Consider the following 138,742-nt stretch of genomic DNA (forward strand, 5'->3'; position numbering starts at 1 on the left):
CCCCCATACTGCCCTTGGAACTGGGAGCTGTGGGATGGACTGGGACCCACCGGGGCTGGGCAGAGCTTGGAGCTGCGCCCTGGGCAATGCTGGCAGTGCCAGGGGAGGGGACACAGCTGGTGACTTGGCTGCTGGGCAGGGTGTGACACCCTGCAGTGCAGCTGAGCAGAGGGATGAAGCCATTTCTTGGCTGTTTCACCCCAAACACGATGCTTTGGGGGGGGGTGGTCCGTGGCTGTCTCATCACCAGTTTGAAGGCACTGGGAGCTCCACAAGGTCCAGGATGTTTGGGAATTATCCCGATGGGGTTGGGCAGGGCAGGAGTCACAGCCTGTGCTGCCCTGGGACAGAATGTGACACAGCTCTGCTGGGAGGAAATGATGTGAGTAAATCACACATTATGGGAAAGCAGCTCCAGCAGAGGCAGTTCCCCAACTCTCCAGGGGCACTTTCTGGGGCTCCTTTGTAATTTTGGCTTTCCAGCACATTCACATTTAACACTTGGAGAGGCCTGGAAGCAAACTGGCCCAGGGCAGGGGAGGGGAGAGGCCATGGCTGTGTCTGGACCGATGGGAATTTGCTTTTTGCATCTGTGCCATGTCCCCCTGCCCTTTGGGGACACTGAGGCACAGAGGTGGCACCCCAGCAGCCCCAGGAATGCTCTCCCAGCCAGTTCTCAGTGTCCAGCAGCCCCAGGTGGGCCAGCTGGCTTTTGTTCTCTGTCAGGCTGGTGGCCAAGATGCCCTGCCAGCTTTCTGCTCCGTGTTTCTGCCCCTCCTGAAGCTGCTGCAGCCACAGAAAAGGAGATGGGAGCACAAAACCAGATGGGTTTGACATTTCCCTCCCCTTCTCCCCCCACTGCAGTTCACCCATGTTCACCCAAGGCTGGGCAGCAGCTGCTGGGCACAAACCTCACCTGTATCTCAAAGGGAGGCTTTTTATCAAGTGGTGCTGCTTTAGGGAAAACTCTGGGAATCCCTTTGGTCCTATTTGGGGGCTTTGGTCTTGCATGTGGCCCCAGTGGGTGACATTTAAAGGGTCTGAAGGCACCAAAAGCCCAGGAAAACACTGGTGGTGGAGCCTGGCACGGGGTTGGGGGAGCTCTGGCACTGCCACAGCTGCAGTTTGGGCACGATGGGTCTGTTTAGGCTGGAAAAACCAAATTACCACAAAGCCAGGAGAGTGGGGAGAAAGATGTGGAGGAGGGTGAGATGGGGGAAAAAGGCTCCAGGGCCAGGGAGAAAGTTTTGTTTGAAAATTTATTGAAAAATTCAATACAAGAAGCAATACTGAACACTGAGGTCTGTCTAAAGGCTACAGCAACTTTCCCTTTGATTCACTAGGAAAATCCAAAAGAACAGCTCCCATCACTAGTTGATCTAGAAAGATTTGCCAACTTTAAAAGTTCCTATTTTTATAAAGAAGAGTGTAAATGCCTACCCTAGACAATTCACAATTGCCTTAGAAAAATTTTACAAAGCTCCTTCATCTTCTCAACTAAATTATTTTATTTTTTTAAATTTTTTTAAATTTTTTTTTTTTACAAGTTGCATCTCTAAGGCTGGGACACTACCACCTCTTAAGGTAATTGTACAATTAGGAAAATCAGCAAACCACAGTTTATTAAAACCAGAAATCAGTCAGTCCTTTGCTAACACATCTCTGTTGGTCAGGGATTGCTATCAGGCAAGCAGAGCCACCATTCCAGTTTAATGGAGGAGAACAGGAGCTCCTTGCCTTCCTTTCTATAAAAACATTCATTCATATATAAATAGCTTCCATATAATGTATATTATACAATCAAGACAGTCTCTGGGTGAATTTGTGGAGTGGGAAGAGCTGGGAACATTCATATAAATAGACCTTACTTAGCTGGTTTGTCCCTCGAGCTGACACAGCACGCTCAGAGCCAAGGATCTGAAATCCCACTGGAGGTGGAAGGGGTGTGGGCAGCCCCACCAGGGCCCTGCAGGAGGGTGGAAGAAGCTTCTTCTGCTCTCAACTTTGCTCTTCTTCCCAGGCTGCTGCTCCCCTCCAGCTCCTGGGCTCGGACACTGCGGTGTCGGCGGGACGGGGACAGTGGAACCCCCAGGGTCACACAGCAGGTGATGGCAAAGGGCACACGAGGCCAGGTCTTGTTAAAACACTCAAGGAGAAGCAAGAAATCAGCAGAGAAAAGGGTGAGAATGGAGAGCCTGGAAAAAGCCACCCAAAATCCAGGGGAAAAGTAAAATATGAGCCCTTGAAAAGGGACATTGACAGCCACGGTGGGCACGTCCCTTTGGGAGGAACCACCTCTCCTGCCAGCAGGTTTCTCACCCCAAAAATCCCCTGCTCAGGGTGTTTTGTCCCACTCACAGTGCTCAGGACACCCCAAGGGAACACCCTTTGTTTCCCTAAATTCTTGTGACAGCCAAGTGCCTTTAAGTGCTATGGACAAACTCCATTTATCACAGTGGCTCTGCCTGGTAAAGCCCAGAAAGCCTCTCAGCCTCCACTCCAGGTGCCAGTTCACTCCTCAGTGGCTGCTGCAGGTGAGAAGGAAGGACTGAGTGGCAAAAAAAGCTGAATTCCCAGAAAAAAGGGCAGTGCCAGAGGGTGCTCAGCATGAGGGGTGTTTAAGGCAAGTGTTACCCAACTAAGTTGAGGACAGGTGGGACACAGACCTGTGTGGCAGAGTAAGGAAAGGGCTGTTCAGAAATAGGAAGAATTAATCTCTACCCTAGAGCTGTGGGGCCCAGGGCTCCCTAAATCCCCAGAGCAGGTGCCCTGTGGAAGGGAGAGCACCCCAGGAGGGGACCCCACCCCCAGAGGCAGCTCTGGCAGGGGAGGGCTGGAGGCTGAGCAGGACCAGGGCCAGCAAGGCTCAGACAAAGCCAAAATCCAGCAGCTCCAGCAGCTCCAATCAATACTGACAACTTAATTAAAATTGCACCTGAACCTGAGAAGCTGCACCAGCCCTGGGGTAGTTCCAAGGCTCAACAGCCTGAGCTAAATCCAGTGACTTCTGAAAGACATAATTCAAATTTAAAACTGGAGAGAGCTTTTTCTTTATTGCCATTTTCTTCCCATCCTCTCCTGAGGAGCAGCAGAGCACTCCCTGCCCTCAGTGTGCCATACTGCATATATATATATACATTAAAAAATTAAATCATAACCTCAAAGTGGACTAAAGTGTTCACAAGTGTCTGCACAGGCTCTTTGCAAAGCTTGGTTGTTTGGTTTTTTTTTGCTTTTTGAATTTAAGTGCTGGAAGGACAAACCAAGGCGTGATTAGAACATTCCCACAAAGCTCAGAGAGCAGCAGTGGGAGCTCAGCCCCTGGTGCAGGGAGGGAAGCACATCCAGCCCCTGGAATTGTGGGTTTGGGTCACCCTCTCCACTCTGGAGATGGTCCTGGGGGTCTCTAAGCCCCACCCTGGTGGTTCATTCCACAAGGGGGTCAAAGCCAAATCCAGACCCTCAGGCCAGTGTGGAAGAAGAAATGTCAGCACCTCCCATGTGGTTTGGCTCCATCATGACCAGCAACACCTGACACCTCCTAAAATCCCTTGTTCAGCCTCCAGGCCTAGGAAGGGTTGTCTAAAGGAGTTTAAATTCCATGATAGTAGGATACAAGCCCTGGGAGGTGGGTAACGTGTTCAGCTTTAAATAGCACTGAGAGGGGAGGAAAAAAACCCAACCCATGACTTCCAAAATAAAAAAAAAAAGGAAAAAAACCTCCCTACTTTAAAAATCATGAACACAAACAAGTGAAAAACTATGACACTGAAAAAACTCAGCTCCTGTGAATGCTGCTAAGCCTGAATAGCATCCCAAGTCCAAACACCTGAAACACACATTTCTAAGGGCTCTTTAATTCATGGCAGCTAAAAAAACACAAACAGGTCAGGAGCACTCGGCAGAGACACGGCAGGAGGAGGGTGAGATGCTACCACAGTCCTCTTAAAGCTCTAAAATTCACAGTATAAGATACTTGAAGCAACTTCCAGTGTTCCTTAAACCTACTCAGCTACTCAGGTGTGTGCAGAGGCTACACCACAAAAACCCTACTGGGAACCCAACGGGGAGGGAGCTCTGGGGCTGCAGCTCCCAAGAGCTGAAGAATCCAGAGGCAATGGGAATGCTGCACAAAACTCCAGTGTGACTCTTTAAACTGACTCTCCTGGCAGGAGGATCCATGGCTTTGTGAAGGCAGAGGGAATACAGGATAAAACAGGGAGCCCTGGGAGGTCTGGGGGGGCTGTGTCTGAAGGGGCTTTGCATGAGAGGGAATGCAAAATTGAAAACCTGTAAAAAATGTTCAGTACAGTTAGAAATATGGCAGAGTTCTGTCACAATAGATATATATATATATAAAAAAAAAGAACAAAAACAACAAAACAAAACTCTATGTCCAAAAGGATCCAGTGGAGCCTGGAAAAATCCCAATAAAATGTCAAAGCGCAATTCCTAATAAATGATATGAATGTCTCTGAGTGTCAAGTCTGAAATCCGAGGTCTTTGTGCTCCAGGTAGTTGCTTGGTAGTTTTGCTGGGTTTCTTTATCCTGGTGTTTCCTGGGGAGAGAGGAACAGGGTAAGTTACAGCCACCACCTGGGAGAGAGGAACCTGCTTCCCTGAACTGGATGTTGAACTGGAAGCAGGTGAGTCACCACCACTGGCAGGTGGGAAGTGCCTAAAGGGGCTCCAGGAGAGCTGGAGAGGGACTTGGGACAAGAGATGGAGGGGCAGGACACAGGGAAGGGCTTCCCACTGCCAGAGGGCAGGGACAGAAGAAATTTTGGGAAGGAATTGTTGGCTGGGAGGGTGGGCAGGCCCTGGCACAGGTGCCCAGAGCAGCTGTGGCTGCCCCATCCCTGGGAGTGTCCAAGGCCAGGCTGGACAGGGCTTGGAGCACCCTGGGCTTGTGGGGGGTGTCCCTGCCCATGGCAGGGGGTTGAGACTACATGATCTTTAGTCCTTTCCAACCCAAACCATTCTGGATTCTTTGACCACCAGCCTGGGGTAGGATGGGCTTTACAGCACTGAGGCACAGGCAGAGCTCCAGGATTCCTCAAGCAGCTCTTTTCCAAACTCACCAAGCCCACAGAAAAGGGATCTTTCCAGGCCTGGGGTCCAGCTCTGGGGTTCCCTGGCACTGACATGGGCAGAGTCTGTGTCCCCTACAGCTCTCTGGGAAGGCAAAGCAGCCTCATGGCAGGGGCTGTGCAGCTTTTAACCCTTTTTTGGCTCATTCCCACAGCAGGACTGGGGTGTATTTGTGCTTCCTCCATCAGCCTCCCTGATCCATCAGGAACAGCCTGAGCAGGACTCAGCAGTGAACAACAACCATTTCACTTCCACTCTGACTACATTCAGCCAAACCCTGTGTGCCCAGAGATTCCCCCAGCCCCGGGCAGGGCAGTGCCCACCCCTGCCCTGTGGGCACTCACACAGCCTGGCTACTCCTCGGCGATCTCAGTCTCCTGGTGCACGACCACTTTGGTCACCGACATGTCCGGGTGCTGCTCCTTGGCCGCCTTGATCGCCTGTGCCAGGACCTGGGGATGGCAGGGGAGAGAGCAGGGGCACAGGTCAGGGGGCACAGCACAGGCCAGGGGGCACAGCACAGGCCAGGGGGCACAGCATGGACCAGAGAGTGTCACAGCACACCCCAGAGGGTCAGAGTGTGCCAGAACACACCCCAGAGGGTCAGAGTGTGCCAGAACACACCCCAGAGGGTCAGAGTGTGCCAGAACACACCCCAGAGGGTCAGAGTGTGCCAGAACACACCCCAGAGGGTCAGAGTGTGCCAGAACATACCCCAGAGGGTCAGAGTGTGCCAGAACACACCCCAGAGCCCCTGGCACTCACTGCCCCGAGGAGCACAAGACCCTCCTTCTAATTCTGGGGAGTGAAAAACAATTTTATAGAATTACAGAATGTTAAGGGGTTGGAAGGCACCTTAAAGATCACCCAGTCTCACTCCACTGCCACAGGCAGGGACACCTCCCACTAGACCAGGTTGTTCCAGGTGTTACCCCACCTGGCTTTGAACACTGCCAGGCTTGGGGCACCCACAACCTTCCTGGGTAACCTGTGCCAGGGCCTCACCACCCTCAAAGTAAAAATTTCTTCTTAATATCTAACCTAAATTTCCCCACTTTCAGTCTGTACCCATTCCTCCTTGTCCTATCCCTACAGTTCCTGACAGAGCCCCTCTCCAGCTGCCCAGGAGACACTGGAAAGCTGCTGAGGACTCCAAGCAACCTCCTCTTCTCCAGCTGAACAGCCACTTCACAGACTCACAGAATATCCTGAGTTGCAAGGGACCCCCAAGGATCATCCAGTCCAGCTCCTGGCCCTGCACAGACACCCCAACAACCCCACCCCGTACCCCAGAGCATCATCCAAACCCTCCTGCAGCTCTGGCAGCCTTGGGGCTGTGCCCACTGCCCTGGGGAGCCTGGTCAGTGCCCACCACCCTCTGAGGGAAGAACCTTTCCCTGAGATCCAACCTGCCCCTGCCCTGGCACAGCTCCAGCCCTGCTGAGCTCTGCCCTCAGTCCCCTCCAGCTGAACACACCAAGTGCCCTCAGCTGCTCCTCAGGTGGCCCCTCCTGACCCTTCACCATCTCCACGTCTCTCCTTTGGACACCATCTAATAACTTTCTATCTTTCTTATATTGTGATGTCCAAAACTGCCCCCAGCACTTCAGCCTCACACTCTGGTGACTTTTGGTGCTGTTACACCATTTCTGCAAAGAAAAGCTGTTTTTTGAGTATCCCACTGCCCCCTGGTATAAGATGGATAAGAGCAATTAAGCAAACCCTGTTTATTCTTCCAGCCAGGGTGATGAGCACATTTCAGACATCTCAGACATTTTCTGTTGGAATTAATAAACCAATCCTTGTCATAAGAATTTTCTCTCCACCCCCACGATACTTGCAACTAAATTTAAATTCACAGGATAATTCTCTGATGACAAAATCATCACTTCCAACAACCAAGAGGCCAATGGGGCTGACTCATCACTAAGGTTTCATATAAAGCCAGTGAGATTTAATGCAGGTGCTGAGTGCTCTGAAATGACTTCTGGCAATACAGAGCAGCAACAGTGCTTGAGAGTTATGGGGAAATTAATGCACATCAGCCAGATGTCAAGGAAAACTTTCATTCCACATTTTTATGGATTTTTTTTTTAAAGTGTCATTGTCAAAAACAACTTTGGAATCAAAACTTTGCTGCCAACACCAGTTTCAGAGCAGAATTCAGCTTTGCTGGCTCAGCTGCATCGTGTCAAAGAGGAATTTATTACTGATATAAAATCACAGAATCAGGGAATGGTTTGGGTTGGAAGGGACCTTAAAAATCATCCAGTTCCACCCCTGCCATGGACAGGGATGGAACACCTTCCACCTTTCATGGAACACCTGGAAGTTCCATGTGGGATCTTCCCACATGGGCAGGGACACCTTCCACTGTCCCAGGTTGCTCCAAGTCCTGCCCAGCCTGGCCTTGGACACTTCCAGGGATGGGGCAGCCACAAGCTAAAGAAATTTCAGTTTGGAAGTTTGATTTCTACCCCAGTAAAACTTCCCTGAGTCAATTTTTAGTGCCCCTTGGACAGGCAGCCTGACTGTCACGTGTGCCAGCTCTGGGAAGCTCTTCTGGATCACACCCACACTCCTACCTGGTCATGGTCTACATCTGCATCTCCTGTGATGACAATCCTCTTCTCAATCCTTGTCTCTGAGATGCCACCTTTTACAGTCTAGGAGAGAAGGGAAAGCTGCTGTCAGGGTGGAAGTGCAGAGGGACTGGAACCCACTGGGGCTGCCAGTCTGCAAACAGGACCCAAAAATAGTGTCACCAAAGAGCTCCATCGTGCCACGGCATCACAGTCACGGGGGAGCTGCTGCTGCTCAAAGGAAAAGTGTCAAACAGGCACCTTTTTAGAGCTGAGCCAGGGAAGAGCTTTTCCTCACAGCACAGCAGCTCTTCCTGCTGCCCCACACGACAGTCAGAGCCCACAGGCTGTGCTGCAATTAATGCATAATTAATATGGCCAACCTGGGCCCTTTGGGCTTTGTTTCAGGTATCCATCCTATTTTTTGAAAGCAACTTCCAAGAGCTCTTTTTCCCTGTTATTCAGCTCTGCCCATCCCTCCCTCGGGTTGTTGGTTGAGTTGGGGTTACCTTGGTGATCTGGGTGGTGGTGGTGCTGCTGGTGGTTTCTGAAGTGATGGTCTGGGCAGTCAGCAGGATGCCAGGGTCTAAATCCCCATTGCCTCCATCTGTCTGTGGGACACAAGAACAGGCCATGAGTGCCTGAGCAGTGTGGGCAGGAGCAGGAGCTCCACAGCCCCAGAGCAGGATGGAAACCCAGGACAGAAGCTCCTCTCCATCATGGATTGTGGGACACAGCAAGTGCCCAGGGGCACAAGGGCTGGGCAGGGCTCTGGAGGGTGGAATTCCTGGGACTTTAAGGCTGGAAAAGAACAGATCCACAAAATCCCCCAGGATGTGTGACACCCCTCAGACCAGGAGGGCTGGGATGTTCCCACATCTGGGCACAAATCTGGTCATACCCCTCCATTCCTGGACCACAAAGAGAGACCAATGCAGACACCAATCCCTGCCTGCATCCATGGAGACCCACAAAGCCAGGAGAACATTCTGGTTCAGAAGATTGCCACCCTTCCTGCCTCCTGAGAGCACCTGGCACATCCCTTGCTTTATGCTCTGCAGGAGCAACCAACATCCAGGCATTTGTTGAACGAGGAGTAACTTTTAGAGCTGATGTTTGGATCCTCTCCTGACCAACCTGACCACTCAAGGTCTCCTGAAAATCCTGAACTAAGTCATCCTGGCCAGCTCACCCTGCCTGTGTCCCCACTGGGGAGCATTCACAGAATCACAGAATGGATTAGGTTGGAAAAGACCTCCGAGATCATCAAGTCCAACCCTTGGGCCAACTCCAGTCCCTTTACCAGATCATGGCACTCAGTGCCACGGCCAAGCTCAGCTGAAAAACCTCCAGGGATGGGGAATCCACCCCCTCTCTGGGCAGCCCATTCCAATCCCTGACCACTCTCTCTGCAAAGAAGTTTTTTCTGCTCTCCAACTTCAATTTCCCCTGGCAGAGCTTGAGCCCATCGTGCCCCCTTGTCCTATTGCTGAGTGCCTGGGAGAAGAGACCAACCCCCACCTGGCCACAACTTCCCTTCAGGCAGTTATATTCCCAGCTCAGCAGTGGGACAATTTCTGGAGTTACCACAAGGTGGGACCATTTTCCCACTGGACTGGAGATGAACTTTTCCTTTCCATCTCCCAGTTAAACTCCTCTGTGCCTCCACTGCAGCCCAGGGCAATGCCCACCACTTTGTGTGAACAATCCCTGAGAGCCCAAAGGGGCTCCAGGAGAGCTGGAGAGGGACTTGGGACAAGGGATGGAGGGACAGGACAAAGGGAATGGCTTTCCACTGCCAGAGGGCAGGGTTAGGTGGGATATTGGGAAGAAATTCTGCCCTGTGAGGGTGGGCAGGCCCTGGCATAGGTTGGGCAGAGAAGCTGTGGCTGCCCCATCCCTGGGAGTGTCCAAGGCAGGGTTGGACGGGGCTTGGAGCAACCTGGTCTGGTGGGAGGTGTCCCTGCCCATGGCAGGGGGTGGCACTGGATGGTGTTTTAAGGTTCCTTCCAACCCAAACCATTCCATGATTCCATGATAAAACCTGTTTTAGGCTGAGGATTAGTTTTAACCTCAGCAATAATGTGACCTGCACACACTGGTATCACTCCACTAACATCTCCAGTTTCCAAGCCCCACATCCCCACTCTGGCTGTATCTTATACAAAACTTTTGGTGTTCAACAGCCCTTTCAGGCTTGAAATCTGAAGGATTCAAATAATAATAATCCAAGTTCTGAAGAGGCACAAACAGGAAGGGGAGCTGGGAAAACAAGACAAGACACCTGTTGCATAAACAAAGGGCACCTCAGGCCAACTCCAAACAGTCCAATATCCATCCCAAAGCCACCAGTGGTTGAAGGTAAATTCTGTTTCATGTATATCTTGAAAAAATAATTACTCTTCAGGGACAAGAAAGCACAAATCTTTTAAAAACCCCTGGAAACAGAGTCCACAGCACCAGTTAATGCCTGTGCTGTGACCTGGATGTGTGGGGAAAGGCAGGTGCTGCTGCCTCATCCCGAGGATGTGGCACAAAACACTTCCTTGAGTTTAATGAAGCCCCTGGAAAATGAGTCAGGACACACCTTACCTGTGCAGCTTCGTAGGTGATGGTCTTGGTCTCCGTGTGCACAATGGGCACCTCCTTGGTGGGGATTTCACTCTTGACGGCGCTGGACACGTCGGAGATGGTGACAGTTTGTGTCTTCACCAGGGGGGGCTGTGGGACAGGGTGAGAGACACCTGTGAGCACCCAGGGCCCACCTGCACGTCCTGCTGCTGCTCTGACACTGATCTGATAAAAGCACTGCAGGAACCAAGGCCAGCCTGGCAACCTTTGGGTTAAAGTCTCTGGGCAGAGGTGGGGAGTGAGGATTAGACAGGCAGCAAAATCCTCCAGCCCTTCCCACCTCTGGTGAGCCCAAACCAGGCATTGAGGGTTTCACAACACCACAGAGACACTGTCTCCACTGATTCCTGACTTCCTAATTGCCAGCAGCTCCTTGCCAGCTGCCAGGAGAAGAGGACCCCCATCTGCTGATGCCAGTGTCAGGATTAACACCAAACCTGGGCACACAAAGACTTGATCACAGCTGAGCAGTTTTACCCTGGCTCCAAGTGCAACTGTATTATTAAACCCCCTCATCAGATCTTTAACTTTTATTAAATCAATGTCAGATAAAACAGAAAGAGAATGAAGGGTGGGGGGGAAAAGAGAAATCAGTTGTTCCACCACCTGATGATTATCCAGAAGAAGACAGAGTTAGTTCAGACCCAGTGCTCTCCCAGAGGGCTCAGTTCCTGCTCACCATCCCCAAACCTGCCAGATGCCACCGTGATTGTTAGCAGGGCAATGGGCACCTTCTGAAACCAAAGCAACATCAACACTGGAGCAGGCAAGAACACCTCCCACGCTGGGCAGCACACAGGGCACGTGGAAACACCTTGGGCAGTGCTTCAAACTCACTCTGCTGTGCTGAGCTGGCAAAATCCTTAAGGAAGGAACATCATTTTGGAGCCTTTTGGGGGGGGTGCCACAGGATGCTTCAATCCCAGAGAAGCCAAGGGCATTGCACTGCAGTGATTGTGTTCAGTGCAGAGATAAACTGAGAGGGGCTGGTGTTTGATTCAGAGATGAATCGAGAGGGGCTGATGTTTAATTCAGAGATAAATTGAGAGGGGCTCGTGTTTGATTCAGAGATAAATTGAGAGGGGCTGGTGTTTGATTCAGAGATGAATCGAGAGGGGCTCGTGTTTGATTCAGAGATTAATTGAGAGGGGCTGGTGTTTGATTCAGAGATGAATTGAGAGGGGCTGGTGTTTGATTCAGAGATAAACTGAGAGGGGCTCGTGTTTGATTCAGAGATGAATTGAGAGGGGCTCGTGTTTGATTCAGAGATGAATCGAGAGGGGCTGATGTTTAATTCAGAGATAAATTGAGAGGGGCTCGTGTTTGATTCAGAGATAAATTGAGAGGGGCTGGTGTTTGATTCAGAGATGAATCGAGAGGGCCCAGTGGGCACTGGGTGTTGGAGATGAAGCTCCAGCCCAGGCCAGGCCCAGCCCCTCCCCAGCCCGTGGCCTGTGCCTGCTGCAGTGTTTGGTGCCACCAGCAGGAGTGGGAGCAGAGCTGGGCTCACTACCTGGAAGCAGCGAATGAGCCCTGGCAGCCCGCTGGGATCAGCCGGGTGCTGCCACTCGCCACGGGGCCATCTAAAGGCCCAGGTGTCTTCACCATCCTCTGCCACCTCCTCCTCCTGCTCCTCCTGTGCCCTGGGCTGCTGGGGAGGAGCAGCAGGGCTGGTGGGGGGCTCCGGCTCGGAGAGCTCCGAGTCCTTCTCCACATCCACACAAACCCCCTTTGGCAATGGCAGGTCCTCCTCGCTGGCAGGGAGGTTGGGAGCTGCCTCCTCCTCCTCCTCCTCCTCCTCCTCGCTGCTTAGGGAGGCAGCACCCAAGTGCTGGCTGGGAGAAGGCTCTGGGCTGGGTGGCACTGGGGTGTCACTACAAGCTACCGAGTGCTTTGAGCCCTCCCGTGCAAAGCCAGAGGTGACTCTGCTCCTCTCTGGCACTGCAGCCACTTCCTCTCGGGAGGCAAAGGCACCCACTCTCTAAAAAGAAATGGATACACAAAAAAGGCCAGAGAGAGAGAGAGAGAAAGAAAGAGAAGTGTTAGGGAGAGCAGAGGGCAGGAGGTAAAACATTGCTTTGTTATCAGACATCACCCAGTAACACATGCAACAGTGGGGTTGGAAAACATCTGTGCTGTGCAGGCACCCAGGGCATTTGCTGGCACAGCCTTCCTGGTGCATTCATGATCCACTTCCCTAAATTTTAAGGAATTAATATGAAAACCACTCTCTGCACCCAAAGGAAGATCCATCATTAAGTGCTTCTCATCCGGTTTAGAAACAGGAATAATTCCAGTGTAGCAAGTGGGAACTTATGCACATCCCAAATTCTCCCCCATTATCCCCAAACCCTTCCTCAGTTCTGCTCTTAACTCACTGGAATACTTTCTACTGTGTTTGAAGTTGCACATGGAGTGAACAGAACAAGCCCAGGGTTTCTGTGCCTGACAACCCACAGAACTTCTGGCTTTGCTCCTTCCCCATCCTGGCAATTCTCACCCCTCCAAGCACCCTCTGGGCTGCTGGAATTCCAGGATTATGGACACAGACCTGTCATTATGGCATTGGGAAAACTGTAAGAATATCTAAGTTAGGAAAGGCTGAGAGAATCAGGTTCCTGCTCCTTAGCAAGGGCTCAGCCAGGACTTCTGGCACCTCTGGGAGCTCTTGAGCCAGGAGGGAACAACAGTGACAGAAAGGAAGAGTTAAAACAGCAACAAGACAATAACCCTGTGCTGGAAATGGAGTTTCTCTCCTTATTGACATGGAAATCTGTCTCCAATAAAGGGCAGAAGAAGCAGTTACAGGCACCTATATTTTAAAAGTATCAAAGCTGTCACATCACCCCAAATCAGGGAACAAGAGGGAAAACCCCAAGGAATGTTCTCCATCAATGCCATGATTATTTCTTTTCAATAATTAACCTCATGGTTGACTTTTGGTAACTCTGCATAAAAACAGCCACATATCTCTTCATCCAAAACCATTTTGCCAACTGTAATTCTAATTTCAGTGTTGGTGTTAAGATGAACAGAAATTGTTGCCTCACTTTCTAATGAGAGGATTCCCTGGGTGACCAAAAAACCTGTAATTTGTGCTTAAAATGTGAGGTCTGAAGACTTTGGGATGTCTGGTAGGGTGGATTTTTTATAACCAGAGGTTCTCACCCTGACTGACCTCCTCTAATGGCACAGCTCGATGGCAGGGTAAGACCAGGAGCTGCTTTAGGTAGGAATAAATAGATGCCTTTTTTAGTATCATTTCAAGAAATGACCCTTCCCTGATTCCTCAAGGGTATTTTTCAGTTCTCTGCTTCTTTATGTTGCAGATGGATTAGCTGTAAGATTTCTGTCCATTAGGACTTTCAGCCTCTTGGGCTTCTCTTCAGTTCTTGGGATGTTGCTCAGCAAAATGCATTTCAGAGGAGTGAAGGGCCAGGGAGCAGCTCTGGGATGGTCAGGACACACTGTGCCCACAGGGAGCTGCTAGTTCTGAGCCAAACCCACTCCCACATGAGCTCTGATCCCTGTGGGACCAGGGACAGCACCCAGGGCATGGCTGGAGCTGTGCCAGGGCAGGGACAGCACCCAGGGCATGGCTGGAGCTGTGCCAGGGCAGGGACAGCACCCAGGGAATGGCTGGAGCTGTGTCAGGGCAGGGACAGCACCCAGAGCATGGCTGGAGCTGTGCCAGGGCAGGGACAGCACCCAGGGAATGGCTGGAGCTGTGCCAGGGCAGGGACAGCACCCAGGGAATGGCTGGAGCTGTGCCAGGGCAGGGACAGCACACAGGGAATGGCTGGAGCTGTGCCAGGGCAGGGTCAGGTTGGATCTCAGGAAAGGTTCTTCCCCCAGAGGGTGGTGGGCACTGACCAGGCTCCCCAGGGCAGTGGGCACGGCCCCAAGGCTGCCAGAGCTGCAGGAAGGTTTGGACAAGGACAGAGTGGGATTTCTGGGATGTCCGTGCAGAGCCAGGAGTTGGACTGGATGATCCTGTGGGTCCCTCCCAACTCAGGATATTCTGGGATTCTGATTTTACATCCAGATCCCACCCTTGTTGGCTCAACACAAGACACTCCAGTGCAAAGTTCCCCCAGACAAGGCAGGAATGGGGTTATCAGCTCTGAACACCCAGGCCTTAATCTTGTTTTAAAACCTGAATTTATAAACTGCCAATATAATGCTCTTCCCTTAATTATAAATGCTAAACCTTGCAAATGACTCATGGGATCCTGAGAAGACAGCACATCTTTCTGGGCTTTAAAGGAACATGCCTTAGGAGTGAGATTTCCTTACCAAACAGCTGGGGCACTACTCAACCAAGAGAAGAACAGATAAAACAAAGCAGATTAACCAGCTATACAAACATTGATCTATTTAAGAGACAAAAACCTGAATACAGTCAAAACAACTTCCCAGTTCCCCTCCCCAGACAAAGGCAATAATTTGCATTTTGGAAGTATCTTGTGTGGCAGAGGCAGAAAGGAAGGGGAAGCCAGAATGGAGCCCGGGCCAAGCATGGACTGGTCCCAGCAGAGCCAAGAGCAGCAGCAAACATGCAAGCTGGAGACACAGAGGGAAATCCTGATAAGATCAACTCAGCAGAAGACCTTTTTGCCTTGCTATTCCACTGGTAAGAAGAGAGAGCAATGGAAAGGTATTTGTTTCTATAAAAAATTATCACCATAAAACTCCCCCCTGGCCATTTCAGCATCTGTTACAAACTCTGATCTTATCAAGATTTATTTTAAATTGGAAATGCAAAAGCATCCCTACGTTTAGGGCTCAGATTTGCAGAGTTCCAAGCCCTCCCTGAGAGGTGCCTGGGCTACAAACGACTCATTTCCAGGGACACAACCCCCAACAGGAGGCCTAAATCAAGCACAAAGCAGCCAAACACAGTGAGAATTAAACACAGCACAGGATGCAATGCCCCAGAAGAAACAAATCACCCCAGACACAAAGAAAACCAAAGCACCACCCTCTAAAGACACATCTTTGTGCACCTGAGGATTGAGCTGAAGCGTTGCAGTGGAAAGTGCCACACAGTAATTCAGACTGGGGATAAATTAATAACAGGCTTAATTGCATGGTTGGGATCAGTGGCCAAAAGGATTTACTCTTCTTATTTTGTATAAATTTATTTCCTTCCAGACCCTGATGTTTTGGATCAGGGTCTATTTTATGAGCCAACTGCCCTGCTCTGTCAGAGTGGGTGTTGTTTTCTTGCTGCTGCCTCTCCCTGTAAAATATTCCATTATTCCCATCCCAAACCACATTCTTATCCTGCAGGAAACTTAAGGAGTGCTAAAGTGATGTCATCATTAAAGATAATTTATAGAAATTGATAAACCCATGAAGTTACAGCACTCACTGACTCCCTACAACCACCACAGGAACACCAGAAATCCCAGCAGGTACTTCCCAATCCCCTTCCTTTCCAGCATGGCAATGGAATTGTGCAGGCTGTTATTAGGTTATCCCCACACAAGCACCCACAGAAGCTCAGAGTGACCACCCAGGGATGCACAAGGAGATGATGTTGCCTTTGCAGCAAACCACACTCACCAGAGAGCGCTCCCAGATCGAGTGATGCTCAATCTCACAGCTGGCAAAGCACTTGGGGGAAAAGTGTTATAAAGCAGAAAACAAGAGAGCCTTATTTTACAGTACCTGCCACTGCCTGACAGAACTGCTTTGCCTTAAAGACAGAAGTTAGAAAGGTTTAGAAGCTGTTCAACACACCCTGGCATGGAAAAGGATGGGCATCACCCAAGGATTTGGATGGATTTTTTAATTGCCATTGATCTACTCACAACATCCTGACCAGCCCAGTCAGACAACAGGAGGAGAAAAGAGATTTGGACCAAAATTAAAGGCAATGCTAGAAAATTCACAGCATGCTGGAAGCTCCAAAAGATTAAACTCAGTCCTGAGCAAGAACCCAGGATGTTACAGAACACACAGGAACCACCTCCCATCACTGCCCCACGACTGGGCAACGTGAAACAGCAGCAAGACCAAGACTTAAATTATCAAAATTAAGTTGTTGGACAAAATGGTTCATCTGCCCACACACCCTGGTCCCCTTCCCATCTGTTTTGTGGGGCTTCTTATTCCAAATTCCCTCTGCAGAGAACAAACCAGTGGCACTGCAAGAGCTGCCTCTGGAAAAGAGGGAATAACAACACCAGGGTTTGTGACTGACATCAAATTTGTGCTGCTGCTTTTCACCTCCCCCATTTCCTAAGGGAAGTTCCAGCTCTGTTCTGGTGCCAGATTGTCCCAGGGAGCAGCAGCAGGAGCAGCCCCATCTGCCTTCCTGTGACAAGTGGTTTATCCAGAATAAATAATCTCACAAGAGAGAAGTTGGGAGTTAAAAACTGACTCTTGCTCCAGCCTCTGAACACACCCTGAGCTCCCAACAGCCAAAACCCACCCAGGGGCTCGTGCTGTGTCACTGAGCAGCCAAACACACAGAGGCTCATTGGAATGTGGTTTCTCCACTTACAAACCCCAAAAGGAGCAGTTTTGTCCTCAGTCAGAGGCTTTGCAGGATCTGCACCACAACATTGATTTTTCCTGCCATTCAGTCTCAGAAGCAAAGAGGGGAAGGTGTTAGTGGGGCATTAAACATTTGGTAGAGGGCTGAACCTTCTGACAAACCTCCTCCAGACAAAGCCTGTCTGGATTTAATCCTCAGGGGAGTTATTCTGGCCAGGTTAAAAGCTCAGAGCTGCAGCCCTGGGGGTCCCCTCTCCCAAACCCACCCCCAAGAGTGGCCAGCAGAACCAACACCTTGAAAGCCACCAAGGTCTGGTGGCTCCTGGTTTGAGAAAGGAACACTGAGGGTTAGTGCAAGGAATTCATGACCACAGGTTGTTAACACACAGCTTTTTTTGTTTGTTAATAAGCAGTGGAAAAGGAGGGTGTGATTTGCAATAACATTTATTAATGATAAATGTACATATTTACAAAGAAAAATCTGAGAAAAAATACAAAACCGAAAAAGTGTTCCAAAAGAGAGCATTTTAGGTAAAAAAGAAAGTTGTTTTCAGTCCCCACAAGCTGATTCAACACGACCATGAACCACTGACAGAGGATCCCAAAGGGCCCAAACCAAGGGCATCCTTCCCTCCAGCCTCACAAACCACCAGAGATGCAAACAGGACACAAGAGGAACCACCACTGGCAGGTTCTCCAGTGCCACCCACTACTAATGCAGACCATGAAGCCACAATCCTTTGTTTGAGGGGCTGAATTTACCCAGAAAATTGAAAATTTCCTCCCTCACTCTCTAGGGCAGAACAGGCACCATCAACCCACGACCAGGAAAAAAGAAAACCCAATAAACCAGTGGAATAATTCTCAGAGTGACAAATCACTGACACCAATGTGAAGTTAAAGACACTTTTGCCCATAACCACCAGGAGCTGGACTTGTTCCTTATGGGTCCCTTCCAACTCAGGATATTCCAGGATTTTGTGACAACCTTCCCAGGAGCCTCCATAGCACAGACACAGCAAGGCCAGCCCAGCCTTGTTCCTCCAAACACAAACTACTCCCTTGGTCTCACATTGAGGAAATCCACTTTTCCTTGTGATTTCAGGAGGGAAATATGGAATAACCACATCTCTGCACAGACTGCAGGGAGGGGAGCTGGGCTGGGCTGAACTCCAGGCCTGGACCTGCCCATGGAGAGTCTCAGCTCATCCTGTGGACTCCTGAGCGAGGCCTCACATGGCAGGAGGTGCAGCCAACACTTCATTTTTAACAGTGGGAAAGGAAAAAGGGCTGTTGTTTTCCAGCAGTGAACACCTTGAGTGCCATCACACCCAGAGCCTGAAGACCCAGAGCAGCCTCGGAGCTGAATCCAAATTTCAAGCCATCAGCAGCACTTTGCTGCTTCAAAATGCTGATGTCCTCCTGCTCCTAAAGCAGGACAGCACAAGGAACTCCTGTGGGCTTCAGGTGGTGTTCAGAAGAGATGGAATCGGGGTCAGAAGATTCAGAAAGTGAATTACCACCCACCAGATTCAGAAAATGAATCGCCACCCACCAATGTCATGATGGAAAATTCTGGAGCCTCGGCAGCTCCCAATGGGATCCCACCCAGGAGCACCAAAGAGCTGAGTGACCACACCACAAACCCTGGGAAAGCCTAAAGAAAACTCCAAAACTGCTGCCAGACTTATCCTGGTGTGCCAGAGGCACCAGAATGTCATGTCCTGCAGCAGCACACACTAAATACCAGGATTTCTCCTGCTAACCAGGATGAGGCTCCGTGCTGCTGACAATTCCAGGATCCTGGAAGGATCCAGGAAGGGCTAACTCAGTTTTCCATCACTCACAGCCTGGCACTGCCCCAGCCAGGCTGAACAGGGTGTGTGGATGCCTGGGAATGGGTGCCAGTGTCAAGGGCTGCCAGAATTCCCAGCAAGTTCATTCCTGAGGAAAACAGGGAACGAAACACAGCAAAAATGTGCAGGAACAAAACCCTCTGTGGACTGTCAGGGACTGTCACTCCCTTTGCCTTACAAGCAAACAGGGAAAAGAGCAGAGGAATGACTGGGAAAGGGGTTGGTGCCCAGCAGGCACATCCCAGGGGAATCAGAGGGATGAGGTTTCTGCTCCTGATGAGTTGTGGGAGTTCTCTGTCAGAAGGGATCACATCCCCCTGGATGAATGGGATAACTGACCTCTGAACTGCCAGAGAATTTGTTCCATTTCTTTATACTCTGCAGTGATAATTGGTATAGAAATCCCCAAAATGCTCCTGAGCCTTCTCAGAGTAAAGTTTCCAAGGATTTTTGCTGATGACAATGAGGCTCATGGCAAGATTTAAATAGAGGAAGAGACTGTTTGAAGTCAAGAGGTACAGAACTGAGCTGAAGTGGCAGAGCCCATCTCTCATCCCTCTGGGATGACACCCTGAGCACTCTGGTCAAATACTGCCCTGGGCAAAGAGTTTTAGACTTCAGGTCCTTTGGAATTGGGTGACAGAGCTACAGAAATCACAGCTTTGCCAGAGCCACCCCTGTGGCTTCCAAGTCCTTGCCATGGGACCAAAAAGACCCCTGCAATAACACAGCATTCCAACAGAGATCCCAAGGAATGGCTTTAGGAAGGGAACATCTGTGTCTTTAAGCTGCTCTTCTCCAGGAAATATGGACAGAAAGTGGACAGAGAGACACCCCCACAACTCACATCCCCTCCCTCCCCATGCCAGGCTGGGGAGATCAGCCAGTCCTTGTTTTTCATCATGACTGTCCCAACTTTGGGAATGAGGTGCAGGCAGGGAATCCCAGCCAGAAGCACCCCTGACTTCCTCCATCCTGCACCTCCTGCACAGCACGTGGCACCTCAGCATCCCTCCCCCTCTCTCCTCTCCAGGGCCCACCTTTGTCTTCCTAAACTCCACCCCAAACTCGCTGGAGTTCAAGGGCATTCCAAGGGATGCTCCAAGGATGCAGGGACACCCCTGCAGACACTCCTTCACCTGGACACCAACCCTCTGACTCCCACACCTCCAAGCACTGAGGGAGGAAAACTGTGTATTAAAGGCAGTGTATTACACAGGGAAGAATCTTTTCTGATGATAAACCAACATCCTCACAAAACAAAGTCCTAAAGGCACAAACTGGTGAACTCATCAGGGCAGGGTGCAAGAGGGGTTGGAAAGATTCCTGTGGGATTAAAACAAAGGGTTTCACTACCAACCTAAGTTTCTGAGACAGCATTTAGAGCCTCAACCTGTACACTGAGAGCAAGAGGTGGCTTGAGTGGCCTGTGATACCCCACAGACCCTCAGACCAGAGAGCACATGCCATGTTTGCCTTGTTCCTGCAAGCTTATCTGCTTCCTAACTAACACTGTTCACACGGATACAGATCTAGAAAGGGTTATAAATACAGGTATTTATAGATATTCACACATTTCAGGCCCTGTAATAAAGGTCTGCTCCTTTCTCCTCCGTGCTGCTGGAGCAGCTGCCACCACTGGTGGCACTGGGGCTGTTCCCACAGTGACTGTGTCCAGCCCCATCCTGCAGGAAAACACGGATTGGCACTGAAAGGAGACGTGGGGGGCTCAGCTCAGCCCCATCTTTACTATTTACAGAAAAGAAACCCCTTAGACACAGAGTGCCACCTTGCCAGCAGCTCCCAAAGCAGCTCTGCTCAGCCCAGCTGGGCTGGAGCCTGCACAGCTCAGCCAGGAGGCCTTGGGGAAACGGGAGCATCACCCACACATGGACACTGGGGCAGCAACCAACGGGCAGCATGCAAGGGCTGGGGCAAAGAAGTCAAAAACAATCGAGGGTTTAACAGTTAGAAGTGTGTCCTGATGTGGCCAAGCCAACAGAGGGGGTGTTAGAGCAGCAGGTGACTCCACCCTGTCACCTCATGAGCCCATTAGTTCCACACTAAGCACAGCCCAAGTGCACCAAGACCATCGGATTCCAAGAAATTAATAATCTATGTGTGCAATAAATATCTCCTTGCAATGGGTTTTCTCCTGTTATTTTCTTGGACATAAGACTAGAGGTGGAGAGGGAAGCTGGGATGCTTTGCCAAAGGCTCCTCCCACTGGGAAAAGGAAAACTGCCTGTCCCTGTCCCCGAGTCATCACCACCAGCAGCAGTGAGAACCAGCACCTTGGATTCAAATGCCAATCTGAGTTTCATAGAAAAGGAATGGTTATGGATTAGATCCTGATGTTTTTTCCTAGAGATTCAACCTCTTGTTGCCCAGAGAAGCTGTGGCTGCCCCATCCCTGGAAGTGTCCAAGGCCAGGTTGGACAGGGCTTGGAGCAACCTGGGACAGTGGGCGTGTCTCTGTTGGAATGAGATGCTGTTTAAGGTCCCTTCCAACCCAAACCACTCCACGATTCTGTGATTCAGGAGGTCACTGTAAAGCCTCTTTTGGACCAATATCAAATGTTCTTCAGCTTTGGAACATCTTACATGTGAAACAACGAGCTCCAAAGCAATTCCCAGCAATTCCTGTGTGAAGTCTATGGGGGCTCAGCAAGCCATAATTCCCTCTCCCCATCTGCCCTCTCACAGCAATCAGGAACAGGGTTCACAGAATTTGCTTTTGCACAGCAGGAAACTCCAGAATGGACCTGGCATTCCATGCCCACTCCTGCCAGGTGCCACCCCAGCCACACAAGGACACAGAGCGGGAATAACGCGACGGTCACGGGGTGTCCCTCCCTGGGACAGCAAACTATGGAGATCAAAGACCAGGACAAGGAAGGTGCAGCAGAGGCTACAGCCAAGAAATTCAGGAGCTTTGGTCTTGAGGTTTCAACATGACCCTCCTGCCACTCAGAGAAAGAGCAGCCACCAAACAGTCAGTGCTACAACCAGGAGAAAGGACATCACAAAGGGAATACGTGGAGAAGGAAAAATGCTAGAGTACAGCTGGCACTTTTGGAGTGCTTTCTGCTCTTCAGGAATTGCAATAGAAACCTTGGGAAGAGTTTCTTCACTTGCTGGCCGGGGAAAGGCTGTCTCAGTAGGTATCTGATGCCTTTTTAGTTTGTCTTCATCCTGTACTAACAGAGGACGTTCCCGTGTCTGCTTTCGTGGTAGAAGATCAAGAGAGACAGAGAGAGATGAACAAAAATGACAGATGGGAAGTGCCCAAAGTGACACTTGGAGGTGTGCAAAGCATTAGGACAGCTCTTCTTAGCATAAACCAAACTGCCCTGGGGAGCAGAGCCACTGGGGGCCTGGGCCACACCAGCCTTGGAGCTACAGATCCATGCAGAGCTCACCAACATCTGGATCGGGATCGTGGGGGTTTTGTGCCTGCCCTGCCAGAAAAGCAGGTGCTCAAAACCTCCTGGAGTGTTTTGGAATTGGAGTGGTTGAGAAAAAAAAGCTGGAGGCATTAGAAACAGGAATGGTGCAGTACAAAAGGTGGTCTCTGACAGCTTCCCAACGTGGCCTTAAAAGCAGCATTTGGCAAATCCCACGGAACAGCCACTCTGCGGAGCAGATACAAAAGGCTCTTCCAAAGCTCTGACCAGAGTATCAAAACACTGATTGGTCTGAAAATTCGACTGGAACAAGTGAAAAATAGTTGTTCTTAGAAATCCCACGTGTGGAACGGGCAGGGTGGCAGTAGGAGCAGTGCAAACTCCTGGAATTCTGCTCCATGTTTCAGCACTTTTGTTTCTGGAGTCTAAAGAATGTTAAAAACCCGGAATGAATAACTCAGCACACAGGACCATGCAAAGGCTCCAGCACTTTGGCTGAAGAAAGAAAAGACTTGTGGGAATGTTGCTGTGCAGGTAACTCTCCATCCCTTTAATTTGCCAGCCTTGGGCAAATCCAAGTGTGCTTAGGAGAGGAAAAACTTGGCTCGAAGCTCCCTGAGCTGAGCCAACCTCCTCTGGTCGGTGCGGTACTTTGGAACTGGTTCTTTGCACACCCCTAAGTGGTGAGAATTGGGGAGAAAGTAGCTGGGAGTCTGGGCAGCAAAAGAAAACATAAGATGCAAGAGTAACATGATTGTTAAAACAACAACAAAAGAAAAACGGAAAGAAAGACAACATAAAAAGAACAGGGAACAGTTAAACTCTCAGAATTGCTTTTCTCTCCGAGTACAAGGTTATATCGTTCATGCAGCTTTTTCAACCCAGCCATGCACCAAAAATAAGCAAAAACTGAAAGCTGCAAAAGCTGCAGCAGTGCCAAAGTCCTCTGGGTGTGAGTTATGAAACTACTTTGTGTAGCCAAAAGAAAATAATGTTATCCAGCAGCTGCTGTTGAGTTTTTGCTCGGTGCCATTGCAATAGCAAGTCTGGTCAGAAGCACAGATCAGAGCAGCAGCTTTACCTCAAGCCCACCAACCTGTCTCTCAGAAGATGGGACAGTGACTTTCTTGACCTGGACACACAAAGCGTGGTAAGGTTCAGTTGTGTCGTAATAAAACACACAGGAACAGCAGAGAAGCAGCCCCTGCCACCAAACCCTTTGGCCACTATGGCAGGGTGAGGGGACCACTTTGCATCAGGAATTATCTCATGATTCACCATCCTTGAATCTCCATCATGATTTACCACCTTTGAATTTCCATCATGATTAACCATCCTTGAATTTCTATCATGATTCCCCATCCTTGACTGACCTCCAGGTTTCCCCATCCTGGATTTACCTCCAGGATTCCCCATCCTGGATTTTACCTCCAGGATTCCCCATCCTGGATTTTACCTCCAGGATTCCCCATCCTGGATTTTACCTCCAGGATTCCCCATCCTGGATTTTACCTCCAGGATTCCCCATCCTGGATTTTACCTCCAGGATTCCCCATCCTGGATTTTACCTCCAGGATTCCCCATCCTGGATTTTACCTCCAGGATTCCCCATCCTGGATTTACCTCCAGGATTCCCCATCCTTGAATTTCCATCATGATTCCCCATCCTGGATTTACCCTCCAGGATTCCCCATCCCTGATTTACCTCCAGGATTCCCCATCCTTGATTGACCTCCAGGATTCCCCATCCTGGATTGACCTCCAGGATTCCCCATCCTTGATTCACCTCCAGGATTTCCCATCCTTGATTCACCTCCAGGATTCCCCATCCTCGATTCACCTCCAGGATTCCCCACCCTGGATTCACCTCCAGGATTCCCCATCCTTCAACATGTGCAGGTGAAGGAAAACACCCTCCCAGCTGTCAGACCCTGGTGAAGACACATTTCTGGAAGTTCACAGAATGTGTCCACCACCACCTCAGAGCAAGATCACTTCAGAGAGGATCAGATGAAGAGGGAATTTCCAGAAATGCAAACCCAGGGACACCAATTTTTGCAGTGTTGAAGACCCATTGCAGTCTTAGGTGGGACAAGCCCACACTACCCAGTTATTATGACCAGGAGTCCCCCAGGAGCTCACAATGTGGTCACCTTGTCAGAAATTCTTCATAATAACAAGGAATATCATCCTTGACCTGCAGTTGTGGAGCTTGAGAGCCCCAGCTCTGTCCCACCCACAGCCCAAAACCCACATGGCCCAGCTCTGCTGCCCAAATTCCTGTGGAATTTACACTGAGGCTCTGCAGCCACAGAGCAAAGTCCATCCATGTGTTAAAAAGGGTAATCCCAAGAAGAGGTTGGGCAGAGAAGCTGAGGCTGCCCCATCCCTGGAAGTGTCCAAGGACAGCTTGGATGGAGCTTGGAGCACCCTGAGCTGGTGGGAGGTGTCCCTGCCCATGGCAGGGGGTGGGATGAGATGGACTTTAAGTCCCTTCCAACCCAAACCACTCTATGATTCTATAACAACAAATCCTAAGTTGAATTTGGGGATCTCATTTTTCTAGCAGGAAACCCTCCCCTGAAGCTGTCCTGGGTTTTCTCTATGCTTTGAGGAGCCTGTAGTAAACTTGGGGTTAAACCCCTTGTAGGGTTCCAACATTCCAGGATTATTTCCTGATTGATGAGTATCTCCCTTTTATTGCTCTGAAGATTAAACACCAGTTTATCTGCAGGGCTGTGGGCAGGGAGGGGAGAAGCTGGACTTAAACCAGAGTGTCTCCCACTGCCACCACTGCAGCCAGGATGCAACTTTCCTGTTGTAATAAAAAATTGCATTTCCTACTGAGTGAGAGAGCAATTAGTGACTGATTACCAGGGTGCTAACGAGTTTTACTCACAAGCTTCACATCTGAGTTAGGCACCACCAACAGGACACAGGAAAAGTGTCTCTTAGCCAAGAAGAAACCAGTTGGTGACAGATCTCTGCTCTTCCAACTGGGTTTCTTTGAAAAATTACCTTTTTCAGGAAATTACCAGAGAAACCGAGTGTATGTGGCTACTAAGAAGGAGGAAGGTTCCCATCATGTATGAACAGCCCTGCTGAAGCCACCAGAGGAGTCTTCCTGAAGCCTCCACAGCAGATCAGCACCTGGAGTTCCTAATGCAAGTCTAAACCCAAGAATCAACTGGAGAATAAAGTGATCTTGGAAAAATGATCCCATCTGGGTTGCAATATTACCTCTGAAGTAATAATTCTCTAATTTAGGAGTTTGGGTGAATTTTCCCCAACATTTTGGGGAGATCTGGTTCCCAGTTCAGCCATGGGAAGTTCTCTCTACCATCACAGTGCCAGCAACACCAGGTGAGCAAACCCTCCATCCTCTCCTACCAAAACTAAACCCACATTTCTATGATACCACAACCAAAGCTTCAGTTCTCTCAGGGACCACTTCACATGGAGCCCACCAAACCCAACACAACTCAGGGGGGCTGAGGGTGAATCCAGCCCTGCAAGGCACCCCCCATGGCCCCAGGTACTCACTCCATCTGCCCCCGTGGGGATCTGCCCGTTGACGTTGAGGGTCCGGAACGGGGAGTGGGTGGACAGACGTTTGTCCCACTCGCTCGGCCGCGGCTCCGGGACGGACTCCATGAAGTTCTTCTTGAGCTCACTGATGTTGGCATGATGCTTCTTGATTTCTTCCTGGGGCTTGTCTAGATCCTACCAGCAAAAGGACAGGGTGAGTGGAGGGTGTGGGGAGGAGCTGGCACTGCCCAGGCTGCGCTTGGCAAAGCTGAGCTCGGCAGAGCTGCGCCCAGAGCCGCTCACACTGCGAACACACACAGGCAGCGTCCTCTCTCCTCCTTCCCCTCGGATTAACTGGGATAAACTGCAACCAATCCTCCTCCAGCTACTCCAAACCAATGGCAGGTGACCTGCAATCTCATGGATTGCCCCTATATGGGATATTTTTTCTATGCCTGTTTAGCTTATTTAATTTAAAGCCTTTAAATTGGGTGGGTTTCCTTTCTTTTCCCTCTACGAGCCTGAATATTCCCAGGTATCACCACAATTAATATTCCCAGGTATCACCACAATTAACATTCCCAGGTATCACCACAATTAATATTCCCAGGTATCACCACAATTCATGTTCAATAAAATACTTGCCCAATTTTTTTCTGCTCTCTTCATATCTATTTCTCTTTCATCCTACCAGGAATTATCTTTGCTCCCAAAATATCCCCATTACTTTTTCCCCCCCCTGCTTCTCATCTCATCCCTCCAGGAGGTACCACAGGAGGTTTTAAACTTCTGAAATGAAGATGAGATGACTGGTTGTTTTTTTTTTTTTAATCAGACTGAGAATTTATTTTATCAAGAAACTCCTGCTAAAGTTTTTCATCTGGAAAAAGCCAAATTTCTGCTCTGTGATGTCAGAAAACAAACACACAGACTTCAAGGCAAGTCAACTCGTTCCAAATAGTTTTTTCTTTGCAAGCAAACCAGAGTTTGTAGAAAACAAAGCTTTTGCATAAAATAGGCATAAGCCAAACAACAACTTTTCTGGACAGGGCCAAAAAGCAGCAAGAAAGGGGGAAAATCAAAGTCAGTAAAAGCATCACTGGGAAATTTCACTATTTTTGTGCTTTCGGTTGTTACTCAGCCCACGGATTTTAGAATTTGGGAGAGCAAACACACCCCTAAAGGAGAGAGCCTCCCAAAAATCTGCATCCCTGCAGCTCACCCAGGACACAGCTGAACCCCAAATGCCTCTTTAACAACATTTACTGGGTTTGGAAGAGTTCTGGGGGAGAAAAAGGCAAGTTCTGGCATCCATCCTGGATGAAATACAAGACAAGTGCCTGCTGGGTGGAAAAGGAGCAGAGACAAGTCTGCTGAGGGCTCCAGGGTAACCCCTGCCTGGCTCCAGGAACCCCAGGGCTGCTCCTGGCTCAGAGAAGAGAGAAGGACCACCTTGGCTTTTCCAGCACTGTGCAGGAGCAGGGCCTGGGAGGGCTGGAGAGGAGCTAAAGCCACGAGGAACTACGTGGAGCCGGGTCTGGGAAGCACCTGGAGGAACCAGCTCAGCATCACCTCCTGTTTCTCCTGTTTTGCCCTTTCTGCAAGAACCTGGTGCATGAGGAGAGTTAAAAAGCTTCCAACAAAATCAACAGGCAGGTCCAGGAGGGAAAATTATCCGCTCTGCCAAGTGCATGGGTTAAAAAAAGGGAATAAAAGCAGGGAGCTGCTGGGTGAGCCCTGTGCTAGGGGAGGGCTGGAGCACCTGCAACAGAACTGGGGAGGGAAAGGGCTGGGAGGCAGAGGCAGGGGTGGCACTGACAGCAAAAGGGGATTTGGAAGCAATGACAAAGCTCTGTTTGGGGGTGGGGAGGTGGAGCTGTTGGAGTTGGGTGGAAGAAGGCAAGAGGCAGAGTCTTCAGAGCTCCGTGGTGGGCACACCCTTCGCTCGTGGCCCAAAGCTCTACGTGTAGCAGGTTAAAAAAAAATTAAAAATAAAACACCCAAAAGCTGCAAAACTTTGAAAATTCCGATTAGGAGAAGGCAGTTGGTTCACTCCACTTTTTCAAGAGATGTCAAAAGGGAAACCCTGCGAGCTGCTGGGGCTGCAAGTTGGAGGAGAAACACGTGACACAGGACCAGAGTATCAGAAGCCACAAAACATCTCCCATAACACAGTGTATTAAAGAATTAAAATATATGATTGGCAGGGTCTGTTCTGAGACCTTGCTTGGGTGAAACGAAGTGGGAAGGGCTCCCAAATCCAAAGGGAAGAGCTGCAGCATGGAGGGGTGAGCCACTGAGCCCCTGTGTCAGATCCATGGGGAGCTGGCACCGGGCAGGATGGGACCTGGGGGTGGGGAGATGCTGCAAGGCAAGGAAGGGCTGGGAGGAGGATGGAAACATCCCTGGAGCATCCAAAAGAATCCCTCCTGCCCAAAGCAACGTGGGCATTGTGGTGGCCTGAATGTCCAGAGGTGAAAATTTCACTGGATCCCACAATGGTTTAGGTTGGAAGGGATCCTAAAACTCACCCAATCCAACCCCCTGCCATGGGCAGGGACATCTCCCACCAGCCCAGGTTGCTCCAAGCCCTGTCCATGGCCTTGGACATTCCCAGGGATGGAGCAGCCACAGCTTCTCTGCCCAACCTGTTCCAATTTCACCTGCAGCTTACCCTGAATTTTGTATTTTTATAGACTGGCTTTTCCCCCCAGGAAAATAATTCATTTCAAGCAATGAAAAAGTCACCAATGATCCAATCCATGTCCCTGTGAGCACCCAGAGGGTCCCAGAGCAGATCTGGGCACTGCCAATCATGTATTTTGGGTAGGTATGAGAGAATGAAAGTCAGAAGAGGTAGAAGGAAGAATGGCTGCACACCATCATGTTTACTGTCACCATGCAAAAGCATAATTAAAAAGAATCAAATCAAATCAAAAGGTCTTTCATGCAAGAGCATGCAAAATAAAGGCAGTAGCAGAAGAGGAAGAAGTTCAGCGCAGATGCAGAAGGTTTAGGCAAATGCAACTCAAAAAAAGCTTCAAGTTCATACAAACCTCCAACATTAAATTGCTATGCCTGATATAAATGTTTTCACCATCTAGCCTCTTTGATCTCTTCTGTGAAAATGAAAGGAAAGGGGGAAACAAAACAAAACAACAAAAAAAAAAAAGCACAAAAAATTAAAACGTTGGTCTTGGCGGGATCGAGAAATCGGCAAATGAAAAAAGTCAACTCAAGGTGGGGAGTGCAGCGCTGAGGCAGCGTGGGGTGGGAATTCCCACCAGGAATGGGGGGCTGGCTCATGGAGAATGGGAGATGTGATGAGTCCTTTAAAGAGACAGCTCCCAGGGGCTCAGCTCTGGCCACACAGAGACAGGTTTTCCAGGGAGACCTTGCCCGGGTGCCCACGGCACATTCCCGAGGGATGCAGGGGCACCCCAAGGATGAGGCTCTGCTGCCTGGGGGAACCTGTGCCAGTCCCAGTGGGCACAGTCTTAACCACCTTTCCCATCTTGGATGTGTCCCTGTTCCTTATCAACACCAAAAAAACATTCTCCTTGCTGCTTTTTCTGCACTTCCTACACAGTTTTCTGTGTTTTTTCACTAAATTTGTTACGGAGAAGATAAAACTTCACAAATCAAGCCAAGTGTGTTTCTTTTGAACACTCAACATGCACAATTTTATCAATCTATGGGACAAAAAAAACCCACTACTCATTTTCCAATCAAGGATTTGTGTAATGGTAACCTAAATTTTGGCCCACCTGGCTAAATCCATAACAATTTGGTAGTTTAAGGAAAAGCAACATCCCAACCCCAAAGCACAGGAAGAAATTGGAGCACTGTCTTTTTAAACAAGTTACAGATGCATGAATGATATGGCAAATTTGGCTGGTGAAAGGGTAAAGTGGCTAACCTTCCTCATTCTTATCAGCTCTTCCTCTTTTTCTGCAGGCTGCTGCTGTTGGGCAGTGATAAAAAACAAAAAAAAAAGAGTTGTTGGTTCATTTAACTACGTTGAACCTTAAAAAAAAAAAACCTGTGAGCAACCTAAACTGAATTATGAACACAAACCTGGGGCTGGGCACCATTCGTGGTGGGGGCTGTGACCTCAATGTGTGTTTTCCTCACCTACATTTAAGAAATAAATGGGTAAAAACATTTCTTGTTAGTAGATTTGTTTCAAGAAACCGTTTAGTTTCTGAACAGGCTGCATGAGGTTGGGTTTGGGGAACATGCAAAAACCACCATGCAGCCTTGGGTTGTTAATGCCACGGCAGCTCCCGGCGCTCTGTTAGTCAAACAGCAGGGAAATAATTCCTCCAGCCTGAGGATTATTTGGATTTGACACCAGTGCTCTCCAGTGCTGCTGAAGAAGGGCCTTCCCCACTTGCACGAGCTTGGCCAGGCAGTGTTTTCAAAAGGCATTGGCAGCTGCATCTCCCAGTGAAATCCCAACAAAGCAACATGCTCAAATTAAGACAGACCTTCTAAAAACAGAAATCATTGGTTATATGCACAGGTATGATGTTGGCAGAGGCAGTAAGAGCAGGCTTAGCCACAAAACCAAGCCTAGCATCACTAATTAAGTTCCTTCCTGTCCATAAGGAGAGAGGCAAGACTGTCTTAACACTCTCAGGGAAGTATTTTAGGGAAAATTGAGTGCCAAGTACTCTGAAGGCAAAAGCATCAGTGGGTGTTAAAAGAAGTGATGCAGCAACGTTGGAGAAATGGGGTAAATTTGGCACGTTCAAATCCACAATTTCCTCCCACATCTTTATTTAAAGGGAAAAAATAAATCCAGTGTTTAAGCATTTAAATAAAAACCTGTAACAAGTGAGATGGGATGAGTAAAATTTCCTCATTTTCAGTGTAACACGAGGGAGGAGGAGCTGGGTGGGAACTCTGTGCTCCAATTCCCACCCCCCAGTGCCAGCCTGAGGATCCCTGCAGCATTTTCACTTAAAAATTCCTGCTCACACAGGGCATGGGGTTTTCTGAAGCAACTGTTTTTTCTACCCCTCCATCCCCCAACCTTAATTAGTCGTGATTTCCCCTGGAGATGTCACACAAGACCTACTGTGTGGCATGTTAGAGGAAAAGGAGGCTCCAGAAATGCTGAGAAATTTGGGAGTCATGGGAAAATTGTGTCTCAAGGCAAACACCTCTGCAAGGCCTCAGTCAGTAAGATCTGCACAACACTGAGGACACTGTAATATCAACATTAATTCTGCACATGATTCTGACTTACAAGAACAACACACACATATCAACCCCAGCAAAGGCCTCAGACATTTGTAGAAAATTCAAATAATGGTTAAAAATATGGCATTTAAGCAATAAACCCCCCAAGGTCTCACCAGTGCCATTCTCAACTAAGTTTTAGTCCAGTTTGCAGCACTGTTACCAGCTCTGTGTTACCAGCTCTGTGTTACCAGCTCTCCCAGCCAAAGCCTATCAATGTGAAAAACATTCCAGTGCTGGGCTGCAGCCAGATCCAGATCCAGATCACTGATTTCACTGGAATTGCCTCCTGGTGCTGTCCCAGGAATCAGGGGGCACAGCCTGGCCATGGGACAGCCCTGAACTGCAACTCCTGCCAGTGTTTTTAACCACTCAGTTTGATTGCAACCACCAAAATTTGGAGTGCCTCCTCCTCCCACAAGGAATGTCAGGGCTGGGATTTCCCTGGCACCCACCTGATGCCCGGGAGAGGGATAAAACCCTTATCCTCCAGGAGGGGGAGGTGGACAGAGCTGTTTTCTGGGGTGGCTTCTACAATGACATGGCTCTTCCAAAGGGACTCAGTCTGACCTACCTTGGATGCATCAGCTGGCTCTGCCTTGGCTTTCTCTGCTGGGAATTCCTCCCGTCTCCCATCAGCTTTTGCTGTTTCCTTGCCAGTTTTGGATGTGGCCACCTCCTTGAGGTCAGGCTTGGCTGGGGCTGGCTCTGCAGGGTGGCTCTGGGCGATGGCCGGGGCCGAGGTGGGGCGGGGGCTCCGCTCCGGGGTTATCACGGCCACTGCTGAGGAGGGGGACACACAGGGACAAGGTTCAGAGCAGGTAACGTTCCAAAGCTCCAGGCAAAGCCTTTCCAAATTACAGTGCTGTCATTTGAAAAGAAAGGGAGGAGGAGGAGGAGATAAAAAAAGGGAAAAGAAATAAAGATGTCGAGCGAAGCAGCTTGTGCGTTTAGTAGGGGAGAGTTGAGATTATTTTCCTTATGGTTTAAATAAAATCAAATAAAACCCCACACCAGATGGTTCACAAAAAGCAAGCTTGCACTCTGCAGAGAAGCCACACCAGAAAGGCAAATCTGAAGTTGACATCGTGCCATGGATTTCTGGGTCCTTCACACACGACTGACACGGACTCTGCTCCGGAAAACCGACACAGCGTGGGGAGCTCTGGGCTTGTGGGCACCTCCTCAACCACAAACAGATGGTTTCTGGAAGGGAAACACAGCCTTCCCCCCCTCCCCAGTCTTTTAGGCAACTCAAATGAACAAGATAATCAACAAGCAGCGCTCTGGAGAACTTCCCAGCAGCTTCCAGGTGTGTTTCAAAGCAGGCTGGGCTGGGTGTGCCACTGGGTATCTCCAGGGCAGAGTGGGGGGAGATACCCAGAGATTCCCAGCCCTTCCAGGCCAGTGACAGTGCAGGAATGGACAACATGCTGCCAAAACGTCACCTTTCCAGAGGATGAGTCTCCAACACAAGCATTAGGTCCACACAAAATCAATTGCCCTTCAATTCCTGATTTCTCAGGCAGTTCCTCATCCCTGAAAAGCCCAACTCCAACAAAATATTCAAGCCAATGCTGTGTGACAAAGCCAGCCCCAATTAATTCTCTGAGTGTACCTACAGTTACAATAAGCCATTTGGTTCTCCTGATTTTATGGGTGTTCCACCAAAAATATGCCCAAAAAAATATCTTTGATGTGGTGTCACATTCCCAAAGCCCCAGTTTGCAGCAGGGGTCACACTGTGTCACCCACCCCAGCCACCCAGGCAGACACCAAAAAACGTGGTGTTAAAAAGAAATTGTCATTTCAAGCAACTCCCTAGTAAGAGTTCCTGTTCACTGAAAAGGTAACTGCATCTCTTCTGTGTGTGTGGAAAACATGGAGAGAATAAAGTATCCAAAGTGGCCAAAAATACACAGGATGAAAGGGCAAAAAAGAACCTGATTTTCCAGAGACTGGAATGACACTTTCAGGACAAACTCCTGGGCACCACATCCTGCAGGAACCCACCCTAAACCCCAGACCACCAGCACAGGCTCCATCCTCTCCCTGCTCACTTGTGTGCCCCAGACTCTGTGTTACCCTCTCAGGAGGGCAGTGGGTGCCGTGCCCAGGGGTGTCTGTGCCACGGGAGCGGTGACAGCCGCTGGGAAGGGTGGGCAGAGGTGGCATGGCAGGGACAGCCAGGATGAGGAGGATGCTGGGGGTGCAAAGCCGCCGCCGCGGTGGTACCTGAATCCTTCGGGACCGCCTCTAGGCCTCTCACCACCAGCATTTTTTCTTCCTCCTCCTCCTCCTCCTCCTCCTCTTCAATTGGGCTTATCTCAATACTGCCAAGATCACGTTTGGCTAAAAAAGTTATGGATGTGTTAAAATGCCACCTCAAAGATGAAGCAGCCAAGGAAATGCTGCCACCAGTCAAGTCCTCAGGGCTGCCCCTCCTGCTCCTCTCCCAGAGCAGCAAGACAGGCAGGAAAAACCAAAACAGATGCCAAGCTTTTCCTCTGCCATCCAACAGCAAGTTCTGGGCTGCCCAGGACTGTATTTCAGTTAATTTTCCTGATTAATTACTTTAGGCTCTTTTGACACATGATTTAAACACAATCAAAAGCACTGCCCCAAAATACGAGCTATAAAATGTAGGTTGGAACTGGATGATCTTTAAGGTCCCTTGTTGGATTCCAGGATTCTGTGATTGATCACCATCACCCCACTGACAGCACCTGCTGGGAATAGGAGATTCAGGAGAAGGAAAAGTGCAGGAGGGGGGTAAGAAGGGGCAGCTGCAGCAGGAGAGCCCCTGGCTGTGCTCAGGTGTGACACTGGCTGATGTTCACTCTGCTGCCACCCATCCCATGGAAAATTCTCCAGTGTTTTCCAAACTAACCAAGGAAACGTGTGAAGTTCTCAGTTACCTCCCTCCATGGCTTCAGTCTCCTCTTTCTACAACAACTAATGAACTCTATTTTAATTATGATTAACGTGGATCTGACTGCAGCAGCAACGTTGCCCTGACACCCTTCCCCAACTAGGGAGGCAGCAGCTCCCTAGTGAAGAAATCAAGTGGAATGTAGGTGACCTCCAGCAGTCCTGGATCTCACAACCTGATTTTCAGGCACTGCACATTCCTGCAGCTCAGGGGAACAAACTTTCCAAGAAGGGACAGCACAGGAGGAGCATTAAGAGGCCACTGCACACTCCTGTCCACACACAGCCAAGCCACAGCACCCCTCACCTCACCCAGGGCACTCCTGGGAAGCAGCACACAGCAAAGCCAGGGGGATTTTAGTGGCAACCAACACCACCACAACCAGAGCAACCTGTGGCCTCCAGCACTGCAGCCCTGCAGTGACAGCACAGGGGCCACCCAAAGCCACTGCAGCTGTACCTGACCGTGGCTGCACCGGCTCCGGGAGCTTTGGCTTGGCAACAGGAACCTTAACCACCTCTACCTTCTCCTCCTCCTCTTCCTCCTCTGCAATGGGTCTCATTTCAAAAGTCTCAAGAGTGTGTTTGGCTAGAAAGAGGTTTGCAGGTGTTAGTGGGGGTTGGGGACACACAGGCACCACAGCAAAGAGTGAGGGGATTCCTCTCAGCAGCTGAGAACAGCAAACCAGGCAGCTCAGCAGGCATTTTCCACCAGGGAATTGTGTATCAGTCTTCCCAGTGCTGCCACAGCCAAGAGTGGATTGGATAAGAGGGGAAAAGAACAACAGAAATAGGCTCTGCAGGCTCCTTGCCCAGACAGGGAGACACGCAGGGACCGAGGATGGCTCTGCCTGCAAAGTCTGGAGGGAAGCAGGTGCTGGCTGGCAAAATCCAGGCAAAACACATCCAGATCAAAACCCCTATAAAAACTAACAGCTTTAATTCAATGTACTTGAGTGATTCACTCCAAATCTACCCTGGTGCCTGAAATTCCCCACAGCATCGGGCCCTCCCCACCAGGAGATGCCGACTGGGGAGGATCAAGGCATGACCACAGCAGGGGGCAAGTCTGACACACTTCATGAAAGTTTGATCCAGATAACAGAAAAAGAGACAAAAGCACTGAAAAAAATTCCAGGTGGAAGGAGGGAAGCAGAGCAGCACCCAAAGGATTTGCATAGGAATTATTTCCAGCCCTAACACACCACAGGCAGTCGCCAGCCAAGTGATGAAGACTGCAAATATTTGCTGTGAAACACTTATTAGTATTCAAATGTGCTGTTGTACCTACATCCCTCTTAAGGACATTAATATTTATTAATAGGACCTCTCTTAGAGAAATAAAAGCTCCACAGGCTAAAACAGGTGGCATTTCTCAAACCCTGAAAAAAGATCCCAGAATAGACTTAAAAAATGTCAAGCAGGTCCAGGATGAAGAATTTCAGAAGCTTCATGAGAAGTTTCAAGATCAAACTTTAAAGTTTACTAATCCATGCACAAAACTACCCAAATTTCATGGGAGTTCTCAAGTGCCAGCACATCCCAAACTTTTCTCCACCTTCTCACAAGAATTACAGGGGCAAGGTGGAAATTTAAGGACTCTCCAGAGCTGGGCTGTGTCTCCTCTCCCTCCAGAATTCTTCTTGCAAAGAAACAAGAAAAGAAAAGCCACCAGATATGGCGAAATTTGGAATTGTCAGGAACAAGCACGTAGAGGACAGGAAAGGCACTGCAGAGAGTTGTAGCCACCACCACAGCTATACCTGGCTTCTCTCGGATCTGATCCACAGGTTTTGGTTCAGGAACCTCAACCACCACCACCTCCTTGTGCTTCTCCTCCTCTACGGTCCTGAACTCACCCTTTTGGGTCGCACGTTTAGCTGAGGAAATGGGGCACACGTTAAGGACCATCCACACATTCCAGGTCTGCTCCACTCCAGGCTCTGACATCCAGGGCTGGCATGGCAGCTGGCATTGCTCTACCCATCCAGGGTCATAATGGCACAGCCAAAGGGCAATCAACAGCCTTGGTTCACTCGTCCCCATCCATTGTGCCTGAGGAACCTCAAGCTGGAATTGGGTGGACCAAGCAGTGCTTCCCTCTGGTTCCAAGGCACAAAATCCAGGCTTGGGGTCACTGAGCCCAGCAGCAGGGATAGCCTGGCTGCTGCTGGTCACAGGGTGCTGGGACAACCCTGGTTCATCCTGGGATGCAGCACAACCTCGGAGCTCAAACATGGGGTCCCTGCTCTATCAGGCACCCTTGGTGCACAGGGATGCTCCTCTTTCCCTGGATCCTCTCAGTGCACAGGGATGCTCCTCTTTCCCTGGATTCTCCCAGTGCACAGGGATGCTCCTCTTTCCCTGAATCCTCTCAGTGCACAGGGATGCTCCTCTTTCCCTGCATCCTCTCAGTGCACAGGGATGCTCCTCTTTCCCTGCATCCTCTCAGTGCACAGGGATACTCCTCTTTCCCTGGATTCTCCCAGTGCACAGGGATGCTCCTCTTTCCCTGCATCCTCTCAGTGCACAGGGATGCTCCTCTTTCCCTGCATCCTCTCAGTGCACAGGGATGCTCCTCTTTCCCTGCATCCTCTCAGTGCACAGGGATGCTCCTCTTTCCCTGCATCCTCTCAGTGCACAGGGATGCTCCTCTTTCCCTGCATCCTCTCAGTGCACAGGGATGCTCCTCTTTCCCTGCATCCTCTCAGTGCACAGGGATGCTCCTCTTTCCCTGCATCCTCTCAGGGCACAGGGATGCTCCTCTTTCCCTGGATCCTCTCAGGGCACAGGGATGCTCCTCTTTCCCTGCATCCTCTCAGGGCACAGGGATGCTCCTCTTTCCCTGGATCCTCTCAGGGCACAGGGATGCTCCTCTTTCCCTGCATCCTCTCAGTGCACAGGGATGCTCCTCTTTCCCTGCATCCTCTCAGGGCACAGGGATGCTCCTCTTTCCCTGCATCCTCTCAGGGCACAGGGATGCTCCTCTTTCCCTGGATCCTCTCAGGGCACAGGGATGCTGCTCCTCTTTCCCTGGATCCTCTCACTGCACAGGGATGCTCCTCTTTCCCTGGATCCTCTCAGTGCAAACGATTCTCCCCTTTCCCTGGACCCTCATGGTGCAAAGAGATGTTCCTCCTCATGGAAAACGTTTGAATTTAAGAATGTTAAAAACCCCAAATCCTAAAATAGCTCAATTCCTGATTTTCTAAAAGCAAAATGCTTTGAAATTGAATGAGGAAATATCTCTACAACCACAACTTTGCCACGAGCCTTCAGCACCCACCTACACCATTGTTGTCAGTGAGTTCTGCGGGGACTACTCTTAGTTTGCACTTCTGAGTTGGGTCTGGCTGAGCTGGAGCTCATTTTCCCAGAGCAGTGATTTGGAGATAAGGAGAGTTCCTGGGAGAGGTAACAGGCTAAGAGTGGGATGATCACAGGGAATTTCTGTTCTGACTGTGGTGGAGGGACAAGGGGTGGACTTTGTGCAAATTGCCTGCGTTGTGCTGATGTTATTTTGATTTGTGTAGGGGGAATTCTTGTTTTGGTTGGTTGGTTTGGTCGATGCCAGCAAAGGGTTTAACGACAACCTCAAGCGAGACGTCACCCTCGGGGTTCTGGCACAGCAGGGAGTTCAGGGGTTATTTCAGCCCCCTGGGGACTGCAGGAAGGGAGGAGAGGAGGGTGCACTCACCTCCATCCAGGCTCCTGGAGGCTCGTTTGCTGGCTGTGCGCTCGAACTGGGGCGCGGGCCGGTCGATCAGGGCGCTCGCCTGCCGCGTCTGCGCCTGCGTCCGCCCACTGTAGCGGAACTTGGAGCCCAGCGCCAGGAACCTGCTCTTGGGGATGGCCTCGGTGGAAGTCAGCCTGGAAAACACCAGCAGGACTTCAAAACCACAGCCCCAGGTCCAACAAATCCAGCAAATCCCCAGAGGGTGAGGACGGTAAGGAATTAATCGGGAAATCCGAGTCACCAATGTCAAATTATTGCGTGATGGGTTTGGGTGATTTTCCCTCTGGTGTGGAAGGGAATGAAGGATTCTCATTCCTTTTGCACCATCATCTTGGGAAAATTGTGTATGGCTTCTGTGGGCTGTGCTGTGCAGGAGTTTCCCAACAACTTGGGAAATCCAAACGTGGTGTTTCCCATCAAATCTCCTCAATTTCTAACACCAAATGCTTGGAAATAAAAGCTCCTTCATGGCTGTGCCATCTCCACCAGGAAAGCTCCTCAGCTCAGAGCTCAGTGTGCTCCAGAGCAGAAACACCTTCCAAAGAATCTCAGAGGTCCTTTGGAGTTGGACTGAGCTCAAATCCCACTAAACCTGAGGTGTAAGTGCCACTCACCAGCCTCTGTTTTTTAAGGAGTTTCATTTTCTATGGATTTATTGGGAATTGAGGTGGGGAGGGAAAAGAAATTAAAATAGAAATTTAAGAAGTCTCTTGCACCCACTTGGTTAACAAAACACACACACATTAACAATAAATCTCACATCTACATCAGCCAAAGTTCTCTGTCCTATGGGTCTAATGAAGCAGAATCTGCTTAAAAATTTGAAGCAAAATAAACACTGTCCCTGCCACCATTTCACCCCAGTTGTTCCAAACCCTAAGGAACACACTGAAGGAACTCTGCTCATTGTCAGCAGTTAAAGTACAGCATTAGTTACTCAAGCCCACCTGAAGAAGGTGTGATGTTCAACACAAACTTTCCACAGCTTCTTGGCCGCTCGGTAACTCGGCAGCTTGAACCCAATTGTACTTTCATACTGTTCTTGCTGTGGAAAATACGAGAGATTCAGGTATAGCAAGAAATAAACGTGCCAGGAGCTCAGGCCCCAACCCACCACCCTGTTCTGCTGAGGCACAAAGTGCTGAACTCACTCAATGTTGTGCAGGAGGAGCTCAGGTCAGGGGAAGGACAAGCCTTGGCCACAAGTCCAGGCACCTCTTGGGATGCACTGGGGTCTGGAGGGGAACATGCCCTGGGGTTTGCAGCCTCATTCACACCCCCAGCTTTGGGGTGGGGTCAAACTGGGACCTCCCTGCAGGGCTGGGTGATGGCAGTGGAAGGAGGAAGAGGAGGAAAGAGGCAGATCCCCATTGCAGCCTCTTTCCCTGATGTGGCCAGGCTGTTCCCGGGATCTCCCCATCCATGGAGCAGCAGCACTGCAACAGGACAAGGGGGCACGATGGGCTCAAGCTCTGCCAGGGGATATTGAAGTTGGAGATCAGAAAAACATTCTTTGCAGAGAGAGTGCTCAGGGATTGGAATGGGCTGCCCAGAGAGGGGGTGGATTCCCCATCCCTGGAGGTTTTTCAACTGAGCTTGGCCGTGGCACTGAGTGCCATGATCTGGTAAAGGGACTGGAGTTGGCCCAAGGGTTGGACTTGATGATCTCAGAGGTCTTTTCCAACCCAATCCATTCTGTAATTCTGTGATCTCCCGCCTCAAAGGATACTTCTAATTTTTAATTATTTTCTTTTCATAAAAGCAAAACAAAGCCCCTGTGTCTTGCCCCGTTCTCAGAATAAGGGGTTAGTCCTCTCCCCGTTTCAGCTGCCAACTTCCCACCGTTTCCCTGGATCCTGGGAATACCCGGAGGTGCCAGGAGGTGGTGCTGGATGACACTGTTAGACTGTCACCAGCTGGGCTGCAGCTTCAGCTCAGCTCCAAGTCCCATCACACACCCCGATAGGAAACTCAACCAGTGAAAAGCCCATTCCCTCCCCACTCCCCTTCAGCGGCATTCCCAAGGCAATGAAAGGTGACACAGTGACATTCCCAAGGCAATTAAAGGTGTCACAGGGAGCCAGGACGCACCTCCCCGGGCCGGATCTTGATGAAGAAGCTGCTGCGTTTGTAGGAAATCTTCAGCACTTTGGGCCACGGGAAGCGGTTGATTCTCAGCTTGTCTTTGTAAACAAGAAGGCCACTGGAACAGACTCCCAGAGTGATGTCCACTCCTTCCAAGTCCTGGGAAAGCAGGTGAGGGGTTAAGCAGTGTCAGGGTTATGATTTCAGGTCAACACCAGCCTTCCAAATCATCCCTTTGTGCTCCCCCAAATCCATCTCCCCTCCTCCCAGACTCCAGCTCCTGCTCCAGGGCTTTTCCTTCATGGTTCTCCTGACAACCTCCTCCTTCCTGCACTGCTCGTTGCCCAAAGGGCTCCTCTAGAGCCCATCCCTCACCTCCCCAAGCACACAGGCTCACGTGGCAGGGTGTGTATGTTGTATTCTAAGTTCCTCAGAGCAAGGACATCAGGAGCTCTGGGAAGCCTCCTGGGATGTAGAAATAATGGGCAACCAGGAAGAATCACTTGCAGGAATGCTTGAGGCACTCCTGTGGTGTGTCTGCATTTCCATGTCTCCTCTACCTTCCAAAAGGAGCTTCCTGAAGCAGGTCAAGTTGCTCCTGCAAGGGAAGGATAATCAAACTGCAAAACCCACAGGCAGGTGCTGGTTCTCACCTTGGCTTGGTGAAGGTCGACTCCATACATGGACAGCTTTTTTGCATTCTCAAGAAACTCCAGGTCTGCTTGGGCTGGAGTCATGGATCTGGGGAAAGAGAGAAAGGGCTTGGTATTCCCCAAACTTGCTTTTAAGAGAGGACAAATCAGATTTCATGAAGCTCGTTAGATTTTCTTTGGCTTTCAATACAAATTTGTGCCCAGATGATGAATTCCTAAATCCCTCTGAATGCCCAAATTTGTGTTTTCAGACATCCCCATCTCATTTTATTCCCATGGAGCTGTGCAGGCACTAGAGAGGGAAGTCAGGAACAACAGCGAGGGAAACAAAGCTTGATCCAGCAGAAACCCCAACGGAGCTGCAGGCAAAGGGTGACAGGTCCTGTCCCCCCAGACCTGCTGCCTCCAGACTGCCCCAAACCCAGCTATTGTTCTCCAAACCAAACACAGGGACAGCTGAGACCACTCAGCAGCGACTCCAACGGGGGAGCAGATGAATGAGGGGGTTTCTGGGAACAGATGGTGCCCTGTCTGCAGGAGGGGCACGACTTAACAGAGACATCCCCATAATGGAGACCATTATCAAGGCTATTGAAGTGCCCCTGTTAATAAGTTTCTGGTGTGTGAGGTACATTAACAGCTCTGTTGGGAGAGAATTCAGCTGCACACATTTCATTTTCTTGCCTCCTTTGATGTCCTCCTCACTGTGTGTGATGTAAATAGAGGTGGTGGGAGACAGGGCAGACAAAGACAAGTGTAAGGAGGATCCTGTAGGAAAGACCCAGGAACTGTCCCCACCTCCACACAGTGCCTTGTGCCTTGCAAACACAGCAGCAGGAGCTGGAGGGTGGCTTAGCAAGGATTTCCCTGGAAATGTTCAAAAAACACGTGGCTGTGGTTTAGTTGTGGGCTGGGGTTAATGCTTGGACTCAAAGGTCTTCGAGGTCCTTTCCAACCTCACTGATTCCATGGCTCTGATTCCCACTGAAAACCCCCTGACAGTTTGACGGCCACAGAATACAGACCAGAAATTAAACTGGGCCGTGTTGCTTCCCCCTGCACAGGCAGAGAGATGAAATATAACTACATCTCATACCTTGAAGTCTCCTTCTAATGAAGCCATGAATAATTCATCCCCCTGATCCTTCCAGCACAGCAACGCCCTTTGACTCCAGTCAGGAAGGTTGTCAGTGGCCTGGTACTTATTTTCCCTCATTTCCTCTCCTCTCAGTGCAAATGGAGGGGAATCAATTTAAAGTATTGATCTGGAGGGTTGAATGAGGTGTTAATTGTAGCTCTGGCCCCAGCCAGGGGCCGATGTCCCCCCTTCCCACTGCACTCCACTTATTAGTTCCCCTCTGCCTGTGAGAAGGTCTTTGCTCTGTTCCTGTCACTGCATCCACCAGCAGCAGCTTTTCACAGAATCACAGAATCACAGAATGGATTGGGTTGGAAAAGACCTCCAAGATCATCAAGTCCAACCCTTGGGCCAACTCCAGTCCCTTTACCAGATCATGGCACTCAGTGCCACGGCCAAGCTCAGCTGAAAAACCTCCAGGGATGGGGAATCCACCCCCTCTCTGGGCAGACCATTCCAATCCCTGAGCACTCTCTCTGCAAAGAATTTCTTTCTGCTCTCCAACTTCAATTTCCCCTGGCAGAGCTTGAGCCCATCGTGCCCCCTTGTCCTATTGCTGAGTGCCTGGGAGAAGAGACCAACCCCACCTGGCCAGAACTTCCCTTCAGGCAGTTCCAGACAGTGCTGAGGTCACCTCTGAGCCTCCTCTTCTCCAGGCTAAACACATGGTTGGAAGTACCACCAACTTTTATAGTTCTGGGTTGGCTTTTTTTCCCTCTAAAATCCCAGTGCAATCCCAGGTACAGGCTGGGTGCTCTCCCCACAGCTCCTGCAATCCAACCCTCGAGATAACCCAGGGAAATGAGCTCAAAATAAGATGATGAAGAGCTTTGGTTACTGTCACCCTTTAATCTGGTACCAGGGGGACTCCCAGGAGTCATTTAACCCTCCTTGAAAAAGACACACCTGCACTAGGAAACACTTCACTGGAGGTTTGTAACTCCTGGATCTCCTGGAATCCTTAGGAAGTGAATGTTACTCATTAAATGTGGCAGCAAAAAACCCTAAACATGCTGCAGTGCACAAAGAGAGACAAGACTCCACTACAATCCAAAATTACAGAAATTCCAAAGCAAATATATTTAAAAAAAGACAAATGGCAAGGTTAAAACTAGTAAATTCTGTATTTTCACATCAACTGAACCCCACTCTTACAGCTGTTCTGTTGAAAAAAGCACTAGTGGATAAACAACTGCAAGAATCTGCACTTGCTTTCTAAAAACTCAGTTTCTTCTTCATGCAGCAAAAGACAATTCCAGCTTCTAGAGATTTTGTTCTCAAGTATTAGATCTTCCTTTAAAAGCTGATGCTCACAGAATCATCACAGAGCCATAGAATGGTTTGGGTGGGAAGGGAACTTAAAGCCCATCTCATCCCAGTCCCTGCCATGGGCAGGGACACCTCCCACCAGCCCAGGTGGCTCCAAGCCCTGTCCAACCTGGCCTGGGACACTCCCAGGGATGGAGCAGCCACAGCTGCTCTGTAGCTCAGCACCTACAACATCCTCAGGAGCTGCCAATTCCCCCCTTAGTGCTACAGCTTCTGTTGCCAGCACAGAATTGGTGCAGCAGGAAACAAAACACACACACCAGAGGCTGGGAAAACACCAGAAAGCCCCATTATTTCCCTTATTTATTTGGGGCTGCTGTGCACATGTTATGGGTTCACCTAGGTGGGCCTAAATTTGGGCTCTGAAATTTGGACTGGGCTGAAGCTGTCAGCTGACTTGAGCTGGGCTGGGCTGACAGCTGACCTCTTCTAGCCAGGAATTTTGTATTCCATACCACACTATGACATCATCTCCAGGGAAGTAGGAACCAGTGTGGGAGTGGTTAAGGCAGGGAAGTAGGAACCAGTGTGGGAGTGGTTAAGGCAGTGGCTTCTCAGCCTCCTCTTGGGAGGACTCACGATGCTGTCCCAGGGGGGATGGAGAGGACCAGGCCCACCACTGGCTCACAGGGTACCTCAGGAAAGGAAAATGTGTTGTTCTGGGTCTCTCCTTTCTGCTTGAGTTTGTCTCCCTGGGGAATAAGTTTTTTCTTAAGTAATGTGTAGTTAGGACAGTAGAATTTGTGTGTTCGTTAAGAAGTGAGGACTTTGTTGTGTGTTGCAGACTTGTGTGAGTGTATATTTGTACTTTCTTCTAATTGTCTCTTCCTTTCTGTAAAAATATATGTAGTTTTAGTATAAACGTGGTTTGAAGTGGTTTTTTTTCCTTTCCCCTCTCTTTTCCTCCCTTTCCCCTCTCTCTTCCTCCCTTTCCCTGGTGTTAGGAGGGAGGCTTTTCTCTCTGTGCTTGGGGGGGAGTTGGCAGTTGCTTATCTCAAACCAAGGCAACATACCAGCCCTCCAGCTACCACAGCTCACCTGTATGTTTTATGAAGCTCCACAACCTTCTCCTCAAGCTCTTTAGTCTGGTTTGGGGCCAGTTTGAACTCAGTGATGTACTCTGGGCCATGCAGTTCGGGGTCGTAGTCGCCCAGCTCCGACTGCACCGTGTAGGAGCCCAGCAGGGCCAGGGTGGCAAAGGAGCAGGGCAGTCTCCCCCTGAGGATGTCCTGCCTCAGCTGCAGGCACAGGTAATACCTGGGGGCAAAGGGGAAAATATTATTCACAGAGAAATTCATTAACTTGAGGATCAATCTCTTTTTTTTTTAATGCCACTGATGGAAGAGCACGATGCTCGTTCTCAAATTCTACCTGTATTTTTAATTATTCCCAAGGTGAAGAGGATGGATCACAGAATCCTAGAATGGATTGGGTTGGAAAAGACCTCTGAGATCATCAAGTCCAACCCTTGACCCAACCCCACTGTGATCACCAGCCCAGGACACAGAGTGCACAGAGTGCCCTGGGCTGGTGATCACAGTAGGGTTGGATCAAGACATGGTGGATTCTCACTCAGTGCCACATCCACAGAATCATAGAAAGGATTGGGTTGGAAAAGACCTCCAAGATCATCAAGTCCAACCCTTGGGCCAACTCCAGTCCCTTTACCAGATCATGGCACTCAGTGCCACGGCCAAGCTCAGCTGAAAAACCTCCAGGGATGGGGAATCCACCCCCTCTCTGGGCAGCCCATTCCAATCCCTGAGCACTCTCTCTGCAAAGAATGTTTTTCTGCTCTCCAACTTCAATTTCCCCTGGCAGAGCTTGAGCCCATCGTGCCCCCGTGTCCTGTTGCAGTGCTGCTGCTCCATGGATGGGGAGATCCCTGGAACAGCCTGGCCACATCAGGGAAAGAGCCTGCAATGGGGATCTGCCTCTTTCCTCCTCTTCCTCCTCCTCCTTCCACTGCCGTGACCCAGCCCTGCAGGGAGGTCCCAATTTGACCCCACCCCAAAGCTGGGGGTGTGAATGAGGTTGCAAACCCCAGGGCATGTTCCCCTCCAGATCCCAGTCCATCCCAAGAGGTGTCTGGACTTGTGGCCAAGGCTTGTTCTTCCCCTGACTTAAGCTCCTCCTGCACATCATGGAGTGAGTTCAGCACCTCCAGGGATGGGGAATCCACCCCCTCTCTGGGCAGCCCATTCCAATCCCTGAGCACTCTCTCTGCAAAGAAGTTTTTTCTGCTCTCCAACTTCAATTTCCCCTGGCAGAGCTTGAGCCCATCGTGCCCCCTTGTCCTGTTGCTGAGTGCCTGGGAGAAGAGACCAACCCCCACCTGGCCAGAACTTCCCTTCAGGATGTCTGGGGGATTTCAGGTCTCCTACACTCTGCAAAGGGAGCAGAGGACACTCAGGACTTGGGTTTAGATTAAAGTTTACTTTTCTGTACAAACACACCCATTCCAGGGCTATAAATGACATTGCTTTATACATGTGGACTTCACTGGAGCAGAATCCTCTACAAGAAACCAAACCAAACCCCCTCCAACTGAAGATATTTGATCTCCTCACTGAAGGATGGAAACCCAGCCAAATATTTAACATTTCTCTTCCATGTTCACTGCTCTGCTGAGCAGCAGCTTCCCAGGGAACTCACCTGGTTATATCCTCTGTCAGCTGTGCAGGATCTGGAGGGTAAAACTTGACATTGAAAGTGAAATCCCAGGGGCCTCCTGCAATGACAGAGGAGAGTCTGAGAAAAGACAACACCCCACAACAGCTTTGGGGTAATCATTGGTATTAAAAAGGCTGGGAATATCCAACCTGATCTCCCAAATTCAGCCAGCAGATGTTGCACTGCTCACTCTCACAGCTGGATGCAGCTGAACATCTGTATAAAATCTGGTTTTATTGACAGGAGGCAGGAGAAAGCAAAGTAGGACAGGGAAATACACACAAACAAACCAGTGCTTGTGGCAACCCCCAAATTTGTTGCCAAGAAGCTCAATGACTCACATGTTTTTTTCACTGATTGGAAAGGGATTCAGGAAGAGGGAACAGGGGTGGGCTGGGAGTTAATGAATGAGGATTGGTTTATCACTCAAGCCACTCTTCAAATTCCAAGAAGGGATGTGCTAATTACCCCTCAGCCCAATGCCCTGGGCTCAGGTGCTCAGACACAGGTGAGACTCAGCCCAACACGAGCATCAATACGTGGATGGAGCCAGAAAGCACCAGGAGAGGAAGAGCTTTACAAATCCAGACCTAAATGTTTAATACAAACCTTGTGCAGCACCAAGAACCAACACCCAGAACTGGCATCATCCATGGCATGGCCAGCCCAGGGTTGCTCTTCCCTTGAAAATAATCCCATTTCCCAGCAGCAAAGAGTCCTGACAGTGATTTTCACAGTTCCCCCCCCCCCCACTGTGGCCCTTTAACACCAGCTCAAAATAAGATTTATTTCAGCAAGAGAAGATCTGCCCCTGTGCTCCACTCTGAGGTTTATCCCAACCCCACCCAGGGAAGAGGGGATGGAGCATCCCTGGATTTAGTTCTTATGCAACACCAGAACTGGGATTAAACACGAGGCAGGTTGTTTTCCTCAGCCACAGTTCAAACAAGGGATTACAGGAGGTCACTTTAGGGAGCAGAGGTTACCAAAAGCACCACAGCAAATCAGTGGACACACATTCAATACCCACATCCAACATATTTTCAAGCAAAATCTGATAATCTGCCATTAAACCCACAGCAGGGCAGCAGATTCCACAGCAGGTCGCTGCTAATTACATTTATTAGATGAATTTTAATGGATGGAGCAGCTCCTGCTCTTCACACACATCCTCATTCCAAGAGAAGTTGGTAAGACCAACTCGTGGAGCTTTCCCTGCTCCACAGCCCTCTGGTGTTGTCCCCCTAAACTGGATTTAAAGACACACTTTGCCCTGTGCCTCCCACCAAAAACATCTATAAAAGAGTGGTTTGCTTTCATAAAACAGCATTATCCTTCCAAAAAACAGTGTTTTCCTTCCAAAAATCAGGTTTTTACTTACAAAAACAGTATTTTACTTCCAAAAACCCATTATTTTACCCAAAAACCCAGTATTTTACCCAAAACCCCAGTATTTCATTTCCAAAGACCAGTATTTTACCCAAAAACCCAGTATTTTACTTCCAAAAACCCATTATTTTACTTCCTAAACCCAGTATTTCATTTCCAAAGACCAGTATTTTACTTCCAAAACCCCAGTATTTTACTTCCCAAACCCAGTGTTTCACTTCCCAAACAGCCAGACTTGGTCCCAGGAGGAAACAAAAGCCTCTGAAACGTGTTTAATTTTGACACTGCCCTCACCTTGAACTAATTCAGTGCAGGCAGTCCCCAAAATACAGCTCTGGAGAGCACCTGGTGTTTGCCCTCAAGCCATTTCTCATTCCAGCACCCCTATTTTTGGACCCCAAACAGGCTCAGAGCCCACCAAAGCTTTCTCCAACCCACAGCTCTGCTCAGGCTCTCCCAAACTCCTCTGAGATTCCAGAGGTTCCCACTGACACCCTTTTTCCCAGCCCTGAAGAGCCTCCATGGCTTTGTTTCAGGCAAACACACCCCAAGGAAATGACTTTTTTTTTTTTCCTAAATCCAAAGCATCCCTAAATCTTTAAGGAGAGAAAGGATGCCCAGACTGCTTGAACTTGTGTTGATCCCACCCTGCCTTGACCTCTCCCCATCCCTGGGCCCCCTGGATGGCTCTCCAAAGCCACGTTATTTAGGGAAGAAGGGAAAAACCACCCCCCCTAGAGATGATAAATTCAATCTACTTACCATGAACCTGCTTTTTGATTTCTTTGGCAGGATCCAGCCACGTCTGTAAGAGGATAAAAACATTCACAGTTTAACAGACATTCCAGAAACGCCACAGAAAGCTGCAAAGTGCTAAAAATACAGGGGGGAAAAAGACAATATTTGACACTCAGGCAGCCATGGAAACTGGAGAGACAGTGCAGTTTTTCACTACTTTTACTCCAGGCTGTGGTCTCGGGGGTGGATTTCAATCATTCACCTACCAGGTACTCACAGGGGAGGAGGAGGAATGGGAGAGAAGGGGAAAAGAAAGCAGGATACAGCCAGGACACAGCCACATCCAGCTACTGGGGCACTGGTACAACACCTTTTTGTCTCTCCAGAACCTTTAAATTCAGGCAAATAGGATGTTTGCATTTATTTGAAGCATCCTGTCTGCCTATTTACCCTGCTCAGATCAAGGATCACCAAGACTTTCTATTATTAGCTCTGGTTTTTAATGACCTAATCTCTGAAATACGAGTGAAAACACCCAATTACCAGGCAAGGCTGGAATCTTCCACAGGAGTGTGGCACAAACTTCATTTCTTTTAACCATGACTCAAGTTTCTACTAATTAGAAATGTAGAAATACATCCTTTTTTTTTCTCCCCTTCCCCTCTGTAATTTGGAGGTTTGTGGTGCAATATAAGCCACGAAAAACAACTCCTGCTTTTTCCATGCCCTGAGCCTTTCCCTTTGGAGAGCTCGGGGTCTGCCCTGCTGCAGGGGATGGCACAGGGTTACCAACCCTCCTGGAGAGGCTCCATTTAACCCCCTTCTTTCCTTTTGCCCAGCCCTGAGCGGGATTTGGATGTCCAGGTCTCCTGAGGTGAAGGAATTAACTCATTGAATCCCCCCCAGCTAATCCCTCCTGACCAGAAGGACACGTAACTTGATGGCAGAGAAACAGCCACAGTGACATTTAATGTCCTTTTTTATATGCCTGGCCCTCTAACCTATAAAAGTGGGGGTAAAAAGCCCATTTTGGACAGGCAGGGGGGCCTCTTGCTGCCTTTTTAGGGCCACCAGTTTTAAGCTGGTGCCACCACTGCTCCTTCCTGGGATGGGCAGCCCAGGGTGCAGTCATGCATCCCACCCTGCCTGAGCCAGCAGATAATGATGGGGACAGCAATTAACAGCACTTTGATGCCACTGGATCAGGATTCAGTGGGAAACAATCCTGCCTTTCAGAGCAATGAGCTCCTCGTTGCTCCAGCCACTGCCACCCTCTGAATTCTAAATATCCCTCCTCAGAAGGTTTATCCTCTAAATATCAAGGTGGGAAATGCCACATGCAACCCTTCAGTGGCCAGGAACATACACAGGGAGCTCTGCCTGCCCCAGACAGGGCAGGAGCTCAGCCCTGGATTCCCATTAACACCATTTCCACCTGTGAATCAGGAACAGCGTGTGGAATGTTGTTTGAAGTACAGCAGGAGAGACCACAGGGCTTCAGATTTCAGAGTCCAGTGAAACAACACCAGAAAGATTCCCAAAAAAGCCTCCAGAGATGGTGTTTTCCCCCCTCAGAGCAAACCAGACCAGGTTACTCCAAACTGGAGCTGACCAACCCACAGGCAGGGGCTTCACCTCCCTCAGGTCCCAGCTCTGGGACACAGATGGGACAAAACAATCTGGTTTCAGTCCCTACAATTAGAGTTGCACAACTGGGGGAAGAATAAATGTTTCTGTTTCTGGGAGAGTCCATGCTGAAAGCCTGGACAGGAGAAGAGCAAGTCCAGGGCTCTGGGAGATCATGGAATAATTAAGGTTGGAAAAGCCTTTAAGGTCAAGAACAACCACAACCCAGCACTGTCAGGTCCACCACTAAACCATGTCCCTAAGCACATCTACATGTTTTTTAAACACTTTCATGGGATCTTTTTGCCTTAATTGGCTGTAAAAGTCCTTCCCTCTGCAAGAACAAACTCCCAGGGTGAAAACAATCCAGGTTATACACATGGGAATCATTTTACACACAAGAAAACAGCAAGACACCAGAGGCAGCAAAATAAACACAAGTGGGAGCTCTGCCTGCCTCAAATAGTGTGATTAAACATTATTAAGTATTTAATGGCAAATGTGTGTCAGCCACAAAACCTGCCACAGGTGACTGGTGCAGGTGAAGCCATGGAATATTCAGAATATGGACCAACACAACTTGGCAAAGGACACAGAACTGGGCCCTTCATTTCAATTTAACTTTTGGCTTCACAAGCCAGACCTTGAGTAAGTGTTGAGTTAAAGGGTAACCAAAGGTTTAAAAGATAAGACACTGCCTGAGTCAAAGCAAACAAAGACCTTAAACTGAAACCATGAGCAGGAGTTGTGGTGTGGAGTCGTGTGTGTTGCTCTGCAGGGCAAAGCCTCAGCTCCCAACTGCTCTGGGGGACTCCAACCAGACCTTCCCAGTGCTGCCACCAGTGCCAGGGCAGCCTGGCAGCTTCAGCTGGAGCTTTATAACACAATGGCATCATTTTATAGTAAATTTTCTGCAGGAGAAGACCCAGGTTCACTGGGATTCTGTAACTCCATGGGCCATGCAGCTTTGTTACTAAAATCCACACTCCTGTAGTCATTTATTCACCATTTCTGGCTCTGTGAGGACCCCCAGTCCCTTTTTGGGCAGGACACTACAAGGAGTTTTAGGAAGAGCTTGTTCCCCACCTCCTGCCCTGGGGAGATGATCCTTTGGAAGAGCTGAATCCCCCTGGGATCAGATCCCCTGGAACAGCAGCTGCTTACCCTGGAGGTTGGGGTGTCCCAAATGGCCAAACCAAAGTAATCTTCTTCCAGCAGGTTGAGGTGGTCACAGACTTTCTTCAGGAGCTCCTGTCCCTTGGCATGTTTCTGCAACCAGACAAAGAAATCCTGTAGGAAGAGCTGAGTTTTGCCTGTTCTCACTCACAGGAGAGGGGAGGAAGGGAATGGGATTAAATCCCACTGCACACCATCAAGAGGGGGGAAAAAAAAGCTCCAAATTACAATTCCTGGCTGTGTCAGAGCAAAAACTGCTTATAGGAAAGAGCCCCAGGTGTAAGAATTCCATGGAGAGAGAACAGGAATTGCAGTGGGTCTCTCTCTTCCCACAGCTCCGTGTCTGAAGCCCCCCCAAAGCTGAATTTCCAAAAAGAGCTCAATAAACCCCAAGATCTCCCCAGGTTTTCCCTCCCAAGGTACATCTACAGCCCCAAATCTCCTGCACTCAAGGCTGTCAGGTGTGGATCCAAAGATGAAACTGCTGCTCCAACCCACTGTTCCTTTTGGGGACAGCCTGACTTTCCTCAGGCTCAGGAAAACAACAGCAGCTCAGAAGCCCAGCCCATAATTTCCATGGCCTTTCCATCACCCCGACCTGCTGCTGAAAACCAGCTCCTCCTGTTTGCCTCCTGCACCCCCAGCTGCTCAGCACACAACTCCTTCCCTCCAGAAATACACTTGGAGCCTTCCCATTTCCTCTTTTTCCCTCCCTCAAATCCTGCAGAAGCAAACTGGCCCCGGGAACAGATACCCTGTTAGTCCAAAAGCATGAAGGAAAACATCCCTGAGGCACAAAACTATGGCAACCAGGAGCAGCTCATTCCATTGGAGGCTTTGTTAGAAGAAAGTGCCTTTGCAGTGACGCAAAATCAGCTTCACTGATGCCTTGCTGGTGCCCAGAGATCCCCTGTCACTCATCCCTGCATGGCAACTGCTCCAAGACCCCTGCCTGGGTTTATTCCTTGGCTTTATTCCAGCTTTTCTGCTGTCAGGTCCTTTGTGCACACGTTGTGGCTCTGTAGGTACCATAATGTGTGTGTTAGTCTGGGTATCCCTCAAGGAATTGGCACTGATCTAGGAATGAAAACCCTTCCAGGGCTGTCACTTGGAAAGGATGCCTGAAAGGACTAATTCCCCCTGGAGAAAGGGATTTGTGCTGCTCTTTGCCTACACCTTTGCAATTCCTTCCCAATTAAATCTTAATAAACCCCTCAAAACGCCCCAGTAGGATTATAGTGGTGTTAAAGCCCAGGGTGACTGCCAAGCTCAGGGGGTCTCACTGACACACTGGCCCCTCCTAATCCCTCTGGCAGTGCCCACCACGACCCTCTGCACCTTCAGAGAGGGATTTCTCACCTCAGGGCCCCCCACACCACCAGCAGTGCCTGTGCCAGTATCCAAAGGCACCACAAACTCCCCCACAAAGCCATGCCAAGCTGTCCCCAGGATTTTGGGGGAACAGCTCCCTTTTTGGGGGCTGCCCAGCACCCCCCTGGCCCAGGGCAGGCAGTTTGGGGCAGGATGGTCCCAGCTGACCCCAGGCTGTGCCAGCAGTGCCAGCGTTACACAAACACCCAGCTCTGACCTACTTGCCCAGGATCACCCAAGGAGGCTGTTCCCACAAGGAACTCTGTGCCCACATACCCTCTCCTGGCCCATTTACCAGCAGGACTGAGGGAAAACAAGCTGATGGAACTGTGCTCCACTGGTAAGTACCAGATTATTAATATTCCAGACAAGTATCTCGATACTAAAATAGGGATTTCTGCTCCTTTTTATTGCCCTGACAGCACCACAGCCCCGGGAGAGAATGCACAGAAGAAAAGCTCTCAGATGGAGGGGTTTGCAGTGCTCTAAGTCAACATGATCATTTTAAATTGTTTACTGCAAATATATTCAACTGGAGGCTAAACACAATGTGTTTGTCTTTACATTCAAGCACCAGGAGCTGAGTTAACCAGCAGCCTGAGAGGTGAAGGTACCTTGGGGGACTAGAGAAGCACAAATCAATTTGACAACCCAAAGGAAAAGGGGAAAAAGACAATCCCAACCTACCCTAAAAACCTAAACTCTGGGATACAAATGAGAAAGATGATGAACAACAAATAAGATAAAGTTTGGGTTTGTTTTTTTTATGTTTTAAATCCTCCCTATCCTTACCAAGCAAGACACACTGGAACTGTAGAACAATAAAAACTAAAGATTCCTGGTACCCAGAGGTTTTTACAACACACTAAATAAGTTGTTACAGCTTCCAGCAGGCTTGTTCTGCAGCAGAGCCTGTCATGTAACTCCCTGGCAGCACATTAGGCCACTATTAAATCGTGTTTGTGGTGATTTTTCAAGAGGAGCAGAAGGGAGAGAGGAGAAGCAGAACCAAAGCCCACAGGTACTTACATCCACAGCACACTCAAAAATGGTGTCATCCAGCAAGACAACTTTGCAGTACATGTTTCTGTGTCTTTTCACTCCTTTCTGGGCAGCTTTTAAATCCTTGTCCGCTTTGGCCTCCGGGGTCTCTGGTTTAGGCTCTGCCTTGGCACCTTCTTCCTTGGCTTCCCCTTCTTCCTTGTCCTCGGGGTCTCTGCCCTCTGGCTCCTGCTCGTCCCTCCTCTCCTCCTGTGCAGGCTGAAACCCCCCAAGGAGAACAGTTTAGAGGAGTCAAACAAACAAACAAACAAACAAACAGACAAACAAACAAACAGAGCATCCCATGAAACCAGCACTGCAGGGCTGGCACCTCACCCAGAGTCAGTGCCCTGACTTCAATCTGCACCCCAGGCCCTGGAGCAGGGGGGGAAAAAGGGATGGGATTAATTTTTAAAGCCCTTCTGAGTCATTTCAAGGCTTCATTTAATAAAGGATGGAATAAAAAAAGAAATAAGGGTTGATTAGAGAAATCAAGGCAGAGATGACATCCTGCAAATCTTTGTGGGGTTAATGGCAGCACCTTCTGGACTGAGAAGGTTTTTCCTTCCCAGGCAACACACCCAGTGCCATGGGAAGGCATCCAAGAGGGAATGGTTTTAAATGAAAATATGAGAGATTTAGATGGGATATTAGGAATTAATCCTGCCCTGTGAGGGTGGACAGGCCCTGGCACAGTTTGCCCAGAGAAGCTGTGGCTGCCCCATCCCTGGGAGTGTCCAAGGCCAGGCTGGACAGGGCTTGGAGCACCCTGGGCTGGTGGGAGGTGTCCCTGCCCATTCCAACCCAAACCATTCCATGATTTTATGACAGCAGTGGCACTAAAAGGGAGATCAAGGCTGGGATTTCATGGCCACATGAGCTGCCCAAGCAGCTCCTGCCACCAAAAAGGGAAGGGAGCCTTCACACCCCTGTCCCTGTGCCTACAGGAGCACTGGTGAACCAGTTTAACCCACTGAAACAGCAGGAAGAGATGCAGTTTGGGGGGCAGCAGGAGGAGGAAGGAAGCTGGTTTTTTTTTTCCCCTCTGCCATTTGAGCAGGTTAAATGAGTTCACAGGAGGCTCTGAGGTGCTGGATGCAGCACAGCTGCAGCAGAGCAAGAGCAAAACCTTGTCTGCTGGAGCCATCACATCTCATGAAATCACACCCAGGCACAAGTGCAGGGAGGTATTTAAAACCTAAATAATGTCCACAAGCTGCTGACTTCTGCTCCAGCAGAACTGGGACAATCGGGGAATCAGTGAAAGCTCCCAATGCCCCTCGCTCAGCATTTATCAAACTGCAGCACCTCCCAAACGCTGCCACAGCAGAAATATCTGCAGAGTGTCACAGTTCAGGAAGCCACTGACTGGGAGCTAAAATAAGAACTGGAAAAAAAAAGGGCTCTAATGCTCCGTCTGAAGCGAACGGCCCGTGAAGGAAGGTTGGGGTGAACGCTCAGCAAATCAAGTTAAATAGAGGAAGAAATCATGGATTTAGAATCCCAGAGTGGTTTGGGTTGGGAGGAATCTTAAAGTTCATTCAGGTCCACCCCCTGCCATGGCCAGGGACACTTTCCACTAGCCCAGGTTGCTCCAAGTCCTGTCCAACCTGGCCTTGGATATCTCCAGAAATTATTTCCTCTGGGCTGAAACTGCAGGAGAATTCCCAGCTCCTCCTCATCCTGCTAATCCCAACCCTCAGAGGTACAAAACATCAGCAAAGACCATCCCATGGGTTTCACAAGCTCAGAAATTTGGGGAAAGAAACAAAAAGGTTTTACCTACTACCTTCTCTACAACTTTGTAACATGAAGGGGGTGGATTTGCAGTTATTGCTCACTGGCAATGCTTGAACATGTGAAGTGTTGCCCCCAAATTCAGTTTGTGGGTATCTGACACTGCTCTGGAGCCACTCAGAACTTCAGGCAGGGAGGAAGAAATCCAGATTTCACCCTGCATGTTCTGTGCCTGCAGCAACACCCCCAGGTTGGTTGGGCTGTAAGAAGGGACACCCTTCTCCAACTCCAACAACGGAGCTGCCACTTCCCAAGGAGTAAGAGAAGGCACTCAACACCCCAACACCCCAAATCATGAACCAACTGCAGCTCTCTGAATGTTCCCTGGGGGTGTCTCTGCCTCGATTTCTACTTTAAATCTTAAAACTTCCAATTCTGCATGAAACAGGACCCTGGCTGGGAAGAGCAGACACCAGGCAGCTCCCAGGAGCTGGGCTCAGCCGACCAGCCTGCAGAAATCCCTGTCTACGTGATGCATAAGCAGAAAATACTTGGATTTGGCAGGCTCAGCACCAGCCCAGACTGAGCAGATGACCAAGTCCTGAAATGCTGTGCTTGCACTCCTTGAAGTTGAAGAAACCCTTCCCCAGATCCAAGTTCTCCTGCAAACCTCCACCTCAGGCCACTGACCCACCTTTAACCTGCACACACCAAGGACATCCCAACGAGCAACACTGGATTTGGACCCTGTGAAAGTCAACCTTCATTCTGAGGTGACACCCCAACCTCAGCAGGGCAAGGACTCGTCATTTTGAGTTATGTTGTGAAGTGTGAGCACAATTCCCAGACCAGGCATTCCCCACAAGAGTGGGAAGTACATGATGAAACACAGGGAGCCAAGAAAAGCCTTTTGGGCATCTCAGGAGCTTTTCTGGCCGAGCTCATCAAGCCTGGGATATGAAGTTTTTATAGTTCTGGCTACAAAGACCCATTTTTGGGACAGCAGGGAGCACATCCCATGGGACAGGGTGTTTTTACCTGTGTTTCTGCACTGCTCAAGGAATGGAGATCCAGGGACGGGTCAGTTTTGAGCTCAGGCTCAGGAGCTGCAATCGGGGCTTTCACCAGGATGTCTTCATCAGGGCTGGCTCCTAATCCTTTCTGGTCCCCTCCTGCCTCTTTAGGAGCATCAGTGTCTTTGTCCTCTTCGGACACCTGAGACTTGGGCCTCCTGAGGAAGGAGGAGAAGAGGCGGGACAGCCCCCGGCCCTCGGAGCTGCGACGTTCCTTCTTGCTCTGCTCCTCGTGCGTGGGGGTGTCTCCGTTGGAGGCCTTCTGCTTCTGCCCCTCTGCTGGGGGCTGAGCCCCTCCCTCCAGGGAGGCCTCCTGCTTTTGTGTCTCAGCAGCTCCTTCCTCCTCCTTGGCTCGCTGCTGCTCGGCGTTGTCGGCGTCCGCCACGGGGCTCTTCTCTGTGGTCATGGTGGTGCTGCAAGAGAGGGGAAAAGGGCTCAGTCAACAGGTGGCTTCCAATATTTAGGTCTGACTGAGCTGTTCAAGCCAAGCCATGAGCACAGACACACCACATTCACCAGTCACACCACTCTGCCACAGAATTCCAGAATGTTCTGGGCTGGAAGGGACCCACAAGGATCAAGTCCAGCTCTTTGGTGAATGTCCTCCAGTTGAACCCCTGCCAACTCCAGCCTACAAAGTCAGGAAGAGCACAATCATTCCTTTTGCCAAGGTTTGCTTTGATAGAAACATCTCTTGGTATTTGCTCCCCACCCTCTGGACAATGCTGAGGGTGCTCACCTGGAGAAGAGAAGGCTCCAGGGCCACCTGAGAGCCCGTTCCAGTGCCTAAAGGGGCTCCAGGAGAGCTGGAGAGGGACTTAAGGGATGGAGGGAGAGGACAAGGGATGGAGGGAGAGGACAAGGGATGGAGGGAGAGGACAAGGGATGGAGGGAGAGGACAAGGGATGGAGGGAGAGGACAAGGGATGGAGGGAGAGGACAAGGGATGGAGGGAGAGGACAAGGGATGGAGGGAGAGGACAAGGGAATGGCTTCCCACTGCCAGGGGCAGGGATAGATGGGATGTTGGGAAGGAATTCTTGGCAGGCCCTGGCACAGTTTGCCCAGAGAAGCTGCCCCATCCCTGGAAGTGTCCACAGCCAGGCTGGACAGGGCTTGGAGCAACCTGGGCTGGTGGGAGGTGTCCTTGCCCATGGCAGGGGCTTTAATGTCCCTTCCCACCCAAACCATTCTGGGATTCTGTGATCTGAACACATCAACCCACACTGATGGAGACAGGACTCGTTGGTGTTGACCAACAATCGATCTGCACAAGACCAGTCCAGCAGAGCCTTTGGAATTCATGGAACCTTTGGATTGCACAGAGGAAAAACACAAACCAAAAAGGTTTCCAAACCAGAGCAGATTTCCCCACAGCCTGTGCTGTTAAACTGATGCAATGTTTATTTCAACTTTAGCCTGGGCTGTTGACACAAAAAGATGGAGATCACATGAGAAGAATATCTATTTAAGGTATAAAGAGGACCCAAAATAATCGTGCTTTAGAGGGGATAGAACTAATCTTTGGGCGTTGCATCACATGTATCTGCAGCAATAAACTCCACTGCTTACACTGAGCAAACAGCACATAATCCAGCATGGCTCAATCCCCCACCCCAGCCTCAGAGTACAAACATTTGCTCAAAATACAGACCTAAAATTAGGAAACATTTCAAGATCTCACCCTCCTACGTATTAGTGAGTTCATACATTTTCATTTAACTCGTGCTGATTGCCAAAACAACCAGAGTGCTGCAAAGAGAAAAGCCCTCCCAGCTCTCCAGAGGACTCTTCCCTTGCATTTAATGCAAATGCTGTGGTTAAACCAGAGCAGCAAAGACCTTCCCTGGATTTGTTTCTCCAGCAATGCAAATTTCCTGAGGTTACAAGGCTTGGTTTGGGTTTTTGGTTGGGTTGGTTTGGGGTTTTTGTGCAAGGAGGGCTTTTGGAATAGCAGGGGTGGAACCCACCAGGTCAGTGTTCCCACTGGAGAGGTATCAGATTCAGGACAGGGGGTCTGGATCCTCCAAACCTGTGCCAGGGCAGGGTCAGGTTGGATCTCAGCAAAAGGTCCTTCCCCCAGAGGGTGGTGGGCACTGACCAGGCTCCCCAGGGCAGTGGGCACGGCCCCAAGGCTGCCAGAGCTCCAGGAGGGTTTGGATGATGCTCTGGGGCACAGGGGGTGACTCTTGGGGATGTTCCTGTGCAGGGCTGAGGGTTGGACTGGATGGTCCTTGGGGGTCCCTTCCAGCTCAGGATATTCTATTATGCCATGAAACCTCTTCACTTGGACTTAGCCCCACCAGGCAGCTTTGGGGAGGAGCTGCAAGGCTCAGTTTAGTCTGGGATCCTGCAGGAGCAGAAGACACCATTACATTCTGCTCACAGTCTTCCCCTTGGGAAGCTGCTCTGGGTTGTTCCAAACCCAAGAGAGAAGCGGAGACCACTGAAACAGCAGCTTCCAACCTGCACTGAGGGAACAGGCAGAGCCTCATCAGCACCCACAGGAGACCCACGGACCAGGGATGGTGCAAAGAGAGTGCCACACCCCAGATGTGCCCAGAGGTGCCCAGTTTGCAGGTGGCAGCAGGTGTGTGACTTGCCCCTGCAGCTCCTCTGCCTTCCTCCTGCAATGCCATGCCAGGGGTGCTGCTGGCCCCGTTAGCAGCACATGCCTCCACCTGCAGAGTCCCCCCAGCCCCACACAGCCAATTCCTGCTCTCAACAGCTCTCCAAGAACTCCTGGAGATGCTACAAGGCAGTGGAGGGGGCAAGGACTATCAAAAGCCCATCACTCTGAGCCTGTGATGGAGGACAGATTTCTTCATGGCCAACTCCCAGGGCAAAGCTGGTAATGTCCTGGCACAGACTGGGATGGATGCCCATCCCACCAGGATCACACACCCACAGAAAGCTCCCCCTGGTACCAGCTGGAGAGCAGCCTGCTTTGGAGTCACTTCCCACTGTGTTTGTTTGGAATAAACACATTTGTAGGAATCCTTATCAAAACACACAACATCAGACGCGCCGTCGCTCTTGAAACCAGAAAGGCAGAACTGAGGCTTTGGAGATGAGGATGGCAGGGAGGGCACAGCTGAGGAGCAGCTCTTATCAGCCACAGGAAAGCAGAGGGACAGTCCACAAAGGAACATTTCCTCTGGATGTACTTTTCTCTCTTTAAACACCAACAATTCTGGAGCAAGGACTGTTTACTTGTTTACATTTCAAAGCCGCAGCCACGGACCTTTCCTGAGGTAGGAGGGTGGGTCGTGCTGGGATGAGAAAACATCTCCTTGCCTTAAACATTTCCTTTGAAGTTTCCCTTGAATCCATTGGGTTGGAAAAGACCTCTGAGATCACCAAGTCCAACCCTTGATCCAACCCCACTGTGATCACCAGCCCAAGGCACTCTGTGCCCCACAGTGGGGTTGGATCAAGACGTGGTGGATTCTCACTCAGTGCCACATCCACAGAATCACAGAATGGATTGGGTTGGAAAAGACCTCCAAGATCATCAAGTCCAACCCTTAGTCCAACTCCAGTCTCTTTACCAGATCATGGCACTCAGTGCCACGGCCAAGCTCAGCTGAAAAATCTCTAGGGATGGGGAATCCACCCCCTCTCTGGGCAGCCCATTCCAATCCCTGAGCACTCTCTCTGCAAAGAATTTCTACCTGCTCTCCAACTTCAATTTCCCCTGGCAGAGCTTGAGCCCATCGTGCCCCCTTGTCCTATTGCTGAGTGCCTGGGAGAAGAGACCAACCCCCACCTGGCCAGAACTTCCCTTCAGGGAGTTCTAGACAGTGAGGAGACATCTCTTTGTCTCTTTGCATCCCTGGGGGCCCAGGCTGCAGCTCAGGCAGCTCCCTCAGCGGGGCTGGGGATGCAGAGATGGGCACGTAGGAGCCCTGCCCCTCCCAACAAACACCTCAGAGCTGCCAACACCAATAACTCAGTGGGTGCAGCAAACCAACCTCCTGCTGCACCACCCGAGGAGCTGCTCCCAGGCAGGCTCACAACTGCAGCCCCCCCCTGCAAGTTTTGTGCTCAGAAAGGGTTTTCCCTACGCTCTCCCCCAATAGCAAAGAGATTTGTGAGTAAATAACATCACTGAGAGGCTGCCCATGGCAAAGGGGTGCAATGAGATGGTCTTTAAAGTCCCTTCCAGACCAAACCACTCTGTGATTACCCAAGATAAAAAGCACCTCTGTTTTATTTACCAAGTGGTGTTTTGTTTCCATCCCAGCCCTGCCCACTGCCAAACCACAAGGCTGGTACTTAAATTCAAGTTTTCTTCCCTTCACTATTGCACAAGGCTGAGCCTGCAGGTGCCTCTGGAGCTCCCAGGATGTTGGAGGATGCTCTGCTCTTGCAGGGGTGCTGCTCACCTCCTGCTCTGAGCTGCCACACTTGTATTTGGTGGGGTTTTGGTAGAGGCTGAAGGTTTGATGCCAGGCAGCCTGTAAAAAGCAGGCTCTTCACTCTCTGCTGTAGAGAAAGTGTTCAAAGCTACAGAAATAAGGAAACCACCACAAAACTCAGACATGATCCCAGAGAGAGATTTCAGAGTAAAAAAATCTCACCAGAAATGAGTACAAATTTGTATTTATGTTTAAACAGTTTTAAGAACATCCTGCAGACAAGAAGGTTTTGTCAACAAGAAGCAACCTGAAGAAAAGGGAGTTAAACACTCCCAGAACAGCCAAAAACTGGGGCACTTGCACCACAGGTCAACCTCCCACCACCAATATCCCCTCCAGAGCAGCCCCCAGAGGAGGATCTGGACCTCCTTGGGAGTACTGGAAGAGGAAAGCCCATACATCTCCCCTCCAAAGGCATCAGCTCAAAGAAACAGGAATGTTTAGATCTGTGTCTCTCACCCTCTCCTACCTGTCAGCTGCTCCAGTCTCTCTTATTTAGGCACACAAATAAGTGTGGTGATAGTAAAGTGAACCTGCCCTGAGAGGGGCAGAACTGATTAAAAATTAGGAAGAAATTCCTCCCTGGGAGGGTGGGCAGGCCCTGGCACAGGTTGGGCAGAGAAGCTGTGGCTGCCCCATCCCTGGGAGTGTCCCAGGCCAGGTTGGAGCAACCTGGATAGTGGAAGGTGTCCCTGCCCATGGCAGGGGGAGAACAAGATGATCTTTAAGGTCCCTTCCAACCCAACCCAGTCTGTGATTCCATGATAAATCAACTTATCCCTGTCTCCAAGCCTGAAAAAATTATTTATGGCTCACACCATAACTTACTTAGTTCCCAGTGGTTTAGTCTTTCAGAGAGAGAAGAAAAAGGACTGTCCACAGACAAGGTTCAGTTCTTGGAAACCCAAACTGTCTCTCAGTACCAGATAAGGAGGATCACTCTGCTGGGACAAATTGTCTTGACCTTCCTACCCAAAAACGTGTGGCTTCACCGAAAGCTGCTCCTCCAGCAAGAGCTGGAGACAAACGATAAGAAGGAAATTTCTGCTAAAAATAGGCAAAAATCAAACAGTTTCAGCAACAGCGGGATGGGCTTTGTTTTTTTTTTTTAATGCATTTCTTCCCATTTCATCATGTGTGTGAAAAGCACACAATTCAAACTACAGAAAATGCTGCTCAAAATAAGACAGCACAGCCTGAAAATTCAGCTTAGCCAAGACCTGGTGCACGTGCAACAAACCTGAGGGTGGGAGAGGAGGAAACTGCAGCCACCACCAGCAAGACTCACCCCACGTGTGGGGGTTACATGTCCTACACCTGATTCTTATTAAAGTAACATTTCAAGGCCAGATTGGAGGAGGTTTGGAGCAACCTGGTCTAGTAGAAGGTGTCCATGCCCATGGCAAGGGGTTGGAATGAGATGAGCTTTAAGGTCCTTTTCAACCCCAGCCATTCTGGGATTCTATGAGCATTAACAGAGAGTTGTTTGCTTGGGGCTTTGAAACAAAAGAAGAAATTCAAATATAACAAAACAAGCCCCTCAAAAAAGAAATTCAAACAACTTTAAAATACTCTAATGCACCACAACTGTTCAGAATTTATTTAATAATTATTAGAGGAATAATTAGCCCTGACATTTATAACCTCTCTCAGAATGAAAGTGCATCATCTTTCTGTGCTGGTACTTTGGGTCCTGAACAAAAGGGATGCTGTCACTCAGCCTGACCTGGAGGGTAACAGGAGCCTCAGTGAACAGAGGAAAAATAAACCACCCAGCACAACACAGATGGCACATTACAACTGCCTGGATTTAATTCTCACCAGAGCAGCCCTGGTAATCTACTGCACGTCGGCAGCCCCGTGCCCCTCTCCCCTCTCCTGCTCTCACGCTGCCTTCCTATTTAAATGAGGGCAAAAATAGTAGCTCACCATCTGCTGAAAGCAAATCATTTATGTCAAATTGAAGACTGGGCTTATAAAATGACCTGACTAAATGGAGCAGTAAGTGCATTACAACCGAAGGGAGCTGAGAGCTCCTCCCCTGTATCCTCAAAAATCCTCCTGGATGCCACAGAACATGACAATTGATGGGCTTTGCTCATTGGTGAAGTGCTGAAATTTAAATGAAAACATGTACTTGTCACTGGAGCCTTGTTTGCAGCGATGGGTTTGGAAAGGCTGCCCATGGGGGATCTGTAGGAAAACTCACTGGAACTGGGAGCAGTTGGCCTCAGAACTGAGCCATGTGCACCAGGCTGCCAGGAGCACAAAGCTCAGAGATCATCCAATCATGTTCCAACATGGGAGTTTGCTAAAAGGACTATGAAGACCATCAGTTCAATCCAAGTGTTGTTTCCCATTTCGTAGCTCCCTTCCCCTCTTCAGCAGAGCAAGAGCAAGGCTTGGTCCCAAACACACAGTGCCTGCAGGAGTTTCCTCTGCAGTCTCCAAAGCCCCCCGACCACACCAACCCTGAGGAGCACACGAGGGGCTCAGCCTGGTGGGCAGAGGCTGTTCCAAAGCCCCCCTGACCACACCAACCCTGAGGAGCACACGAGGGGCTCAGCCTGGTGGGCAGAGGCTGCTCCAAAGCCCCCCCGACCACACCAACCCTGAGGAGCACACGAGGGGCTCAGCCTGGTGGGCAGAGGCTGTTCCAAAGCCCCCCTGACCACACCAACCCTGAGGAGCACACAAGGGGCTCAGCCTGGTGGGCAGAGGCTGCTCCAAAGCCCCCCTGACCACACCAACCCTGAGGAGCACACGAGGGGCTCAGCCTGGTGGGCAGAGGCTGCTCCAAAGACCCCCCAGACCACACCAACCCTGAGGAGCACACGAGGGGCTCAGCCTGGTGGGCAGCAACTGCTCCAAAACCCTCCCCAGCCAGAGGAGCTGTATCTGCAGGGAGGGAGGGAGGGAAGGATCCATCCAGAGCAGTCCCCACCCCACAGACAGCTCAGCACCTGCATGGCACAGATAATGTCCCAGGGGCTGTTCCCTCCACCAGCCTCCCACAGGGACAGAAACCCAGCAGGGGCCAGAAATCTGTGCAGAGACAAACAGCAGGAAAGGTGCTCACAGAAACACCAGGAGAGCTGCTGCATCCCAGGGAAGCACATCCAAGGATGGGTTCTGTCCCAGCAGGTCACTCCATCCCAGGGAAGCACATCCAAGGATGGGCTCTGTCCCAGCAGGTCACTCCATCCCAGGGAAGCACATCCAAGGATGGGCTCCCTCCCAGCCAGTTGCTCCATCCCAGGGAAACAAATCCAAGGATGGGCTCTATCTCAGCAGGTTGCTCCATCCCAGGGAAGCAAATCCAAGGATGGGCTCTGTCCCAGCCAGTTGCTCCATCACAGGGAAGTAAATCCAAGGACAGGGTCCCTCCCAGCCAGTTGCTCCAAACCAGGGAAGCACATCCAAGGATGGGCTCTGTCCCAGCAGGTCACTCCATCCCAGGGAAGCACATCCAAGGATGGGCTCCCTCCCAGGGAAGCAAACCCAAGGATGGGCTCCCTCCCAGCCAGTTGCTCCATCTAAAGGAAGCAAATCCAAGGATGGGCAACATCCCGGCAGGTCACTCCATCACAGCCACTCCAAACTCTGTGCTGAAGGAATCCCAGCGTGGGGATGACAGCAAAGCAGAGATGACAATGCCACCACAGCTCTCCCACAGCAGCACACCCCTTGCTAAAGCAACAATTCAACACAAAATAAGCAATAGATCTCCATCGGCTGAACAGGAGGGGGGGTTTCCATGAATTATTCATGAGGAGCTTTTTTTTCCCTGCCTGAACACAGATGTGTTTACTTACACTGTGCCTCATTTACACTCAAGGTTTAACGTAACAGAGCTCATTTTCTCTCCTCACAGTTTTCCAAGCACGGGGATAAAGCCCTTTTTTGCTTTTGTCATCCTCCCTTTGGTTGTTTCCAAACCAAAGCTATAATTAGAAGCCAAGAGGGACCTGAACAGTGCTTTGATAAAGAGCTGCCTGCAAGATAAATACCCTCCCTGCACACACACACACACAGAGGCACCTGCCTGGATGTATCTCCACTCCACTGAGAGCCAGAGGGATGTTTGATGCTAAAAGCTCTTAACAGGCTTCACCACCAAGTGCTCCAGCTCCCACTCAAGGGCTGAGCCTCCCCTGTGTGCAGAGGACATCGTGTTTAACCACTTCATTTGTCCCTGCATGGCTGCAAAGCAATTTGCACCCACCCCAGTGCCCCAAATGCCTCTGCCACGCCCTGGCACAACGCCCCAAACTCATTAAAAATCACCAGAATCCTGCAGTTGTTTGGATGTTCTGAGCTGCACAAGAAATGCACACTATTTGAACTATCTAAGGGAAGCACTTACAAGAAGGGCTGGTGTGGTTGGAGTCATGCTTGGCTTGTTCTCTGCCAAGCCCAGGTGAAAACTGGCTGAAAATACGCTCAGCCCTGGCTTTAAGCTAGGCTTAGTGCTTCCAAATTGCCACTGGATATCAGAGAATCATGGAAGAGTTTGGGCTGAAAGGGATCTTTTAGTTCAACCAGTCCTGCCTCCATCGGTGTGGGTTGATGTGTTCAGATCACAGAATCCCAGAACGGTTTGGGTGGGAAGAGACTTTAAAGCCCATCCAGTGCCAATCCCTGCCATGGGCAGGGACACCTCCCACCAGCCCAGGGTGCTCCAAGCTCCATCCAGTCTGGCCTTGGACACTTCCAGGGATGGGGCAGCCCAACTTCTCTGTGCCAGGGCCTGCTCACCTCACAGAGAAGAATTTCTTCCCAATATCCCATCTATCCCTGCCCTCTGGCAGTGGGAAGCCATTCCTTGTGTCCTGTCCCTCCATCCCTTATTCCCAGGTCCCTCTCCAGCTTTCCTGGAGCCCCTTTAGGCACTGGAAGGGGCTCTCAAGTCTCCCTTTTCTCCTCCAGGTGAACACCCCCAGCTCTCCCAGTCCATCAAGGACACTTGAACAAATTCCCACTACCCTCCCCTAAGCTGATTTCAAGACCTTTTCTCCTATAAATCAGCCATTGCTCCTCCTGACACCAACACTCCAAAAATATTCCCTGCCAAGGAAATTCATTCTCCCCAGGAGGAGCCTGCAGGGAGGGAAACCCTCAGGACACACTAACCCAGCACTGCCAGGGTCTGCCCGGGGGCACAGCAAGGTGGGTTTGATGCTGTTTTAATGAGTTTTGAGGAGCTGCACGAGCTGCCAGGCAGAGCTGATGCATCTGGTCTGCTCTTCTGTGATCACTGCAACCATCAGGCAGTGAAGACAAGGGGACTAAAATTACCTTTACAGTAATTATCAGCCTGAACATGGCCCTTTAAAGTTTAATGATCCCCTTCTAGGAGTGCAGGAAGGCACTGGCCAGCTGTAGATTATCCACTAAATCCCTCAATTCTTGGTTTTCTAGCCAAGCCCCAGAAGATTACACCTCCAAATCAACATGGGCATGGAGAAGACAGAGACCTCCTCAGCATCCACCAGCCTGGAAAGATCCAGCACTGCTGGCTCTGGAGACACGACTGGGGCAGCAAAAGCTCTGAGGAGCCCAGGAATAAAGTCAGAGAGCAGGGAGGGCTGTGAGGCTGAGTTTGACTGGGTGGGTACAAACCACCCCAGGTATCAGCACTCAGCAGCCTGTGCTGCTCCTGAGCTGGGGCAGGGCTTTGTTTCAGGAAGGACCATCCTTTTCTGAAGTCTCTTCTACTTTCAGGGCTCAGCATCACAGGCAACAACACACAGAGAAGGAGAAATCCATTCCCACCACAAACCTTGAGCAGTATCACAGACAGAACCCAACCTTCAACCATCTAAAGACTCACAAGACCAGGCAGTTTGGCTTTAGGGTCCACTAAGAGCTCATTGAGGTCCCCAACAAAACCAGCAGAGCCTGTGGAAGCACAAGCTCCACCAGGCCCTTCCCAGCTGGGTGCAGCTCCCCAGGGCACACAGCAATGGGTTGTGCTAACTGGGATGCTGCTGCCCTTGCCTCAAAACTGGGAGCAGCAAAGCAGCTTCTGTGGACACCATGCACAGGAGGGAAGCAGGGAAACAGCTCCTCCAGAAAGCTCCTCCTTCTTTTTTTCCTTTTAAATAATGCAAGTAATGAGTTAATTCCAAACTCTGCACCATTCCCAGAAAATCATCCCATGGGGACAACAATCCCACTGTGCTCCTGCAGGCTCCCTCCTGTGCCCAAGGAGAGCAGGGAAACATCCAGCACCATCCAAACCTGGTTCCATGTTCCTAACAGGAACCACAGGCAACCAACAGGCAGCAAACCAGTCACAGAACCATAGAATTGATTGAGTTGGAAAATACCTCCAAGATCATCAAGTCCAACCCTTGGGCCAACTCCAGTCCCTTTACCAGACCATGGCACTCAGTGCCACAGCCAAGCTCAGGTTAAAACTCTCCAGGGATGGGGAATCCACCCCCTCTCTGGGCAGCCCATTCCAATCCCTGACCCCTCTCTCTGCAAAGAATTTCTTTCTGCTCTCCAACTTCAATTTCCCCTGGCAGAGCTTGAGCCCATCGTGCCCCCTTGTCCTATTGCTGAGTGCCTGGGAGAAGAGACCAACCCCTCCCTGGCTGGAACTTCCTTTCAGTCCTTCAGCTGTTCTCCCAAACACTCATGCCCAGGAGTCAGAAGCTGTTTGTAAAGCCTTCAGAGGTACTGACTCCTTGATTGGGACAAACTCAAGTGACCCCAGAAGGACCTTTCCCCCACTGCCTGTCCCAGGCACACACTTGGACACTTCACACCCCCTTCCACAGGGATGGTTTTCTTCCCGTTTTTCCTGCTCGTTATGCTCAGTGACCCCAAAGCCACCCTTGCCCTTGGGGTGGCTTCACAAGCTGGAGAGCAAAGGAGAAGATGCTTCCTGGAAAATCACAGCAGGTTTTGAAACGCCTCCCACACAGAGGATGTTCCCCAGCAGCCCTTCAGGGAGCCTGAACTCAGCAGTGCCACCCTGCCAGGGTCACATAAGCACTGGGAGATCAGTGTCACGATTAGGGAGACATCCTTGGCAGTGCCCATCCCATGACAAACTCATTCCCTTAGCAAGGCCAGCAGGAAGCCCCCAGTGAGCACAGCTCCCCAATATTTCCATTACACAACATTCACTGCCCCAGATTTGGTGCAATTTGGCCCATTTCGTGTGTGCAAAAGCACCTCAGGGATGCCTGAGGGTTCTGCCCTGGTTCCAGCACCTCACACACATCTCACTTCTGCTCCCACCCAAGATCCCAAGGGCTGCCAATGAGTGGGGAGTCACCAGCCCACCGTGGGGGTGACAGGACTGCCACCCTGCCATGGCTGCAAGTCCAGGATGAAAACCCTCCCACACCCACCAGGAACAGGAACCAAACTGGAGGGGGTGTGAAAAGGCAATTAAATATCCTCTGTGCTCAGAAGACACATCTGATGTGTGGACACATCGCAGAGCAGGTCAGTCCTGTCCCCTCCTGGAGCTGCTCCTTCTGGCAGCAGAACTCCCCCCACCCAAAACTCGCCCTCCAGCCGCTTCCACCAGTTCTGTCTGTTTGGTTTTTTCCACCCAGCAGTGAAATCAGGCAGCTTTAGCTCTTAATCCCCTTAATTAGGGGTGTGCAGCAGCCTTCATTCCTTAATTACATCCATTGACACATCTGATGCAACACATTTACAAACAACCATTCGCACTGGAGATGGCTTTGAATCAAACCCGCCGTGGTTGCCACACTGTGTCACCAGCGGGGAGAAGACACAACGCGACGTTCCGGATGCTTTAACAAGACACACAGCTCGGGAATGCCATTTCCATTAAATAATCACCTGTTTCTCTGGCACGATTTAGGCAACTCCAGCACGGAGTAACCACTGGGGCAGCAGAGTGGGAGTGCAGCTATCACAGAGTGACTATTTCAGGCAATCCTCTCAGTGTTACCCCATGGAATGGAGGGATATTTCTGTGCCTAACCCGGTGATTTTGGTCCATCACCATTCCAGAGCTCTGTTAAAGCTGGACAACAGGGAGCTTCATTTCAGCTGCTCAGCTGCCAGGAATCCCTTTGATCCTTTGGGAGAGCAAACACCCAGCGAGCACTTTATCACCCCCACTTCTGCTGCAGAGCCAAAATAATGATGCTGACACCTCCTGCCTGCCCACAGAGCCATGGCAAGTTATCCCAGCGGGAGCCGTGCTCACTCCTGCTTGGAATTACTGCCCAGGATCCCAGCCGGGTGCACTAATGGCTCACCAGCACAAGGCAGCTGAGCTCCAGCCTGGCCTACCAGCAGTGGGAAAGAGTGAGCAGGATATGAAATACCATCCTGGGGGGAAGGGAGAGCACTGATTTAAATAATGAGATGGAAGATAAGATGATATTGTGGTGTTTCTCTCAGGGCTGGAGACCCAAGGAAGGATTTGTGCTGGTCCCCGCAGCACCTTCTGCTCAGCTCCTGCACCAGCCCAGGGTCGCTGCAATCATCTGCAAGGAGGAAACGTGCACAAATATTGCTTTCTTCAGACTACAGAAAGGAAGAGGAAGTTGTGTTCATGCTCAGCACTGCAGGGAGGGGTCAGAAACACTCTCTGCACCCACATCCAGGGGCTGTTTGCTCACATTTTCGGTTGCCGCCCTCCTTTCTGAGCTGGATGGGTCGGTGTGGGAGGGTGTTGTGGGTTGTGATTTCACTGAACAAACAGCAGCAATGCCACGTTTCACCAGCTCTCAAGAGGTATTTTTTACTTCTTCAACGCCCACCTTTGCCACCCAGCACACCAAGGCAGTGTTAGTGCTGAGTCTCACCCTGGTGCTCCTCCGGTTTGGGAACAAAGCACCACAACCTTCCCCTCCAGCCACACTTAATCCTGCTCATCCAAACACAGCTCCACCCAGGAGCTCCATGGACAACACGCACCAAAAGGATCTCTCCCACCCCCTGTCCAGCTGCATTACTCCTCTCTCCCTTCCACCACCCCTCAATCCCCTCCCACCCTCTCCCAGGGGCTGCCCAGGACCCCCTTCCCCACCCACTCACACCCTTCCCTCCAATCTTCTCCCTTTCATCCTGAATTAAAACCACACTGGGAGAAGCTTAACATCCCCAAGGGCATTAAAGGGAGCCTGGGCATGGAGACAGGCTGGCATGTGCACTGAGGAAACTGGGGCAGCACTTGGAAGCTGTAAACCAGCTCTCTCCACTCCCACCAGTGCCCATAGACACCTGTCATGGCACTGCCAGGACACTGCTGGCCACCAACCAGCTGAGAAGACAACAGCAAACACCTCCCAACTGTTTAAACACTGCAATAATTTGAATCCAAGGGAAAACCCATTAAAGACCAAGTATTTCCTTCAGTAGGGATAAAGCATATGTAGAAAACAGCAGCTGGTTTAAATCTCCCCCCTGTTAAAATAAATTGGAGCTGGGGTTAGTGGTGCTTTCTGGATAAGCTGTTGGCCTTGTGTACACAATTCAGCATCCCATTGATACTTATTTTATGAGTTAGGTCCCAAAATAATCCTTACCCTATTCAAAGTGTGTGCATTGTGTGTGTGCACACCCTCCCCCCCGACAATATAACGGCAGGAGGAACAACCACATGTTTTTTTGGAGAAGCTTTGCTTATTTTTCCCTTTTTTCTATTTAAATCCCAGTTGTGCAATTGCCTCGTGCACAGCTGAAGCCTCATTGAGCCCAACGGTGCTTCCTCCAGCTGAAAGCTCTGCAGACTCTCGGGGTCTCAGAGTGGCTCAGGCACTTAACAAGTACCAAAACCAAGAGAAAATTAAGAATAAACCATATTACCCTCAGTATTTTGGACTCAAAACCTACTGGTCTTGCCCAGCACCCAGTACTGAAGACTAAAAGGAGAGCCCAAGCTTTAAAATTGTGCTGCTAAAGGGCTGTGAGTGCCACAGTCACAATGCCAGACAAGTGAGCCGCTCTTTTCACTGTGCTGCTGACAGCAGGAGCCACACAACAATATTGCTGAAACCCACATTCATGCAGCACAAGGGAATAAAATGCCACACAAATCCTCTTTTCTGCAAGCTCTGGTGATATCATTGTTTGGGTTAAAACTGCCATGAGAAGACCCTTCAAACGAGAGCAGGGAGAAAAGAGCGGAGAGAGCAAAAAGCATCGGTGAGCTCACCCGGGCCAGGCAGCTCTGCCAAACCAGCTCTTTGCTCCTCCAATAAATACATTCTTAAACCACTTCCTTCACACTTCCTTAAGGTTCTCTTTCAATATACACAAGCTAAAGGTAAGTGGTTGCCTGTTCCTCTGTGAGAGGAACAAAAGGTACACACACACAAGGCCTGAGAGGGCTCAGCTTGCTGCGAGGCACCTCCTCACCAGTGCAAGCTGTGAGCAGGGCACATGGAAAAGGAGAGCAGAGAAATGCCACACCAGCTGCAGAAAGCAGGTTGGTTTTTGCAGCTTTTGCAGTGGCAAGAAGTGTGGTTTAAGAAGAAAAAGCAAAAGCAAGACAGAAACAGTGCAATGAGCTGGGCATCGCTGCACAGCCTGAACTCGCTCCTGCTCCCCAACCAAACAAGCTGTGAGAACTCATCAAAACTGAACTACAACTTCACAACAAAACCACTCACTCCTAAGCATGGAAGATGCTTTGAAAGTATCTGCCTTACCAGGTTGTGTCCTCCCTTCAGCACCCAGGGCAGGAGGACAGGACGTGCCCCGCTCTGCTCCGCTCGCTCCGGGTCGCTGCCTTTGCTCTGGAGCGCCTGCGTCGAGCGCGGACCTCGCTCACTCCACCCGTCCCTGCCATGTGGATTTGCTGTTTCCCAGGAGTTTTACCTGCTGACACCACACTGCAAGCCTGCTTGGTTTATTTAACCACACTGCTGCTCTTAAGCTACCATCCAATTACTGCTCCCAATTACTCGGCGCTCAAGAGCCGACGTTAATTACAGAGTACCCGGCACGAGAAGCTGCCGGCGGTGCCACTCAGAGATGGAGCTTCCAACCTGCTGGCATCCAGCACCAGCCTCTCCTCTGGGGCAAGAAACACAGATTCCTGCTCTCAGTGGTGGAGTAACAGCCTTGAGCATGAAGAGGAGGTTTGATGAAATGGTGGATGAGCAGGAGGTCACCACAACCTGAACCCCCCGATCTCAGCAGCCTCTCAGACCCCTCCTGCATCCACAGCATTAAATATCTGGGTTTTCCCTTGGGATTCAACAAAACACAGCTGGGGGTGTTACTGCTGGGTGTCCCACATCCCCTGAGTTAACAGGAGCCAGCTGTGTAAATGCATGTGAGTTTTAAGTTTAAAAAACCACTTAAAAACAGGAGAATGGAGAACCCAAACTCCCCAGAACACAGAATAAACACCTGAAAACCACCACTCTCCAAGCACAAGTTACTTTATACAACGACCTGAGCTTTTCAGGCATTAACATCAGCCCTGGAAGGTTAACACCCAAAAGAACTCCCTGTGGCAGAGCCCAGGGACAGGGGAGCAGAGTGTGAGCCTTGGGAACAGCACAGAATGACCCTCTGCAGCTGGCAGAGCCTTCACAGACACACTGGCATCTGCAGACAGCAGTGCAAGAGGTGATTTTGCAACTCACATTGCTCAGCCTGAATAATCTCCCCAGTGCAAAACGTCCTTCTGTAGGATTTGGAGAAAGATCTCATAAACTTTGCCCTCTTCTTTCCCTTTCTACAAATAGATCTGTTGCACAAGGCACTGATGCAGTGCCACTGTGTGAAACAGCAACATGCCAGAAGGGAATAGCACTTTTACCATGATTATCTACTCATTTTTTAATGGAATATTAAGATTTTTTTGGCTCAAAATGTGTTGTACTTTGCATGGTGCAAGGCACTTCCAAAGGGTTTCACCAACAGCACTCCAGAACTCAGGCTGGGCAACAGCAGAAGTCAGTGTTGGGTTTCCATATACATGAGGAAAATAAAAAGGTGAATGCAAAGAGACAAAGAGACGTCTCCTCACTGTCTAGAACACCCTGAAGGGAAGTTCTGGCCAGGTGGGGGTTGGTCTCTTCTCCCAGGCACTCAGCAATAGGACAAGGGGGCACGATGGGCTCAAGTTCTGCCAGGGGAAATTGAAGTTGGAGAGCAGAAAAAATTCTTTGCAGAGAGAGTGCTCAGGGATTGGAATGGGCTGCCCAGAGAGGGGGTGGATTCCCCATCCCTGCAGGTTTTTCAACTGAGCTTGGCCGTGGCACTGAGTGCCATGATCTGGTAAAGGGACTGGAGTTGGCCCAAGGGTTGGACTTGATGATCTTGGAGGTCTTTTCCAACCCAATCCATTCTATGATTCTGTGATTCTAGTAGGGCTTGGAGATCCCACTGGAGCATCAACAGGGTGCACTGTGGTGGCATGGACTGCTCCCATCAGGAATGTGACTGCACAGGGACATGTCCCATGCCTGGAACTCATCAGTTGGGTACTGTGGGGCAGCAGAACGTGCCCTGTAACCCACAATACAGTTCACATTAAGGGCAGCAATTAACTCAATTAGTGGTCACCCAGCGAGCTGCTGCTTTACAAAAGGAGTTGATTTTAAGCAGCAAACCCAATTCCCAGCATGGTTTAGAACAGGAAAATGCTACACAAGCATAAACACACTGGTGCCACTGGGAAACTGGGAATGGCTGGGTAGGCTCCTGCTGCAGGTGCCTCATCCCAAACACTGCATTAATACAGCTGGGGGGATCTAGGATTTCCCATGAAACACATCCCCATTTACAGGGATTCAACCCAAACCCACAGTCCTCCTACTAAAATGCAAGTGCCACATCCATTTTTCCCCACATGATCACTGCAAAAGCCATCAGGGACTGTGCTGGGTACCACACTGGCTCATTACTTGTGTGACAAATTATCAACTGGAAAATCAAATATCTGCCCAGCTCCAAGCTGAATTTTTTTCCAATTTGCATTTTTTTCCAATTTGCATTGAAAAAAAAATATAATTCACTGCTTGGAGCAGCAAAGACACATTTTTCTTTAAAACACAGTAACAAATTTCAAGCATATTTCCCAAAGCACCATCAAAGAGCTCATTGCTGCTGATACCAAGAGGTCTGGATCTTTTTGTGTCTGGGAATCAACCCTTAATTTTAAGGTTCATAGAACCATAGAATGGATTGGGTGGAAAAGACCTCCAAGATCATCAAGTCCAACCCTTGGGCCAACTCCAGTCCCTTTACCAGATCATGGCACTCAGTGCCACGGCCAAGCTCACCTGAAAAACCTCCAGGGATGGGGAATCCACCCCCTCTCTGGGCAGCCCATTCCAATCCCTGAGCACTCTCTCTGCAAAGAATTTCTACCTGATCTCCAACTTCAATTTCCCCTGGCAGAGCTTGAGCCCATCGTGCCCCCTTGTCCTATTGCTGAGTGCCTGGGAGAAGAGACCAACCCCCACCTGGCCAGAACTTCCCTTCAGGCAGTTCCAGACAGTGCTGAGGTCACCTCTGAGCCTCCTCTTCTCCAGGCTGAACACCCCCAGCTCCCTCAGCCTCTCCCCACAGCACTTGTGCTCCAGTCCCTTCTCCAGCCTCGTTGCTCTTCTCTGGACTCGCTCCAGCCCCTCAATATCCTTTCTGATCTCCCAGGGTGTTTTCATGAAACTTGCCCCATCCTGAGCAATAATGACTCATCCCAGACAGCAGCACCTGAACTGCTGCACCCATGAAACACTTTGTGACTGGGCAAAACCACAGGTCATGGGTGGGAGAGCAATGCCTGGAGATTAACTTGGGAAAACAGGCAAAAACTGCACATTCCCGGTTGCTGTTTCCTCTGGAGAGACTGCTGGGTTTGGCTGCCACTCGACGTCGTGGGGTGCAGCCAAAATCCCAAATGCTGCTGCTCCATTAGCAAAGCTCTGATGATGTTTTCCAACAGAGAGGTTTGTGATTTTCTCCCTCTGCTTGTTTTCTGTAAATGCCTCAAAATATTTTCTCGGGGAGTGTTTGTGCTGAAGGGGATCAGGAGGAAAACCACGAGCAGACCCCTTGATGTAGCACAGGAACAACCTCCTGCTTCACACCTGCAGGGCTGCATCTCCATCCATGTCTTCTCCCCCCACCCAGCTCGAATAATTACTAGAACAGGTGTTTTTAATAAAAAAAAAATGTTCTTCACCTGTCCCAAGATGTTTTTTCCAGTGGCAAAGTTCAAGCGCTGCAAGAGTTACAATTAATCAACCCTCAGTTTCAGTGTAACTCACCACTCCTTGATTTTCTGCCACAGTCAGAAGTTTCAGAAGGTTAAACTGTTTCCAAAACAAACACGATCTATCAACAATTTTTCGGTTGATTTTATAGTTAATACATCAAAAGCGCAGAGCTGTTTGTTTCCTTATAATTGTGTTTTCAAAGGCCCGGGTAGGAGCTGGTCCCACCTCACAGGACTGAGGCTTTTGGCATCTGTTCCTGCCAGAGGAGTGATTTACAACTGTTTGTGCTGAGAAATCATGAGAAATGGTTAATGTACAACCACATCCCCCAGCAGCATCAGCCCAGCAAACAGAGCCAGCCCTGTAACCAGGTTGGTACCTCAACCAGGCACTGATGAGCTCCACACACACCCTGTGACCTGCAGGGTGGTGGCACCTCTCCTTTCACCTGTGTTTGCAGGGAACCTGGCAGAGATGCAGCTCAGGTATCTCCAAAAAAGGATAAAAAGGTTTAATTCCACTTTATTTGGATGTAATACAATGTATGTGCACTCCCAGATGTGCTGGGATTAGCCCTGTGTGCATCAAACCCCACCAGTGCAATGCTCAGGCAATGCTGGTGCTGGAGGGTCCAGCTCAGTTATAAACAGAAATAAACCTGCAAGAAAAGCGTCAGAGTGAAATACCAAGTTTCTCTGTAATTGCAAGTCTCCTTTCCTTGCCCAGCTCATCCCTCATGTCCACAATCTACTCCCATTCCTGCCTCTGGAAGCACAGACATGTAACTCTAATAGATCCAGTTCCCCCCAGCTCTCCCTCTCGATTCATCATGCAATGGGCACTCCTTTTTTAATAAACCACATCTCTGCAAAAGGAATATTGCCATTTGTCATCATCAGGGCACATGAAGAGAGTCAATCATCATTTTTAAATAAGCCAAGAGCAGCAGCTGCAAAATAGGAACCACTAACACTGTCCATGTCACTGCTGGTTTCCCCACCAGCATCTGGTGGGAGTTTGCAGGTGGGATCAGGAGCACCTGAACCAAGAAGAGGAATATTTCAACAGTGGTGCCCCAAAACTGAAGGGATAGGAAATACCATCCACTCAACAACTACTTCAGAACCAAATAAAACAGAAAAAAAAAACTTGCTGAGGTGTGTAAGTGAAGGGAAAAGGTCATTTTTTGACATGAAGACACTCAGACACTGCAAGTCCTTTCAGTTCTCGTCATCAAGGGGATATTCAAACCTCAGTGAGGATCCCAAACCTCCCTGCAGAGAGGGGCAGAGATGGGATCCTGCACCAGGATGGGCACAGTGGCTGCTCTGAGCTCACCAGCCAACCCCAGCTTTATTTCACATTTCCTGGGGGAGGGAAGGGAAGTGCAGAGACAGGAGGGAGCAAACAAACCGATCCAGCCGCCCATAAACAAAGGAAGTGTTGTTTGTTTAGGTAGACAGGATGGAAACAACAAGCAGCAGTTACAACAGCAACAAAAAACTCCAGGAGAAGCCTGAGGAAACAACACACGCTGGAAGAGGCATCAGAGGAATTCAGCACGTGGCCATTTCTCTGCTATCACCAGCACACCCTTCCCATGGTGATGGGGTCACTCCCACTCCAGATAAACCCCTTCTCCAGGGTCCATCCTGTGCCCATCCTCTGCCTTCTGCCTGGGTCAGGGCATGTTCACACGATAAATGGCTTTTTTATTACCCCTACACACTTACACACACAGAGAGGAGAGGGAGAGATGCTGGCTAGGTGACTGGTTTTTTTTTAATTCACACCAACAATTCTCACACAATTTTAACCCACAATTTCCATCTCGCCTGGCAATCACTGCCAACCAACAGCTGTAGAACAGGTACTTAGGACAGAAAACTCTGGTCTAATGCTGGATTTCAAGACTTCTCAAACAAAATGAGTAGCTGAGTTTCTATTTACAGGAAGAACAGGAGGGCTCCCTTGTCCAGGGAGGATGGCAGCTCAGCTTAAGAGGAGAAATCAGGGATATAAATTTAAGTTAGATATCAGGGAAAGGCTCTTCCCCCAGAGGGTGGTGGGCACTGACCAGGCTCCCCAGGGCAGTGGGCACGGCCCCAAGGCTGCCAGAGCTGCAGGAGGGTTTGGATGATGCTCTGAGGGACAGGGTGGGATTATTGGGGTGTCTGTGCAGGGCCAGGACTTGGACTGGCTGATCCTTTGGGGTCCCTCCCAACTCAGGATATTCTGCCATTGGCTGTAGGACCCTCTCGCCCACTGTTTCAGGAACTGGAAGGCAGCAGCAAACAAAGCAGAGCTGCAGGAGGAGAAACATTTCCTGGCTAGGCCAGCTAAGCTGGACCTGAAAGATCTTTACCCTTCCATGAACCAGCCCCAGCCCCATGACAAACGACTCCCAAACCTCCCCAGGAATGGTCCCCAGCTGCGTGTTTCTCATTTTCCAAGTGCCTGGCTGGAGGCACCACGGGGCAGCTCCGAGGCAGAAACCGGGGCTGGAATAGAAACTGTTCCATCGTGGTCTGTGTCAGAGGGATAAAACCAAACCACCCTTCAAGCTGTCCTGGAACACCCAGCCCTTTCTCACCAGAGAACTGCAAAGACCAGCTCATGCTTTTGATTCATTTGCACTCAGGCAGCTGAATCCAAGCGGGAATTATTAATCCTGTCTTCAGAGCAGAGTTTGAATAGCAGGGAATAAACACAGCCCGGGGCCCTGTTCACAACGGGGTGGGACTGGCCCCACTCAGGCCCAGCTCGCTCTTGTATCCCATGACACACCAGCCTGAGGGGGGAAAGTCCATATGGAATCACATCCCGAGCCCACTCCAGGACGGAAAGGCGGGAGATGCTGCGGGACCAGCAGCCACACCAGCAGCGCCATCTTCCACCTCCAAGGGTTTGGCTCTGCAATTCTACTATAAAGCCGCGTGAGCAGCTTAGTTATTTATTTAACTAAAAGCTTTTAATTATCTCTCTGACACACGCGCGTTAGTGGGGCGGGGAAGGGGGAGAATAATCAGCCTGCAACGGGTGAGCTGCGGGTTCAGGGGAATTGGGGTTTCCACAGAAAGAGCCAACAAGCCCAATTCTCCTCCTGCTGCTGCTTCCAAACTCTGCTCCCATCCCAGGCTCCAGCCACGGTGTTTGCTGAGCTGATCCCTGCGAGAAGGGCTCGCTTTGGGCAGAGTGAAAGCTCCTCCCAGGTCTGGGCTCCAGCTTTCCTCAGGAGGGTTATTCCATGGTGTGACCAAATTGGAAAGCCAGGCTGACATCCCATCAAGCTGCTCCCCAAAAATGCACGTGTGGGAAGCAACTCCGTGGCCACAGCTGAGCTCTCCCCGCAAGGAGAAACACTCCCCGGAGCTGCTGCTCTTCCCACGTCTTTCAGGCTCTGCATCGAGATCAGGGAGCTACAAAAATCCTCAGTCCCCTCCAAAAGCACCAGAGTTCAACTGCTGTGAGACTTTATAAATTATAAATTGCAACCCACTGCTGCTCTGAGCACAGCAGCTAAAACAGGCTGGCATGGGAAATTTGTTTAAAAAGCCCAGATCAAAAAAGCAGCAGGGTCTGCAGGAGTGTGCCCTGGAAGAGTTCAATTGCCTGAACACATCCCCCAAACCCACACAATTTTCCTCTCTTTGGAACTGTTTAATTTAGAAAAAAAAACCAAGAGATTTAGTTCATCTACGCTGACAAATTAAAAGCATTTGCTTTTAGCACACAATGAGAGTGGAATTACACAAGCAAAAATTCACATAAACAGAAAAACAAGCGTAAACAACTGACTGAACGTAAAGAAACTAATAATATTAATCTGGATTAAGTACAAGCCATGAACATTCCTACCTAATCCATCCGATGGGCAGAGATAAATCCCCACTATGCACATCCTACAGTTCTTTGCAACTTAAGGCACCACGATACTGATCAAAACAGTAGTAGATGAGACACATAAAGGGACATCTTTACATACAGCCCTTTGCTTAATCTACACAGGATTACAGAGAAAGCCAAGCACCAAGAAAGCAGAACAATCATTGCAAAAGCTCCCCAGACCAGGGTGCAATTTCTACTCCTGATGCAAAGCTCTCTGGAGCTTCCCCAGAGAGATGCAGGGCAGCAACAAACACAGCTTGGAGCCTGAACCACCTGAGTATCTGCCATTTCTTAACGCTCCAGGAAAGTTGCACGGGGCAAGCCATGGGTAGGGAGAAGGCAGGAGTTTAAAAGCACAAAATAAGGTTTCTGGTAGGAAATTATTTGCATCCATAGGGCTGCTGCAGGGCCCTCAGGCTCCCCTATTAAACCAACAGCTCTGATTCAGCACAGCTTATCCCAGGGATGTAAAAGCAGCAAGTCCAGGCACTGACCCAGTGTGGCCCAGGAGTACAGCCCAGCTCCAGCTCCCACTGCACCCCCACACTTGCCTCCATCCACAGTGGGATGGGAAGCTCCCATGGGGAGCAGGGATCCCTCACCCAGGGAGAGCCAGAGCTTTCCCACCCAGCACAGACACAGGATCTCTGAGATCACTGACTTCTGCTCCTTCCCATAAACAGGTGCAATGTGGAGCAAGGGGCTGAAGAAAAACCCACCCTGCAGTGGAACAGGTACTGACACAGATCCCCCCCAAATGAAGAGGCTCTCAGCACACACTCCTCATGGGAGGACACAAGGAAAGGTGTTTGAGGAGAAACTCCTGGCCAGATGCTGTGGACACACAGCCAGCACCTGCACTGAACTGCCCTGAGGATGAAGAGGTTCAGTTGCAGACCCCAAAAACCCAAGATTCCTTTGAGATGCTAAACAACTCCTAGCACGGAGCCACTGCCCTCCATCAGCAACCCTGTGCACACACAACTTCATTCCAGCACATTACACACCACACTCACAACATCATCATCCTTCCATCAACACCTCGGAGCACACGGAGCATCCCAACATCCCTGCCAGCCACCCCGGCACAGCAACACTTCCATGGCTAATGAATGAATTTGTAGATGTGGTTGGTTGCTCACCAGAGAAGCCACATCCCCACCTCCCATCCATTCAAATATCTGCTCACCAAGCAGTAAATGGGGCATCAGGAGAGACGTGCTTTACCACTCTTTGAAAATCAAGCACTGTCAGGCAGAGCACGGACAGTTGGCAGGGAGACACCAGAGCCAGGAGCTGTAGGTTTGGAGTGTCATTGTCTGAGGCAGTTTTTAGGCTTTGGGAACATAAGGTGCTTGGAAACAGGCTGAGCTGAGTCCTCCCTCCTCGGGAGTGTTGCTTTCCCTGCAAACGCTTTGATTCTGATAATCTCATTTGTTTTAAATTGCAATTGTGAGATCAGATGAAAACACAGGTAATTCCCATTCTCCTAATCTAAACTGATACGGGAAATAATGAATGTGTTTATGTTAGAGGGAAAATAATCATCTTTCCCTCTGTTTCATAAGGCTCTAATTGAGTTCTCAAGGCAAGGAGTGCCATGTTTATCCTGATATTTACGTTCCGCAGCAGATTAAGTTTGTCCATGGGAATCCTCGAAAATCCTCACCTTCTTTATTAAGGCCGTGGCAGCAGAGAGATGCAAAAGGACCCCACTGCTTTTTGAATCGCACCCAACACTCAGAATCATCCCAGAAACAAAGCTGAAGATGCCAGGGGTTGGCACTATGGAAAATATAAACATGAAGTGTATCAGCATCACTGACACGCGACACACACCACGGGCAGGACATCCCTTAACAACCACCACAATGCTGCAGGAAAACCTTCAATTCCTCAAAAATACAGTTGGACCAGCCATTAAAAAATAAAATACCTACTTTAGACCTCCTCAAAGTAGCTTTTCAAGCAAAGGGAGCAGCAACACACGAGTCAGCTTATTGTGAAAGGAACTTCACTCCACGGCATCAGGGCAGCCCCTCTGCATCCCCCACCCACACCCAGCATATTCTCCACCCCCTGAGACCTTACAGGGGTTATTTTTACATTCAGCAACTCAACTGTGAATAAGAATCACTAATTCAAAGGCCATCCCTGCAGATCTACCAAACTAAGGCAAACGAAACGCAGCGTGTTTTGAAAGCTTCAAATACTAAACAGAAAGAACAAGGCAAGGCAAAAACTGGGTTTGTGGTGCTGCTCAGAAATAAGATTTTCATGGAATAGTTTGCACTGGAAGGACCTATTTTGCTTTGCTTCTCCAGTATCTTAATTAAATTATAACACAAAGAATTATAACTGAACCAGCACAACACCTGCCCCAGAATTTGGACAATCTCTGAGGCATTTTCTCTTTGCTGCCAAACGTGCAATTCTTGAAGAGCCATTTACACACCCAGAGCAGGGAGGGCTGCCAGCCCCTGCCCCAAACCAGACCCCCAAACCACACAGAGCCCTCTCAGCACACAAAGGGGGAGCAAGTCCCTCTTCCCCGAGAAACACGGAAGGAAGGCTCGGGACACTCAGGCACGGCACTCACAGCGCTGGTCGAGGTGGATTTTAACTCATTCCAGACCTTCTGGAGTTGTTTTCATTGCAAACGCTGCCCCGTTGGGGATAGGAAATAAAAATACGCCTCGGCGGAAAATCCTGTTAGTTGGAGAGCGTCGCTTCCCAGCGGGCTGAGCTGTTTTCCTGAGCTGGAATTTGCAAGGAAGAGGGATGCACGGCTGGGAAAGAGCCTTCACCTGGCTGGTGCCACACCACGGCACCCACGTTGGTGCTACGGGTGGCTGAGCAGGTCCCCAAGGCTTTACAGAGCCCGGAGCTCTTCCCTGCCAGCCCTTCCCGCCATGTCTCCTTCCTCCTCCTCCTGCACAATGGACTTGGGCAGAGCTGGGGACTCCACCTCGGTCCCGGCACCCCTGGGCACCCCGTGCCCCGCTGATGGGCGACACTGGGTGCCAGCTGTGTGCCCATCCTGCTGTGCCTGTTTCCTGGCTCCTGCGGGCTCTGTCTCGGGCTGAGACTCAGCCCTTTGGCTTCCAGTTCTCCATGACAGAGGGAGCGCTCACACAGGAGCTGAGCACACATGGATACAGAGTGCACACACACACAGAGCACACATGGATACAGAGAGCACACAGATACACTGTGCACACACACACAGAGCACACATGGATACAGAGAGCACAGAGAGCACACAGATACACTGTGCACACACACACAGAGCACACATGGATACAGAGTGCACAGAGAGCGCACAGATACACCGTGCACACACACACAGAGCACACATGGATACAGAGAGCACAGAGAGCACACAGATACACTGTGCACACACACACAGAGCACACATGGATACAGAGTGCACAGAGAGCACACAGATACACCGTGCAAACAGATACACCGAGCACACACACACAGGGCAAACACAGATATAACATGCACACATGGACACACTGAGCACACACACCGTGCACACACACACCGACTGCAAACAGACACAACGTGCGCCCACACAGAGCAAACCCAGATACAATGTGCGCCCACACAGGGCAAACCCAGATACAACGTGCACACACAGGGCAAACCCAAATATACCACGCAAACACGCACACAGTGCACACACAGATACACCACGGAAAGACACGCACACAGTGCAAACAGATACACCGTGCACACGCACACAGAGTACAAACACACCGAGAAAAACCACACCGCGCACACACACAGTGCAAACACACCCAGTAAAACCCCACCGCACACACACAGAGTGCAAACACACCCAGTAAAACCCCACCGCGCACACAGAGTGCAAACACACCGAGAAAAACCCCACCGCGCACACACACAGGGCAAACACACCCAGTAAAACCCCACCGCACACACACCGAGTGCAAACACACCCAGTAAAACCCCACCGCGCACACACAGAGTGCAAACACACCCAGTAAAACCCCACCGCACACACAGAGTGCAAACACACCCAGTAAAACCCCACCGCGCACACACAGAGTGCAAACACACCCAGTAAAACCCCACCGCGCACACACAGAGTGCAAACACACCCAGTAAAACCCCACCGCACACACACACACAGACACACCGCGCACACACGCAGAGCCCGCAGCAGTCACACCGCACACACACACACACACGCGAGGTCCCCGTGCACCCCACGCGTGCACACTCCAGCACCCCACGCACACGCATCCTTCACACGCGCAGGGGCTCGGCGCGCACACACACACAGGCACCTCCCGCACCATCACACACGCGCACACACACGTGCCCACCCGCGTAAGGGCCACCACGGGCCGGCGCCGACCCGCCGTTCGCGGACACACCGACACGGGGACACAGACGGACACAGTGACACGCGGACAGGCGGACACACCGATACGCGGACAGGCGGACACACCGACACGGTGACACACACGGACACCGACACGGGGACACACGCGGACACACAGACACGCAGACACACCGATACGCGGAAACACGGACAGGCGGACACACCGACATGCGGAAACACGGACAGGCGGACACACCGACACGCGGATAGGCAGACACACCAACACAGGGACACACACGGACACACGGACAGGCGGACACACCGACACGCGGACCCGGCGCGCCAAGGCCGCGCGCTCCCCGCTCCCCGTTCCCGCGCCGCCGCCGCCGCCGCGCGCGCTGCTCCCGCGCGCACTTACCCGGCCGCCCCCGCGCGCGCGGCACCCGCCAGCCCCTCTCAAGCCGGGCCCCGCTGCGCTGCTGACCAACCGGCCACCCTCCTCTTCCTCTTCCTCCTCCCCCGGGGCCCGTGCCGAGCCGAGCCGTGCCCGGCCCCGCCGCCTCCCCGCGCCCCGCTCGGCACCGCCGGCCCCGCTCCCGCCCGCGGCTCTGCCCCCCCCCAGCCCGGCCCCGCCCCTCTCCCCCCCACAACACTGTAGTAAGTTCTCATTGGCTGAGCGCGCGGGGCGGGGCCGCAGCGCCGCCTCGCTATTGGCTGAGGGGAACCCGCGGCCGGCGCGCGGGGGGGGGGGGCGCGCGCCCCCTCATGGCTCCCCCTCCCCATTCCCTCCCGTTCCCCATCGCGGGCGGACCGGCCCGTCCCGCCTCCCCCAGCCCGCGCAGGCTGTCGGTGAGCCCATCCCTTCAGCCTCTCCATCCCCACAGCCCTGCCGGAACGATGGTGGAGGAAGGTGTGTGGGGGCCGTGGGGTCGTTTGGCGCCGCACGGCTCCGGTAGGAACGGGGCAGGAGGGGCCCGGTCCGCCTTGACCCAGATTTTAAATACAGCTCGCTGTCTGCCGGGGAAAGTTGGGGCCCAGCTCTGAGGAGAGAGCCTGGGGAGAGGAACGAAGGGATGAAGGAGATGGACGGATGAGGAAAGGGTGTTGGGGTTTTCTTCAGGCTGTTACTATATTCCTTATTTCTTTAATTTTTTCAAGCATGAGGCCGCTCAGAACTGGACAGGCACTGCCTTAGCCGGTGGATGACAAGCAAAAAAAGCCACAATTAGATGGGGAGCGCTTGGTGAACAAGAAGCGCCCGCAGGAGCCCCGCACAGCCCTGCCCCTGGTCTGCAATCCCGCACCCGCAGCACGGACCGGCTTTTCCTCACCTACAGCCGAGTTACAACCAGTCCCTGTGCCAGGCAGAGCTGTCCAGCTCTCCCCGTTATGTACCTCGGAGCAGAACCCTGCCCGGCGCTTCCACAGGCTCCTGCCAGCTCAGGGGGCCAAATCCCCCTGGAATGTTTACACAAGCCCCAAAGATGCCTGGCACCGAGGCATCTCTGTTTGTTTCCCGAAGAGAATTAAGCTCTCAGGCACATTATTCTGCTTGGATTAAGAGCAACCGCCCTGCCCCTTCATCAGCAGATAATACCCCGGGGCTCATGCACACCCTGCCTGGGACAGCTCCATCCTCACGCTGAGCCCTCACTGGTACTGACCTCGCAGGACACACACACTGAGGGCACCTGGAGCTTAAAACCCCCAATTTTCTGAAAAATTAACATGCTTCTCACAGCTATTTACCCCTTCTCCTCTATATGCCTGTGACAATCAGCTCAAAAAGAATAGAGCAGCTCCCCCTTGCCTCAGTGCTGAGACCACTTGGAAAAAGCTCCTCAGTGAGAGGGAAGACAGGTATTTTTGCCTTAAATCTGGATCATGAGGTTTCCTTGTGGACTCAGCTGAGCACATTTGATTAAAAGACACAGGCTGGGAAAGGTCTGGCAGCTGTTAAGTCGCTGCTCCAACACTGGGGACAGCCAGTTCCCTTGAAACACACCCTGAAGCTCCGACTTCACTCCCCACAGCATTAAATTAACACGTTTTCAAAGCCCGGGCTGTGCACGGAGGAGCCTCAGATTTGGTGCTGACCCCACCAAAACTGCTGCTGCTGGAAACAGGTGAGAAACACGACTCCAAAAGGGCTTTGAGGAAAAAACCACCAAGCAAAGAAACCACAATTTTTGGGTGCAATTAAGAAAAACAAGCAAACAAACCCACAGCACTTCATCATCCCACACACACGGCAGTGGTTGCAGATAAAGAGAAGCAAAGACCAGGGCAACAAAAACTTCACATCAAAGCAATGATTTAACACCACACAGCACATCATCCACTGTGCTCAGATCAGCAGATGATCCCCAACCCCATCTGGCAGCTGAGAACAGAGAGCAGCAGCATTTTGAGCCATTATTTCCCAGGTGAAGCACTTCTCCACAGGGAGCACCAGTGCAAGCTGCAGACATGCTGTGCATGAGGGCAAAGGATGCTGTCACCTCTCCAGGCCCCAAACAAATGGCTGAGAGCTCAAATGGAAGCAGAAACTTCAAAGCTAAAGGAGGAGAAACTAAAAGGTTGAGTTATCAGTTATGAAAAGGGGCATTTGGTTTGTGCCGTGAGAGCCCCTGGAAAATGTTCTCCAGGCCAAAGCTCCTTTTAAAGGCAGCAGAAAATAAAGGGAAAAACACCCCAAAAACACCTCTCTTGTGCACATGGAAATACACCCATCATCACCACACTTCTCTTCTAACCTTTTGCCTCCTACACAGCCCCAAACTGACCTCTGAAATCCCATAAGAAGTAATGGAAATGTCTTAAATTGTTCACTGTTAGAACAGTTTGCCCCATGCCAAGCCTGGATTGCAAATATTTAAAGAACTCTCCCAGTTGCAGCCAGTTTAAGTCGCTTTACAGAAGTCATTTAGAGACTGGGAATTATTTTACTAAGTCAGGATTTCTTGGTATTTGGATGCAGGACTAAGGAGAGGAATTATATTCATTTTTAGGCACATATTTTGGGTCGCTGAGGCAGAGGTTGGTCCTTGCAAGCTGCAAGGCCACTGGGAGCACTCAGATCCTGATGGATTTGGTCAGTGCAAATCAACTGGGTCACAGAGGACGATGCCAAACCCTGCCCTCTGCCTGGTTCATGTGCAGGCACACACAAGCAGCTCAGCAGGACACGCTGCAGCATCCCAAGAGCATCCAGACAGTAGATTAAATCCAGCTCAAGTAAGTTCTTCACAGAGCAAATCCTTTGAAAGGTGATCCAGTGCTTTGGATGCACTGCTGGTAGGGTTTGTTGTAAAACAGGGCTCCCAGTTTACACCAGTGCCAGGGAAGAGCGTGCCAGGGGCATTACTGGCACAGCAATGGAAGGCACAGGGCTCTTCTCACCCTGAGGAGCTTCTGCAGTGAGGAATTCCCAATCCAAACAAAGCAATTGTGCATCACGCTGGGGCTGGTGCGCCCTCCCCCAGAGCAAGCGGGATTTGAGGGGAAGAGAAAGACTCGGGATTACACCAGATTCTAGGAAAACAAAGGAATTAAGCTGGTCAGCTGAATCCTTTATCCAGCCCTGCTCCCAGTGAGCCAGGCAGGGCTGTGCTGGGCACACGTGTGTGAACACACAACAGGCACACACCGTGCCCGTGCCACGCTCACACACTCTGCACACCAGTGACAGTCTCCAGCTCAGCAGCAGCCATTTCACAAGAGCAAACAAGGTGGGAGGAGAGCAGGTGGCTCAGTTTTGCCAGCTCCTGGCCCTCTGCCCTTGGCTCCTCATCCAGGCTTTGCTGTCACCATCAGCAGTGCTGATCTGTCTGGGAGCAGAAGGCTGGGATGGGGAGGGAAGGAAACCTCCATTTGACTTCTCAAGCTTAATGTTCCTGTAACACAGTGATCCTGAACTGAGATATTCCAGGTAAATGATTCACCCAGAAGGAAGGGATGCCTCAGCTAATGCTGAATGTCTCCTGTGTCCACCCCTCTCTCCAGCACAGAATGCACTCCTGAAAAAGCCTCTGACAGGCTGAACTGCAAACTCAGGGAATATTCACAAAGGACTAGAACAAGCTGCATTGCTTTGCCAGAACTCGTGTGCACAGTGAAGGCAACCTGGAACATCCCCACTCACCTGGCTCTGTATCAAGTATTTAACCAAAGATTAAATCTAGTCCAGCCCATCATAACACTCTGCAAAACCAACAATCAATTCATTGTTGAGGAGTTATTAAAGGGCCAAGAAACACTTTCCATAGTTAAAGAGAATGAGTGATTTGGGTATTGGAAGCACACTTGGCATCGGGGCAGTTCACCTCACCAAGCTGCTTCTCACATCCTGTTCAGGGTGGTTTCCTACTGGAGAGTTTTCCTTTGTTGGCTGTAATTTGTGTCCTTTGAAGGCCACTGGTGCTAAACTAAAACCCTGTGTTGTCCCCTGGGGGCAGAAGAATCCAATTTTTGAGCCATTGGGTCTTTTTGATACTGGGCTGGCTCATGTGGATCTCCTTTTTGGGAGCTAAGGAGAGCAGAGGGGCTGGCTGGGAAGTAAGCCTGTACAACCAGGAATTCCTATCCCACCTGGAATCTGGTTCATTGATGCAAAAAGCTCCCATCGTGGGTTTCATCAGTTTGTGTGAAGTTGATGTTCAGTTGAGTCAGTGCCTTGCAGCACAGCAGACAAACTCCAAGGAGAAAGAGGAACAAAACAGAGGAAGAGGAGCTTCAGCTCCCTCCAGGCTGTGTGCCAGTGCAGGGAAGAACAGCTCCCTGGAAAGTCAGCTTTGTTCCAGGGCTTAGAGTCGGCGTGTAAAGCACATTTCTGCCAAGATGCACCACTAAAGATCAGTGCAGGAGGTCAGCTGCAGCCTGCAGGATTGAGTGTTCACATGGTGAATGTGTCTGCACTGCCAGAGAAACACTTCTCCTCTCAGATATGGGTAGGAAGTACTAAACATACAAGTGGCTGCACTTAATGGATCTAAAAAGTGCTTAAAAACTCCTGGAGAATAAACCCCAGGTGAGGCTGTGAATACAGGTAGTGCAGGCTCAGGAACAGGCAGGAGCAGCCTGGCACGAGCCTGAGCTCCAGAAACAACCCCAGAAATGGGCTCAGCCATGGAAAGAGCCATTAAAGAAGCCACAGCCAGTTCCACATCACTCCACACACCTTGAGAGCCCACCCTGCTTCCAATAATTTACAGGATTTCATCCCCTGGTAGTCTCAGTGAAAAGATGACACAACTGAAACCAGAGAGTGCTTGACTCCCTCCCCCTCACTAAGGAATTCCAGGAGATGCTGCTGGAATTCCCTGTGTTTGGGTAGTGGGAGGAAGTTCAAGCCTTTGCACCAGCCTCCTAAACCAAGCAGGGCCAGCCAGGCTGGCCAGAGAGGCAGCTGTCCCTTCAGCGGGGGACAAGCTCAGCTATGCAGCCTCTGCTGAAACGAACCCAAAAATAACAGTGAGTGCCACCTAGGGACGGGCGCTCGGCAGGGAGGCAGCCGAGCCGCACCACAGACAACGCATCTCAGGGGCTCATTTACTCCTTCCATGGACAAGGAGTCAAACTGCAGCCAGGAGAGGCTCTGGAGCATTTAAATAATACCAGGTTGGTTCCTTTTTGAACTGCAGCTTCTCCCCAGAAAGGCACCGGTTCTTGAAGGAGATTTGACTCCATATTGTTATACTGATGTGTGGGCAAAGTGCATCCCTTGGCTTCAAAATACTCGGAGCTCTTTGGCTCAGAGAAGGGCAGTTTGTAGATCAGGGTTTATTTAGGAGCAGTGTGTACCTTGCAGTAAGTCAGGAGCAGATACTTGGCAGAGAGCCCTCAGGTTTGCACTAACACATCACTTGTAATCCAAATTTACCCAATCCATGGACCCAGAATTAGTCAACAGACAGCAGTTTGTTATTGAGGGCAAGACCCAACATTTATTTCATTAAAACTTCACCCATGGAGAACAAATACAACTTCTAACCAGAGCACAGGCTCCCTTGTTTCTTCCACAAATACAAGCTGAAGGTCTGCACCACCTTCTCCAGCTCTGCCTCCCCTGCCTGACACCTCTTTGGATCTTGCAGGGTTTGTCTTGAGCTACTAAACTGAACCAGACTCATCACCCCCAGTCCTGCCTACAGATCACCCCAGAACCTACAAAGCACAGCTTAAGTCTGCCCAGAGGCATTTCTGCAGGTGCACAGTGATTAATTGGTGCACATTTCCATATCACAAATTAAAAACTAAAAAAAAAAAAAAGACCTCAGCTTGCTTGAAATGCAGCATATTAACCTTTGAAACCAGCAGTCATGGATACCAGCTTCAAAAAGATTAATATCAATAGGACAAAATCCCAGAGGATAGCATCCCATTGCTGCCAGTTTTTCTGGAGCAAAAAATAAGGCATTTTTAGCTTTATTTAAGGTCTTATCTTTCTATGCTATTCTACAAAGAAAACCCAGAGTGGTTCATATTCATAGACAGAACCCAAGTCCTGGAGGAGGGTGAGGGGAATAAGAAGTTGCCAAGGAGAGCTGTGGGTATGGATGGAGAAATGGGAAGGCACGGGCAGGAGTCCTGCTGCCATTGTCACAGTTAATTGCCAAGAGTCTGAGAAAGGTTGGTTGCTGAAATAAATAACAACACTGTTAGCTCAGGGGGTTCTGCAGGTCCACTGAGGCTGCACATTTAAGGCATCCACAGTAAATCTTTGGAGCAGGAGCTGCAGCAGCAGCTCGGAGATGCTGCTCTCACCCTGCACTCAGCACAGACTGCGTCAGAAAAACCTAATAATCATTAAGCTGCCATCTTTTATTTCTAATTATTTGTCTCCACAGCAGGGTTTCTCCAACCATCAAGCAAAAGGGAAGCAAGTCTCAAAGGAGGAACTGTTTTGAAGCGGGCTCGCAGCTGCCACGGCATGAATGGCTCTCCAAGAACAGTAGCAACCGCTCGGAGCTGGGAGGGAAAGCATCTCTGTTTGGGCTGCTTTTCAATGTCGGTTTTTAGGTCAACTAAAACAGCTTTTCTTATGCAACAGAAAGCTCACTTGCTTTGGAGTTTTTGCTTTCATTTAATTAGATGGTAATTCAGAGGGCAGCACTGCTGTTCTGAAGGCCTCAATGGGAACTGTTTCACTGCCTCACAAAGCAACAAAGTGGAAACACTGAGCTAAGCCGGCCCTAGAACTTGACACTGCACTGAAGCCTGACGGTCTCTGCTGAGGGGGTGGGACAAGTGACAGAGATACCCTGCTGCCACATCTCCATGGAATCATGGAACCATTTAAGTTGGAAAAGCTCTCCAAGATCACTGAGTTCAGCCGTTCCCCCAGCACTGCCAAGGCCACCACTGACCCGTGTCCCCAAGTGCCACCTCTGCACGGCTTTTAAATTCCTCCAGGGGTGGTGACTCCACCACTGCCCTGGGCAGCTGTGCCAGGGCTGGACAACCCTTTCGGTGAAGAAATTTTCCCAATATCCAACCTGCCCCACCCCTGGCCCAGCCTGAGGCTGTTCCCTCTCCTCCTGTCCCTGTTCCCTGGAGCAAAGCCTGACCCCCACTCCGGCTCCCCCCTCCTGGCAGGCATTGCAGAGCCAGAAGGTCCCCCCTGAGCCTCCTTTTCTCCAGGCTGAGCTCCCCCAGCTCCCTCAGCCGCTCCTGCTGCTCCAGATCCCTCTCCAGCTCTGTTCCCTTCCCTGGACATGCTCCAGCCCATCAACATGTTTCTTGTCATGAGGGGCCCAGAACTGAGCCCAGGTTTCAAGGCTTGGCCTCAGCTGTGCCCAGTGCAGGGGGACAGTTCTGGTCCTGTGGCTGGTACCAGTCCAGGTGCCATTGGCCTCCTTGGCCATCTGGGCTCATATTCAGCCACTGCTGACCAACAGGAGAGGTCAAAGCAGAAAATCTCACTGAAAGGTGAAAAAGCAGGAGGTCTCATTTGCTCTTCCTCCTTGAGTTACGTGTAAATAAGAATTAAGGGGAGCCCCAAGTTCCCAACACAACAAGCTGTTCAAGGGCTCTGTGAAGCAATGCCCTTCTCCAGGTGACACAGGAATTATGGGATAGAAAGACACAACTTCATGTACAGGTAAACTTTAAGATCACAAAATGTGGATTCCAGCAACACCAGTGCCAATGTATGGAAAGACACATCCCAGCCACTGCCCCTGAACAGACACGCTGCACTTCCCACCACAGACACAGCTCGGAACAATTTTTCAGCCACGACCTCGCCCTGGATTTCTTGACAGGCTTTAAATAATGGCACCATATGTGAATCTCAGCTTGAAGGTCAAGAGCAAAACCCCCAGCAGAGGCTCTTCTTGCATCCTCAGCATTTTCCTTCAAGCTTTCTGCCCTGCAGCTACTCAGCTTCCCTCCATGAAGCTGCTGGCGTGGTACTTTCAGGACTGATGCCCAACACTTATCAGGTCAGGAGAGGAGATTCTCTTACTACAGCTTGTATGTATTTTATGTTTACCTATGAGATAAGCCAGGCTTAAAGATGGAGAGGCAATCTGAGGCTGCTGTTTTCTCTGCTGGGTGAAGGTCAGGGCTGTCCCTGAGCCAGTGAGACTGAACCACACCACCCTTATCTTTGTCATCACTAACAAGGTACCACTTGGGTTTCTGGTTTGCTGACCAAGATTAACACCAAGTATTCAGCAAACAGCAGATTTCATCTTCTATCAGGGTCAAAATCCCCAAAGGCTGTAACAAGCAGAAACACCAAAATGCAGCTGTCTCCCCTCTGTGTGGCACATGGAAGAAAACAAAAGTCACAGTGAGACTGCTCTGGGGAGAGCAAACAGGGATTGTCCAGGTCCTCAGTGTTCCCCAAGGAAGAAATTCCACCTCAACCAGAGACTTGTCACACAGCGATAACCAGATGGGCCACTGTCCTGAGGGTCTGCTCAGGCATCCAGGATGAGACCCCTGTGGCTGGTGACCTACTCCAGACCACCCTGGCACAGCTACAGCCTCTGTGCTGGTACAGGTTTGCCTCTCACCAACCCATCCCAACCATCCCACTCGTACTTTGCTCCACAGCCAAGCTTGCAGCACCTTCTGTACAGAGGAGTTCTGTTCTGCATTCAGATGCCTGCTGGGTGTTTGGTGGGGTTGGAGCTCAGCACCTCTGATCAAGGCATGTTCTCTAGTTAATTAATGATCCTGCTTGTAGAGATATGGCAGCAAAAAGCAGCTCGTTCAGATCAGGAGGCAGCTGCTCAGCTTCCAAATATAGTGCTGCACTCACTTCTGGGTAGGAACAACAGGTTTGTGCTTGGATTTGATTCATCTCTCCTGCCCCCCCGTGAGGCATCGTATAATGGTGTTGAGTTTAAGAATAAAGCAATCTGTTCCCAGCACCTTCCTCTGCTTTCCCTTCAAGTCTTCATCTGTGACTGGCAGCACATGGAATGCTCAGGCATGGAGCAGAACTGCTCTAAAAACACTCAGTCCCTTCCTTTACTGGGACAGCAGAGGATGTTACTGGGAAGGGAGGGTGATGCACAGGAGGACACTCCGAATTAAAAAAAAAAAAAAAGGTAAGTTTAACACTTCTGAAGTTTCCAGAAATCACAACCTCCATTCAAAGGCCCCCTGGATCCAAAGAAACAGCTTCATCAAGGAGAGACCCCCTTCCTTCCCTCCACCCTGAGCACACACACTTTATCCTAGGAGGCTTTAACACACCAAATGCACCCAGAGGTTCAGGACAGACCCCAAACCCAAGCAAGAAAACCACCAGAATCCACCCCACGAGGGCGATTTTTCCCCCATGCAAAGCAGGATCTCTGTGAACACAAACTGAAAACATCCGTCCCTGGTGCACTTCTCCAAACTCGACATGCATTTCCCCTCCTCTCCTGCCAGGAGGGCCTCAGGCTCCTCTCTGTGCCCTGCTAAGCCCCAAACATCTGCAGGTTTGCAAAGGGGAAGGTGGCCCAAGGCCTTCAGAGAGCCCCTTACACAACCACAGCACTGACCTGCCACCAGCAGCTGTCAGGAGCCCTCTGGGGAGGAACAGGCCATTGCTTTCCACTCCCAAAAACATTTTCACTTCCATTTGCTCACTTGCTGGCACTCAGTGAGTTTTCTCCCCAGGTCAGTGCCCTGCAGCCCAGGCTGGCAGGAAAAACTTCCACTTCTTCACATTATAAAACACAGCAATTTCCAGGCCAAATAAGTGCTTTTTGATATCCAAAACCCTCTCACACACAAACACACGTGATAAATCCTGCTGTTTGATAACAACACACGCTCCAGAGTTTAAGACAATAAACAGGTCAGTTCATTATTTAAGTCCAAGCAACTAATTTCGGCCATTTCCACCCACTGATCTAACAAAGCAGGTACTTACCCAGAGATGGGACAGCCGGGCCAACCACGCAGGCGAGGCACCAAAACCCATCGCGGGGCAGCAGATGGAAGAGAAAGGAGAAGAGAAATTGGTTAATAAGAAGCTCCAGCCAAACACAAAACACCCCCATGCCCACCAGGAGAACCCCTGGAGCCACAAAGCCAAGTGCTCACACTGCAATCCACATGAGCGCAACAGCCCAGGGAACTTCAGCGTGGGACTCTTCACAGCACTGAAGGTGGAACCGGCCGGTCGCGTTCAGCCACTTCTCAGAAAAGTAAATACCGAGAGGGGAAGGGTAAAAAAAAAACCAAAAACATCTGCCCGGCATTACCTAACGCTGATAATACAGCGAGTGGTGACGCAGCGCCCCGTGCCCGCCAGCCTGCAGTGGGTACGGGCTCCGGGGAGTGCAGACTCCGGTGGGTGCAGACTCCGGTGGGCACAGCCTGCAGTGCCAGGGCACCCCGAGCTGCGGGCAGAGCCGGGCTGGAGGAGCAGCGAGCCCTGAGGAGGCTCCGGGCTGGCCCCGTGCGCTTCTGTGCCCGTCCAGCCCCTCTGGCCTTACATAACTTCTCGTGCAAACTTCTGGAGGGATGGACACAGCCCAGCGCCGGCTCCCGGGCTCCCACTGAGCCCTCTAGTGGGGCTTCAAAAACTCCACAAAACGCCCAGAGACTTAATTTAATTAACACTCTGCCAGAGGCCACTAAACCCTAATCCTCTCAACAAAAGGATCATTAACTAAATTAAGAGATTCAAGAGAGCAGCGGCGCTCCCAGCGAGGCACGGCCGGCTGTGCGCTCTGGTGGGCACACGCCAGGGCCCAAAATCCAGAGGGATCCTCAGCCCCACCAAGGATCCAGGGACCTGCCTGATGTGAGTGTGCAATCAACCACTCCTCAACAATCACTTTGCCACAGCAGAGAAACACAGAATCATGGAATGGTTTGGGTTGGAAGGGACCTTAAAGCTCATCCCATTCCACCCCCTGACATGGGCAGGGACATCTCCCATTAGCCCAGTTACTCCATCCTGGCCTTGGACACTTCCAGGGATGGGGCAGCCACAACTTCTTTGGGCAACCTGTGCCAGGACCTCATAACCCTCACAAGGAAGAATTCCTTCCTAATATCTAATCTAAACCTAGACCAGGCAAAGAGATTGTCACATCCTTTAGGATGCACCATGACACTGACAGTCCTGGTGCCATCATCTCCATCGAGACTGAAACCCCAAACTGCTGAACAGGGACTGGGGCTGGAACACCAGGGGTTTTGTCAGGTGTTATTATCCACTGATGTCAGGAGTCTGGATACAAGCAAAGAGCAGCTCTCCTTCCAAGAGGCAGCCTCAGTCCCTCAGCCCAAGGCTGGGAAAACATCTGCACCTCGCCCAGCTCAGGCAGCATGAACAGCTCACCCGGGAGCCAGGGTGTGTGTTGGCAGAGGAATTTACATCCTGGCAGGGTGAAGTCAAGGAAAATCCTTCACAGTCAGAGGTTCCCAACCCATGGGCCACACCCCAGTGTGACAAGGATGAAGATCTTACCCTTTGCAGGTGGCTCTCTTGCAAAGTCACCTCCAGCACGCAGAGGATCCAGAGCAGCTGCAAAGAGCACATCCATGAGACTGCTCATTAGCATGGTGTACAGGAGCAGAAGAGCTTAATTACAGGGCAGGGATCCTTCCCTCTGGGTTCAGATGCCAGCAGGGGCCTCGTCAGGGTTGTGCTGCCCCACGGGACAGGCGTTCCTCGACAGCGCCCGCAGCCTGTGCCACCTCTGCCCGTGGCACATGCCGAGCCTGTGGTCAGTGGGATCCCAGCTGGGGCTGTAGAGGGGCTGCAGAGCCTCAGGCTCCAAATGTGGGAACCCAAAATGAGGAAGAATTCAGGTGCTGCTTGCGAAAAAGCTTCCCTCTGTCTGCAGCAGCCTCTCAGGTCTCTCTGGAGACGCTACTGCAGCCCACCCATAGGTGCTGGTCCCCTGCTGTGTGTGAGCACCACGGTCTCAGCAGCAGCTTCTGGAGCTCCAATTGAACAGTTCACCAGGGCAGAGACAGCAGTGGCTGCTGGTGGGGCAGAGTCACACCCCAGAAGCTGCCACAACATGGGCAGGGCTTTTGGGGTGGCCAGGAGATGCTTTAAGCACCTCCCCAGACCAACACCCCCTTCCTCAGGACCTCAGCCCACCAGGGTGCCAACCAAGTCTATCACACCCTCCATGTCTGGCATTGGATGCTGGAAAGCATTCACAGAGGTTTCCATTTTGGCAAGTCCCTTTGCCCCTTTTCTCCTCCCTGCAGCTCCTCAGGATGTGCCTCTGGGGTAGAGCTGACACGTCGTGGTTGAGACCTCCTTGCCCAAAGATGCAGGAATGACTCTTCCCAGAGCTAATGAGGCCATCCTGCTCTGACCAGGGGCATTTTCTGCCACACACAGAGTAAACAGTGCTCTCCATGTTCACCTCCTGGGATAAATCCCAAGAGCTCCCATCTCCTCAGCCCAGGCAAGAACACAGATGGTCACGGAGATTAAAACATGCAGAGAATTAACCACCCCGTGCAAATGAGCTCCCTCATCCAGCCCAGCACTGCCAGGTGGTTCGAGGTCCAGCGCTTGGATCTGATCATCACGCTTTGCTGAGCTCCCACAACAGCCTCATGTCCACCAGGACAGGGGCCAGGAAGGGCAGGATGAAAGCAGTTTGTAGGGAAGGCAGGATGCAAACTGCCTGAGACCACATTCACCCCCTGCTACAGCACAAGGAAAAGCAGCAGCACCAGGAACAAGCCTGGCCAGCAGCAGGGATTAATTCTGCACTCGGATATCCTTCATATTCCCAGGGAGCAAACAGTGCTGCCACCCCAGCCTGAGCCATCTGTGAGTCCAGACACTGCCCACACGGCCCCAGGTGCCCCAGGGATGCCAAGAGGCAGGCAGGGAAACCCACACCACCCCCACTGCCTTTCCTAGAAGGCTGAAGTTTTGGCACCCAGCTGAGGCACAGGATCCACCAGCACAGCACACTGGGATGGGGTCAAGTAACCTTGCTGAGAAAGGCAGGGCTTCTCCAGGCTGCCTCCAGCGAGGAGCTGCACCCCAAACCAGCCAGCAACAGGTTGAAACCTTATTTTATTTTTACTCAAAAGCACAGAAAAAATCCTAACACGAGTGCATGTCCTGCTCAGCCCCCTCCCAGCTGCCGGTGGGGATCCTTAGGGCAGGGTTTCAGGCCATGGCACCACGCAGATGACCGTGTTTGCTATTAAAAGCCTCCACTGTGCACCCGAGGAAATCCCTGAGCAGCACTGACCCATCTGCCAGCCCGGGGATTGGCCAAGCCCGGCCATACGGCACAGGTTCACCTCCACGTCAGACACGGCACCTCCAGCACAACATCAACAACAGACGCACAAAGTCACGTTACAGCTCAACGTGGCTCTGGGCAGGGCCAACATCTGCCCTCCCTCCTCATCACTGGAGTTCACCCAGGGGCAGGGAGGTGACTCGGTGCTGCCCTGTCTCATACACAGAGAAAGGGCTCCCCTCCAGTTCTGAAGTGCCTACCAACAGGTCACTCCATCTCCAGGGACTTTGTGGAGAGCAGATATAGAAATACAAGCCCTTCCAGACTGGTGCTGTCCAGTGAGCACCTAAACCACCATGGCACTCTGAGGGATCAGCTCACGGAGGTCACGTACAGGCTGTAACACAACAGCTGCCTTAGTGCCCTGGTGATGCTTTGAGGCACCAACCCACCTCAGCTCCTCACACAGAGCAGAGCCCAGCACTGACACTGAATTCTCCAGGCTGTGAACCAGCTCAGAGCTTCCCCAACACTGCCTTGTTTGCAACACACCTGCAGGATTGCTGTAAGGTCACCACGGTCAGCTCTGAAGGCTCCCAGTACACGTCAAGCCTCACTCCCTCCCCCTCCTTAAATCCAGCTCAGGTCAACTGTGGCCAGGTGTAATTACCTACATGAAAGGCAGCTGGAACCACCTCTAATAAGAGACTGTATTTGTGCCATCAGGCCAGGGTTGTGCCTCCTCTTTGGCTGCTTACCAAGGTGCCAGAACTTGCTGCACATTAAATGGATCAGCAAGAACTTCCCCTCATCCTTTGCTACCAAATCTGGCTCTCCCCAGAAGTGGCAGGAACAGGAGCAGAGAACATTTTAACAGGATTCATTCATTTAATTGAACAATGACTTTATTTGTGTTGGCAAAGGGCCTTGGGATGAGCAAATGGAGGAGCAAGAGCAGGCCCTGCACCCCAAAGCACTTCCCAGGGGGCAGGAAACAGTCATTGATCCTGGAATTGTCCACAGGCCAGGATGGGCCTGGGATGGCTCCCACAGGCTCAGTATCCTCCTGTGGGGGTTCCAGCTGCCCCAAATCACCAGGTAGCAGGAAGTCACCTCCAGAGACACAGCACAACAGGTCATTCCAAGCTCCCTTCCAGTCTCTTCTCCTAAAATCTGCCAGCGAGCAGTAGGTTTGGAGCCTTCCCAGAGCCACAGGGTGTGACTCCAGGGGGCTTAGACAGCACAAAGCTTTTCTGTCCCAGCACAGACCCCCAGGCTGGAGCCCAGATGGTGCCTATGTGAGCCCTGCCCATGGTGCCCCATCCTCGTCTGGGAGTCCAGGATTTTCTCGGGGGGCATCAGGAGAGGACTAGACACAAACCATACTAATTGGATCGACAGAGAGTCCTGCAGCCCTACAAAGCTGCCAGCAGCTGCTCAGAACCTCTTGTGAACCACAAAAAATAGTTCCATCTAAAGAGCTGGTGTGGATTAAACGCCACAAACATCCTTTTCTTCCCTCAGTGCAAAGTGCATTTGCCCCCACTGCGGTCCCACAACAAAACCCAGCCCCGGCAGATCAAACCAGGAAATTTAGCAAACTTTGAGCACGAACAATAGAAGGAGGATTTTCCAGACCTTCAAGCTTGTTTGGCAAGTCCCAGATTATGTAAAGCGTCGCTCTGCCATTGTCGGGGAAGCCGTGCCCGGTGCCGGAGCCAGCTGGCACCGCGATGCCTGCCCAGCACTGCCCGTACCCAGCACGGGCAGCGGGGCTTGTGCAACACCACAAACTCCTTCCCAGGCACCTTCCACTGCAGCAGCCACTGCCTTTCATTCTACGCCTAATTGTTACGCGATTAATCATCTTCCCAGGGTTCAGGTTTGTTTCCCAGCCCATCCTGCCCAGGCATTTGGTGTCCTGGACAAAGAGCCTCCTTTGTGTTTACAGGACGGTTTTACCGCGGCTGTGCCCAGTGGTGAGGGATCCCTTCCATGGCTTAACTAATCCTTGGCTTTTCTGCCAGTTGGGCCATGCCCGAGGGCTGAAGCGCTTATCGCTGCGCTCAGATCCTCCGGGAAAACAATATGGGAGGCTGAACTCATCCCACATTCAGCGCCCAGCTGGAAAAACCCCGTCGGCACCCCCGAGGCAGGCGGGATGGGAGCCGGCATCCCTGGCACCCGGCTCCACACACGATCCGTGTCCCCTGGCAGTGGCCGCGCACATGGTCCCGCCTGCATTTACCTAATTAAGACTTAATGAAGTGGGGAGATGTATTGTGGGCCTGGCAGGGGAGCAGATGTGCCCCCTGAACCCGAGAAAAGCGCACTGCTGTCTCCAGGGTGAATCAGCAGGAAAAGCTCAGGCTGGGATGCTCAACCCTGCAAATTCCAAACCGCGCCGCTCTCTCAGAGCAGGGACGGAAAATGCTCTGGCCATCAGCAGCCTCTAGTGGGGAGAGGTGGGCAGCGGGGGCGGCCGCTTCCGTCGGATCCCAGAGCCACCGTCAACCCACCCTGGCTGTCCCCACCAACGGAAGGGGATAGAACGGCATCGCCCCAACGCTCGTGGCATAAGGGACCTGAGCGACCTGGTGGCATGTCCAGGGTGTGGCACTGCTCGTCCCCACGCACCGGGCGCTGGTCCCGAGCTAAGCAGGGAGAGCCGCCTGCAGACCCTGCCTGTGAATCCCAAGTCAGAGCATCACAGGAATCACTGCATCCCTCTCCGAACACGTCTCTCCTTCCCAGCCAGCTCACTGAGAGAGATCTCCGGGCTGATGGGGAGCGAGTTCCTCCCCTTCCAAATCTCACCTCAGCTCCCACACCTCCAACCGCAGCATCCAGCGTGGCCAAGAGCCAATTATGACTCCAAACTTCCAGCCACCTTGAGGCTCTTCCTGCAGAGGAACACAAAGGTGAAACACTGCTGAGCAGGAAAGGACGATTCCTGCCCGCCGGGGCAGGGACCACCTGCAGCCTGCCCTGCCCTGCCCTCCGGGGCTTAGCTGGGGAGAGAGCTCAGAAAAAGCCTGTTAGATACTAAATCAGTGACACTTCTTCAGTGTGCCCTGCTCGGAGCACAGCTGATGTTTTGCTTTCCTTCCAAGCGATCCTCACCCGAAAGGCCCGTGCCCGCCCGGGGGGATGCGCGGTGCGGAGCGATGCGGCTGCCGGCAATTCCAGCAGCTGCAGGCAATTCCAGCAGCTGCCAGGCTGCGCGCCGGGAACAGGGAACCTCATCCAGCAGCACCGCCGCGGATGAGAAGGCACTTTCTCTCCTCGGCAGGTTCCAAACCCTCTCGGGAAGGCCTGAAGTTTCTTTCAAGCGCGAGTTAAAAACCAAGGGAAGGGAAGGGCCGAGCACCGCCATGGGAAGCGGTTTGATGCACAGATCAACTTTTGCCCGCTGCTGACTCGCCCTTGCCATCACCACGGGCGGCAGCAGCAGCAGCAGCAGCGTGTGCCTCAGGGTGGGTGACAAACTGAGGGGCTGCCAGTTCCATGAGCTGAGGGGGATGCAAATTGCTCCACAGGTTTCGGCTGCCTCCTCGCAGGGACACACACGGTGCAGCTGCATCACCGCGGGCACAGCGGGCACGAGCAGGGCAATGGCACGGAGGAAGGATTGAGCCAAACACGGATCCTCTGTCCCGTGTCACCCCAGCTGGTGTAGGTGCAAATCACTCCCACGGACTACAAGAGTTACTCCGGCGCAGAGGGAGCCCCGACACCCCTCCCAGAGCCACATCCGTGCCTTCCTTAGAGCATTAGGAAGGGAGGAGCAGAGGGACGGGGAAGTTCTGAGGTGCACCTTGCAAGAACCCAACTCGTTCCCAGCTCTCCTCCTCACCCACGAGGCAGCAGAGATGCCCCGCACCGTCAGCCCTCCCTTTGCTGCCGGGCGGTGACAGAGCACGTGTGAGGTGTGACACTGCCGGGGCCGCTGATGCTCCCCGAACCCCGGCCCCGCACACCCTGTCACCGCCAGCAGCCCCCGAGCCCGCCCGACCCCCGGCTCAGCCCAGCACGGCCCCTCCGCTCCCACAAACCGCCGAGCAAATGTTGGTTTTCCCCCAAGCAGGAGCCTCGGCGTAAATCAATCCTCGGGCGAGGAGGCGGCTGCGGGAGCGCCGAGCCAAGGCACACCCCTCCATTGCAACACAGCCCTAAAGATAGCCCGAAACATTGTCCCTGTCCCCCGCTGTCCCCTGCCATCCCGCCGGGCACCGGGGAAGGCAAACCACCGGCACGGACCTGCCACCAGGTTCAAACCAGGCTGGCCCTGCCCCTCGTCCCACCACAGCTGCAGGAGGGAGAAATTCGGGAAGGGAAGAGGTTGCAGGAACTGCACACGCGCCTCTGGGCTGCAAAATCAGCGCAAAACGTCCCCGTCGAGGAGGGGACGTGGCGACATCAATTCCCTCCCAGGGCCGCAGGGAAGTCGATGGGGAGATTTTAGCATTGCACAGGTGAGCGCGACATCGATCCGTGTCGGGACATGCCAGGAGCAGAACCCGGTTCCTGGACAGGGATCGACGGCAGGAGAAGCCCCCGGTGTCGGGACACAGGTGGACGACAGAAGCCCCCGGTGTCGGGACACGGGTGGACGACAGAAGCCCCCGGTGTCGGGACACGGGTGGACGACAGAAGCCCCCGGTGTCGGGACACGGGTGGACGACAGAAGCCCCCGGTGTCGGGACACGGGTGGACGACAGAAGCAGGGCCCTGGCACCCCCTGCTCGGCTTTAGGAACCGTCTCGGCGGGCACTGACGGGTCTGGGGGACGGAGCTCTCCCGAAGCTCAGGCAGAGCTGCTGCACCCCGGGCACAGCCCCGGCAGCACAGAGCGCTGCGGGAAGCAGAGCCCGGCCCCCGATACCAGCGCGGGATCTGCCGCCTCCCAGGGCAGGACAGCGGTGTCGCTGCTGCCATGACCGCGGGGGGCAGGGGGGACCCCCCTTTCCCCTCCACTGCATAGGGGGATCACTACGGGGGGACAGGCCCCAAGCACCTCCTGAGAACCCACTGTGGGCCCCACAGCCCTCCCACCCCACACTCTCCCCGGCAGCCCCACGCAGGGTCCCTGGGACGCTCCTGGTGCACCCCATTCCCCCCACACCCAGCCTGACCCCCCACCGCAGAGCACCCCACGTCCCTTCTGCCCCGTAGGTTTCCTGACAGCACTGCGGGTGCCTCCCTGATCTCCTGCAGCCCCTGGACACCCCCCATTTCCCCACAAGCCTCCTGCTCCACACCTCACCCACCGTGGGTCCCCCACACTCAGCCTGACCACCTCCCAAAACTCTGAGTGCCCTAAAACACCTCACATCCAGCTTGACCTCTACGGGTGCCCTCGGCTGCCCCAGCCCACCCCACACCCAGCCCGACCCCTCTGCGGACCCCCCACCCCACAGCACCCCATGTCCCGCTGTAACCCCCCACCCCATAACCAGCCTGACCTCCTCCATGTGCCCCAAGAGCACCCCAAGTCCTCCTCTGACCCCGCACCCCATGACCACACTGACCCACCAGGGGCTCCTCTGGGGACTCCCAAATCCCCTAAAACCTGCCTGACCCCCGCACGCCCCCCAGAGCACCCCAAGACCCCCAAACCCCCCGCACCCCATAACCTGCCTGACCCCTACAGCCCCCCCAGACCCCTTTATATGGACCCAGAACCCCATAACCTGCCTGACCCCTCCAGTGACCCCCAAACCCCGCCCTGTCCGTGTCCCCCCCACTCACCGGGGCCGCTCCGCTCCGCGCTGCCTCCACCTGCACCGCCGGCCCCGCCCCCTCTGACGTCACCGCGTTCGCCCCGCCCGCTCCGCGTTGTCGGCCGCGCTCATTGGCTGCCGCCCCCGCCCGTCAGCGCGCGCCTGGGGGGGCGTGGCCTCCCGGCGCGCCGCTGCAGTGGGCGGGGCCAGGAGATCCCCTCCCCAGCGCCCCCCGTGACGTCACCGGCCCATATAAGGACACGGAGCCCACCGCGAGTTCCCCAACACGCTGCGGGGAAACCCCAAGCGGGTCCGGGAGAGCTCCGGGACCCCCCAAATCCTCCCGGGCGCGGCTTCCGGAGGCTTTGGGCTCGTTTCCACTCGCTTAACTTTTCTTTGGGAAAACCCCCTCCCCGCGGGGGCTGGAGGAGCCGAGGGGTCTCCCCGTCCTGTGCCCACCCCGCGCGGCTGCGGCGTGGCCGATAAAGCGGTTCGGGGTCCCTGCAGTGCCCCAAACGGGGCCCCACCGGCGGGGCACACCCGCGCTATCAGTGCCGGGCAGGCGGCGGCTGCGGAGATAACGGGGAACAGGGGCTGCCCACGGCCGGGACAGCCCCGGAGGGGGCGGCGGGAGGGAATTCGGCCCCGGCACCGGCACGGAGCGCCTCGCTGCCCGCTCTGCTCTCCTGGGCTGCTGGGGCTGGGCTGGAGCCGGCGGGCGCTGCCCTGGCATCACCCTCCGCACTTCGGGACACTCAAGACCCCATCGCACCCTGCCCCGGGACGGTGCCTGGTGCCACCTGATGGCCACCGCCCTGGGAACACTGGCAGGAATTGTCACCGTGTGTCTGTCACCTGTGTCCCCACATCTCCCCCAGGGCCATTCCAGCCTCCAGAGAACCACGGGCCGGGTCATGCCCCGGGCTTGGAACACCCAGCGGCTCTGGAGCGATGGGGGCTTGTCCCCCCATCCCCTGCCCCTCCCTGGGAGCCCTAAACCTGCCAGGGGAGGAGGAAGCTTTGGGGAGAGGGAAGAGCCTCTCACCCCGCCGCGGTGCCGGGCTGGGAGGGGGGATCCTCCAGCTAATGTGATGAGAGGGGGATGAATTCATAAGCTGTTAAGCCACTGCAAAGCCCCTCGCGTTCTGGCCCCTTTATCACTGACTTCTGCTCACATCTGCTCCCGGGGTTATTTTTAATCAGGTATTAAGGACTTCTGGGTCCTTCAGCAGACACAGTGAGGCTCTGCTTGTTCCCCCTCCAGAGCAGGAGCTGCGATTTGTGGGCTGCAGAGGTGCCTGTGAGACACCGAGAGTGACCTCACTGCTATTTGGGAAGGGGAAAAGGGACCTTCTGGGACCCCCATCCCTTCCACACCCACCCACCAGCTCTGCAGAGGGTCTCAGCAGGCTGGAGGGGGAGCCAGGCAGGAGCCTCACATGGAGGGATGAGTTCAGGGATATAAAAAATATAGATATATTTATTAGCATTGAGTAAAGTGCAACCTCAGCGTGGTTTGAGGCTCAGCGGCCAAGGGAACAGCAGGAGAGAAGCTCAGGGAGGGGGAATGGCACGAGCAGGGCTGTGCCAATGGGATACAGGAACTGGGCAAAGGCCTTAAAAACAGAAACAACATCAGATAAATTATTTACAGTTCAAATCGATTACAGGACACTGAAGGCTCAGGAGCTGCTGCAGGCTGGGAGAGCAAGAAAAGGGGCTGGGATGGGCCACGGGCCCTGAGCTGGGGTGTCAGGGGAGTTTGGGGGTTCAGGGCAGCAGTTGGGGACAGCTGGGACTGTCCCTGGCATCTCTGGGGGTAGATGTGGGGTGAAGCCTCGGGGCTGCTGCTCCTGCTGGAACAGGTATTCCTTGGAATTTCCACATGGGATGACTCAAGTAACAGCATCAGACCCTGTACCTGGATGTCTCTGCTCAAATCAGCAGAGATTTTGACACAACTGACCAGAGCTCAGCAGTTACATGGAGCTGTGGAGTTGCAGGGTCTGCACTGCTGCTGGACACCCTCCTGGGCTGGTGGCCTCTCCCTGGAGCTGTGAGCTGGGAATGGGATGACCTTAATGGCAGAGGCTCTGTCAGGGCCGTGGCCAGGAGAGATTCCCACAGCTCTGGGTGTCACTGGAACTCCAGAAAGGATCAGCTCCATTCACAAACACAAGAATTTTTCTTGCCAGTGCCTTAAACTCCTCAGGAAGGCTCAAGCTGGACAGTGTTCCTCCTACTTGCAAACATCCAGAGCAAAGACTCCAGAGCTGAAACACCGTGGGTGTGTAAGCTGGTGGGATCTCTCTCTCCCTCTCCCACCCCAGAGCCATTTCTTAACAGACCAGGAAGAACTTGTTCCCTGTGAGGGTGGGCAGGCCCTGGCACAGGTGCCCGGAGAAGCTGTGGCTGCCCCATCCCTGGGAGTGTCCAAGGCCAGGTTGGACAGGGCTTGGAGTAACCTGGGACAGTCAAGGTGTCCCTGCCCATGGCAGGGGTGGGACTGGATGAGCTTTAAGGTCCCTCCCAAAGCAAACCATTCCATGGTTCTGTGAAATGCTCATCAAGGCACTAGAATCTGCCCAGAGCAGCACTCACAGGAAACAGGTTTCAGGCTGGCAGCCTGGCCCACCCCCAATCCATGCTGGAGGAGCTCCTGGGGTGTGAAGCAGGAGTTGTACCCGCTGTGCTCTGGGCTGGAGACAGGCTGGAGCCACATGGCTTTGATCCACTATCCCCTCTGGCTGGTGGGAACACGGATCAAGTTTGCAGCTCAAGCCTGTTTCTGGTTCCTTCGCTGACCTTTGCACCCCCGTGGATGGGGGTCTGGGGGCTGGAGCAGTTGTTCCCCCCAAGACCTCGGCTCACTGGGAGCGCTGGTGTGAGCGGTGCTGTTGTGGAGAGCACAGCCCCTCACAGAGGGGGCCGGGGCTGCCTGTCCCGGGGCGCGGCCACCGAAGCCCTGCGGAGCCCTCGGATCCGGCAGCGCTACTGCCGCTCGCTCCTGACGTGGTCCCCGATCATCCGCCGGTGGTAGGTGGCCAGGAAGATGTCGTTGTCCCGGGGGCAGTCGTAGTGGCAGGAACACACCTTGATGAACATCATCTTCCTGCGGAAAGAGTCCCCCTCGGGGCAGCGGAACTCCACGTCGGCCGTGCTGGTGAGCTCGGGGGTGCAGCACCGCCCGTCCGAGCAGCTCCCGCAGAACCGCGGCCGGTACGAGCGAGTGCTGGTGCACCCCGAGAACTCGAAGTGGAGGCTCTGGCGTGGCTTTGGGGTCCTCACACACTTCTTCCCTTTCTAGGTGGAGGTACAGAAAAATCCGAGGTGAGCAATTCAGATCCTCACACATTTCTTCCCTTTCTAGGTGTAGGTACAGAAAAACCAGAGGTGAGCAATTCAGATCTATATAAGACCCTGTGGGACTGAAAGCAGCTGAGAATAAACAAAGTCGCAGCTGCTGCCCAGACTGTTGGAGGAGAAATCTCTCCCCGGGAGTTCTCAGCAACTCCCCAGAGGTTTCTCATGAGAACTCCTCAGGTCTCCCACAAGACTCTGGAGGTGTTCTTGAAAATAGTCGGGATGAGTTCACCAAAACATTGGATTTGTGAGATGTGGATTATAACCTATTAGAGTTTGCAGTCAGGTGGTGTGAGGTTCAATTTAGCCAACTGAATGTAGCCTTAGCCCTATATAAGCCATGTGTAGTGTGTAATAAATGGCATTCACTCGATCACAATGATCTGTGTGTGGTGTCTGTACTTCTCCACGTTATTTATTGTTTACTTTATCTAGGGAGAGAGAGGATGGATTAAGATGGACAGGGAAGACCCACCAAGGGCTCTGCTCAGACCCCATCACTGTGTGACAGGGAACCCACAGAGCAAACCCTGTGAGCTGGCACCATTCCCAAGGTCTCCCCTGGCACTTGGGGCGCTGTGCCCCCTCTCCCCAAGCCCCCTACCTTGGTTTTCTCCATGGGGAAGTCGCAGGGCCGGACCATGCAGAGCCGGGTCTCCTTCTCCAGGCGGCACTGGGGGTTGTCGTTGGTGACGCGGGCGGAGATGCCCATCCCGCAGCTCCGGGAGCAGGCGCTCCACGCCGTGGTCTGCACCAGGCAGTTCTCCTGCAGGCTGTTCAGCTCAGGCTGCTGGGCTGGGTCCTCCCTGAACACTGAGCCATGGGGAAGAGACACAGGGCAAGGATCAGGACTTGGGGCAAAGCATGGCAGCGCCACGGCCGGTCCCAACCTGGTTAATGCTTCAGGAACAGCAGCAAAGCTCTGGCCCATCTCTTGGCCCCTCAGCAGGAGAATGCAAAGAAACATTTCCTACCACAGCCAGCTCTGTCGGGACACCAGAGGGTGCAAGACCCTCCCCACAGTACCTCTGAGATCTCACATCAATGGCTCTGGAGCCCAACACTTACTGCACACATGCCAATGCACAAACCCACCAGCTCCAAACCAGCCAGTGTCCCAGTCCACAAGTAGCTCTTGGCCTAATCTTATGTGCCCCAATCCAGAGGTAGTTTGGACCACTTCTCCTACTCAGCAAACAGCTCCTGGCCCTATCCCATGTGCCCCAGTCTACAGGCAGTTTGGATCTTCTCCTATTCCCCATCCAACAACTTCTGGCCCCATCCCACATGTCCCAGTCCAAAGATAGTTTAAATCCACACCTATTCACCATCCAACAGCTCTCAGCTCCATCCCATGTGCCCCAATCCAAAGATAGTTTGAACCCACTTCTGCTCCCCAGCCAGCAGCTCCAGGCCCCATCCCATGTGCCCTAATCCATGGGTAGTTTGGATTGTCTCTATTCCCCACCCAGCAGCTCCAGTCCCATCCCACATGCCCCAATCCAAAGATAGTTTGAACCCACTTCTCTTCCCCATCCAGCACCTCCAGCCCCATCCCATGTGCCCCAATCCAAAGATAGTTTGAACCCACTTCTCTTCCCCACCCAGCAGCTCCAGCCCTCATCCCATGTACCCCCATCCACAGGCAGTTTGGATCGTCTCTATTCCCCAGCCAGCAGCTCCAGCCCCATCCCATGTACCCCAATCCATGAGTAGTTTGAATCCACACTTATTCCCCATCCAGCAACTCCAACCCCCATCCCATGTGCCCCAATCCATGGGTAGTTTGAATCCACACCTATTCCCCAGCCAGCAGCTCCAGCCCCGATCCGGTTCCCCAGCCCCACTCACCGGCCATGGCCGTGCCCACGCCGCGGGCCGTGCCCTGCTCACACACCCACTCCTCGCAGCACTGCCCGCGGCCCCGCACCCTGCGCGGGCGAGGGCACTCGGGCGAGGGCAGGCGCAGGTCGTCGGAGCAGAGCGGGACGCAGCCCACGGCCCCGTCCAGGCAGATGCACTGCAGCTTGCACGTGGGCTGGAAGCTCTCCCCGTTCAGGTAGATCTTGCCCAGCAGGTCACACGTGGCACCCTCGTGAGCTGTGGGAGGAAGAGGAGGAGGAGGGGGAGTGTAGGGGTGACTGTAAGTGCATCCCTTAAGGAAAGCAGTTTAGAGTTCTCCCTTAAAGAGAAGAGAACTACCTGGAGTGTGTGTGGGGTCCTGTGACCAAAGAGATGCTTCTATGTATGAGAGGAGAATGGGCCAGCCAATAATGTCATGACAGGTTGGTTGTGAGAGGATATAAAAGGTGTGGATGTTACTGAGAATACAACTACTAACAACTACTAACTACTATGACCTGAGCTATGAGGAAACTGTCTGTGAAACTCTCTCTTAGCTGAATCTCTCCTAGTTGAAACTATCTTGAATAAACTCTTGTAAGCCTTCTGATCAAACCTTCTGATGCTGCTGTGCCTGAGCTCTTCTGACCGTCATTCACGCTGCCCCCAATGCTCAGGATTAAGGGGACCCCAATAAATGGTGACCCCAATAGAGGAGCTGAGCACGAGGCTGAAGTTCTGCCTCAGGGGGACAGAGCCTGCCCTGCCCTGCTCTACCACCCCAGTGCAGGATGAAGGAGTCAACATGTTTAATGTTTGCCTCTCTGGACCCAAGGCTGCTCCTGACATCCATACTTTGGAAGTGCCAGCCCTGCCAAAGCACTCTGGGAAAATTCCATCTCCCCTTGGATGAGCTCTGCAGTGTGACTGTCTTTGCAGGCTGCAAAAAGCCCATTCCCCACTCAGAGCCCAGGCAGTGGTGTCATACAAGACACATCCCTGACATGGCACATGAGCAGCAGTTTTGCTCCTCAATATTCCTGGGAGACCAAAAGCCCACGTTGTCCCAGGAGCAGCTGGTTCCCACCTGGCTGATGGCACCTCCACAGGGAATCCCACTTTGGGTTGGTGACCTTTGTGGCCCCTCTGTGATGCAAAAATCTCTTCTTGCTTCCAGCCCCAATTTTTTCTACTTCTCTCTCTCTCTGATCTCCAGGTCTCTCATCTCCAGCCCTCCTACCAGACTTTCCCTCCTTCCCAATAAAACTAAAATAGGCACAAAAGGAAACACAACAATATCTGACACGGAGCAGCAAAACCTTCACTCTGCAACTCCCCAGTTCTTACATTTGGCTCAGCCAAAACTTTCCCAGTGGAAGTTTTCCAGCAGAAATCTTTTATTTGATCAAGATCAGGAATGTTTTCAATAGAAACCAACTGAAGCATTTCAGTTTGATATCAAAGATTTCCTTCATGCTCAACCGAAATACTCATGGGACAGTGTCCAGACAGGGAAGTGTTTTGCTCTGGTAATTATTTTAGACACTACAAAGATTAAGAGGAAATATTTTGATAAAATGGGAGCAGAAAGTTTTGACACAGCCAAATGAGTATTCTAAATAAGTCATGAAAAGTCATGAGATTATTTTAATAGATTTTTTTATATTTTTTTTAACAGATATTTCTTTCAGCCTGAAATGAAATGTTGAAATCTCAGAGCTGTTCACAGGACAGACATCCTGATTTTGGACAGTTCTCAACAGCTGCTGCTTTCTGTAATCATGACCCTTAAAACCCAACAAAAATCCATGAAACCTCTACTGGGAAGTTACCAAAGTGAAGGATTCTTGGCTGCTTATGGAGGCCTCCCAGGAAGCTTGATCTATTTTGCCCTTAGTCCTGCTTGCCAGGGGGACACTGTCAGAGAGAAAGTGTTTGGACTAAACAAGGAGCAAGAGCCTCTTTCCATCCCATCCCCATCCCTTGAGGGGACACAAATCCTTCCACACTGTTCCTAACTGGATCTGGATCTCAACTTGCAGCTCTTTTCAATGCCATTGGGATAAAAATACTCCAGCTCTCCAGCTCAGAGGTTTCAAACCCCTCACTTTTTCCACCAGAGTGGAAACCATCCACCCACCTCCCTCCACACAACATTCAGGATTATTTTTAAACCCTCTCTCTGCTTTTCAGCCCGAGCGCTCCCGTCCCGCTGGACGGATCGTGCTGTTCCCTCTCCTCCCTCCCCACCCAAGGAATGGCAGCTCCACTCCAGGGACTGATGGTGTTTTCCAAACTCAATGGTTCTGTTGTGCCCCTCATTACCCTCCCTGGCCTTCCCTTCCCAATGACCTGATCCAATTAAGGCACTGAAATGACGGTGCCCACTGAGTGAGATGGTTCTTTATTCCCTGGCACTGCCCAACCCCAAACACCAACTCCAGCCAAAGAGACTTCTGCCCTTTTCCACAGGGGATATGGCAGAGCTCTCCAGCTCCTCTGCCAGCTCCTGGCACCCACCCAGGCCACCCTACCAGCTATAGGACTCCCTACTCTAGAGTTACTACAGGATGGTCTCTACTTTTCTGATAGTCCAAGGTCTGCAGGAGGAGAAGGATTCCTCTGTGATATGTGGAGTGTGATAACATTAAATAAATATACAATATTTTTCCCTCTGAGGGTTCCCTTCCTATCTCTCCTGATATGGCCCTTGGGCTGGTCTCAGCTTTTCCCTTGACACTGGAACACCTCAGGTCCTTTCTGCTTCCAGCACATCTGTCTCACTTGGATAAATGTAAGTCACAGTCATTGATCCTTTCCTCCCTGTTGTTCACCACTCCACCTCCCTTCTCTGCCTCCACCTTCCTACAGAGCCATGTGGACATTACAAAAACCTCTCCCATAGACATTACAGCCCAATTTAGGGAGATATCCTAAATTGTGTTCACTGGGAGTTTTGCCATGAAAAGCTTAATTTCTCACTTAAAAGCAGGAGGGCCAGTTGTGTCTGCAAGTCTGATTTCCTGCCCAGGGCAGGGGCCATGGAAACCATACAAGAATAGGACAGAAGGTGCAGGTCTCACCTAAGCAGATCCCGCTGCCTCTCTGGATTTTGGAGAAGTCGCAGTAGAGTCCCTTGTGGTGGTCACAGGGTCTGTGCAGGGAGCAGAGCTCTCCCAGCTGCCTGGCACACACCTTGCAGCACCCACAGCCATCCAACACCTGGCTGGTGCCCGCAGGGCACTGCAGAGGCTGGGAGGGACACTGGCATGGGAATGTGCAGGCCTGTGCTTCCACCTGCAGGGCAAAAACCCACGGAGAGGATGAGTCTGGGCAGGGAGAGGGAAAACACAGCTCTGCCACAAGCACAGACACCCCAGAGAGAGGAGGGAGAGCCCTGCTGAAGCACTCAAGGACTCACAGGACTTTCCTCATCCCTAATTCATCTGGAGCTCAAGGGGGAAAAAGATGCCTCTGGGAAGCAGAGCCAAACCCACCAGGACAGGCAGTAGCTCAGAGCCCCCTCTGCAGCTCAGCCCCACCTCCCTGCAAGCAGTAAAGCTTATTAACAGCAAGAAATTCCAGCTCTTACACAGGGCAAACATTAAAGACTCTGCAGCAGCAGCAGCAGCAGCCCCAGCTGGAGCTGGAAAAGTGACATGCACAAGGACAGGACTTGCCAAAGTCAGGCAGCAGGACTGTGGCAGTGCTAAAAACTGACCCAAATGTTCCCATTTAGTCCCCTGGATCTCACACTTCCTTCATTATCCCAAGAGATGTGCCCTCTCCCTTCCCCTTTCCAAGGAAAACACCATAACCAACCCTCTCTAGGACCTTGTGGCTCCACAGCTGCCCCCCTTGGCAGCATTTCATGGGCCACCCCTTGAAACCCCCCCTTGGCTTTATGGCACTTCAGACACCAAACAGAGGGCAGGCTGTGGCTGAAGGGGAATCACCAGCTCTGGAACACCCAGGATGTGTCCAGCACCTCAGTCACTGAGTGTGTGCCACCCTCGTCCTGTACCAGCTCAGAGCAGAGACAGCAGCTGTGCCTGGATTTGGGTGAGATGAACACCCTGACTGGACAGTGTGGGCTCTAAAGATCCTCTGAAACCTCCTCAGAAACATCAGAGCCATCTCCAGTCAGTCTGGTTGTCTGTTCAGCTCCTGCCCACCCAAGTCCCTCCTTGCTCCATCACGACTCCAACCTGCTCAGACTCTGCAGGACCTGGCTCAGCTCCCACCCAGGGCTGACACAACCCTCACATGAGGATGATGCCCCCAAAACACTCTGGGATCCTGCACTGCTGTGACCTGGGTGGAGAGGGGAGCACCCAACTGACCAAACCCCTCACAGCTTCCCTGGCAGGCTGGGAGAGGGGCAGCCAAGCTGGGAAGAGCCTGAGGGCAGGCAGGGAGGGGGCCACACACTTTGGAACAGAAGTCAGAGGGTACCTCCTTACAGCTCTGTTTGCACTTGTCACATCCCATCCAGCCCTTGCTTGTGAAACAGCTTCCTGGGATGTTGTGTTTGTCACCAATAACAGCAGGAAAACTTTTCCAGCTGTTTTGACTGTTGCTCTGACTTGAGCTCACGTGGGGCCAGAAGGTGCCAACTGCTTTGTAAAGTTGGAACACCCAGCACAGCCCAGTGTGGGGCTGGGACCAGGCTGAGTCTTCCCTCAAAATCATGGAATTAGAGAATCACAGAACATCCTGAGCTGGAAGGGACCCCCAGGGATAATCCAGTCCAACTCCTGGCCCTGCACAGACACCCCAATAATCCCACCCTGTCCCTCAGAGCATCATCCAAACCCTCCTGGAGCTCTGGCAGCCTTGGGGCCGTGCCCACTGCCCTGGGGAGCCTGGTCAGTGCCCACCACCCTCTGGGGAAAGAACCTTTCCCTGAGATCCCACCTGACCCTGCCCTGGCACAGCTCCAGCCATTCTCTTGTGTACTCCCAAGGGGTCAGGCCCCCCAGAGTCTCCCTGCTCAGCAAGAATCAGCCAAATTCCCCTGGATCTCTCCTAGCACAAGGAATTTTGGAGCCAAGCCTGCCCTGCCTGCAGCCCAGCTGTTCCCAGCCAGGAGCTGGCATGTCCCAGGGATCAATTCCCAACCACTGGAGTGCATTAAAAGAACTAAAAATACAGAACTCTTCCCTACTGTTTTTCCTGCAGGCAACTGCTGGAGCTGCCAAGGGCCATGTCCAGCCCTGGTGAGTGGGTGGGGGGTCACTGAGCTCACACAGGAGGCAAAGCACTCCTGACACGGGATCTAAATTAGGATGCAATCCATGCACTTAAGGAAAAATAAAGGCAACAAGCATTTTCCAAAGCAGTGTCAGCCACAGGCCATAGAGAGAAACACTCTCAAAATAGCTCCCCTGCTGAAATCCAACCCCAAACAGCCTCTTCTGGGATAACAGAATGCAGCAGAATTAAACCCATCCCTGGAAGTGTCCAAGGCCGGGCTGGAGGGGTCTTGGAGCAAACTGGGCTGGTGGGAGGTGTCCCTGCCCAGGGCAGGGGGTGGGACAAGATGGGCTTTAAGGTCCCTTCCAAGCCAAACCATTCCATGATTCTATGAGTTTTCCTTCTTGCTCTCACTAACCATTGCTGGATATTTCCCTGATAACTCACCCACACAAACCACCCCACCTGGTTTCACCTTCTGCTCACCTTCTGCACTCCCTCATCCTATCACAGCTGCTTCCAGAGCAGAACATCTGGATTCAGATCCCTGCTGGGTGCCCCTGCACCCACCTCTGTGCCTCATTTCCCCCAGCCCTCAGCTCAGAACCCCAATTCACCCTGAGTTTTGGGACTCCTACAGTATTCCAAGGCATTCCCACCAGTCAGCTGGGAAGTGCCTCCCTCCATCCCCCAGGGGGTGTTGGGGTTCCTGTTTGCTGGTTTGATTGCTGAGCAAAGTCAGGCTGTGCTATTTGTAATTCCTGCTGCTCTCCCAGGTCCAGGAGAGGAGGGAATGAGCTGGAATTGGTTTGGGCTCAAACACATCTGATATTGAACACTGAAAAGCTGCCTGGCCAGGGGAACCTCTGGAGTTGGGAACAGCTGGGGGAACATCAATGTTGAACCAACTTCCTCAAGTCCTCTACAACTTAATTTTCTTTCCCATGGGTTAAATGGGTTATGTTGGATTTGCATGGAGCACCTTCCACCTGCATTCTTTCCAAGGAGTGCTGCTAGGACTAGTTTCAATCAGCATGGAAACTGCCCAAACTGTCCCCAGGAACTGCCAGGACTGGAATTCAGGGCTTTGCTGTAGACCCAAATGTAACACAAAGCCCAACATTTCCACATAACCTGCCACAGACCTGGGTCCAGAGGGATTCAACTTAATTTTCCTCCCTGTGCAGGAGGGGCTGCCCCAAAACCCACTTTTCCTTTCACTGAGCAGGATCCTGATTTCAAATTCACTACAGCCTTGGCCTTGTTTCTGTTGAGGTTGGCAGAGCACTCCTGTGAGCTCTGAGAACAGAACCAGGGGCAGAGATCAAGGCTATGGAGTTAGGAAGGCTCTAAAGCCTGGACTGACAGCTCTCCCTGCTCCTGGCTTTGCTGGCAACCCTTGCACCCATCACAAACACTGTGTGTGAAGCTGTGGGACTCCCAGGACCTCTGAGTGATGGTCAAGCCACCACAGGAATGCCAACACTTGGACTAGAGGGTTCCCCTTCCTCTGCCCCATCATGTTCTCCACCTCTGACTCCCAGGTCCCATCTCAGCTGACGAGCCAGAACAAGCTCCCTCCCAGCTGCCAGCACCAAACCCAGTCACCTGGGGGCAAGAAGAGGTGAGAATGTTCTTTCTGCTTCATATTCCCTTAAAACCTCTTCCTCAACCCCTTCAGGAGGGCACTGGTGGGGGGACAGGAGCTCCCACCAGGTCTGTGGCACCCTCAGGATTTCTCATTCCCAATCAATGTCCACAGGAGCCCAGGGAAGCAGATAAGGGAGCCAAACCCAAGAGGACTTTTAAAGTTTATTTAGGCTCATCACTGCACTCAGAGGGCTGGGAAAGGAGAGTTTTTAGCTGAGCTGGGTGTCTGCAAAGAGAGTTGGGGGTTAACACTGCAAAGTAGAGGGGAGATAATAAACACCCAACTGGTTCTCCTTGTGCTCCAAGACTGGTGGTAGATAAAGCAGCCAAAACACAGCAATTCATCCTCCAATTCCTGCTCTCCCTCCATCACAGGCTCTCAAGGCACCTTCCCAGGGCTCTTCCAGCACTTGGTACAACAGCCCAATTAGGGGAGACAAGAACCAGTGACCCCTTTCACAGACAGGGAGTGGGGACACAGAGACCTGCCCAGGCTGAGCCCAAACATGACTCCCAGGAATCCTGGAGCTGCTCCCACCTCTGAGCAGCACAGCAGGCAGATTCAGGAGTAACAGCTCTCACTTCCTGCCTCCATCCACAAAAAAAATCACAGAATCATTCAGGCTGGAAAAGACAGTCATGGAGTCCAACCAAATGCTCAGAGCTCAAAGAGAGAAAAATCCTCCCATTTCTGAGGCAGGTTTAGGGAAAATGCCACATCTCAGAGTGATACTGGAGGGTCAGAGCAGTGGGATTCACTGTGACTGTTTGTGTGACCTACAGAATCAGTTCAAGAACCAAGAAATCCATCCCAAATGGGTGGGTAACCTCAGTTACCCTCAGATCATAGCCCAGGACACATTCCTGGCAGGAAAAGGGCTGGCACACACCTGGGCTCACCAACCAGGAGTTTATTGCCTCTCTCAGCACAACAAACCCCACAAGTGCCCAGTTTCCTGACAGTTCCAAAAGGCACTTTCAGCAATTTAGAGCCACTAATGACTGCAGGGACCTTCCTGCCAGTCCTGACATGGGAACAGCACACAAACATCCTCAGAGCAATCAGCTGCTCTGTCAAGCACTTGTATTAACAGGAAAATAGGCACAAATCCTGCTCTGGAAATGCTGCAGCCTAACTCTGCCCTGGGGATCGCTGGGTTTGGGAACACAGGGCTGGAGTCAGTGGCAGCTGGGAAAGGTTGGTCATGGGAAGGAATTGGGATATGGCAAGGCTGGAGAAGGGACTGGAGCACAAGTGCTGTGGGGAGAGGCTGAGGGAGCTGGGGGGGCTCAGCCTGGAGAAGAGGAGGCTCAGAGGTGACCTCAGCACTGTCTGGAACTGCCTGAAGGGAAGTTCTGGCCAGGTGGGGCTTGGTCTCTTCTCCCAGGCACTCAGCAATAGGACAAGGGGGCACGATGGGCTCAAGCTCTGCCAGGGGAAATTGAAGTTGGAGATGAGAAAAAAATTCTTTGCAGAGAGAGTGCTCAGGGATTGGAATGGGCTGCCCAGAGAGGGGGTGGATTCCCCATCCCTGGAGGTTTTTCAGCTGAGCTTGGCCGTGGCACTGAGTGCCATGATCTGGTAAAGGGACTGGAGTTGGCCCAAGGGTTGGACTTGATGATCTCGGAGGTCTTTTCCAACCCAATCCATTCTACGATTCTATGATTGTTATTCCTTGCAGTGACATAAACACAGTGACTCCCCTGTGGATCCTCTTCTCCCCCTTGACTGGCTTTTGAGTCCCGGTAGGGGGATGAGCCCAAATCCACTCCCACGTGCCAGGAGCTCTGAGCTGTGTGGATGACACGCATTCCAAGGGGCAGCTCCCACCCAGCCCGCTGTGATTCCACAGCGCGTTTGCATCCCTGTGATCCCAGTCCAGCTTCCCTCGGAAAGTCGGTAGCAGGTGGGAAGGGATTCTCAGCCCAGAGCCCTGTCATGCAACCAAGCAAGAAGCTGCAGAGCTGCCGTACGTACCCAGCCGGGTGTGAGGAGCAGCAGGAACACGGTCCAGGTCACTGTCCCTAAGATTCCAGACATCCCGACACTGGGAAGGGAAGGGATTCAGGCTGTCCAGCCACTCGCTCCCGCTTTTTCGGAGTTTCTCGTCTCTTTGGAGCAAGTTGTACATCAGCTTCTCCTTAAATATCCTCTGGAGGGGGCGGACCCCGCGCCGAGGGATGGGCTGGAACGGAGCCCGGAGGGGTGCGAGGGAAAACTGCCCAAATTCCAGGGAACACGAGCGGATTCCTGCGGTCCCCGCGGCTGCGGAGCTGCCACCGCTGCCCGCAGCTTGGATACCTTCCAGGAGGGTAAACCAAACCCCAGGAAACGCGGGATTATTGGGTTTGAATTTTTACCTCTCTGCAGCTCCCGGAGCAGGAATCCTGGCACAGCTTTCCTGAGAGATCTCCCCTTTCCCCACCTACAGCCGATCCTGTTCGGCTGCGGGAGCTGAATGAGCAGAGCTTTGTGGGGCTCAGTGTTTGAGCAGGACAGAGGAGCTGTCAGGTACCACCCCTGTCCCTGCATCACTTGTGCTTTCAGCTCCCAGAAATTAAAGTTTCATAACTCGACCTCCTGCACGAGGAGCTGCGTGTTTTCCCAGGCAATGAAAACCTCCAGAACGGAGATTTTGGATAAAAGTCCCTGTTTGAACCTCGGGATCGATGTAGGATCTCACACATCTTTACTTTGGGGCACGATCCTTTCTGTTTGGTGCTGAAACACAGCACGAGGCTCCTGCAAAACCAGCAGAACAGACCTCTGGGACATGAAAGGGTTGCTTTGTTTTAAGGGGTCGGTTTGTTTATTCCCAGAGAGGAAGGAGGAGGAGGAGGAGGAGGAGGAGGAGGAGGAGGAGGAGGAGGAGGAGGAGCACAGCAGAGGGCACTCTTAGCCCTCGCTGGCCGGGGGTGAGGCAGAACAGGTCGAGCACCCACCAGGAGCTTCTGTTCTGCACATGGAATGGCCTAAGCAAGATGGAGCTGTGCCTCATTCAGGGAGCTTTCCCAAGGAGAACTTGTGCAAGGGCTGGTACTAATTTTGGGCCAGCAGGAGCCCAGGCACTGTCCCACAGAGCCCAAGCACAGCCCAGCTCAGTGCTGGGAAGCAGGACAGAAAAGGGAGAAAAATACCAGAAGTGTAGTGGGTCACAAAATTATAGAATCCTAGAAAATGCTGAGCTGGGAGGAACCACAAGGAGCATCCAGTCCAGCTCCTGGCCCTGCACAGACACCCCAACAATCCCACCCTGTCCGTGTCCAAACCCTTCCAGGATTCTGAGATTCTCTAAGAAGCAGCAGTTGCACCTCCAACCATGATCTAACAAATTCTGCTTTAACACCAACCTGCTGTGTGACCTGGGCTGATCTGCTCAGCCACAACCCTGAGGCTCCCTCAGCTGCCAGGAGTTTTGTGGGGAACATTCAGTACTGAGCCATCATTTTGATGGCTGATTAAGTGTTCAACCTACAACAAAAGTAAGGAATAATTTGATTATAAAACATCCTTTCCAAGCTGCTCATCACCATCCACCTGAATGGTTCCACCTTCCCAGAGCAGGAAAACATACCGAGTTCCTGCTCATCCTTCAAGCCACCTTAGCTCTTGGAGTGTAGGAGCAGCAGGATGTGAAGAAGAAGCATCAGCTGGAGATCCACAGAATTTGGAAGGTCTCTCCATCCACAATCCAAGATTATTTTAGGTCCCTGGGGCAACCAAAGCCACCCCTCGTTCCAGGAGGTGAACTGTTCACCCCCCTGGACACGCCAAGAGGTAGAAGAAGCACATGCAGGTTGAGTGACTCAGAATGATCAAAGGCAGGAAACACCCAAGTTAACACCGGTTTGAGTCTCCTCCTTTTGCCTGAGCTGCCTCAAGTGAAGGGATGAAGATGTCAACCCTGCTTAAAATCTCCCCCAAGCAAAGCATAGTGGGTGTTTAATTCACCTTGTTCCCTTCTCCTGGGTTCACTCACCCTGCCCAACCAGCAGCTTCCTTGAATTCAGAGTAATTAAAACAGAAGACATTTAGATAATTGCTTAAAATCATGTCAGGCCAAGGAATAAAACCAAGGCAAGCACACACACAGTTTTTTGGCTCAGGGGGGTCTCTCCCTGTGGCCTCTGCCTGCAGAAGCCAAACTAAAAAGCTGGTACAAGTGAAATCCACAGTTCTGTGAGTTCGGGGAGGAACGTCCCAGTGTACTTGAGGATTTACTGTGACATGGAAGGGATGTGACACTTGGGGTGGGTGAGGTGGCTGCTGATGTCCTTGTAAATATAGAAAAACAGTCTTGGCATCGTGAACTGGGGAAGGGCTGGTGCTCACACGCAGAGCTGGCCACAAAACACACACATTCTCCTCCAGAAAGGAAAATAAATGCCCCCTTTGGTGCCTGATCTTGGCAGGATGCAAAAATCCAGATCTGCAGTACCAGAAATGCAGCCAAGGGCACCCGAGAGGCTCCCAGAAAAGACACTGAACTCAGTTATTGATGCAGGGGATCCTCATTTTGGGTCAGGTGAGCAGTGACAAACACCATTTCCAAGGAAATCCGTGCAACAGGACTCAGGTGACGCCCTGAGATCCTGAACAACTGCAGGATCTGGATGTTTAGACACAACCGTGAGTCACCCCCATGGCCAGGAGCGTTTGTGCCAAGGCAGGGGCTTGCACAGAACTGCAGGAGAAACAGCCCCTGGGAGGAAACAGCTGCACCCACCTGTGAAAGGGATGTTTCCTCGGGTTTTTCCACTTCTTAACTTGCTGCATGCTTAATTATCCCGAAGGAAAACCGCGGGGAGGGAGGGCACGTTTAAGGTGGAGCCGGGCAGGGGCATTTAAGGAGGCTGCCTGTGGCCCAGGAGTGGGGTTTGGTCCTCCCCACCTGCACAGTCCAGGACGTGCTGGAGGTAACGTGGCCCGGGGAAGAGCAGGGACTAAGGGAGGTCTCTCTGTCTGTGGGACATGGAATCACATCACTGGTTCTGCCCACAAACACTCCATTTTCTCCTCCCTTTTTATGGGCACTGGGATCTGCCACCCCCTGAAGGAGCAGCTGCTCTGCCACAGGGACCACAAACTTCCTCCAGTGTCTCTACAGCTGCATCCAAAAGGGTTCAAGGGGGAATTCTCCTCTGGATCCCACCTCTCCAAGGATTTCTGGCATAATCCAAGCTCCCTGCCTTAAAATCCAGCCCTCAGACAAAAGAGCTCAGCTAAAACCCATCCTTCCTCCCTAATTCCCTGCACATCTCCTCAGCCTCAACAGGCAGCAACAGGTCCCTGAGCTGTGCCAGGCTGGGAGGACCTGGAGGGGTGGGTGGCCTTCCTGGACTGCTGGGTAGCTCTGCTGAGGGATTTGGGATTCCAAGAGCAGCCTGCCCACACCTTTCCCAGTCAGGTTTTGGAACAATTCCAGCTCCCTGCATGGAATCAGTGAGTGATGGAGGTTGGAAGGACCCTCAGGTCACCTCGTTCCCCCAGCCCAGAGGACAGGGAAGAGGGGCAGATTTTGGAGACCAGGGCAAGGTCCCCAAGTTCTCCTGCCAGCCTTTCCTGTAGGAAGGAATCTCAGCACAGGAATCCTTGAGCAGCTTTAACTGTGATGCAGCATCACAAAGGGCTGGCACCTTTGGAAGGGCAGAGACTTCTCCCAGCTGGGGGGGTTGTTAATCTTGGAATGTCACACAGTCACCTCCAAAATTAGCTGCAAACCTGTTGATTAAATAACAGCACCATCCTCCAAAGGGCTGCACAAACTGTTACAGAAATGATTTGGGAAATGTAGTGTGAGACTTTCACTTACTTGTTCTTAGTTCCTTTTTGTTACAGCCACAGATCTATGAGGTGGATCCTTCTTTTTTTTTTTCATTTGTTTCCTTACTAATCCATATTTTAGAAGTTTCACATCACAAATTTATAAGAAAAGACAAATCCCAAGCTCCAGGAAGAGCCTTGTGATAGGAATGATGCAACTCCACACACAGAGGGATAAGGAAACCATCAGTGTTTGGAGAATGTCTCCAGACAGACCAAACTCACCCAAGCTGAGGCAGGTGAGATGTTCCATCAGACTGAGGTGTCCCACAGGCCTTTACAAGAGCAGAGGCTGTTCTGGGGTCCAGGGCACTTTATTTTCCAGTTTAGCTTTTACCACACTATCTCTTAAATCCCCTCCTGCTGTAAAGCAAACCCTGACAGATTATCAAAGCTTTTCAAGTGTAGACCATTTGACCCCAGGGATGCAACAACAAGCATTTTCAAATCAGTTTTCCAAAGCCTCCCTCTGCTGTTGTTGCTGTTTTAGGGAAGTTATTTGAACCAACAATTTTCAGCTCTATATTTTAAATTGTTTCACCCTCAGCAGCCTGATGTCATCTGGCAACAGAGGTGCCCAAGATGGGTTGGAAGGCAGATTTTAGGTGAAAAATAGTCACTTGGTTTCTTTCCAGCCTGATCCTGCAGTACAGCCAGGACTCAGGTAAAAGAGAAGCTGTAGTTGGTTGCATTTCTTTGCCAGGGAAACAGCCCCAAATTATCTTTACTCCGGAGCTTCTTGGTGCAGAGTCATTCCACAATCTTCTCCCTGGTCCATTATGCTGGAATTTGATGGCCTGCCTGGCACAGACAGGCCAGTCTGCAAGGTCAAGAGACTCTGTTAAAAAAGAAACTTATTGGGGTTTCTCAGATTATTGTAATTTTGAGTCCAAGGAGTCCTGAGCTCACAAAAAAAGGGATGGGGGAAATGAAAGGAGGAAAGGAAAAAAGGCTTTTCTTGCCAGGGGGGAAATGAAAAGAGGAAAGGAAAAAAGGCTTTTCTTGCCAGGGCAGCTCACCTGGCACTCAGCACCTTCAAAGCCCACAGGGATGTCCCTGCCTGGCATGGCTGTGTGTGCCCCTGGTGTGCCCACCAGCTGCCTGGACTCACCTGCAGGGACATCCTCTGGGTGGGTGATGCTCCTCCTCTGCTCATCCTCCTCCAGAAGGACCAGAGAGGGCCAGGACAAAGCTCCAGCCTGTTCCTTCTGCCCCAGGCAAGGAGGGCTGGCAGGGCCCTGGGGAACCCTCTCCCAGAACAAAGGAGACACAAAATCACTTCCAGCTCTTCTCAGAGTACTGTGGCAGCTTCGTGTGTGCTGGTCCTGTGAGAAGAACCTGGAGGAGCAAAAGGAATGGCAGGAACACCCACTGGGACTGTTCCCTTCACAGGAGGAACATGGGAAAGAGCCAGAGCTGCTGTTTTAAGCCCCAGGTCTTTCAAGGGGCTCTCACAGAATCACATGGAAAGGACCCACAAGGATCTCTGCAGAGCCAGAGGGGAATCCCATGGACCAGTCTCATGACAAGGATATAAACCCCTTTTCCATCCATCCCAGGAACTCAAATCAGAGTTCACAGAATCACAGAATGAATCGGGCTAGAAAAGACCTCCGAGATCATCAAGTCCAACCCTTGGTCCAACTCCAGTCCCTTTACCAGATCATGGCACTCAGTGCCACGGCCAAGCTCAGCTGAAAGAAAGAATCTTGTGGCAGAAAAACTGCCCACAACAAAAAGACTTGAGGTGGAGAAAGATGAGGTGAATTTGACCTCACTGAGATAAGGAAAGGCAGAACTTCACCCTGAGCATTCCTGTGGCAACTGCACAGCAATTCTGCCAGTCCTGGTTTCACCAGAGGGCACCTGCAGCTGGCACTGGGCTCAGGGAGGGGGGTGTCTGCTGCAGGATGGTCCTCTGAGGCCACACAGTCACCCCTGCTCTGGTCATTTTGAGAGTAACTTCATGGATACTCATCCCACAGGTCCCACAGAGAGTTAGGAGGTGCAGAAGGACATTTACAGCAGCATTGTTGGGTTGGCAACCCTTCCATGCTCCCAAAGGTGGCTGAAACCTCCTGCCTGGGCAGGGCAGCTGCTGCTTCAGCTGTGCTGGAAGGGCTTGTGTTCTCCTGGCAGAGTCTGGGCTTTCCCCAGGGCATGGAAGGGAGAATGGAGGCATTTCCCTGCCCTTTCCCTGCAGAATGGAGAGCCAGGACCTGCCCCTGCTGTCCCAGTCCCAGAGAAGTGAAACAGCCATCAAAGTGTGTGTGTGAAAGATATACGAGGATGGGAGGGAAGGTCAGGGCTCTACAGGGGTTGTGTCTTCCTTCCACATCCTTTCCAGGAAGATATTCACTCCATAAATATCCTGGGTTATGGCTGGGCCTGGAGTTCAGGCTGAGGTGAGCAGGCTGTGCTCAGGGATGTGTGTGTGGTTCCTCTCCCTTCCTGGGGGGAAGCTGGAGACCTCTCTGGAATTTAGGGAGCTCAATCTCCACTGCAAAACAGCCCTGGTGTGTTTAAAGAGGGCAGGAAAGCAAATCCATCCATTCTCAGGGAATCTGGAGCTTCACTGGGAATCTCAGCCTTGAACAGAACATTGCAGGGGCTGGGAGGACCAACCCAGTTTGCACCAGTTTGCACCAGTTTACACCAGTTGAGCATCCCACCTTTATTCTCTTTGGGCTTCTGGTGCTCCAGGTGATTCTGGGAATAATTCCTGGGATTTGTCTGCACTGCAGACCCCGAACTACCCCCAGCTCAGCACTGGATCTGGATTCCTTCTGGCACTTGGAGTTGTTTTGATCAAGGTCCTGGCCTGCCTGAGGGCTCAGAGCCAGCAGAGGAGCCTCTGCCACCATTCCCAAATCCCAGCCCTCTCCTGGAGGAGCATCCTGCCCCTCCTCATTCCCGTGGGTTACACCTGGAGCTGCTGTGCCCGTGGCAGGATGAATCAATGCCCAGTTACACCACGGCAGCCTCTGCCCCTCTGCCACCCCCGGGGCACAACCAACACCCTCCCTGCCAGGGCTCCTTCTTTGTTTACAAACTGAAGGAACCCAAATTCTTGAGTTCCCGAGAATTTCCGCTCAGCTGTGGGTCACATTTTAAGACTCCTCTGGGTTTTTTCCCAAAAAAACAAATGTTTGTTTTGCTGGAGGAAAAAAAAAAAAAGCAGTGATCCTGTTCCACATGAATAAGTGTAAAGCAGGAGTAATTCCACTGAGTCCAAAGAGCCAGGAGCAGGGAAAACCCAGTAGGAATAATTTCCATGAAACCCACATTGCTCAACTCCTTCACCCCCCACTGTTTTGTTCTCCTCCCACCCCTGTGCGAGGGAACGTCATGGCTGGGATGTCAGAGCAGTTCTCACTCACTGGGTGTTTGGCTGTTTTAAGGCATCTGTGATGTTCTCCAGATGCTGAAGGACCCAGAAGAAGGTCTGCTCTGCTCTTGTTCACACAGCTATAAATCCTGAGTCACTCCACTTCCCTCACCAGGCTCCTGCCAGATGCAGAGGAACCAGATCTGCATCCAACCTGGAGCTGCTAAAAGCAAACTGTCCTAGGGAAAGGCTTTCCCAGTGATTAATGACAGACAGCCCAGCATAAGAGGGGCCTTGGGACACTTTGCTCTAAGTCACAACAATTCTCACTTGAGCAACTGGGACTTTTTTAAGCCCAAAACAAGACCCAGAACTATTTAGTGTGTTCAACTGACCTAGTTTATTTGTTTTTCTCCTTAGAAGACACGAGTTTACTGGGAACATGAATGGAAAGGTCCTGTTCACAACTTGGGCTTGACTTTGCCTGGGCTAAAAGTCACTTGGGTTTAAGACAACATGAGTCAGGCAAAAAAAAAACCAGTTCCCACAGCCCCAGGAATCGGGAAATGAAGGATCCAGAATGGCCTTTAATGCAACTGCTGCTGCTCTCAGGGGTGTCAGGAGTCCAGGCAGAGTCAGAGGGGCTTTCCTAAGCCAGACTCAGGTCTGACTTTGAGATCCACCCCATAACACAGATCTTTGGTTGTGTGCAATGAGGTGCAACTGCATTTTACTTTGGTTTCAGTGGGTCAGTCGTGTCCACAGTGGCAATCTGGGGTCTGAGGAGCACTGGTGGGAAAAGGTCTTGCAGGAGAGGCCTTGTGATCCTCCCCAAGGGTGGCTGAGAAGGAGATTTCCACGCAGAATGTTCATCTTTGCACACCCATCCAGCTTCTCACAATGGGGAAGTGTTTGGACAACACCCTCAAGCACATGGTGGGATTTTTGGGGGTTCCTGTGCAGGGTCAGGCCTTGGATTCGATGATCCTTCCAACTCAGAGGATTCCATGGACTGCAAGATCCATTCCAAGACCACTTGCACACTTTTCCTGACTAACTCAGGTTGGACACACAGCAATCCTCCTGTTTGTGCCTCTTCTCAAGTGAATCAGGGACGTTTGTGTGTGTTGATCTCAATTCACAGACAAAAGTTATTCAATTCTTCAAATAGCTCCCAGATCCTGTTTACAAATTCTTTCATACTTTAGATCAGCACGAGCCAGGACACCTTTTGCTGCTCTTGTAGTGCAGAGCAGCTGTAAACCCAGTTTAATCAGCCAGTTAAAGTGGATTTACTGGTGCTTTGGACTCAGAGAGTCAGAGGGTCTCAGTGAATGTTCCCTGCACGTGGCACATCTCAGATGGATCCTCTCAAAAGTGCAGAGAGATGTGGGACACTTTATAATCTCACCCTTCTGTAATTTTATTGAAAACAGCTGGATCTGGCACCAGTGGCAAAGGGATGATGGTCTGGGCTGGTTTATCCTGACAGTCCAAATGGTCAGTAAAGGACTTTTCCCTTTGAAGGTGTAAAACAGATGTGGGGAAACCCCCTGAATTTTAGACACACATTCAACCTCTTATATCAGGGCACATTAAAGTCCTTTTCACATGGCTTAGTGTTTCCTGGTGTCAGGGTGGACAGCCCTGGAGCAGCTGTTGGGCTCATTAACTCCCAGACATGGAGAATGTTTGTCCTGGGAACTGTATTTATAACCTGAGGCAAACACAGCCAAGAGGTTTCAAAACCCTGGGCTGGGGTGACATCTCTGCTCCCACTGCAAAACTCACTGAGCAGTCCCTGGGATTGCCAAGACAGCAGGGAATCCAGAGAGGTCCAGACTTTGCAGGCCAATCTTGCTTTTGGTAAGGGCAAGGTAAGAAGAACTTCCTTGAGTTGACACTTCTGAGGTGTTTCTTGGCCAAGGCAAGTGAAGGAAGTTCCCACTCCCCTTTAATGAGAAGGAAGTTGTGCAGTGGGAATGTTTCTAACACACTTTTTCATGGAAGGAGTTGAGGGGAGGCCTGGTGAGAGTTTTTAAAAGGTTTAAATGCTGCAGGTGCCAATTTCCCAGACTCATGGAACACCCTGAGGTGGAAGGGACCCTCAAGGACCATCCAGTCCAAGTCCTGGCCTTGGGAATGTTTTAGCTTCAAGCTCTGAGAACCACAGAATGTCCTGAGTTGGGAGAGACCCCCAGGGGTCAGCCAGTCCAACCCCTGGCCCTGCACAGGAACACCCCCTGTGCCCCAGAGCATCATCCCAACCCTCCTGCAGCTCTGGCAGCCTTGGGGCCGTGCCCACTGCCCTGGGGAGCCTGGTCAGTGCCCACCACCCTCTGGGGGAAGAACCTTTCCCTGAGATCCAACTTAAACCTCCCCTGACACAGGTTTGGAGGATCCAGACCCCCTGTCCTGAATCTGATACCTCTCCAGTGGGAACACTGACCCAGTGGGTTCCACCCCTGCTATTCCAAAAGCCCTCCTTGCAAAAAAACCCCTAAACCAACCCAACCAAAAACCCAAACCAAGCCTTGTAACCTCAGGAAATTTGCCTTTTCCCTAAAATCCACCTACTGACACCACCCAAACCATTCAGATCTCATCAGTTCAAACTCACCTGACAAGCCAGAGAAGAAAAGGATTCCCTGCAAAACCACTTCACTGTATTTCCTTTGCTTTCTCTGAGATCCAGGGATCTCAAACCCTGTGGCCCTAAGGAGGTCTAATTTCAAATAAACTGATACTCTCGATTTTGAGATCTCCTGGCAAGTTTTATGGTATCCCAGGGTTTCCTGAGAAGTTTTCCCAGTGCTTGAGAGCACAGATTTTCTTCTCCTGCAGAAAAGCTGCAGCAGTTCAGACATTCCTCTGCTCCAGGTGCAGTTCCTGCTGCACCAACACCACAGGATGATGGAATGCACTGTCCAAATAAAGGGAGCTGCCAGGATTTCCCAGGAACATGGAATGGCCACATTGGAATGGGAAGACTCAGAAGACCACACAGCTTTGCTGCAGTGAAAGAGGTACAATCAATTCCGTGAGATAATTCCCACTGAATGCTCCAAGCTTGATTTGCAATCACACAAAACGATCCTGTCTCTTCACCTCGGCCTCACACACTCTCCTTTTGGTGCTTCTTGACTTGTTAACTCCATCTGTGACTTTTTAACTCCACTGGAACTTCCCAGGGTTAGCAGGATTGGGATCAGATGGGAACAATCTGCTCCCACGTCCTTAGGAGGGATGTGAGTCGTGCCGAGTTTGGGAGCAGAAGCCACGATAAATTATAAAATAGGCAGGTTATAAATTCCAGTGGGGGATGCTGGGAAAGCCTCAAGATGGAATACAATAAAAAAACAGAATAGAAAAGTCTGTTTTGAGGAAGTGCTGGATGCAGCTTGTTGTGCTCCTGGAGCCCATGTGTGGATCTGTGTATTTGCACTTCAGCACCTGCCCAAGGTGCCCCTTCCAGAGGAAATTTCCATGGACACACAAATTTGCAGCTCTGTGGAAAATGCTTTGCTGAGTCCCTGGGATGCCCCTAAACCATAAAACAGGATTTCAGAGCATGGCTAGAACATCTTGTCCTTTACCAGGCTGGTTTGTAGCACTCAGGTGTGACAGGAATTACACGGTTACTTTGTGTAGTCCCACTGGGAATTACATCCCAGGATTTGACAGGTTTAGGCTTTGCTTGGCAGGTTCATTTTCACCACAGCACAATCAATTGGCTGCTGTGGATATGGACAGATCTGAAAGAGGTTTGCAGTGGGAGGAAACAACACCATGCCCTCAGGTCCAGGACTCTCCCAGTTATTCCCACCTCCTGCCTCAGTTTAACTTCTGGGAAAGGAAGGAAGCCCATGAATCCAAGGAAACAAGTATTTCTTTCCTTTCTAATGCCATGAGACTGGACAGCAGAAAGGAGCAGGAAGGGAACACCTGTCACAGCATGGACAGGGCACTGCAGCCTGACCTGCCTCCTTCCTTTCACTAATTTAATCCCAGATTCCCTCCCTGGAACCACACTCAGCTCCTCAGGGCTCCCCCTCTTTACCCTCAGCCACTCACACAGCCCTCACTGTGCCTGAAACACAAATCACCTTCTGGCAGAGCCAACAATGGGACTCACAAAGCAGAATTTCATGTGAGAGAGGCCAAGCCTGGTCCAGAGTCACCTCTGATCATCCCCACCCTTTTTCTCTCTGCATCATTTCTTGTTCACTCTGGTGGCCAAAAAATCGTGCTGTAAGTTGACCTTTGAGCTGAACTTCTCCTCCCTCCTCACCTTTGACTCAGATGTCAAGAATTAGCCCCACCCTGACCATGTACCCATTGTTGATGGGACACCAAGGGGTGTCTTCCAGCTGCCCCTGTCCATGTTTCAAAGCCTGGCCACCAATCCCATGGGAAGAGCTGCCTCTCCCTGAGCTCAGCACCCACCAGAAGGATCCAGAGGGTAAAAGAGGCCACGCAGGGCTGAGCCAGGGGCACAGGGCAGACCCTGCCTCTCCATGGGCATGGACAAGGCAGACATTCCAGTGATCCTGGAGAACAGAGGGCCCTCTCTGTGCTCCATGTGTTTCCCTGCTGTCGGTGATTATCCACGGCATTCCCAACAAGGACCTCCAGTCTCTGGCAACATCTGCCTCAGGGTTTCTCCAGGGGCTTTTTTTAGCCTTTTGTTTATTTGGACAAGTTTGTTGCTTGCCAGAAATGCTCCCCCCAAACCCCCCACACTCTGCTGAGCCAGAGAGCAAGGCCCTTCCATCCCACACAGGCTGTTCCTCCCTTCTCCCTGGAGCCAGCTGCTCAAAGCTGAGATCAGACAAGAGATTTCACCCCCATTCCCAGCTGGGGAACACCAAGATTGCTCTTCCAAAGCCTGGCAAAGCCAGTGTCCTGCTCCTGGCAGCAACCACCCACAGCATGGCACAGGGATGCCCTTCCACAGATGGATCTTGCCAGCCACGTGGTGCATGGATAAAAGTTTCCCTTCCATGCAGCCAACCAAGTTCCTGCTGTCCAGTTGTGTCCCCAAACTCCCCAGTACTGGTTTCAGGGTGATGTGCTCAGAGCTGAGTGAGCTCTTGAGCTTCCATGTGGAACAAAAAGGGCAAAGACCCAAATTCAAAGATGTTGCAGGTGGTTGGAAAAGCCTCAGGTGTGGGGTTTGCTCAAGAGCCAGAATTCAACAGAGGTCACACAGGATCTGTTCTGCCCTGAGCTGTGTGGACACTTGTCACTCACAGGCACTTCCAGGCAGGATTCTGGATTTCCAGCCCTGTTCATAGTCCAGGACAGGATCCAGCTCTCCTTTCCCACGTAGGAATGTAGGACAAAGCTGAGGCAGAAATCAAGGAGAGCACACACACCGAGTGATTCCTAACAGAGAATGTCCATTGCCCCCTGTGTCCCCTGAGTGTTCTCACTCTGCTCCAAAGATTCTCTGGTTGTCTTAGGTCTTCACTTCACTCCAGGAAAGAAATTATTAAATATCAAAGGAGAAAACTGTGTAGCTCTGTGAAAAAACCCCACTGGGTCATTTAATGAGTTTCCATGGAACTCATCTATTCACCAGTTTGAAGTGGATCCATGCACCTCCAGAACCAAAACCTTCTAATCCAGAGGTTTAGCTGCAAGAACAGAACATTTTGGAGACCTGAGGATGTCTTGAGGTGCTGAAGTTGAATTCCAAACATCTCCATGTGCAGTATGTAGGTAGTAATTCATCATCAGGGAGCACTGCCCACACTCCATAGGCTGCAGTTGGATGTATTCCAGGAATATTTACAATTCCAAGCCTTACCCCATTGGGGCAGACCTTAACTGCTATCAACAGTTAACTGGGGATGAACCACCAAAATCTGATCCCTACAGAGCACACATATCCTGGAAGCTTTGGTGCTGCCAGTTCATTCCCAGTGACTTCCCAGTCACTCCCAGTGACTTCTGCAGGGATGCTCTGAGGTCAGGGCAGGCTCCAGGGCTGTCAGGGTGGCACAGAAGTGGGCAGAGACATCAGGGGAAAGAAAACCTCCCTAGGGCTTGAGTTTGGTCCCAGGAGGGACCTGCAGTTGCTCTCCCAGCCATTATGGACTCAACAAAAAGAGATCCAGCCTGATCTCAGGGAAGGAATGACTCTGATCTCCCCTCCCCAACCCCACACACACAGAGGGAGGGTGAGCAGAGCCAGTGCACAGTCCAGGCTCCCACCAAGGGGGCTGAGAGAGCAGCCCCAGGTTTGCCCACATCCTTTGGGGTTGCAGGTTCTCTGCCTCTGCCCTGGGAACCACCAGCTGGTGGCCTGGGTGGCTGCTCAGAGCTCCTGCTCTCTGCTGTTGCCCTGCACGACAAACACCAAGCCTACAGTGAGTGAAATTACATGTTGGGCTTGTTTTTAAAAGCATTAACATTTAGGAAAACAAGGAACTCGTACCACTTTGGGCTAAATCTGAATAACAGAGAAAATAAATCAGAACAGGCTTCGTGCACAAACTCCTCTGTGAAGAAAGTTGTTTACAATGCAAGTTACGCTCCAGAATAAAGCTGGGATAAACAATCTTGAACTTTTACTCTTCTCTGTCCTTCTTCCTGTGAAAAAAAAGGCTTTTCAAGAGAGAACCAGCCCAGCATTTACTCACTCCATAAGCCCTGCTTAACTCCTTGTGAGGATCAGGCATTGTGGGTGAGAGAGTTCTCCCCATCCTGTGCCTGACTCAGCTGTGTGAATGTTTCCCCACACTCCTTCCCTTGCTTTGCTAGACAAAATAACACCTTTCTCCAGAGACAGCACAACAGTTCCCCATGTGCCAGTTACAGATCCCTCCTGGCCAAGCACCAGCAGCTCCAGCAGGAACCAGAAGATGAAATCATTAGTTTGCAGGAAGGGCTTAGCACTCTTAAAACTAGAATTTCTGCATCCTTGTCCTCCAGAGGTTTTGAGAGAACACCTTTGCAAGAGTCCCAACTAAAACACTGTTACCTGACACTCAGATACATCCCATATTCCATCCAGGATGATGCCTGGCTCTTTTCCTACATTAGCACATGTTGTCTGTCACACAAAGAGGTGCCACTCAAAGAATGAAAAATCCCACACTAATTTTTGAACATTCAGGACTCATTAATAAGCCCCACTCCTGGATTGCAGGGATGCCAATACTTCCCAATCCCCACATCACCCTCTTTCCCCTGCAAACCCAGAGCCAGACTATGAGCTTGCTGTCCATGGCAGAGCTTTTATGCCCAAGGAATACCCACCAAAGACACAAACTGTCTCCTTGGACACAAACACCCAACCACACACACATGTCTTGCTCACCCCTTCAGCCAAGACTCACTCTGAGGTCCTCATGACTCAAAGAGGAGCCCAAGGGAGCTTGTTTTGGTCTGGCTCAGCCTCCAGTTGCACAAGTGTTGGTTCCAGTTGAAGCACTGGGTTAAGCATCTCCCACATCTCCACCCCTTGTCACCTTCTCACTGTCCCCACAGCTTGTTTCTCCAGCTGAAATACAGATTGGGGAACTGACCTGAAATAAAAATAACATGAAAGAATGAAAAAAAATTTAAAAGGGGGGAAGGATTTTGTCCTGTTTCCTTTTGGAATTGAGAAAATTCCCCAAGTGGGCCATCACACAGATGTGCAAATGGGCTGAGAGGGGGGAACAGTGGTGGTGGATCAACCAGAGCAAGGAGAACGTGGCTGTTCTGGGACAACCACCCACAGCAAGGAGAATGTGAGTGTGTTCTGGAACTTCCATCCACACCAAGGAGAATGTGACTGTTCTGGAACTTCCATCCACACCAAGGAGAACGTGGCTGTGTTCTGGAACTTCCATCCACACCAAGGAGAATGTGACTGTTCTGGAACTTCCATCCACACCAAGGAGAACGTGGCTGTGTTCTGGAACTTCCATCCACAGCAAGGAGAATGTGACTGTTCTGGAACTTCCATCCACAGCAAGGAGAATGTGACTGTTCTGGAACATCCATCCACACCAAGGAGAATGTGAGTGTGCTTTGGAACTTCCATCCACAGCAAGGAGAACATGGCTGTGTTCTGGAACTTCCATCCACACCAAGGAGAACGTGGCTGTGTTCTGGAACTTCCATCCACACCAAGGAGAACGTGACTCCATCCTGGAAATGTGCTGTTGCTGAAAACATATCCTTGTGAAACCCAATCCTGCCCCAGTTTGGAGCTATTTGTTTTGCACTGGGGACTTGAGAGCCTGTCCACTGCTGCCTGGGAGGCTCCCCCAAAGACAAATCCCTCTTGGCTGCCCATGAAGCTCCAAGGGATCATTGTCCTGCAGGATCACCACATTCTTGGGTGCGCCTCCGATGCTTTGAATAAAAACAACCAGACAGTCTCAAGTGGAGAAATAACTGGGTTGACAGAAGAAGAAAAACACAAACCTGTTAATGCAACCAGTGCTATAAATAACCTTTAAAGACCCAGGCTGAGAGCTGGGTTAGGCCCACAGGAAGGCGAGGAGAGAGCTCCAGGTCCTTGTGGTTCAGGAGAATTTCCTCTCCTGTCCGCGCGTTTCCTGTTCTCCAGGGAGGGAGGGAGAGAGGGAGGGAAGGAAGGAGAGATGGTGTCCAAGGCCAGGAGCATTCCTTGTGCTCACCAACCACAGCAGCAGCTGGAGGAAAGGGTGGCTGAGCAGGTCTAACACTGACAGAGAGGGATTTAGGCAGAGAACCACTGGGAAACCCAAACCAAATCAGGTCCAGGGCCTTGGGAATACTGGGATAACTGCAGTGAGGATGTGCAGGTTAACTCTGCTGCTTTCCCAGGCAAACTGCATCCAGCAGGGCCTGGGGCATCTCTGTCCCATCCAGAGACCATCCAGTGCATGACCCAAGTGGGCTGATCATTCCCCACCTGCGATGGAACCTGCTGGGAATGGCTGGAGCTGTGCCAGGGCAGGGACAGCACCCAGGGAATGGCTGGAGCTGTGTCAGGGCAGGGGCAGCACCCAGGGAATGGCTGGAGCTGTGCCAGGGCAGGCTCAGGTTGGATCTCAGCAAAAGGCTCTTCCCCCAGAGGGTGGTGGGCACTGACCAGGCTCCCCAGGACAGTGGGCACAGCCCCAAGGCTGCCAGAGCTGCAGGAGGGTTTGGATGATGCTCTGGGGCACAGGGTGGGATTGTTGGGGGGTCTGTGCAGGGCCAGCGGTTGGACTGGATGGTCCTTGGGGGTCTCTCCCAGCTCAGGATGTTCCATGATCCCACCTCTCTGTGGAGCTGGCCAAGGTCCATGGAGGATCCCAGTGGGAGGGAGTCCCATGATCCCCCTGTTTGCACAACCCAGCCAGAAAACACCCCCATCCTGTTCTGTTCAACAGCAGGAAAACCTCTGGAAGTCACAAATCCAATTAGATGCCCACACGTGGATTTCGGAATCTGGGCAATCAGGCTGGTAAATGTTTAGGGATGGATTTTTCCAAAGCAGCTCAACACATCCTTGTGAAAATCCCTCCTCCAGCAGTCAGGACCTCAAGGTGCTGTGGAAATGCTCTTTAATTAGTGTGAGCCCTTTGTGAGGTGGAATTGCTTTATTTATGTTTGATTTTATGGCTGCAAGGCCAAGGCACAAACGAGGCAGTGCCTTTCCCAAGGTCCACGGCGTGTCAGTGCCCCAGCCAGAACAGACCCTCCTGCTCCTGACTCCCTGTCCCTGCCCTAATTACCAGAAAATTCCTCTCCTCCATGGCACAGCCAACTGGTTCCAATAATAAATCCAAGCTGTTGCAAAGATCAAGCCCATTTTTTTTTCACCGCTTAACCCAAAAAAACATTTAATTTTCAAAACACAGGTTTGGCTTTTCACCAGAGAAAGGATTTGCTTTTCATTATTCATCCGGTTTTTTTTTTGTTGGTTGGTTGGTTGGGGTTTTTTTTCTCTCTCTTTTTAAAAGCCAAACATTCAATCACTGTGTTCAATACAGAGTTCCCAGGCCAGCAGCACTGCAACTATCGTTACCCTATAAATCCTCATTATTCTTACTATAAATACACCCCTGTATTTTTCATTTTGTTATTTTTATGACTAAACATGGCACCTTTAGCAAACCTCAAAATTATTTCCAGAATTAAGAAGCCTGAATCGAATCCTGTAGTCCTGATTTCTGAGAAGAAAAATAAAAAAAATTGTGACATTCCTTGGGATGTATCCAAAGCAATAACATTGACCTATGGCTTTTCAACACTGCTTTGGTTATGCCAGTCTGTGGTGGTAAAGATAATATTGCTTTACTTAGACACTGTCAGATTGTTATAATGGCACCTTATGTTACCTATTCCTATAAGGGAATAAGCCAAATCAGGATAAAATATATATATTTTTAAGCTGTGCCCACTCTAGATATGTCAGAACAAAAGATTTGTGAAGGAGCTTTAATATTAACAGGTATTTCTGGCACCTACAGTAAATCACTGCAGGGCTAAAAAAGATGAATGCACATAAAAAAAGACATTTGTCCTTTTTTAAAAGTAGCAAGATATTATTTCTGGTTTTTCTTTTCACATGTTTGTTTTCCTAACCTGGAAATTCAGACTCTGTGGAGGCTGGAGGATTCTCAGATGAGTAGAAAGCAACTGAAAATAGTTTTATCACCAAGTTTATGAGTGTAAAGACTGAGCTGTTGAAAGGAGAAGCAAATGCTAATTAGATCCTTAAACAGTTTCTCATTCCTCATTTGGCACAAATGAGTAATTAACACTGTGGGGGAAAGGAGGCTTTTGTTGAAGAACTGAATCCCACCAGACTCCCACTAAATCCCACCTTGTCCAAGAACCAACAACTCACTCTAAATAGGAAAATCAACACCACTCCATGGAGAATCAAAGAGCTTTGGGGCTTCCAAGCAGCCCAAAATCCAGCAGGGAGATCAAAGCTGTTCCCCCTGGGCTGCAGTGGGGGCCCCATTAACCTCCCTGCCACAAAAAAAGGAAGGAAATTAATTCTTTTTCCCTGGATGCTTTTTGATATGGACACTGGGTTTCTTTCATCAAAGCCAAAGAATACCTGGAAAGCCACTTCAGAGCCTTGTTTTGAGCAGCATCAGAACCTGAGCCATGAGCTGAACACTTTGGGAGTCACACAGATCCTCACTGATGGGGTGGAAAAGCTCATGTATTTATTTTATCTTAAAACATCCCACAGCTGAGTGTCTGTAGCCTAAAAACAACCCAGCAGATCCCCCAAGAGCTGCTCTCAATCAAATAGCCAGAGCCAGGATGAAATCTGTCCCAAAGGATCCTTGTGGAGGATGCAAACAAAGAAGCCAAATTATTCCTGTGAATATCCAGAACACACTTACTTGACCAACTGACATTTTCATACATTTTTTGAGGCTGAATTTCCTGTATTACCAAGGGACAAAACAATAAACAGGCTTCTTTTTGCCCCTGTATGACCTCCACAATCTGAGATGGACCTTGGCTGAATTCTGGCTTGGTGAGACAGGGCAGTCTATGATTTGATCCCTGTGGGGACAGATGAAGCCTCCAAAGAAATTCCCTCTGAGGAGGGAGTGAGGACATCCCTCAGCAATGAGATGAAGTAGATAAAAACTACAGAGGAACAGGGACTGACTGATGATGTAGGAACAGGAATGCAGAACCAGCAAGGGGAAAACTGGTAGCCCTGGGAATAAACTCCTCTGGCCCCACCTGCTCACTGATGTGTGTAGTCATTCCCTACACTGACTCTGTGTTGGTGCTCACAGCTCAGAAGCCAATCAAGCTGGAAATATATTCCTTTAAAGCAACAGGAATGGAGTGTCCTTGTCCTGTTTGATCCTGGCTTTGCTGGGGAATCTTATAAAACCCACAGAGAAATATGAATATGGGGCTGTCACAGAAGTGACTTCAAGTTTTCTCAAATACAAGAGTGGCCATGAGGGCTCTCCCACTGCACTGTGTTGTTATACAACAGATTGGATCTGGCTAAGAAAACCAGCAGGCAAAAATACATCAATAATGAGCTTTCACTACCACTTCTTTCAAAAATACCACTGGTAGCCAGAACTCGGTCAGAAATTATTTTTATTTGCTTTGAGATCACGATAGAAACAGCAAGTTTTATTAATAAATAAATAAGAATGTCAAGCCTGCAATGATTTGTAAATATCCCACTGAAAATGACCCCAGATGTCCACTTCACTTTGAGCTGCATTGTCTTCCTCAGATGAGAAAATGGATTTGATCAAATTTTAAGACATACCATCCCATGCAATAATGGAAAACAGATTTCATGGCATGTTTTCTCCTGGATTACCACAATTACTTTCAGAATCTCAGAAGCCATTCCAAACTCAAAGTTTTGATTTTCATTTTATTTTATTTATTATTTCAATTATCCCTGGCCAAATTCATCCCTGATCTCAGTCCATTGGCTACAGCTGCCTAAGACAGAGGATGGACTTGGCACCTGTGAGACCAACAACAGGGAAGGCTCCAACACAGTAACATCCAGTACCCAGGGCACAAAAGCTATTTGAGACAGTTTCAAAACCAACAAATTCAAATTAAAAACTCCCAGGCCAGATTCTCAGGCTCAAAACCATTAATTTTAAAAGCTGAGAGGTAGTGAGTGACCCTTAACTCCAATCAAAGCTACTGAGCATCAAAAGAGCTCTGAAGCTCCCAGGATTGGGCCCTTCAACAGGCTAAAGCTCCCAGTGAGCAGCTAAAAAATGGGCTCAGGGATCAACCCTCCAGTGGATTCCAGTAAACACTGACTGGAGTTTACTCAGCAGTTTCCAGGACCAAATTCCCAGACCCAGAAATCTCTGCTGTCCTAGCAGAGGGAACAAGGGGCACAGATGTTTTGGCTGCTGACACCCACACACAGGACTGAGGAATCCCCAAGACTCTTTTTGCCAGTTCACAAATTTTTAAGGGGGAATAAACAGCTTTTCAGGTAATTACATTCTTCTGGCAGTGTTTTTGCTCTGTCACAAGGTTAGGTGCATAAACAGCAATCACTTTGGATAAACACTGAATATAAACTTCTTACCTTCTGCTGGTCCAACACACTCACATGATCCTGGCTTCCTTCTGCATTTTCATTGCCCAACATCCATCTCTATGGATTATCCCAGGAAAAGCAAGTTCTCTATTACTCAGCTGGAAGGAAAAATAGAAAAGGGGTTATTAAAGGCACTGGACTCACTTCATCAAATGACAAAGAACAAACTACTGGCTTTGAGCAGTTGTGAGTAATAACAGAGGATGAGTGACAGCTCTGTGGGCTCTGCAGAGAACTCTGTGCCAAACAGTGGATAAATTACCATGTTGGGAAAAAAAACCATCCTGGAAGCTGACACCTGAAAGGCAGACTCAGCAGGGACTTCAGAGGGTGAATTTGCAAGAGACAACGTTGCCAGAGACACAAAAAGTGCCACTTGACAACCCAACATCTTTATTCAGCTCAGTTATCAGCTGGGGGTGTTGCTGGCTGGCTGATTTCACACCAGATTTTACAGTGTTTTAGGAAAGAGCTTGGAAAAATGAGCACCTGAGAGTGCTCTAAGGACTCAAAAATCAGAAAATAAATAAACTGTGAGCATGTTTTGAATCTTATGTCTTGCACACCCAAGAGCTGATGCTGCAGCAGGATAGGAGATGCAGATTCTGCTCAGTGAGGATTTAGGATTTCCACAGCAGGAATGTAGGAAGGATCGATGTTCACCACGTGGAAAAGCAGAGCCAAGAACTTTTCCTTCCACTCCTGGTTGGTCTCACTCTAACGAGGATGCTCCGAGATTTAAGCAGAAACTCATGAATCGCTTCGGAAGGAGTTCCAGGATTGGAATGGAATCCCAACTCCAGCACCTGGAAAACCCTCCCCTGACACCCGGCGGGCTCGTGCTGCCCTCTCATGGGAGGGGACCGGCACTTGGAGCCACACTTGGATCGCCCCGAGCCACGAGGCAAAAAGATCTGCGAGGCTTTGGAGTGTCCTTGTCATCACCAGCTGGATTTATGGCACCGCCAGGGATTCAGCCCATGCCCGGCGTTCCCTGGCATGGCACGGGGCTGGCACGGCACGGCTCACATGGCCAGGCACGGGCAAGCCCAAAATCACAGAATCACAGAATCAATTGGGTTGGAAAAGACCTCCAAGAACATCAAGTCCAACCCTTGGGTCAACTCCAGCCCCTTTACCAGATCATGGCACTCAGTGCCACGGCCAAGCTCAGCTGAAAAACCTCCAGGGATGGGGAATCCACCCCCTCTCTGGGCAGCCCATTCCAATCCCTGAGCACTCTCTCTGCAAAGAATTTCTTTCTGCTCTCCAACTTCAATTTCCCCTGGCAGAGCTTGAGCCCATCGTGCCCCCTTGTCCTATTGCTGAGTGCCTGGGAGAAGAGACCAACCCCCACCTGGCCAGAACTTCCCTTCAGGCAGTTCCAGACAGTGCTGAGGTCACCTCTGAGCCTCCTCTTCTCCAGACTGAACACCCCCAGCTCCCTCAGCCTCTCCCCACAGCACTTGTGCTCCAATCCCTTCTCCAGCCTCGTTGTTCTTCTCTGAACCCACTCCAGCACACACATCGTTTCGGAAGGAGTTCCAGGATTGGATTGGAATCCCAATTCCAGCACCTGGAAAACCCTCCCCTGACACCCGGCGGGCTCGTGCTGCCCTCTCATGGGAGGGGACCGGCACTTGGAGCCACACTTGGATCGCCCCGAGCCACGAGGCAAAAAGATTTGCGAGGTTTTGGAGTGTCCTTGTCATCGCCAGCTGGATTTATGGCACAGGCAGGGAGGGATTCAGCCCATGCGCGGCGTTCCCTGGCACGGCACGGGGCTGGCACGGCACGGCTCACATGGCCAGGCACGGGCGAGCCCAAAATGCCCCCCAGCTCTCCTGCTCCGTCCTGCCAGCGGGTTCGTTTTCCCCAGGAATTGCCACCCTTGCTGTGGAGTTAAAAGGAGAGGGAGCGAGGATGGCACCGTGCCCAAACCTGGTGCCCCGGGGATGGATGTCCTGCCCCCAGGAAGAACCTGCAGTTCAAGCTCAGAGCCCCAAGTCTGGGATTTGGGGCTTCTCATTCAGCCTGAGGGGATGGAGGGGAGATGGGATTTGGGCTCTCCCAAACATCCCCATCCCCAAAAAACAACTCCTCAGATTAACCCAAACACTCTTCAAGTTACCCAGAACCCTCTTCAAGTTGGCCCAAACCCTCCTCAAGGAGTCCCAAGCCCTTCTCAGATCACCCCAAACCCTCCTCAGATTACCCCAAACTGCCTTCAAATTACCCCAAACCGTCCTCAAATTACCCCAAACCGTCCTCAAATTACCCCAAAGCCTTCTCAATTTTAACCCAAACCCTCTCAAAGTTGCCCCACATCCTCCCCAAATCACCTCAAACCTTCCCCAAATCACCCCAAGTCCTCCTCAAATCAGTCCAAACCCTCCCCACATCACCCCAAACCCTCTCCAAACTCCCCAAACCCTCCCCAAATCCCCCAGACCCCCCCAAGCCCCCAACCCCTCCCCACATCACCCCAAACCCCCCAAATCCCCCCAAATTCCCCAACCCCTCCCCACATTACCCCAAACCCCCCAAATCCCCCCAAACCCTCCCCAACCCCCCCCAAATCCCCAACCCCTCCCCACATTACCCCAAACCCCCCAAACACCCCCAAACCCCCAACCCCTCCCCACATCACCCCAAACCCCCCAAATCCCCCCAAATCCCCAACCCCTCCCC

General features: G+C 51.3%; 2 protein-coding genes across 30 annotated transcripts; both read right to left on the reverse strand.

The window, feature by feature from the left end:
- Positions 1–1,241: 1,241 nt before the first annotated feature.
- EPB41 (erythrocyte membrane protein band 4.1) lies at positions 1,242–101,873 on the reverse strand. 29 transcript variants are annotated; one of them, XM_071576539.1, is made up of 26 exons: positions 101,829–101,845; positions 94,319–94,375; positions 55,508–55,938; positions 52,721–52,951; positions 50,309–50,413; positions 47,543–47,585; positions 45,374–45,449; positions 43,757–43,975; positions 40,252–40,339; positions 39,605–39,757; positions 38,461–38,558; positions 37,475–37,647; positions 35,541–35,657; positions 34,238–34,366; positions 33,082–33,198; positions 31,421–31,629; positions 29,677–29,733; positions 29,519–29,563; positions 28,656–28,718; positions 25,615–25,794; positions 11,818–12,285; positions 10,266–10,394; positions 8,183–8,284; positions 7,677–7,757; positions 5,436–5,543; positions 1,242–4,559 (listed from the first exon to the last, which is right to left on the reverse strand). In XM_071576539.1, exons 4-25 carry the CDS (start codon positions 52,772–52,774, stop codon positions 5,445–5,447), a joined length of 2,805 nt encoding a protein of 934 aa, XP_071432640.1. In that variant the 5' UTR covers positions 52,775–52,951; positions 55,508–55,938; positions 94,319–94,375; positions 101,829–101,845; the 3' UTR covers positions 1,242–4,559; positions 5,436–5,444. The 29 variants fall into 29 exon arrangements, with proteins under 29 accessions (XP_071432640.1, XP_071432642.1, XP_071432635.1 ...); XM_071576541.1 differs by lacking the exon at positions 94,319–94,375 and having other exon boundaries at positions 101,829–101,873; XM_071576534.1 differs by lacking the exons at positions 94,319–94,375; positions 101,829–101,845 and adding an exon at positions 93,102–93,340.
- A 1,387-nt stretch (positions 101,874–103,260) lies between these two features.
- Positions 103,261–115,957, reverse strand: LOC139682498 (CCN family member 2-like). Its single transcript, XM_071576903.1, has 5 exons — positions 115,830–115,957; positions 110,089–110,302; positions 107,015–107,263; positions 105,768–105,976; positions 103,261–105,103 (listed from the first exon to the last, which is right to left on the reverse strand). The coding sequence occupies exons 1-5, from the start codon at positions 115,890–115,892 to the stop codon at positions 104,792–104,794; spliced, it is 1,047 nt and encodes a 348-aa protein (XP_071433004.1). The 5' UTR covers positions 115,893–115,957; the 3' UTR covers positions 103,261–104,791.
- Between the last annotated feature and the right edge of the window lie 22,785 nt (positions 115,958–138,742).

The sequence above is a fragment of the Pithys albifrons genome, chromosome 24, assembly GCF_047495875.1.
Source record: "Pithys albifrons albifrons isolate INPA30051 chromosome 24, PitAlb_v1, whole genome shotgun sequence".
Classification (NCBI taxonomy): domain Eukaryota; kingdom Metazoa; phylum Chordata; class Aves; order Passeriformes; family Thamnophilidae; genus Pithys; species Pithys albifrons.

Excerpts from the sequence above, each read along its gene's own strand:
- EPB41 (XM_071576520.1), bottom strand. The coding sequence starts at position 55,948 with ATGACCACAGAGAAGAGCCCCGTGGCGGACGCCGACAACGCCGAGCAG. Across the intron at positions 25,795-28,655 it reads ATAGCAATTTAATGTTGGAG|GATCTAGACAAGCCCCAGGA; the intron begins GTTTGTATGAAC and ends TTTTGCTGGTAG. Across the intron at positions 7,758-8,182 it reads CCACCACCCAGATCACCAAG|ACTGTAAAAGGTGGCATCTC; the intron begins GTAACCCCAACT and ends CTTCTCTCCTAG.
- LOC139682498 (XM_071576903.1), bottom strand. The coding sequence starts at position 115,892 with ATGTCTGGAATCTTAGGGACAGTGACCTGGACCGTGTTCCTGCTGCTC. Across the intron at positions 107,264-110,088 it reads AGGCAGCGGGATCTGCTTAG|CTCACGAGGGTGCCACGTGT; the intron begins GTGAGACCTGCA and ends TTCCTCCCACAG. Across the intron at positions 105,977-107,014 it reads CGTGGGCACGGCCATGGCCG|TGTTCAGGGAGGACCCAGCC; the intron begins GTGAGTGGGGCT and ends CCCATGGCTCAG.